General features: G+C 42.5%; 3 protein-coding genes across 5 annotated transcripts; 2 read left to right on the top strand and 1 right to left on the bottom strand.

Annotated features, from left to right (window-relative positions):
* The first annotated feature begins 13,065 nt into the window (after window positions 1-13,065).
* kcng4a (potassium voltage-gated channel, subfamily G, member 4a) lies at window positions 13,066-32,559 on the top strand. The gene is made up of 3 exons (XM_067997586.1): window positions 13,066-13,140; window positions 14,240-15,032; window positions 31,747-32,559. The coding sequence occupies exons 2-3, from the start codon at window positions 14,277-14,279 to the stop codon at window positions 32,557-32,559; spliced, it is 1,569 nt and encodes a 522-aa protein (XP_067853687.1). The 5' UTR covers window positions 13,066-13,140; window positions 14,240-14,276.
* A 20,943-nt stretch (window positions 32,560-53,502) lies between these two features.
* si:dkey-246g23.2 (solute carrier family 66 member 2) lies at window positions 53,503-122,293 on the bottom strand. 3 transcript variants are annotated; one of them, XM_067998107.1, is made up of 5 exons: window positions 122,205-122,293; window positions 120,930-121,371; window positions 112,793-112,926; window positions 76,351-76,567; window positions 53,503-58,422 (listed from the first exon to the last, which is right to left on the bottom strand). In XM_067998107.1, the coding sequence occupies exons 2-5, from the start codon at window positions 121,154-121,156 to the stop codon at window positions 58,248-58,250; spliced, it is 753 nt and encodes a 250-aa protein (XP_067854208.1). In that variant the 5' UTR covers window positions 121,157-121,371; window positions 122,205-122,293; the 3' UTR covers window positions 53,503-58,247. The 3 variants fall into 3 exon arrangements, with proteins under 3 accessions (XP_067854208.1, XP_067854207.1, XP_067854209.1); XM_067998106.1 differs by lacking the exon at window positions 122,205-122,293 and adding an exon at window positions 121,673-122,027; XM_067998108.1 differs by lacking the exon at window positions 122,205-122,293 and adding an exon at window positions 121,588-121,673.
* Window positions 122,294-129,014: 6,721 nt separating this feature from the next.
* On the top strand, window positions 129,015-142,749 carry hsbp1b (heat shock factor binding protein 1b). The gene is made up of 4 exons (XM_067998105.1): window positions 129,015-129,163; window positions 133,272-133,338; window positions 137,050-137,144; window positions 141,622-142,749. Exons 1-4 carry the CDS (start codon window positions 129,119-129,121, stop codon window positions 141,631-141,633), a joined length of 219 nt encoding a protein of 72 aa, XP_067854206.1. The 5' UTR covers window positions 129,015-129,118; the 3' UTR covers window positions 141,634-142,749.
* Window positions 142,750-144,179: the final 1,430 nt, after the last annotated feature.

Raw genomic sequence — 144,179 nt, 5'->3', positions numbered from 1 at the left:
AGAAACTGTTTCCACTGGCAGGAGGGTCAGTAACCAGAGGACACAGATTTAAAATAATTGGCAAATAAGCCAGGGGGCACATGAGGAGAATTTTTTTTAACTCAGCGAGTTGTTATGATTTGGAATCCATTGGCTGAAAGGGGGTGGAAGCAGATTCAATAAAAACTTTCAAAAGGGAATTGGATCTCTACTTAAAAAGGAGAAATTTGCAAGGCTATGGGAAAAGAGCAGGGGAGCGGGACTGATTGGTAGCTCTTTCAGAGAGCCGGCACAGGCATGATGGGCCGAATAGCCTCCTTCTGTGCTATATGATTCTATGATAGGATAAAAATGTTCAGTAAAAGCTTTGCATTCGACCTGGAGTTGAAATGACTTTTAGTGTGCAGGCAGTGCACTAAATGGAAGTTAATATTTTGTACTTTGTCTATACTCAGAAAAACATTTTGTTCTGTGAAATCTCTAGAAGCTTTGCTGCACTGAAAAATGCACAACTGAGTTGTCAATTGAAAAGCACAATTAGCTCAATTAGCTAAACAGCAGCTTAACTGGTAGAAATAGCGCCTGTGGCCTATTCCACCTATGGAGTGTGCAACCTCTGTGAAATGGAGGGAGCGTGCAGAGAACGTCAAGCAAGATCTACAGATACAGATCTGCAGACAATAGTGTGTAGCATAAGGACATGGTTAATTGCTCTCGACAGAACGAAGGTGTCAGGCAAATTTGCTTCAGTGCTATGGTATACTTGATCAAGCAGCCTGTTGAATATGCAACACAAAGGGAACTGACGAACATGGTTGAAAACTAGCACAGCAGATTCGAAAAAGAACCTAGAATGATGCAGCCGAGATACATTGAAAATTGGCTTTAATCATCCGGCTGACAATTACAGTGCATTAAGTCAGCTATCAAACATCCTCAAACTTTTTATAAGCAAGTTACTTCCGAATCAAGTAAGCTCTGCAATAAAACCACACTGCAATCTGAATTGCACAGCACAAAATGTTCTTTCATTTGATGCACATTTGTCTTCTTCTTAAAGAAAAGGCCACTTTCAACAGAAGACACAGAGCACACACAGGTTGACAGGCTTAGCAAATCAAACATCTTATACACTCATTGAAGAAATTACCTTGGAGGTCGTTAGCTGGAAAACTATACATGGCATGGATGAATTCCAAGCTGGAGGAGTGGGATACGCTCCTGGTTTGTATAATTCTAATCACATACCTTCTCTGTGCAAGTGTACAGCAGTGGCTGTGCTGTGTTGTGAAATGTGGCCTGTATTGTCTGTGCAGCAACAACAACATGCCTAACTGTGCACATTGGTTTATCACATATCCTTTTGTACTTCTTGCCACTCCCTAGGAGAGGCAAGCCAGCCCCTTTCAGCAACAAGTTGAACCATAGCATTCAGCCTCACCACCACCTCAAGCATGCAGCACCCAAATCTCATGCTTTGGAGGGTTTTGCCAATTTAGAAGAAAAAGTACTGGGCGAGGCACTTCTTATGGGTGCGGAAGGCGCAAAGATGGTGGCCAGCTATTATTATGTAGAGGTGCAGGATAGCCATGAGCCCTGTAGAGTTACTTTGTGATTCTAACCTCATGGTCCAGCTATGAAATGGAGGATGCTTCATAAGTAAAATGGATGCGGCAGTCATTTGACTTCTTGCAGCCCACACTGCAAACTGATTTTGTTAAACATGTTGATACTAGCCTTGAAGTTGTTTGCTACCTCGAAGCAAAAGTTAACTGCAAACTCCATGGCACAATAACGGTCAGCTTCATAGTTTGGAAAAAGACTTCAGAGAGCCATGAGTGAGAGATTCAAAAATCTTGTGGCAGTGCAACGTGCTCAGAGCAGTGGGTGATTCTTATCCACAGTAGGAGCATGTGGCTAGAAGCACAGGAACAGGCCACCACCAGTCCCTTGTCTACAAGCAATCAGAGAACTCTGAAAGTAAGCAAACCCCTACAACCAGAGCAGGACAGGCTATCCGTGTCACAAAGGCAGAACCATCTGCGTCTGCCACACATCAGGATTAGCAGCCAGCTGAATCACAAGCAGCTTCATGGCCCTTCTCTCAGACAGCCTCTACACATGATACATCATGTAGGAGCAATGCAGTAAAAATAGCTGACCCATTGATTCCTGTGTCTCAAGAGTTAGTTATATCAGCGCCTCACATTAAAGACACTTTCATTGTTACTTTTGATAAAGTCACAACAAATAGCATTAAACCTTGCAGTCATTGTTTACTTTCAAAATTCACATTTTCCACATAAGTAGTGTGGTTGTTTATAAAAAATAGTTTGATGAAAGATAAAGTCAAAACTCAAGGAAAGAATTGCTCATTCAGAACCTAATGAACTCATGCTGCTTCCTGCAGTAGCTCCTGGGCTTCTGCTAGTTCCTTGACATCACCCTTTCTCCTCCTTCTGTGCCTTGGCTTGTGGCTGTTCATATTCCAGAAAAACTTGTATACTTCATTTAATGGCTATCTTGTTCAGAATACGATATGTTACTACCATTCCATCAATTCTTTCTGAGGCATATTGTAGAGCATCAGAACCATTGTTTGTGCACACCAAATTTCTGCTCACTAACTTTCCTGCCTCTTGAATGTGTATCATTATGTGCTCTCTGCTGGGTAAGGTACTGGGATTACATAGCTACCTTATTTTGTTTACTTCGCTCTCTCTTGATCCCCTTGCCTTTGTGTGTCAGCAGGATAATGAAGAGCAAAGAAATGGGGCAATGGAAAGCAAGAGGGCGAATGAATGTGCAGATTTTGAGTGGATGTCTAACATCACTGAGGAATCAACCATCCAACTTATTTTAACCCTGGAACAAATGGGGGAACCCTGATTCCAACAACATTTATATAGTGCCTTTAACGTAGAAAAATTCCTAAGCCGCTTCACAAAAGTATAATTACACAAAAATCAATGCCAAGCCAAAGAGGGAGATATTAGAAGGGGTGATGAAAAGCTTGGTCAACGAGGTGAATTTTAAGGAGGGTCTTAAAGGAGGAGAGGGAGATAGAGAGGCAGAAATGTTTAGGATGGAATTCCAAAGCTTAGGGCCTAGACGGCTGCCAATGGTGGGGGCAAAAGGAGTGGGGGATGCATAAGAGGCCAGAGTTGGAGGAATACAGGGTTCTCAGAGGGTTGTAGGGCTGGAGGAGATTACAGAAATAGAGAGGGGCAGAGCTCTGAAAGGGTTTAAATACAAGGCTAAAATTTTTAATTTGAGGCATTGGGGGATCGGAGGACCAATGTAGGTCAGTGAGCACAGGGGTAAGAGACGAGCAGGATTTGGTGCAGAATAGGATACAAGCAGCAGAGTTTTGGATGAGCTGAAGTTTACAGAGCATGGAGGATAGAAGGCCAGCCAGGAAAGCATTGGAATAGTCAACTCTAGAGGTGACAAATATATGGATGAGTGCTTGAGCAGCAGGTGTGCTTAGGCAGGGGCAGAGATGGGTGGTGAGGTAGGAGCTCTTTGTGATATGGGGTCGGAAGCTCAGCTTGGGATCAGATAGAACGTGGAGGTTGCGAGCCATCTGGTTCAACCTCAGACAGTGGATGGGGAAGGGATGGAATTGGTTGCAAGGGTACTGAGTTTGTGGTGGGGGCTGAAAATGGTGACTTTAGTCTTCCCAATGTTTAACTGTTGGAAATTGTGGCTCATCTAGGCAGTGGACGGGTCAAGAAAGCTGGTGGAGAGGTAGAGTTGGATTTTACCGGGGACCAGGGCAACAAATGTGGAGGTGAGGGAGAGGTTGAGGAGATTGATAGCTGCAGAAGTATCATGACAAATGAAGGGCCGAAGGCTAGCCAAAGTTTAGTGTCTTGGAGGAGAGATTTTTTTCCAGGGGTGGATGCAGAAACAAGTAGAGTTAGAAGGGGGTAGGGGGATATGGGTGGTGAGGGATACAAAGAAATGGTCCGAAATGGCCTAGTCTGTGATTGAGACGTTGGGGGTAGAGAGGCCACATAAGGTGACAATTGTAAACAATTTTACAACACCAAGTTATAGTCCAACAATTTTATTTTAAAATTCACAAGCTTTCGGAGGCTTCCTCCTTCCTCAGGTGAATGTCAAGAAATCCTCGAGCCTCTCGCATTTATAAATCACAGAACAATACCTGGTGATTACAGAAAGTCTTTTCAACTGCCCATTGCCAAGGCAACCATAGTGTTCAAACAGATAGGTGTTACCTACAGGGCCACCGAATATACAAACGGCCAGAACAAAAAAAAACAGAGAGAGAGAGGCAGAAACATAGAAACATCCGGAAGGAAAAGACAGCAATTGACCCGTTATATTAAAAACAGTTAACTTTTGTTCGCTGGTGGGGTTACGTGTAGCGTGACATGAACCCAAGATCGCGGTTGAGGCCGTCCTCATGGGTGCGGAACTTGGCTATCAATTTTGCTAACAACTTGGCTAACAATTTTGCTATCAACTTGGCTAACAAAGATACACAAAGCCAACACACCCGGACGTCCTGTCGTATCAGGCAACAAAACCCTGTGTGAGAACCTCTCTGGATATATCGAGGGCATCCTGAAAGCCATCGTACAGGGAACCCCCAGCTTCTGTCGCGGAACTACAGACTTCCTACAAAAACTCAGTACCCACGGACCAGTTGAACCAGGAACACTTCTCACCACGATGGACGTCTCGGCACTCTACACCAGTATCCCCCACGATGACGGCATCGCTGCGACAGCATCAATACTCAATACCAACAACAGCCAATCTCCAGACGCCATCCTACAATTCATCCACTTCATCCTGGATCACAATGTCTTCACCTTCGATAACCAGTTCTTTACCCAAACACACGGAACAGCCATGGGGACCAAATTCGCACCCCAATACGCCAACATTTTCATGCACAAGTTTGAGCAGGACTTCTTCACTGCACAGGACCTCCAACCAACGCTATACACCAGATACATCGACGACATTTTCTTTCTATGGACCCACGGCGAAGAATCACTGAAGAGACTTCACGATAACATTAACAAGTTCCATCCCACCATCAAGCTCACCATGGACTACTCCTCAGAATCAGTTTCTTTCTTGGACACACGAATCTCCATCAAAGAAGGGCACCTCAGCACCTCACTCTACCGCAAGCCGACGGACAACCTCACGATGCTCCACTTTTCCAGCTTCCACCCTAACCACGTCAAAGAGGCCATCCCCTATGGACAGGCCCTGCGAATACACAGGGTCTGCTCAGACGAGGAGGAACGCGATGGACACCTACAGATGCTGAAAGACGCCCTAGTAAGAACGGGATATGACGCTCGACTCATCGATCGACAGTTCCGACGGGCCACAGAGAAAAATCGCATAGACCTCCTCAGAAGACTAACACGGGACGCAACCAACAGAGTACCCTTCGTCGTCCAGTACTTCCCCGGAGCGGAGAAACTACGCCATGTTCTCCGCAGCCTTCAACATGTCATCAATGACGACGAACACCTCGCTATGGCCATCCCCACATCTCCACTACTCGCCTTTAAACAGCCACCCAACCTCAAACAGACCATCGTTCGCAGCAAATTACCCAGCTTTCAGGAGAACAGCGTCCATGACACCACACAACCCTGCCACGGTAACCTCTGCAAGACATGCCAGATCATTGACACAGATACCACCATCACATGAGAGGACACCACCCACCAGGTGCATGGTTCATACTCCTGTGACTTGGCCAACGTTGTCTACCTCATACGTTGCAGGAAAGGATGCCCCAAAGCATGGTACATTGGCGAGACCATGCAGACACTGCGACAACGGATGAACGGACACCGCGCAACAATCGCCAGACAGGAGGGTTCCCTCCCAGTCGGGGAACACTTCAGCAGTCAAGGACATTCAGCCACTGACCTTCGGGTAAGCGTACTCCAAGGTGGCCTTCGAGACACACGACAACGCAAAATTGTCGAGCAGAAATTGATAGCCAAGTTCCGCACCCATGAGGACGGCCTCAACCGCGATCTTGGGTTCATGTCACGCTACACGTAACCCCACCAGCGAACAAAAGTTAACTGTTTTTAATATAACGGGTCAATTGCTGTCTTTTCCTTCCGGATGTTTCTATGTTTCTGCCTCTCTCTCTCTGTTTTTTTTTGTTCTGGCCGTTTGTATATTCGGTGGCCCTGTAGGTAACACCTATCTGTCTGAACACTTTGGTTGCCTTGGCAACGGGCAGTTGAAAAGACTATCTGTAATCACCAGGTATTGTTCTGTGATTTATAAATGCGAGAGGTTCGAGGATTTCTTGACATTCACCTGAGGAAGGAGGAAGCCTCCGAAAGCTTGTGAATTTTAAAATAAAATTGTTGGACTATAACTTGGTGTTGTAAAATTGTTTACAATTGTCAACCCCAGTCCATCACCGGCATCTCCACATCATAAGGAGACAAGGCCGAGAATGTTGTTGTGAATATGGGTAGGAGAGTTTAAATGGAGGGAGAGGTTAAGGGAGGACATGAGGACAGTGAAGAGACGGCAAGGTGAGTTGAGATGGAGATTGAAATTACAGAGGATGAGAAGTCGCTCAATGCAGAGGCTGAGGGAAGAAAGAAGGGATGATATCTCTGTGAGAAACTTGGTGAGACAGTCACTTAAAATATGGGCAGTATGGACACATCACCAGCAGAATTCCTTCGCAATGATCGCAGACTATTTGGACATTCGTTGAATGGCATTCTTCTGCATTGATAAACCCATAGGATGTTAAACAGGTGCCCGAGTGACCAATTATATGCAATCAATGGCAGTCTGTACACTAGGAATACCATATCTTTCAGAAAAACCTACCTACTCTCCTCCACATCATTTGTGCTCACTAACATGTCAAAACAGGGCACCTCTGTCCTGGGTTATGCAGAAAGTGCATTGCAAATTGATCCTCGCCATGTCTCCTGCGCAGCCTGGAAAGAGCCATGGTCTTACATTCGCATGACCCTCCTCAACTGCTTCACCTCTTCTAACGTATTGATCAAATTGAGAATTGCTGAAGCATGCACGCTGTTGTGTGGACTGAAACTGATGAATTTCTCTTTACAATGTTTCCTCGTCTACTCCCTGCTGGAGATTTGCTGATTCTTCCCATTGCCTTAATGTCATCTTTATAAAGGGCATTATTAATGTAATGTGAATCAGAAGATGTACATGAATAACTTTGTCTGTTTACCTTTAATTGGTGCTGAGCAGACCAGAAAAAAAATCTAACAATTTAAACATCATATTCTGGTTTATATAACTCTTTACAAATGTCATTATGTGGAAAGACTATAATTTTCATAAAAGACAAACAGTTCAGAAAAGGAACCATTTATACTTACAAATGAGCTGAGCTGCTAAGAGTGTGATAAGAAAATCTCGCACCTTTTGCTTTATAACTAATTGGTGTAAAAGTCTCACGTTACCATATCTAATACAACATTTTTCAACGTTGCTTTGGAAGCGTTCATCCAGCAAAAATTAGCTTTCATCTCTTTATGGGTACAGTTTTAGTAAATTAATGTTTTTATTATTGAGTCCTAGTTGCTGAAAAGCTTCTCCTATGTCAAAGCACCAGCCCCCTTAGTGTCAGGCCAGAAATTTAGTTCTGCTTTTGAGTATTATCTTAAAACTTTTCCCCCCAACTTAAGTTTAATTTGCTGTAACTAAATGTCAACCTAAGAGGAGCTACTTTATATCAGGAGACATTTCATTTAGTATTATGGGCAGTTTGATAAAACAGCCAGTTTCAGAAACTGTCTTAATTTGAATTTGAATCTTGACATCAAAATAACGGCCCAGATTTTGATGAAAAATGAACAGTGTGTGAATGACGCATGATGTTATTACTGCACAAATCGGCCAGCAACTTGTGCCGAGGAAGAGATACCCTATGCAATGCGAATCGTTACAAGTTGCTGGCCGATTTGTGCCCCTCTGCCGTTAGGTTCATGAGAACAGCATCTTGCCCTTAACCTCCCTGTGATTTTCATGAAGTTGCTGCATTTGCACATTAATTGCTCATTAAACTCGCCACAGAAAGTTAAGTCTAATAATTAAGTTAAGTCTAATAATTAATAATTAATGTCGTGATAATTGTTAATGACTGCCGATCAACTTCTCTTGCCCAGAAAGTGAACAGTTAAAAGTGTGAAGTCTCATTCCTTCAGTTTGTGAATTGTTGTTGAAGATTTAAAAATGCCAAATTTGAAATTTTTAATTTTTTTTCTTACTTTGCCTTTTTGTCTATTTTTTTCTCTCTCTGTCTCTTAAACCAATCTTTCCTTCCCTCTCTTTATTTCTCTTCCTGTACCTGATTTGACATTGAATTCACCCACTCTAATTCACCCTCCTTCTCAGTCCTTCCTCTGTTTATTTCTCAATCCTTTAATCACATTGGTTAAGGGGGTACACTGTTTGTCCCATTGTTCACCAAAGTCCCAGATGCCCCATTATCAGCTCGCACTTCCAGCAACTTTGTGGGCAAAAAATTTTAAAACCTAAACATGCACAAACAAGTCTATCTAACAGGGCCCGCCACGAGATGCCCCACTCCAGCAAAATCTGGTCCATTATTAAAGTCTCCAATTAAAAGGTGGCACATTCCTGACCTCTTCAAGCTATGAGCCTGACCTTAGTCTGATTGGATGCTTTGCCTATAGCACTGAGATCTAGAGGCTGCCTTTGTGCAGTAGCTGAACTCTAATCCATGTTTTCTAAAAGAATAATTAAGAGAGTCTGTTATTGCACAGAGTTTAAATTATTTATGATAAGGAGCTTAGGGTCTCTACTGAACTGTGAATCGTAGTTCATTGCTCCACATGGGCTGGCCAATGGAATATTAGCACTTATACTTTGTCTATACACATGGTAATAATTTCATTATATCTGGAGTGTTATTCAACTCAGTTATATAATAAGTGAATTTTCACAGCAATTTTTCACAACGAACAGTTTCTCTATAAGCTGGTTCCATGATAATATCTTCCTCTGCATATCAATAGATGCAGTGGGATTTTATTTCTAAGATGTGACTATGAGGATCAATACAGCTTTGAACAGTCTGCTTTTTGACAATATACTATTTAATCTCATGGGTCGCTGAAGGATGTCTAGAGTAATAAATGTTTAATTGTCTTTCAGATTAAACCATTTATAACTTGATAACATTGGAAGATAAAGTAGTAAAATATCATTCTTGCATGTTGTAATTAATTATTAATCCAATGTTCCATAGAATGTGTCTAAGGTATTCCAGCACATTATTATCTAATTTCTTTTGGCATTTTTCATTTGTTATATTTTGATGAATTCCTGTGCTCTTCAAGGTGAATGGTCTCAACGCTGGAGATGGGAAAACGTTTCCTTTTTGGCCCCCAATGTCAATACCAAAAACTCTTAAGTATCAAGGGCCAAATAGCACACATATAACTGCAGTTAGACATATAGCAAACAATAACAGATAATAGTAGAATAATAGTTTACACGGACTTCTGCAAACTCAAATTGTTTTACCTTCTGCACCTTGTATACTGTGAACAGTAGATGGTTTGTAAAATTCTGGTGGGTTCAGTTTATATTTGAAAATCTTAGGTTTAAATAATATGAGACCAGACAGTGGTAATAAGAATTCTAGTAAGAGAGAGAAAGCAAAAGTTTTATTTACAAAGGCACAGTTCCCTACTGGAAGTTTCTCCCTATCATGCATTGTCTTACTGCCCGCACCCACCCCCCCCCCACCCCCTTTGTCCAAGCTTGGTTCCAGGCCTGTATAAATCCTTACCTTCAGGCCTTTATCCTACCTCTGACATCTGACCCCTGCAACCTTGGCCTCTGATCTCTACCTTTGCCCTCTGGGGCCTAGTAGACAGCTTCAGCTTACTTTTTTTTACTGCACAGCATCTGTGGGCATTTTAAAACACCAGAGGAGTCCTTCCCTCAGTCTTCTAGAGCGCACTTTGATCTCATGTATACCTTGTTTCACTGTCCTTACACTTATTTTGACGTAGTGACCACTGACACAGTGGTAGTATTCCCACTTCTGAGTCAGAAGGGTTGGGTGTCATTCCAGAGAGCCCACTACAAGCAGAGACCAGAGTGCTAGCTCTGAATGCTGGATTGACTTCCAGCGGGGGTACTTACATCTGATAGGAGCAGATGCCCCCTACCATTGTAAAGGCTAGGTGGGGTTCTTTAGCCTTGGTTGCAGCCCACCTAGGAGAAGGTACTGTAAAGATAAAAACAATGAGGAAGGCAAAATGAAACCACCTCAGCTACTTTTCCCTAGTAAGGGGCTCAAGAATCTCATGTGTGAGACTTGAGGTAGGACCTGCCCTAGGGCAGAACACAATGGACAGACTCTTATTTTGAAATCTTCTTCAGTGCTCTTGGCCTCACTCTTGTTAAAATGTTGGCTTCTATTTCTCACCCACAATAAAGGCTGCAACTCCTGTTTACCAAATGCTTCTTTTAGGGATACAAAAAAGGCATGTCTGCATTGGGCCAGTATGGTGGCCCTTTGATGCTGCACTTCCTCTGATAAATAGGTTGCAAAAATATGAAGGAACTATAGTTGTATCAATCCCAAATATGGATACAGCAATGAAGTGTTAAAGATTCAGGGGTCGAATCAACTCCCACTTTGAAATATATCCATGTTTGGCTTTAATATGTCACAACTCAGTGGGGATTACAATTTTAGACACTTCTGAAGGTCACACCAATTTATTTTCTTCATTTCAATTTTCCATTTTGTTTCCAACTTATGATTTTAACATGCTAAACTTAGTTTGGAAAATTGATACGTTGGTGCTTTTCTGAGATTGGTGTTAAGATATTCTAGAGACATTCTAGAACTAGATAAGCAACTTCTTCAGAAGATGAAACATGGGTTCATAATAAATGAACCCTTATCTCGTCTTATTTTATCCCTGTGCAAAGGTTCCCAACTTCAATAATGATTTCTATAAGGTTAGAGTAGCTTGTTTTAATTTATAATCAATACACTCAAAGTGCATCCCAGTACATGATTGACTTCCTAATAACGGCTCACATTGACTGAATACTTTCAGTGGATGGCCAATAATCATTCCCAACTTCTTGTCTATGCTAATGAATATCTCTGTCATGTATACGTTTTATGTTTGTTGTTCTAATGAATGTAAGTTTACACTTATCTAGGTTAAAGCCCGATCTTAACTCATCCATTTAATTTGTACAAAGTATTTTGAATGTTATCGATCTCCCTTCTTAGTTAATCTCTGGGAATATAGCTTGGTGCAAATTGGGTCTGGAATTTGGCCAAAACCTTTGTTTCAAGAGATAGATGTGGAAAAAAATAGGCTGTATTTATACTGCAACTTTAGCATCGCTGTGAAGTGATTTGCACTTTGCAGTGACGGTAAAGTTGCACTGCAACTCCTGAGTACGTTTCCAACCTATCTCCGGAGTCCGGCAGCGTGATCCTTTTTGGTGGGATCTTGCTGGGCGGAAGTTGCCTGCTGTGTTTGCCTGCATTACAACAGCGGCTGCATTTCAAAAGTACATTGGGCAATGCGAAGAGGTTTCTGAGAGCCGTGACACCGGTATCACTGCGAATCTCTCTTCAGGTTTTGCGGAAGCAGTCTGACATCACTTGGATTTAGCACGGAATGGAGAATATCACCAGTGTTATGTCAAACCTGGTTGAAGAAGCCTAAGGGGCTTTCTGAGCACTTTTAAATTAACCTGGAGTTGATGTAAATGTTTAGAGTGTTGACATTCCTGCTTGCGATCTCCACACATTGAGCAAGTATGATCAGAGCTCTCTCCTGGGCAGAATTTCAGTTGAAGTCATATTATACTGGCCAGCTACTCCTGTCTGGAATCGACACTGCAGCTGCCCGTCTCAGACTATTATTTAACACACGTTTCCACCAAATGTATATTTGACGGACCTGTTTGATCTTGAATATTTTGTCTATTTCTTCTCCTGGCTAAAATATTATACCGCCGTCCAAGAAAGTGATAGAATGGACAAGAATTGGTTTGGGAACATAAAGCATAATCTTTTTAGTGCCTCTGATTAACTATTTCATGTGAGAAAACGGAGTACTGGCTGTCTACAGGTGAAAATTTCAAAGTGCACCATCCGTTAGTACGAAATGCGCCACCCTCTGGGTTCCTTCCCTGTGTTCTGGAATCTAAACTCTTAGCCTGTCACATCACAGCCCTCCTCGTCTTACAACTTCTGACTAATAGCCGCTGGAACCGTGCCGGTAAATTACTGGTCCTGGGTGGAAGTCTGAAATTACGCAAAAATCAACGAAAAACACGTCCTTCGCATAAAACCGACAATAAAATGTCTTAGGAGTATCTGGGATTCCATAGCTGACTTTCTCGACAAGTAAGGTGTGAATGAATACTTAAATATAAGTTAAAAGGGTTTATAACTAATTTAAGTGACACTGAATGTTTGAAAGCGGCTATCATAAAACCATACAGCACGGGAGGAGGCCATTCGGCCCATAGTGCCCGTGCCGGCTCTCTGAAAGAGCTATTTAATTACTCCCTCCTTTTTCCCCATAGCCACCACGATCTTCCCAAATGTCACACATGAAAACCTTCCGAACAGGTGACATGGCTCAACAAAGTTTAGGCAATGGTTAGTTACATACCATAACCCAGTCATTCTCGTTTCCTTTCACTCGAACTACAAACCCAGTCTGTGTATGTGTGGTTTAAGTGTGAGCAGTGCGGCTGTGGCTCGGTGCCGTCTTTCTCTCTGGCCGAGAGCGAGGAGCTCCGTCTCTGTCCATCATTCTCCTTTGTGCTGGGACCTCAGTAAACAAGAACTGGGCGACGACAGAGACCCGCCGAATACCGTAACCGATTTGAAGGCTGCCCCTGCAGGGAGACCATATCTGCGTCATGCTCTGAATCGTTTGGCTGTTTTTGCGAAGATTGCGGAGAAGCAAAAAGGTTTACAATTTTAAGGACAATTTCGTACACCAGACAGATTTCCTCATATGAACTCTGATTATGGGATGCTGAGGTTCCATTTGTGATTACTATATTCTGGAACCTGCAAGTGGCCGTCCCGTGGATTAGTTAACTACTTTCAAAGTGATGGTAAGTTTCGTACTTGTTAGAAAATCGTTCTGTTAGTCCCTATAAACAGCTCATATCTTCGTTCTCCAGTTTGCTGGCGTGTTTGTGTACCAGTCATAAATGTGACTGACTGTACCTTTTAAAGAGTTTACTGCGCGACATGGATTTTAGACAAGCTGGAGCACAGACAGGGCAGCAGAGTATGGGAACCCAGGACAGAGTGTCGCTTCCCATTCTCAAACAAGGACTTTCCCCTGCTACTCGTGTACAAATCTGCGCTTTCCTCTAGCCCTAAAGACTGTTCTTTATTCTAACCTCTACTCCCTTTACCGTTAATGAATGATCGTAACTGGCTGCTTTTCCAAATGCCAACAGTCGCTTCGATGTCACAAATCAGCCGAATGTTTCTGACCAGCCTGTTCCGGTACTCGTATTGACACGTTTACTGCCCCAGATATCCCATAAGGGTCTTAAATGTACCGACATCGGGAGGGTGGATGGAGCTGGTGATTTGCTTTTTTGGTCCCAGTGTGTAAACCATATTAATTAGGAATTGTTCAATATTTGAAATATTTTTTCTGACTTGAAAGGCGTATTTTAGAAGGGGGGTAATCCAAATCTGCTAAATTTAAAATGCAAAAAAAGCGTCTATCCTCGCAAAAAAAATCTAAATCCCAGTTTAATTTGCATCTGATGATTTAGAGACCAGGATAAGCGCAACTGGGGCTGTACAGGCGTGGGTATGATGAATGGCTCGATGTCAGAGCTGTACGACACACATAGTTAGATCTAATACTATTCCCCACTAAACATATGTTCGTTAGAAAACACTAAGTGAGCAAATGAATAGGATGTGGCTACAGTAGAAACACATTTCTTCTAGGAGATAAATCAGGTTTAAAAAGTTGAGACCATGAGCTGCTGCTCTTGGGAACCTACTATCGTCAGCACAATTGGTACTTGTATCAATTTTTGCTACAGGACACCCTGGTCTGTGTCCCCTCCTGGCTACTTAATGCTTCATATTACTAAGTGCCGTTCCCTTTTGGCTTTGACGATTGATTTTAAATCTGCACAGATGTGGCATATGTCTCCATGTAACCTTCTTCTTTGTGCGCAGATGACTTTGCCGCTGTCTCTAACACACTGAATTCACCATGCCCATCAACGTTTCTAGAAGCAGTGATAACGATTATAGTAACTTGAGGGACGCGTCGTGCAGTACGTTGAATCAGATTATTCCTATAACTCACGCTGAAGCCCCTCCCGTCAAAGGAGCCTTCTACCAACGATCCAGACTGATCTGCCACCCAGGTCAACTGAGCCCCATTGACCAGAAGCAGCACATCATCGTCAACGTGGGAGGCATCAAGTACTTGGTGCCCTGGCGCACTTTGGATGACTTTCCACTTACAAGACTTGGGAGATTAAAGTTTTGCAGCAACTATGAGGAAATTGTGAAGATCTGTGACGACTATGATGAGTCCTCCAACGAGTTTTTCTTTGATCGGAATCCGTGTGCTTTTCGAATGATCATCACTTTTATTTCGGCCGGGAAGCTCCGACTTTTGAGAGAGATGTGCGCCATGTCCTTCCAAGAAGAGCTCGTTTACTGGGGGGTCGACGAGGCCAACCTGGAGCGGTGTTGTCACAGAAAGCTAGTTCAGAAAGTTCGTGAGGTGGCCGAGGTCAAAAGAGGAGGGGAACTTGAGATAAATGAAGAGAAGGTGAATGTTCTGGTGGAGAGCACCAAATTGGAGTACTATATGGACAAACTCAGAGATATGGTGGAAAATCCTCAATCAGGACTTCCTGGAAAAGTGTTCGCCTGTCTGTCCATTTTATTTGTTGCCATAACAGTAGTTAGTCTTTGCATTAGTACAATGCCAGATTTAAGGACAGAAGAAGACAGGGTAAGTCTCCTTATTTCAATATATTAGTTATGCACTGACATTAGGTCCCACTAGTTTAAATGTTTCTTTACAAACACAACAAATTTTTTCATTTAAAGTTTTTATAAATTAATACAATTTCAACATTTTTATCATCTGGTTCACTTATATTAGTGACTACCTTTGCTTCCAAATAGGGCCCAAAATAATTACTCAATGGATTCATTTTAAATTCCATGATTTCTTTTAGGAACAGATATTGAAGTTGAATGCCAATAAAAGTACATTTAGTCTGTTCAAACTATGTCCCTTGGGGCAAAGATTTTATTTATTGAAAATAAGATATAGACAACTGTGGTAAAAACTACCATTACATGTCATGTACAATCTAACTGACATTAATGAAATGAAGAATTCTAATTGGATATACGAATTACTTTAATAAGAAACTTTCATATTAAAGTAATTAGTATATCAGTTTAGTGATTACTCTCCCTTCTGAGTCAGAAGGTCGTGGGTTCAAGTCCCAGTCCAGAGACTTGAGCACATAATCTAGGCAGACATTTCTGTGCAGAACTGAGGGAGTGCTGCACCATTGGAGATGCCATCTTTTGCTTGAAACATTAAACCAAAGCTCCATCTGCTTTCTAAGGTGACGTAAAGATTTCATGGCACTATTTGAAGAAGAGCAAGGGAGTTCTCATGTTATCCCGACCAACATTCACCCCTCATCCAACATAATTGAAACAGATTATCTAGTCATCTATCTCATTGCTGTTTGTAGGGCCTTGTGCATAAATAGGCTGCTGCATTTCCCTACATTACAATAGGGATTGCACTTCAGAAGTACTTCATTGACTGTGAAGCACTTTGGAATGTCTTGTGGTCATGAAAGGTCATAAATGCACATTTGTTCTTTCTTTCCATCCATCCTTCCTTTCTTTCTTCTTCCTATTTCAAAGTTTGCAGAATCTTTAGCTGAATGAAATTAATAGTTGAGAGGGAAATCTCTGTATATAGAGATAATTATAATAAAGATGAACCCCTTTATGTAAAGGTGTAAAATGAATAGATTTTGATGGTTCAATATAGTTATTTTACAATAAAAGGAGGAAATATGCAGGCAGAACTCAACCCATCTTTGCTATACCAACTCACCTTTAAACACTCCGTTTACTGCTAAAGTAAGATAAATACAAGGTTGAGTCAGATTAATGGGCGAATACAACACTTTCACTACATTTTTCTAAAAATGAATCTGCATTCTGAATTTTGGGCCCAGCCAGATGGACTCCAGAATCTATGTTCCTGCTATTATAAAATTTTCACCTCTAACTAAGTTTGTTTCTTCCTTCATTCTCATTCCATCTATCCTTTGTCATGATGTGGATTAGTGTCATTGAAACATTAAACCAAAGCTCCATCTGCTTTGTAAGGTGATGTAAAGATTTCATGGCACTATTTGAAGAAGAGCAAGGGAGTTCTCATGTTATCCGGACCAACATTCACCCCTCATCCAACATAATTGAAACAGATTATCTAGTCATCTATCTCATTGCTGTTTGTAGGGCCTTGTGCATAAATAAGCTGCTGCATTTCCCTACATTACAATAGGGATTGCACTTCAGAAGTACTTCATTGACTGTGAAGCACTTTGGAATGTCTTGTGGTCATGAAAGGTCAAATTGTCAGATTAGTGTCAATCTTATTAAAGTTGGAGGGAAATTTATCAATAATCAAATCTCCACCGGGAGCTTGATTGAGATTGGCAAAATTGATTTACCTTGGGACCATTAACACCTGTCAGAGAAAGGACACTTTAATTCCATCTGTCTGTGACAGATTTGAACCCAGCTCTGAGATGGAAAAGCTGTCTACTTTTATTGCCAATTTCCATTCAGGAATAATTCTAGTTAACCTGGATGAGTGAGAAAATTGTTTGGTTTTCACTCATTTAAGGGTGTCTTCCTTCAGATAAGGGAAGATTATTCTGACAATCCTGCCCCTATCCCACACAAATTGCACAGATAAAGTGAATTGATTTTAGTAGCCAATGCCAAAATGTATTGGTTTTGGCAATTATACTATTCAACGTAATGTAAATACCTCTTCACACAGGCATAAATTGTATGGTGCAAAGCTCCTCTTAAAGTTTGTTCATCTTTATTTGCACACAAAGTCTTGAAAAGGTTTAAACCTCACAACACAATCAAGAAGCTTTCCTAATGGTGAACTCATACTCAATGGTACTGGCTTGTTAAACCACGATCCCATCTCCTATCTCAAGTGGACATAAAAGATCTCATGGCACTATTTGAAGAAGTGTAGGGGAGGTGTTCTGACCAACATTCATCCCTAAACCAATGCCACTGAAACAGATTATCTGGTTAATTATTTCATTGCTGTTTGTGGGACCTGGCTGTGTGCAAATTGGCTACTGTGTTTCCCCACAATTACAACAATGACTGCATTTTAAAAGTACTTCATTGTCTGTGAAACACTTTAGGAAGTCCTGAGGTCATGAAAGGCACTATATAAATATAAGTTCTTTTTTTTAACAGCCCCTGTCATTAGCCACCCATGGAAACACTTATACCAGCTCAGAGCCAACCAGCTGGATATGACTACAGAGCAGTGCATGCAATGTCTGCAACTGCCCAGGGAAATAGTTGTGCCATCTCATGGATGGATGGGTACTGGAGAATTCCACCTATCCTTTTTGACCTTGCTGATGACACTAGTCACCATGACAACTAACATTAGAGAGAGATACATCCCAAAACCAGAGTACCTATTAAACAGTGTTTTGGAGTCGTAAGCAACAGTTCTGCTGCACAGATCATTCGGGGATACATTACTGTATTCTCCATTGAAGATTTGTAAGATTAGTCTTTTTCCACCAACTTGAAGATTTCCTGCTGCCAATCCAGCATTGTACCCACAAGCTCTGACATAGTACAGTCCGTGAACCTCACTTTCCTGATTCACTTTGCTGCCATTTGGGCATCCAAACCTCAAGTCCTCACGACTGATTCAGCAGCCACAGTCACTTTCTCATTATTTACAACATATAAGACACTTAACAGGTGCTGATTGGTTAATGTTTTGTTCCTATCAGTAGTGACAAGGCGAGTACATTCAGGGGCTGGCAAAGGCCACAGGCCAGAACAGTCTTGTTAACTGCCACTGAGTTTTGCAGCAGTCAGCATCATAGATACCCATAGTAGTATCTCAGGCATGGAACCAAGTCTTTGAAGTCAAGTTGTTGTATGCATTATCTTACTGAGAGGGCAGGTAAAAAATTTGTCTTAGGCCTCTGGCAATGCTGGTGTCTAATCAGATGCCAGGATACCAGGCCTATAGTCACTTACTCTCTGATTTTCCCTCCCCTAAAAAGGGACACTTGTGGCCTCTGTTCAGCATTCTTCTATTAAAATATAGAATGGGAACCCATCATATGAAAGACTGCCAATGCAAACCCACATTCTATCGTCCTTTGGCAAAGCTCACTGCAGCTTTAAGATGCTTTGTTACTGTACTGCCTGGTGCATTTTGAAGTTAAAGCTACATAGGCCTCAAAATAACATTCTTCCCCATTTTGTAAGTCATCATCTCTTTAGGTCCCTGTACCATGCACCGCACCCTAAGGCAGGGGACCTACTCATAGGTTTCTGACAATGTTGCTATTCAGGAAGCTTACCATAGTATCATAGTAGGTACAGCACAGGAGGAGTCCAATCGACCCATTGTGCCTGTGCCGGCTCTTTGAAATGCGATCCAATTAGTCTCATTCCCCTGCTCTTTCCCCATAGCCCTGTAAATTTTTCCTTTCAAATATTTATCCAATTCCATTTTGAAAGTTACTATTGAATCTGCTTCCACCACCCTTTCAGGCAGTGCATTTCAGATCATTACAACTTGCTGTGTAAAAAAATGTTTCCTCATGTTGCCTCTGGCTCTTTTGCTGATCACCATAAATCTGTGTCCTCTGGTTACTGACCCTACTGCCACTGAAAACAGTTTCTCCTTATTTACTCTATCAAAACGTTTATGATTTTGAGCACCTCTATCAAACCTCCCCTTAACCTTCTCTGCTCTGAAGTGAACTAAGAAGCTGCTCTAAGTTTCTCCAGTCTCTCCACATAACTGAAGTCCCTCATCTTTGGTACGATTCTAGTCAATCTCTTCTGCACCCTCTCTAAGGCCTTTGCATCCTTCCTAAAGTGTGGTGCCCAGAATTGAACACAATACACCAGCTGAGGCCGAACCAGTGTTTTATAAAGGTTTAGCATAACTTCCTTGCTTTTGTACTCTATGCCTCTATTGATAAAGCCCAGGATCCAACGTGCTTTTTTAACAGCCCTCTCAAAATTTTCACATCGTTCACCTGAGGAAGGAGGAAGCCTCCGAAAGCTTGTGAATTTAAAATAAAATTGCTGGACTATAACTTGGTGTTGTAAAATTGTTTACATTTATTAATAAAGCCCAGGATCCCATATGCTTTTTTAACAGCCTTCTCAACATGTCCTGTCACCTTCAAAGATTTGTCTACATATACCCCAGATCTCTCTGTTCCTGCACCCCGTTTAAAATTGTACCATTTAGTTTATATTGCCTCTCCTCATTCTTCCTACCAAAATGTATCACTTCACACTTCTCTGCATTAAATTTCATCTGCCATGTGTCTGCCCATTTCACCATTCTGTCTATGCCCTCCTGAAGTCTGTTACTATCCTCCACATTGTTTACTACATTCCTGAGTTTTGTGTCATCTGCAAACTTTGAAATTATATCCTCTATGTGCAAGTTCAGGTCATTAATATATATAAAAAAGAGCAGTGGTCCTAATATTGACCCCTGGGGAACACCACTGTATACTACCCTCCTCTCCGAAAAACAACCGTTCACCATGACTCTCTGCTTTCTGCGCTTTAGCCAATTTTGTATCCATGCTGCCACTGTCCCTTTAATTCCATGGGCTTTAGTTTTGCAACCAGGTCTATTATGCCTTTTGAAAGTCCATATACACAACATTAGCAGCACTACCCTCATCAACCCTCTCCGTTACTTCATCAAAGAACTCAATCAAATTAGTCAAACACAATTTTCCTTTAACCAATCCGTGCTGACTTTCATTTACTAGCCCATTCTTTTATAAGTGCCAATTAATTTTGACCCGGATTATTGTCTCTAAAAGTTTTCCTACCACCGACTTTAGGCTGACTGGCCTGTAATCTCTCTCCCCTTTTTTGAACAGGGGTGTAACATTTGCAATCTTCCAGTCCTCCAGCACCATTTAAGGAGGATTGGAAGATTGTGACCAGAGCCTCCGCAATTTCCACCCTTCCCTCACTAACCTAGGATGCATCCTATCTGGACGGGGGAGAGTTTGCAGAATACTACAGAGGCCTGTGCTTTGATTTTTCCTTCTGTTTCTGTGAAGAAGCACCTGGCTTGTTTTCTTAAACTGATGAATAACTTTGCAAATTATAAAGCAAATAATGACGGGATTTTTGACAATATTGTTGGGCCATATCTCATATTTGCACCAGGATTCTTCACATAATGGAATTTTTGAAGTTTTATAAAAATAAACAGACTTTCAAGCTATCCTGGTAACTAAAAAGGACATGGTAGAAACTTTTAAAAGTGTGGTGGCATTGTTGTTTCTAATAGATGGTCTCCGTGGCTACTGTCATGATATAAGGAGAAGCCTGGCAGAGAAAACTCAACTAACTTCTGAAATATTCTGTGTAACTACTCTAGATTTCAGTGCTAATTCTGTTGCTCAGCAATAACATTTTTGTTTCAAGTAGACATATAACTAAAACCAACAGACTAATCCAAAAGACTTTGAATTGATTTGGTTTTTCATACCTCAGCCAGTATTTTTATTTCAGCCATTGTTTTCATTCTGGTTATAGTAAACTCATTAGTGTAAGTGAGGCTCAATAAATAACACCATCTCTCTTTTGCCAGCATATTGTGCTTGCCACGCAAAAGTGGTCTTCCACTGAATCTTCCTCTAAATCTTGGTGCGCCATGCAGCTGCACAAGCATGTACAAACTGAATCATGCACCATGTAACTGCTTGCAAATGCACAGTGGTGCTTTGTATTTTGGAGGGAGCCAAAACACCGAATGTGTAAAATATAACCAGGTCACTCTCGAGTGTTGTCTGTCGCCATTTACCAGTTCAAGAGGTCAAACTCATGCCCATAAACAGATACAGGACAGTTTCAATGCATGTCATGATATTGTAATATATTGGATTCTGGAACATTAGGACATCTCCATCTGCTACATTGGAGTCTACACAATGCTACTGCATCAATGGACCATCAACTTGGTTGGGCTTCGGTGGGCCCGCACCAGACTAAGATTAACTGCTTCAAAATTGATGTTAATACTGAATTGTGAGCCACTAGGACATCAACGTGCTTTCAGGCATTGTCGCACATTATTTTTTCTCCAAAAATTCTTAGGACTATGAAAAGGCTATGAAGCCCAGATCAGGTCCGTTTACAATGAGCAGCCCCAATTATGACACTTCTCATCATATCCTTTAGTCCCTTCTCCCTCCAGAAATGATTTTAATTGTCTCTTAAACCCTCTTACATCCACTTCAGTAGCCTTCCCTAATAAATTATTTCACAACTCTATTACTATTCAGGTGAAACCTTTCCAACTGACTTCCCTTCTTACTCCTAGCTTCCTAATTATTAACTCATGTCTCCTGGTATTTGCAGGGATCTATTTTGTCAATTTTCTTCATACTCTTGAAAAGTTCCATTGGGTCACCTCTAAAGTCTCTTCTAAAGTAAACAAGTCCAAGCTTCTTCACCTTTCCTCATGCCTTATATTCCTGATACCCAGAATCATCCATATTGATTTTGTGCAGTTAAATGTGAGTGAGCAAAGCTGAATTGAAATGTTTCCACTGGATACAGTAAAGGTTCCTCAATATGAGTCATGGCATTGATGATCCTATTGATCCTATGCACTTAAATTTTACAGGACGTAAAAGTAACTGTGCAACACATAGGAAGATCAAAGCTAGAATGCTGCTAAGAAAAAGCAACATGTTTCAATTTTTAGCTTACTGAAGACAGCGCTGTGCTCAACTTTTTCATTTCACTTTTTCTGTTTAATGAGTCATATATGCTTTGGTTACTAATAATCTTGCATTTTTCTTAGCAATAACTTGTTTTATTTATTACATGGAAAAGATCAATAATTTGCCTGTATAAATTATTTGTGAGTTACACTTGGGGCAAGGTCTGACTGTAGCTAGGCTAATTTTTAATCTTTATGACCAGGGAATTGGATAAATACTTGAAGGGGAAAAATTTGCAGGGTTGTGGGGAAAGGGCAGGGGAATGGGAATAATTGGATAGCTCTTTCAAAGAGCCAGCACAGGCATGATGGGCCAAATGGCCTCCTGTGCTGTATCATTCTATGATTCTATGATTCCATGACCAGAGGATAAATTAAAGTAAACTCTGCAAAGCTAAAATAAGACAGAATTGTTTAACTTTTGTCACAGTACACACTTGGAAATCCTGTTCCCTTCGAGTTGACTGCAGAGCAAATCAACTTGGCAAACACCTTGCAGCATATGGCATGCTCAACTGAAGGCTAAGGCAGAAATACAGAATAAACAAAACACAGAAGCTGCCTTCCCTTGAGTGTGGCAGAAAAACGGAAAACAGGTTACATATAATGAATGAGTTTGCTCATTTTTTAGTTGAACTAAACTGCATAACAAAAGACAAAGGAACAAGACAAGGTCATTTGGTCCATTGAGCCTACTCTGTCATATTATTAGCCATGGCAGCTCTTAATTTTTTAAAATCCAAATTCCATGCCTGTTCTGCATATCCTTTAATAACCTTCCATCTCAACTAAGCATCAAACTCGATTTTAAGCACCTGAATTGAATCTGCATCTATGGCCTCTTGGGGCAGTACATTTCACATTTTCACAATCCCTTTGGAGAATTCTTTATGGATTCAGTTTAAACCTGCTTATTTCAAATTTTAAGATATATACCTCAAACTTTCTCACACAACATATTGAAAAGCCTTTGTTGCTTCGCAATATAACTAATTTGAAAAAGGATATACTTGCCTTAGAAGGGGTGCATCAAAGGTCCACTGATTGATTCCTAGATTGAGAGGGTTGTCCTACAAGGAGAGATTGACTAAAATGTGCCTACATTCTCTGGAGTTCAGAAGAATGAGAGGTGATCTCATTGAAATGTATAAAATTCTTAGAGGGCTTGTCAGGGTAGATGCTGAGAGCTCTTTCTCCTGGCTGGAAAGTCTAGAACTTTTTTTTTTATTTGTTCATGGGATGTGGGTGTCGCTGGCGAGGCCAGCATTTATTGCCCATCCCTAATTGCCCTTGAGAAGGTGGTGGTGAGCCGCCTTCTTGAACCGCGGCAGTCCATGATGTGAAGGTTCTCCCACAGTGCTGTGAGATGGGGAGTTCCAGGATTTTGACCCAGCGACGATGAAGGAACGGCGATATATTTCCAAGTCGGGATGGTGTGTGACTTGGAGGGGAACGTGCAGGTGATGTTGTTCCCATGTGTCTGCTGCCCTTGTCCTTCTAGGTGGTAGAGGTCGCGGGTTTGGGAGGTGCTGTCGAAGAAGCCTTGGCGAGTTGCTGCAGTGCATTCTGTGGATGGTACACACTGCAGCCACAATGCGCCAGTGGTGAAGGGGGAGGGAGTGATTGTTTAGGGTGGTGGATGGGGTGGTGGATGGGGTGCCAATCAAGCGGGCTGCTTTGTCCTGGATGGTGTCAAGCTTTTTGAGTGTTGTTGGAGCTGCACTCATCCAGGCAAGTGGAGAGTATTTCATCACACTCCTGACTTGTGCCTTGTAGATGGTGAAAAGGATTTGGGAAGTCAGGAGGTGAGTCACTCGCCGCAGAATACCCAGCCTCTGACCTGCTCTTGTAGCCACAGTATTTATGTGGCTGGTCCAGTTAAGTTTCTGGTCAATGGTGACCCCCAGGATGTTGATGGTGGGGGATTCGGCAATGGTAATGCTGTTGAATGTCAAGGGGAGGTGGTTAGACTCTCTCTTGTTGGAGATGGTCATTGCCTGGCACTTGTCTGACGCGAATGTTACTTGCCACTTACCAGCCCAAGCCTGGATGTTGTCCAGGTCTTGCTGCATGCGGGCATGGACTGCTTCATTATCTGAGGAGTTGCGAATGGAACTGAACACTGTGCAATCATCAGCGAACATCCCCAATTCTGACCTTATGATGGAGGGAAGGTCATTGATGAAGCAGCTGAAGATGGTTGGGCCTAGGACACTGCCCTGAGGAACTCCTGCAGAAATGTCCTGGGGCTGAGATGATTGGCCTCCAACAACCACTACCATCTTCCTTTGTCCTAGGTATGACTCCAGACACTGGAGAGTTTTCCCCCTGATTCCCATTGACTTCAATTTTACTAGGGCTCCTTGGTGCCACACGCGGTCAAATGCTGCCTTGATGTCAAGGGCAGTCACTCTCATCTCACCCCTGGAATTCAGCTCTTTTGTCCATGTTTGGACCAAGGCTGTAATGAGGTCTGGAGCTGAGTGGTCCTGGCGGAACTCAAACTGAGCACCGCTGAGCAGGTTATTGGTGAGTAAGTGCTGCTTGATAGCACTGTCGACGACACCTTCCATCACTTAGCTGATGATTGAGAGTAGACTGATGGGGCGGTAATTGGCTGGATTGGATTTGTCCTGCTTTTTGTGGACAGGACATACCTGGGCAATTTTCCACATTGTCGGGTAGATGCCACTGCTGTAGCTGTACCGGAACAGTTTGGCTAGAGGCACGGCTAGTTCTGGAGCACAAGTCTTCAGCACTACAGCCGGGATGTTGTCAGGGCCCATAGCCTTTGCTATATCCAGTGCACTCTGCCGTTTCTTGATATCATGTGGAGTGAATCGAATTGGCTGAAGATTGGCTTCTGTGATGGTGGGGATATCGGGAGGAGGCTGAGATGGATCATCCACTCGGCACTTCTGGCTGAAGATGGTTGCAAACGCTTCAGCCTTGTCTTTTGCACTCACGTGCTGGACTCCGCCATCATTGAGGATGGGGATGTTTACAGAGCCTCCTCCTCCCGTTAATTGTTTAATTGTCCACCACCATTCACGACTGGATGTGGCACGACTGCAGAGCTTTGATCTGATCCATTGTTTGTGGAATCACTTAGCTCTGTCTATAGCATGTTGCTTCCGCTGTTTAGCATTCATGTGGTCCTGTGTTGTAGCTTCACCAGGTTGGCACCTCATTTTTACGTACACCTGGTGCTGCTCTTGGCATGCTCTTCTACACTCCTCATTGAACCAGGGTTGATCCCCTAGCATGATGATAATGGTAGAGTGAGGAATTTTCCAGGCCATGAGGTTACAGATTGTACTGGAATACAATTCTGCTGCTGCTGATGGCCCACAGCGCTTCATGGATGCCCAGTTATGAGCTGCTAGGTCTGTTCTGAATCTATCCCATTTAGCACGGTGGTAGTGCCACACAACACGTTGGATAGTGTCCTCGTGCGAAGACGGGACTTCATCTCCACGAGGACTGTGTGGTGGTCACTCCTACCAATGCTGTCATGGACAGATGCATCTGCGACAGGTAGATTGGTGAGGACGAGGTCAAGTAGGTTTTTCCCTCGTATTGGTTTGCTCACCACCTGCGGCAGGCCCAGTCTGGCAGCTATGTCCTTCAGGACTGGGCCAGCTCGGTCAGTTATGGTGCTACTGAGCCGCTCTTGGTTATGGACATTGACGTCCCCCACCCAGAGTACATTCTGTGCCCTTGCTACCCTCAGCGCTTCCTCCAAGTGGTGCTCAACATGGAGGAGGACTGATTCATCAGCTGAGGGAGGGCGGTAGGTGGTAATCAGCAGGAGGTTTCCTTGGCCCATGTTTGACCTGATGCCATGAGATTTCATGGGGTCTGGAGTCAATGTTGAGGACTCCCAGGGCCACTCCCTCCTGACTGTATACCACTGTACCGCCACCTCTGGTGGGTCTGTCCTGCCGGTGGGAGAGGACATTCCCTGGGATGGTGATGGAAGAGTCTGGGACGTTGGCTGAAAGGTATGATTCTGTGAGTATGGCTATGTCAGGCTGTTGCTTGACTAATCTGTGGGACAGCTCTCCTAATTTTGGCACAGTTCCCCAGATCTTAGTGAGGAGGACTTTGCAGGGTCGACTGGGCTTGGTTTGCCTTTGTCGTCTCCGGTGCCTAGTGGTCAGTCCGGTTTTATTCTTATTATGACTTTTTTTAGCGAGGTTGTGCAACTGAGTGGCTTGCTAGGCCATTTCAGAGGGCAATTAACAATTTTAAGAATCAACCACATTGCTATGGGTCTGGAGTTACATATCGGCCAGACCGGGTAAGGACGGCAGGTTTCTTTCCATAAAGGGCATTAGCGAACCAGATGGGTTTTTAAACAACAATCCAGTAGTATCATGGCTGCCATTACTGATACTAGTTTTTTAATTCCAGATTTTATTTAATTAATTGAATTTAAATTCCCCAGCTGCTTTGGCAGGATTTGAACTCATGACTCTGGATTATTGGTCCAGATCTCTGGATTGCTAGTCCAAATAACATAACCACTATGCTACCGTACCCGTAGAAGTAAAAGTCTCACAATAAGGGGTCGGACATTTAGGAAAAATTTCTTCACTCAGAGGGTTGTGAATCTTTGGAATTCTTTACCCCAGAGGGCTGTGAATGCTCAGTTGTTGAGTACATTCAAGATTGTGATCGATAGAATTTTGGACACTAAGGGAATCAAGGGATATGGGGATCAGGCGGGAAAGTGGAGTTGAGGTAGAAGATTAGCAATGATCTTATTGAATGGCGGAGCAGGCTTGAGGGGCATATGGCCTACTCCTGCTCCTATTTCTTATGTTCTTAAGTTCCCTGAACTGATGAAACATCAATGTTTGTATATCTAGCGAGAAGTTCTTCACAAATAAAAGACAAAAATGCTGGAAAAACTCAGCAAGTGAGGCAGCATCCGTGGAGAAAGAAACAGAGTTAATGTTTCAGGTCGAAGCCCTTTCATCAGAACTGGAAGATGTAGAAGTTCTTCACCTTTATTTCTGAAAATAATGCATTCAATTAACAATGTGAGGCAAAGCTTTGAGCCTATAGCACAAAGGCACATCTGACATACATGAAAAGAAAGAACCTTTCATGGTGCCCAAAATTCCTAGACATCGGGGTAGAGTTTCCGCTTTGGGTGCAATCAGTAATTAGGAGCAAATTGTGCCCGAAGATTGGGCCGGTTAGGTTACAGTTCAAGTTTCCGCTAAAATGTTTTTGCATAATCACAAACGTAAAATCTTCCATGAACCAGCAAAATCCAGTAATTTATCAGAGCGTATTCATTTTTTTTTTCTTTCCAGTAAAGTGTATTCATTGATGTATTTAAGAGTGGTAACCTGGTGCAGTTTTATTAATACAGCTGAAAATAGGTTTATCACAAAAAATAAGCATTTTTAATAAGTGTCTAGTCCTCCACCCGTGAGCAACCTGATTTTAAATCACTGAAAATGACTTTAAACAACTATACTGAACCATTTACTACTTTCAATGGTGTACGCTAGTCAATTTCTTTGAAAATTAAATATTTTTTAAAATGTAAAAACATTTAAAACATGCCTGTGCGTCTAAGAAAACAAGCTTAATTTGAAGACCCTCCTCGAACAGCTGCAAATGTCTGAATCGGCAAAAACTCGCCATCCTCATCATTTCAATCTGGGGTCTTGGCCAATTTTTTGGTCGGGGCTGGCTTCGTGTTCAGTGATTTTTGAACTAGTGCAAAAGATTGCGTCAACTCGATTTACGCTTGAGGTAAATTGTACTTGGTTTTCTACGATTCTCCACGATTCTTTGCGCTGGTTCAGGTGGATTGCGCTGATAAAAGCAGCTCAATCTAGCTGTTACTCTACCCTCAGATATATTCGATAAGTTTTCTTTATGGTTCTGTCAGTATATTCTACTTTCAGTTTGTATGAATAAACAGCACTTGAAACAATCCAGAAAATGGATTAATTTCTTGAGATTTGTCATTTGCAGCAACACTCTTGCCTTTTAACAAGCAACTAATATGTCATGTTGGCAGTATGCCAATGCACGTTCCTGATAGATCTGTCATACAGGTTTAATAACAGCTGACAGGTTTAATTATTAAGCACCCTGCACTGCCTGCATAGTCTAAGTAAAATAACATTTTCATTTGGGAGTCATTTAAAATGGAAAAATAAAGTCATTTAACTTCCATATGTATCCTTTCAAACGGTATTCTCATTAAATGCAATGGGCCACCAAAAATGATTTTAATACAAGCCTTATTATCGTTAGGGTCCCTATTAAGTATTTCTCTTTCCAGGTAAAGCTCTAAACACAGTAATTAATTCCATACAAGGAGACTGTGACACACAACATGACAGCAGGTACATGTCATGTGTAAATCTAACTGTCACGACTTTGACAGTACAAAATCCACGCTGATCTCCAGATGGTGAAATGGGGCCGATTTCAATCGATTTTTATCCCGTGGAAGTCTGTCATTACTGTGAAATCAAATCGCCATTCTGATCCCCACAAGAAAAAACATGAACCATATTTCACTTATCATGCGGATGTAAGCTGGGCAATTGGAACTGTCTATACAGTAAAATCAGGTTTCTAATATTTACAGATTAGTAGCCTCACTAATATTTTAAATTAAAATGAAACATAATTTATTCTAGTAGAACCCTAATTGTATTTTGTGTTCAAACTCCTCAGTGGGTTTGATGAAGGTCTTAGCTGGCACATTAACCTGTCTTTCTCTTTTGGATGCTGACTGGCCTGCATTTTCTATTTTTTATCAGATTTCCAGCATGGCTTTCAGTCATCTGTGTGACTTAGTCCTTAGATTACAATTGTTAAAATTGAGCAGGATGGACTTTGTTGTTAAATATTTCTTTAAGCATTAATGATGCACAGCTTTGCAGACTCTATAAGAATACCAAAGTCACAAATTAATCATTAAATTAGGGGAACTGTGCTCAGGAACCGTTCCTGTTTCTGATTCTGTCTCCCCACTCCCTTTGTGTGCATCTCTCTATATTTTTCCTGGTATAAAACGCAGAGCCGATACTGGTAGTTATACAGTGTTATGTAGGTTACTCTAGAGTTTGCATGGTTACAGTCTTTTTTTGTGTGGTGGAAAATTACATTTTCAGGGAAAAACTGACTTACAGCAGTTCAATGCACATAAAAACAATATCCTTGTGAGATTAGTGTAAAAGATCAATTTTAATTTATTTGAATCAATAAAACATTACATAACATATTTTCAACTGAATAATCATATCCTTGTCATTTCCTCACATAAGAACATAAGAAATAAACAGGAGGAGGCTATACGGCCCCTCGAGCCTGCTCTGTCATTCAATCAGATCATGGTTGATCGTCAACCTCATCTCCACTTTTCCGCCCAATCCCCATATCCCTTCTTTCCCCTAGAGTCCAAAAATGTATCTATCTCAGCCTTGAATATACTCAACGACTCAGCATCCACAGCTCTCTGGGGTAGAGGATTCCAAAGATTCACAAACCTCTGAGTGAAGAAATTCCTCCTCATCTCAGTCTTAAATGGCTGACCCCTTATCCTGCGACTATGCCCTCTAGTTCTAGACTCTCCAGCCAGGGGAAGCACCCTCTCAAGCCGCCTCAGAAACTTATATGTTTCAATGAGATCGCCTCTCATTCTTCTAAACTCCAGAGAGTATAGGCCCATTCTACTCAATCTCTCCTCACAGGACAACCCTCTCATTTCAGGAATTAATCTAGTGAACCTTCGTTGAACCGCCTCTAAGGCAAGTATATCCTTCCTTAGATAAGGAGACCAAAACTGTGCGCAGTACTCCAGGTGAGGTCTCACCAAAGCCCTGTACATTTGTAGTAACACTTCCTTACTCTTGTACTCAATCCACCTTGCAGTAAAGGCCAACATGCCATTTGCTTTCCTAATTTCCTACTGCACCTGCATGCTAACTTTTTGTATTTCTTGTACGAGGACACCCAAGTGTCTCTGGACACCAACATTTAATAGTTTCTCAGCGTTTAAAACATATTCTGTTTTTCTATTCTTCCTACCAAAGTGAATAACCTCACATTTCCCCACATTAGACTCCATCTGCCACCTTCCTGCCTACTCACTTAACCTATCTATATCCCTTTGCACTCTTAGTGTCCTCCTCACAGCTTACTTTCCCACCTAGCTTTGTATCGTCAGCAAACTTGGATAAATTACACTCGATCCCTTCATCCAAATGATTAATATAGATTGTAAATACCTGAGGCCCAAGCACCGATCCTTGCGGTACCCCACTAGTTTCAGCCTGCCAACCTGAAAATGACCCGTTTATCCCTACTTTCTATTTTCTGTCCGTTAACCGATCCTCAATCCATGCTAATATGTTACCCCCAACCCCATGAGCCCTTATCTTACGTAACGATCTTTTATGTGGCACCTTATGAAATGCCTTTTGAAAATCCAAATATACCACATCCACTAGTTCCCATTTATCTACCCTGCTAGTTACATCCTTAAAAAACTCTAATAAATTTGTCAAACACAATTTCCTTGTCATAAAACCATGTTGACTCAGTCTAATCACCTCACTAACGTTGGCAGAACTTGGGAGCGAAGAGGAGTTAAAGCTTCTGTTTTAACATGAGCGGATATATGCGTAACATATACAGATAACATTCCTCTGTCTGATATCTTAGTAGAGGTGTTATTCCATTTGATGTTCTCATTAAGACATTAACCCATTTAATGTCTCCATTAAGATATCGTACAGAGGAATGTGATATGAAATTGTTAACAGATTGTCCTATACTATCACTAACAGTAATTTCTAGGTTGAAATCTTTGAATTTTCAGTTTAGTCAAATGTTTCATGTGCATTTTGTGAAAATTGGAATATTTAGAAGGAACTTGCATTTATATAATGCCTTTCATGATCTCTGGATTCCTAAAGTGATTCACAGCCAATGAAGCACTTTTGAAGTGTTTTCACTATTGTAATGTAGGGAAACACAGCAGCCAATTCATACATAGCAAGGTCTCCCACATAATAATGAGATAAATGATCAGACAATCTGTTTCACTGGTTTTGGTTGCAGCATAAATTTTGACCAAGTTACTTGGAGAATTCCCCTGCTCTTCTTCAGATACTGCCATGGGATCTTTTACATCCACCTGACATGACAGATGGGACCTTAGTTTAACATTTCATCCAAAATATGGCACCTCCGACAGTGCAGCACTTCCTCAGTATTGCACTGAAGTGTCAGCCTAGATTATGTGCTCAAGTCTCTGAATGGGGTTTGAACCCATAGCTTTCTGACTCATTGGCAATAATGCTATCACTGAGCCTAGACTTTTGGTTGCAGTTTGTAATAAAGCAAGTATTTGCCTCACATCTTTAAACACTAATAATGAAAGTTTTAATGGGTAATGTGGAAGATAAATAAATGATTATAATATTTGTCAATTAATTAATGAAAAAGGAGAAAACTTTTGAATTAATATGTGCATGGAATTCATATTTTATGAACTGCTGATTGAAGCTGATTAAATAATACATTTATTTATTATTAATGCTATGCAATTCTTTTTTATGCATTCTGTCTGCAGGATAAATGTTCCCAGAGGTGCTATAACATGTTTATAATAGAAACCATCTGTGTGGCCTGGTTCTCCTTGGAGTTTGTGCTTCGGTTTATCCAGGCACGAAGCAAATGGCAGTTTCTAAGAGGCCCTTTGAACATTATTGACATATTAGCAATTCTACCATATTATGTTTCACTTTTGGTTGACAAAGGACCTCCGGACAGCGACAAACCTTCAGGAAGTAACATCTATTTGGAAAAATTAGGCCTGGTACTCCGACTATTGCGCGCCTTGAGAATTCTGTATGTCATGCGCCTTGCTAGGCACTCGCTAGGGCTTCAGACATTGGGTCTTACAGTCCGCCGCTGCATTCGTGAGTTTGGACTCCTACTTCTTTTCCTCTGTGTGTCTGTCACACTATTTGCACCACTAGTATACCTAGCAGAGAATGAGATGGGGAAAGGACAAGACTTCACCAGTATCCCCGCTTCCTATTGGTGGGCTATCATTTCCATGACAACAGTCGGATACGGTGACATGGTACCTCGGAGTATTCCTGGTCAGGTGGTAGCACTTAGTAGCATCCTTAGTGGGATCCTAATAATGGCATTTCCTGCAACATCCATTTTCCATGCTTTTTCCCGTGCATATTTAGAGCTAAAACAAGAGCAGGAGAGAGCACAGGCCCATCTGAAGTGCATCCAAAAGGCAGAAAAGCACTCAGAAAATGAAGGCTTCAGTGATACAGACAGTTTCGTTTCTGAAGATGCAGATTGTTCCAATGAATTTAGTGATGCAAAGAAAAAGCTTTCAATCACTTGTAATTTCATCGATTGATTCACTGATGCTTCTGACTTGAGTTGAATGTGACTGAAGCTTTGTAAAAAAAGGTCACCTTTCCCCATGGTTTTCTAAATTCAGCTGTAATTGCCTCGAAATAGAGAAGGATTCGTCCCCAGTTGGTTCTAATTAATTAGAAATTCTATTCAAAATGGATAGAATGAAATAGGAAAATGGAGCTTCTTTGTAAGCTATTTAGTTAGATTTGCGTGGAAAAGTTGTGTTTATACTCCAACTATACTGTTGCTTAAAGTTGGAGTGTAAAGCCATATTCAGATTAGATCAGGTGAAATTCCCTTAAACATGCAGCACTGTGATATCATCCTGCTGAATATAAACGGAGCTGAAAACTAGCTTCAGAAGCGTCATGTAAGAGTGACCTTGGAATTCCAGTGTAAATCAACTCTCTGTGCAGTACAACGACACCCTGAAGCACTCCATCTAAATTATATCACTGAAATGTGTAACTCTACCTAAAATAACGGAAAGGGTGAATACTTGAACTGGACCTCCTTCTGTAAGCACCAATTTCTTTGATGGGGTCATGACAGTGCTTTTTCCAGATTCTTTTCGAACTGGAGGGACCTCCAGTTCAGAGTACTGTACTTCCATTAGATTCTTTGTTTCTTTGTATGCTCATTACCCTTCTTGGAAACAAATGAAAAAACACTGATGAGATACTCTCAACAAAACAGCACTGCAGCAACATCAAAGTAATTGCTCCAAATTGAATCTTAGTTGTTCCTTCTTCCGATATTTAATAATAGTCGATCACCTCCAGGCCAATTATCATGCAGCTCAGTGATTGTCTTCAAAATTGCATTTTACCCTCCCTCAAACTAGGTGCTCATTTTCCAATTTACACAATGCTGCCTAATCAAGGTATCTCTAAGCTACAGGTTGTAATTATTCTTTATTAAATTAAGAGTTGATTTGTGTCATTAATTCCCATCTGTCGGATAATAGGTAGTGATTAACACTTTTACCTCACCAGTGATGCACTGAGGCTCAATATTTCACATACTTAATGAGATAAACTGCACCTCTATCCCTTTCTTATTAGAGACAGAAAACAATTACATATTTTTGATATTAGAGGAAAGTAAAATGAGTGGTATAAATACTACTCCATACCAGAAACCAAAGGGGTCATAACCTATACAACTAAACGTGACAACAATTGATATTTTCTTGGAATGTATTGATACTTGTTAAAATTGAAATTCTCAGTGCTATCACTTCCTCAGAAAGGGAACAGTAGCTGACACAGTTGCACAAGTAAAAGCAGCATATACCACTATTATAGTACCTAGCAAAGCTCCTTTGCGGCATCATGGCATGCATTAATCTCACACCCATGGTGGAGTCATTCAATGCATAATGTTAATTAACACACCGAATCTGAATGACATTGGAAAAATAAACTTTTGGTGTGATATTAGACGTGATGATATATGCAGTAGGGGTAAAGTGAATAAAAACGCGGCAGTAGTTCTTAATTTTGAATAACAAAAGCATGTTTGTTACACTTACTTTTCTAGATCCTTGCTTTGCACGAGTGGCTGCCGAGGACAGGATGAATAGCTTTAACCGGTGGGGAGGAGATCTGGAGCACACCCCCCAGGTCTTGGTAAGATTTGGCCGGCATTTCTGGTCGCTTTAGCGGGGGTTACTGCAGATGTGCCCCCGATCTGCCAAAGCTCCTCCTGGACCCTCCCCCTGAGCCGACAACATTTGGTGGGGTCAGTGGTGGAGTTCACCAGTGGATGTGATCCGACATAGCTGCTGAGATTGTGCCCTGAGGAACTTTTAGGCTGTGTTGTAAAATAATTGCCTCTATGTTAATCCTGTGGTTGCATACTTCAGGCACAACATTTTTGACCTAAGCAATTTTACTGTGGGTCATAATTTCCTCTGTGGATTAATTTTAACAATTAATCCTTACCTGAGGAAGGAGGAAGCCTCCGAAAGCTTGTGAATTTAAAATAAAATTGCTGGACTATAACTTGGTGTTGTAAAATTGTTTACAATTAACAAAAAGTAGATGTGGGTAAGCAGTGGAGCGTGACAGCGATGGATCCATACGAACATACGAGTTAAGAGCAGGAGTAGGCCATTCGGCCCTTCGAGCCTGCTCTGCCATTTGATAAGACCATGGCTGATCTGATTGTGACCTCAACCTTACTTTCCCATCTACCTACTATAACCTTTGACTCCCTTGTTAATCAGGAATCTATCTAACTCAGCCTTGACAATATTCAATGACCCTGCCTCCACCGTTCTATGGGGAAGGGAGTCCCACAGACTCACGACCCTCTGAGAGAAAAAATTTCTCCTCATCTCCGCCTTAAATGGGTGACCTCTTATTTTTAAACTGTGTCCCCTAGTTCTAGTCTCTCCCACAAGGGGAAACATCCTCTCAGCATCCATCCCTTCAAGTCCCCTCAGGATCTTATATGTTTCAATAAAGGACACCCAGAACCCTCTGTACCTCAGAGTTCTGCAACCTCTCTCCATTTAAATAATATACTGCTTTTCTATTCCTCCTGCCAAAGTGGACAAGTTCACATTTTCCCACATTATACTCCATCTGCCAAATTTTTGCCCACTCATTTAACCTATCTATATCCCTTTGCAGACTCCTTATGTCCTCTTCACAATGTACTTTCCTACCTACCTTTGTGTCATCAGCAAATTTAGCAACCATACATTCAAAGAACTCTAATAAATTAGTCAAACACGATTTCCCTTTCACAAAGCCATGTTGATTCTGCCTGATTGCATTGAGATTTTCTAAGTGCCCTGCTATAACCTCCTTAATCATAGATTCTAGCATTTTCCCTATGACATCCAGCATCCATTGACTACTCTGAATCATGGGGGGAAATTTTAACCCCCAAGAATGGGTGGGTTGGAGTTGAGTGGGAGGTAAAAATACTCGTTTTTGTGAACGCAACCACAACCCTGCTCCAATGCACCCACTTCTGGGCTTATCGTGGACACTCTTGGATGCGCACCCGCAGCTGATTCACGTATGTCGAATGTCCAATTAGCGCCAGCAGGCGTGTCGTTAGCCAATGTTGAAATAGTTAAGATAGGTTTTTCATTATTTAATGTTACTCACCTTTAAGTTTAACGGCTCCTGGATGGCTTTCCCGGGGCTTATGAATCTTGCCAGGTGAAAGGAGGTGAGAACGGTTGAATCCATGAGGTAAGTGCCTTTATTGCACTGCTTGTGGGCCAGGAGGAGCAGGAGTGTTTCATCCAGGTCCAACAAGCTCACCTGCCGCGATCTGACTCCACGATCAGCTGACACATCCCCCCACTCCTGGATGGGAGAGCCCGCCACCCCCCCCCACCGAAGGGAGAAACACCCGCAATGGCCAACCCCTCCGACGCCTCCCAACATCTGACTCCTCCCGACCTCCAATCTTCTGCTGACCTCTGATCTTCCGCCGACCTCCGATCCTCTGCCGAACTCCGATCTTCTGTCCTACCGACCTACGATCTTCTGTCGACCTCCGATCTTCTGCCGACCTCGGACCATCTGCCGAGCTGATCACCTCCCAGCCCACGATCTTCTCCATGGCCCCTCTTCCCCCCTCCCCAATGTCCTCCCGGCATCAGACCCCCCCACCCTAATCTCCTCCCACCAACTTCCCCCCCACCCCCCAATGCCCTCCACGGCCCCACTCCATGTCCTCCATGGATCCTCCCCCCCTCCCCCGATGCCCTCCATGGCATGCGATCTTTCCCTCCCTCCCTCCTCTCCAATTCCTAGCCTTCCCGCCCTGCAGCCAGCCAGCCTATCAATCTGGCTGGCTGTCGCGCAGGAAACCCGGAAGCAAAGATAATTGCCTTCAATTGAGTTATGATCACAGAATCCGACGCACTCACTTCACTTCCGGGTTTCCCATGCGAAAATCTACCCAACCGCTCTCTTCCCAACTCCAGGTCAAAATCATGTCCATGGTTCCATCGTAGAATGTGCAAAATATTTTAAAATCATGGTAAATGCATGCAGAATTGCACATGGGAAATATGAATGGAAATGGGCTCCTAAATTCAAGCTCACAACTGTTGTTAGTCAGCTGAACAAAGGGAAAGATTGTAGCATCATCACATCACTGCCCTGAATAATAGAGGAGTTTTCAGCCACAGAGCAAGGGTACAGTGACCATCGGTTATCTCTTACTGCAGAAGTAGTAATAGGAGAGCACTGCTCAGGAGTACAGACAGGCATAGAAGATACACGTCTCACAGAACAAACTACCCCAGGCAGTGAATCTACCACAAACAAATGTCTAAGACACAAAACAGGTAAATTTCTGCACACAGTATGTGTAAAATTTCCAGACGTAAGGGCCCGGAAATTGCGCTGAGTGGTAAATGAACGTCGCCCGCTGCTCGTTATTAACTCACCCGCTAACTATCTAGGCTTCTGGGCACCAACTTGCTTTAATGGCGATCTGCAAAAGTGCAGCGTTCTTTCCTGGGCTTCTCTGAGCTGTGAGAGTGTGGAAAAGATCTCTCTCTCCCCTCAACCAACCAGCTTGTAGCATCCCTGACAAGCCATGCAGTCAGAACCAGTAAGTGAAAGCTGCAACAGTGAATTCAATGTAAAATCAGTTAGAGAAAGCGAAATAAAGAGAGGGTAAGGTTAAAAGACAGAGATAAAAGAGATCGGGAGAAATGAGACTCCACATTTTTAAAAGTTAACTTTCAGTGCCAGAGAGGTTGTTTGGCAGTCATTGATACTTACCACGCTGCTAAAAGTTAGTTTAGACCTGATATAACTCTGTGTACCTTTTTTCTGGAGAGATTAGTTCATTTCCAGCTGGAGAGCAAGTTCGCGTTGGTCCATTCATTCCAGCCGGCTAGATCTCTTTACCGCGAAGCTTTTGGAGAAGCAGGGAATCAGGTAGAGCAATTTCCAGATTTCTGCGTTTGACTTGCTTTTCCATCTTCCCTGAAATAACGGTGAGCCTTGTTAGCCTCGCCTTACTTTACGAGCAATTTCTGGGCCATTAAATTTGATAAATTTCCTGAGACCCCACATGACTAGCACACTGCGAGCGGCTTATCCGATAATTACAGGTGCGCTGCCTGGGATTTTCTGTCCAATGATGGATAGAAATTTGCAAGCAGTGCATCCATGATTTTTTGATAAAGTGCCCGCTCCACGTAAGGCCTCGTCAGTGATGTGTGGGGTCTTGGAAAATATATCCTATATAAAGAAAATGCATGAAAGTGGCACAGTGCCACAATGAGACTCAGGCTCGGGGGCGGGGGGGATTGTAACTGAAGTGTGCGACCACAAATATCTGCATTGACAGTCAATCAGCGACACTACACTACCAATGGCTGTGATGGCCTACATTCATTTCAACTACACTTCAGCAATGACCGCAGGCAGCATTTTATGCACATCAAAGTGCGGATGTTAGTGCTGAGAGTAAAACACTTTTCTATTTTTGTTCAGGTGTGGCATATTAGATTCAGAGCAAAGTTCCATCCATGTGCTGCAACCTAAACATTCTTAGGCCATTTGCATTTCCCATACTAATCATCCTTGTGACATGGAAAATGTAGTGCCAATTAGTGTCAAATGATAGACAGTTTTGTGTACCCACTTGGATGAGATTGAATCTACCCAAGTTTATTTCACTTAGGGCCATTACAGTTGACAGAAATACAAGACTTTCATCCTATCAGTTTGGGCTGGATTCAAATCCAGGTCCCTGAGGTGAAAGTGATAATCCAGTGCACAATTGCTTTTCTCTACTTCTGTTGGGAAGACATTTGCTCAAAGGATGCTTCAGACTAGAATGTAACATATCAAGGTTTCATTCATTTTTAACTATCATGTTACCATCCTTTGGATTCTTTTGAATGCAATACTTAGTGCTGATTACATATGCTGATAAAAAAATAAGCTTGAATGCAGCTAAATAAACTGCTGAGCAAAAAATGTAATTATGATTTATGATAACGCACAACCATCTGAAATCAAACTTCTTGCTGGCTCAGAAATTCTTGAAAGCACTCAATCCAAAAAGAAGTAGCCATAGTTAATAATATGTACCATGTGATAAATTAAAGGGACTTAAAATCAGCTGTACTATATTTATCGTACATTGTGTATAGTTTTTTAATGGAACAAATGTATCAATAATCTGCAAATAAAAAGAAAATTAGGAGATCAATTCGCTAGCTATTTAATTTGAGATTCAAAGCGATGTACCATGTTACCAACATCTTCAACTGATCTCCTTAAGTGAGTTGTTATAAAGATAGTTGCTGAAATAATGCACAATTTGTTGAAAGCCATCAGGATTCAAAGATTATGATTATATCTAGATCTTCTTAATATCCGTTGCTAAAAATTTTATTCAGAATTCCAATGTTTCTACAATGTATTAAGAGGTACTCAGGCCTCTAAGAGTGGAATTGAGAATTGAGTTCACTATTAGATTATGAGTATATTGAGTTTTGTTTATTTTTTAATAAAATGTTTGAATTTGGTTTTGTTGCTGTCTGCTAGTCTCTTAATTTCATATCAGCAACTCTGATGAAGTGTCCAAGACTGTATTAAATTGTGATTTTTTTTTGTCCCCTCATATTCTTCCCTTGTGATTGTATGAATATATATTAGGTCATACATTTCTTTCATTTTTCTTCAAACATAATTTTAAAAACCTGAAATTATGTACTGCACAGATATTGCACCATGTGTTGCAGTACCACATTTAAACATTGAGTAACCTCATTGTAACCTCCTCCAGCCCTACAATCCTTCGAGAACTCTGCGTTCCTGCAACTCTGGCCTCTTGTGCATCCTCTATTTCCTTCAACCCACCATTGGCCATGCCTTCAGCTGTCTAGGCTCTAAGATCTGGAAATCCTTCCCTAAACCACTCCACCTCCCCACTTCTCTCTCCTCCGTTAAGATGCTCCTTAAAACTTAAAGGTTAAAACTTAAAACAAAAGCTTGGTCACCTGACCTCACAGAGGAGTTGCGTCTGATGAGAGCTGGGGGTGAAATGAAAACAAAGCAGAGCTGATAGTCTCAATTTTGGGTATGAAGAAATCCATGAGCTCTTCGGACCTGCTGTGAGAGATGAGGGTGGAAGAAAAAAGGAGCTTGAAGAAAGTGGTTTATAGTGGGAAAGAGGAATGTCAGGATGGAACAGGCTCGATGGACCAGCTGATCCTTACTTGTCATTTTTGTATGTTTATATAAAATTTTTAAAAACAGACCAATTTTACTGCTAACAGCAGATAGTGATTAAAAACCACACAAGGACAATCCAATTTGAATTAATACAGACTCCAGTTAAAACAGCAAAGGAAATTGGGGAGACACTTCGTTGCATAAAGGGCTGCCCTTGATACACCATTAAACTCTCAATAGAACAATATAGAGAAATAACCAATTAATATTTCAAGGTATCACATTGTCTATGCTTCTTCAGGCTTTTTCTTGCTGAAACTTGTTTATTATTATTAGTCCCAGGATTAGATCTGTGTTTCTTTTAATTTCCTTAGAGACTTTTGTTTTATTTTTGTTCGCCATTGTTTTTTTTTAGCAAAGAAAGGAAAGTTAAACACTTACATTTCTTTCATTGATTTTTCTTATGATTTTCTGGGATTGTTTTTTCGTCTCCAGTTTTTTAGTTAGTGGGCCCACACAACAATAACAACAACTCCCTTTTATATAACACCATTAATGTAGTAAAATGTCCCAAGGCGCTTCCCAGGAGCGTTATCAAACAAAATTTGACACCGAGCCACATAAGCAAATATTAGGACAGGCTTGGTCATGAGGTAGGTTTCAAGGAGCGTCTTAAAGGAGGAGAGAGAGGTAGAGAGGCAGAGAGATTTAGGGAGGGAATTCTAGATCATAGGGCCTAGGCAGCTGAAGGCATGGCCACCGATGGTAGAGTGATGAAAATTGGGGATGCGCAAGAGGCCAGAATTGGAGGAGCGCAGAGATCTCAGAGGGTTGAAGGGGTGGAGGAAGTTACAGAGATAGGGAGGATTGAGGTCATGGATGGATTTGAAATTAAGGATGAGAATTTTAAAATCAACACCAATATTTAGTTTGAGATGGTCAAACTGTGCTCCCAGTAACATCACCAGCATTTATTCACAAGATCAGTTTGGCTCAGCAAGGTCAGCTTGGCTCAGCCTGGTCAGTTTGACTAAGTGGATAGTGCTTCAGCCTCTGCATCTGAAGGTTGTGTATTCAAGCTCCACTAAAGACCTGAGCCGTAAATCTAAGGTGTAGTAGGGAGGGAGTTGTGAAGGTGCTGCCTTTGGTGCAGTACTGAGCAGCGGTAGATTTGTGTCTTTACCATCTGGGCATTAAGCATTAGAATCATAGAATCATAGAAGTTTACAACATGGAAACAGGCCCTTCGGCCCAACATGTTCATGTCGCCCAGTTTATACCACTAAGCTAGTCCCAATTGCCTGCACTTGGCCCATATCCCTCTGTACCCATCTTACCCATGTAACTGTCCAAATGCTTTTTAAAAGACAAAATTGTACCCGCCTCTACTACTGCCTCTGGCAGCTCGTTCCAGACACTCACCACCCTTTGAGTGAAAAAATTGCCCCTCTGGACCCTTTTGTATCTCTCCCCTCTCACCTTAAATCTATGCCCCCTCGTTATAGACTCCCCTACCTTTGGGAAAAGATTTTGACTATCTACCTTATCTATGCCCCTCATTATTTATAGACTTCTATAAGATCACCCCTAAACCTCCTACTCTCCAGGGAAAAAAGTCTCAGTCTATCCAACCACTCCCTATAAGTCAAACCATCAAGTCCCGGTAGCATCCTAGTAAATCTTTTCTGCACTCTTTCTAGTTTAATAATATCCTTTCTATAATAGGGTGACCAGAACTGTACACAGTATTCCAAGTGTGGCCTTACTAATGTCTTGTACAACTTCAACAAGACATCCCAACTCCTGTATTCAATGTTCTGACCAATGAAACCAAGCATGCTGAATGCCTTCTTCACCACCCTATCCACCTGTGACTCCACTTTCAAGGAGCTATGAACCTGTACTCCTAGATCTCTTTGTTCTATAACTCTCCCCAACGCCCTACCATTAACGGAGTAGGTCCTGGCCCGATTCGATCTACCAAAATGCATCACCTCACATTTATCCAAATTAAACTCCATCTGCCATTCATCAGCCCACTGGCCCAATTTATCAAGATCCCGTTGCAATCCTAGATAACCTTCTTCACTGTCCACAATGCCACCAATCTTGGTGTCATCTGCAAACTTACTAACCATGCCTCCTAAATTCTCATCCAAATCATTAATATAAATAACAAATAACAGCGGACCCAGCACCGATCCCTGAGGCACACTGCTGGTCACAGGCCTCCAGTTTGAAACACAACCTTCTACAACCACCCTCTGTCTTCTGTCATCAATCCAATTTTGTATCCAATTGGCTACCTCACCTTGGATCCCGTGAGATTTAACCTTATGTAACAACCTACCATGCGGTACCTTGTCAAAGGCTTTGCTAAAGTCCATGTAGACCACGTCTACTGCACAGCCTTCATCTATCTTCTTGGTTACCCCTTCAAAAAACTCAATCAAATTCGTGAGACATGATTTTCCTCTCACAAAACCATGCTGACTGTTCCTAATCAGTCCCTGCCTCTCCAAATGCCTGTAGATCCTGTCACTCAGAATACCCTCTAACAACTTACCCACTACAGATGTCAGGCTCACCGGTCTGTAGTTCCCAGGCTTTTCCCTGCCGCCCTTCTTAAACAAAGTCACAACATTTGCTACCCTCCAATCTTCAGGCACCTCACCTGTAGCTGTCGATGATTCAAATATCTCTGCTAGGGGACCCGCAATTTCCTCCCTAACCTCCCATAACGTCGTGGGATACATTTCATCAGGTCCCGGAGATTTATCTACCTTGATGCGCGTTAAGACTTCCAGCACCTCCCTCTCTGTAATATGTACACTCCTCAAGACATCACTATTTATTTCCCCAAGTTCCCTAACATCCATGCCTTTCTCAACCGTAAATACCGATGTGAAATATTCATTTAGGATCTCACCCATTACTTGGGCGGAGCGCGAATAGGAAAGTTGGTAGGAAGAATCGCATGTTGGTAGATTTTCTTTCCATTGAAATGAATGGAAAGAAAATCCAACTGACTCTATAAGGAATGTGCAATCCTTTTTGCCAAGTTTTCCTTTCTGTGCTTTGCCCAGATGGTAAAGATAAAACTTTATCCAGCCATCTTTCAGCTGAGACATTCAATGGACATCCCGTTTGCCTGCGCAGGTGGATGTGAATTATCCTATAGTACTAGTCAAAGAAGAGCAGAGAGTTCTTCCAGTGTTCTGGCCTCAACTAACACCATCAAAACAAAAACAGATTACCTGGCCATTCATTCCTCCCTTAACCAACACCAGCAAAACAAAAACTGAAACCACCTGCACATTAATGGAATGAAAGCCTTTCCTATTCATATAAACCATGGGGCCTGATAGCTATATATGTGCCTTTAATGATCTCCTGCACTTATGGTAAACCCACCACCTGGTAAAAGTGCTGTGCCCTCTCAGCTGTTGCCTTCTTTGCATTGGCAAAGTGTTGAAAGTGTTTCCACTGGCAAAGAAGGCTTCTATCACTTCTTTGATGAAGCAATGCACAGAAGACTGATTGATTTGGTAAATGTCACTGGTGGTTGGTTAGAAAGGACTGCTTGTCAGATTTAGTGAGGCACAATCCTGGTATGCTTGGGTACACTCACCATTTGCGGTGTCACTGAATTGGCCTTTAAGTGTTTAAATGCCTTTTGAGAAGAGGATACTGCCATTGTAGCAGTAAAGGAGGAGGTAGTAGCAATATTGGATATGATAAAAATAGATAAAGTGGAGGTACTTAAAAGATTGGCAGTACTCAAAGTAGAAATGTCACCCGGTCCAGATGGGATGCATCCTAGGTTACTGAGGGAAGTAAGGGTGGAAATTGCAGAGGCACTAGCCACAATGTTCCAATCCTCATTAGATATGGGGATGGTGCCGGAGGACTGGAGGATTGCAAATGTTACACCCTTATTCAAAAAAGAGGAGAGGGATAAACCCGGCAATTACAGGCCAGTCAGCCTAACGTCGGTGGTGGGGAGACTTTTAGATGCAATAACCTACAACAAAATAAATTGGCACTTGGAAAAGTATGGGCTAATAAATGAAAGTTAGCATGGATTTGTTAAAGGAAAATCGTGTTTGACTAAATTGATGGAGAGGGTTGGTGAGGGTAGTGTGGTTGGTGTTGTGTATGGACTTTCAAAAAGCATTTGATAAAGTACCACATAATAGACTTGTTAGCAAAATTAAAGCCCATGGGATTAAAGGGACAGTGGCAGCATGGATACAAAATTGGCTAAGGGACAGAAAGCAGAGGGTAGTGATGAATGGTTGTTTTTCAGAGAGGAGGGAAGTATACAGTGGTGTTCCCCAGGGCTCAGTATTAGGACCGCTGCTCTTTTTGATATATATTAATAACCTGACTTGGTTATAGAGAGTATAATTTCCAAGTTTGCAGATGACATGAAACTCGGAAATGTAGTAAACAATGTGAAGCATAGTAACAGACTTCAGGACATAGACAGACGGGTGAAATGGGCAGACACATGGCAGATGAAATTTAACGCACAGAAGTGTGAAGTGATGCATTTTGGTAGGAAGAATGAGGAGAGTTAATATAAACTAAATGGTACAATTTTAAAGGGGGTGCAGGAACAGAGAGACTTAGGGGTGCACATACACAAACCTTTGAAGGTGGCAGGACAAGTTGAGAAGGCTGTTCAAAAAGCACATGGGATCCTAGGCTTTATTAATAGAGGCATAGAGTACAAAAGCAAGGAAGTTATGTTAAACCTTTATAAAACATCGGTTAGGCCTCAGCTGGAGTATTGGCCCCGATATTAGGAGGGAGGCGGGTTGGCAGCGGGGGGTCGACTGGGCGCGTGGGTAACGCGCTCAGTGAATTTGGGGTGCACCGCACGCAATCGCAGCTTAATTGAAGGTACTTACCTTGGCTTCTGGGAATCGCGCTGGAAAGCTGCGCAGCGGGCGGACTGCGCAGGCGCATCATAAGCTGTCAGGTGGAGGAGTCCTATTTAAAGGGGCAGTCCTCCACTGACTGATGCTGCAGAAAATATGCAAAATTACAGCATGGAGCAGCCCAGGGGAAAGGCTGCTCCCAGGCTTACTGATGCCTCACTCCAGGTCTTACAGGATGGGGTGAGGAGGAGGAGGAGGAGAGAGATCTTCTCCCCGGCGGATGGGAGGAAGTGGCCTGCCTCTGCCACCACGGAGGCCTGGCTCGAGATGGCAAAGGAGGTCACCTGCACCACCAACATATCACGCACCTGCATACAGTGCAGGAGGCGCTGCAATGACCTAAGTAGGTCAGCCAAAGTGAGTACACTTATTCATTCCCCTACACTCCATCCTGCCACATCACCGCCCCCACCCCACATCTCCTTCTGCATTGCCAACACTACTCTATCACGGCACTCCTCACACCCACTCAAACCTCATCCTCATCTTACCTGCACTTACTCACCTCGCCAGTACTCATCCCACCACTACCACTCAACCCAATCCTCGTACAATCTCATGGCTCTATCTCATACTCACCCTCTCATACATCTCTTTCACGGTCAGCCTCACTCAACCTGCCACTACCTGTGCTGCAGCCACAGGGCATGCATCACATATGTGTCGTAGGAAGCGTAAGGCAAACGTGTCGTGAGCATTAAGGGGATGCACAAGGGTGTTTGAGGGTTTGTCATGGTTTTTATTTATATTTGATTTCTGATCAACTCACATTACATATTATATTGGCACCACTACTGCCATGTCTTTGCCAATCTTGTCTGGTTTGTGCAATAATGCCCTTTCCTGAGGATCACTATGAAGACCCACAACTGATGCCACCCATTGTGTCACTGCAGAGTGGGTGTAGGTGTATTTGCAGGGCTCTTTTGTGCAGACAGCTGAGAGACGTCGGTGATGTCCCCGTTGGCACCCTGGAAGGATGCGGAGGAGAAGCTGTTGAGGGCAGTGGTGACTTTGACAGCGACAGGTAAGAAGATGTTTCTTGAGCCAGCCGGGAGCAGCTCGGCATGAAGGAGGCTGCAGATGTCCACGACTACATGTCGAGTGACTCTGAGCCTCCGTGTGCACTGCTGCTCAGAGAGGTCCAGGAAGCTGAGCCTCAGTCTGTGGACCCTGTGGCGAGGGTAGTGCCCTCTGTGACGCATCTCTTGCTGCGGTTGCCCTCCCTTCTGCTGTGCAGGTGGATGCGTCACAGCACTGTGTTGTGGAGCTCCACATGTCAGAGGTGGACGGCGTGGCCGGCGAGGCTGGTGATGCTGTTCGTCCTCCTCCGAGCTCATGACTGCAGCTACGGCGGCCCCCATCCAGAAGATGTACGTTTGAGGGGGTCCGCAAGGTAGGTAAATGTGTCTGCACACCAGGGTAAATATGCAAGTTTGTGAATTTTATTGTTAGGAGGAGGGTGGTGGAGGCTAAACTTTGTCCAAAGTGACAGAGTGGCCTCCTGCAATGAGTGAGGTTCTCCCCCCTCCAACCTGTCAAATGGACCTTTGCAGCTGCCACATGCTGATGGCTGCGACACGTCCATTTCAACTGGGAGTGTTTCCCCCTGTAAAGGAAACATTCTCAGTTGAGATGAAAATCCCATCCCTCCTAAAATATCATGTCAATCAGGTCTGCTAACGACCTGAAGTACCTACTTAATTAGTTTAAGTGGCATCCCGCCCGCTTTAATTGCCGGCGGGAGTCCCGCATGCGGGGGCTGCGCGCACATGTAAGTGCGTCACTGGGGAACCCGGAAGTGGGTGGGTTGGAGCTGGGCTCCGGACCCGCCTTGGGAATCCCCGATTTTCGGAGCCCCCCTGCCACGAATCCGCCGGCTTCGGGGTCCGAAAATTGAGCCCATTGTGTTCAATTCTGGGCACCACACTTTAGGAAGGATGTCAAGGCCTTAGAAAGGGTCCAGAAGAGGTTTACCAGAATGGTACCAGGGATGCGGGACTTCAGTTATGTGGAGAGACTGGAGAACCAGGGGTTGTTTTCCTTAGAGCAGAGAAGGTTAAGAGGTGATTTGATAGAGGTTTTCAAAATCATGAACATTTTTGATAAAGTAAATAAGGAGAATCTGTTTCCAGTGGCAGAAAGATTGGTAACCAGAGGACATAGATTTAAGGTGATCGGCAAAAGAGCCAGAGGTGACATGAGGCAACATTTTTTAAGTAGCGAGTTGTAACGATCTGGAATGCACTGCCTGAAAGGATGGTGGAAGCAGATTCAATAGTAACTTTCAAATGGGAATTGGATAAATACTTGAAGGGAAAAAATTTGTGGGGCTATGGGAAAAGAGAAGGGGAGTGGGACTAACTGGATGGCTCTTTCAGGAAGCCGGCATGGGCACGATGGGCCAAATGGCCTCCTCCTGTACAGTACCTACTATGATACTATGATTGACTGAAATTTCCCAGGAACTAATCAGAGTGCTTTGCACCCGACAAACATGTTGAAAAAGTAACCATATTATTGGGCCGGGTGTCGGAGGGTATTCGGCCCTAGGCCACCCTGTCAATGATTCGGCTTGACACTTGGAATTGGGTATAACAAGACTTTATTGTAACGTTAGCAAAATCAATAATACATACAGTTATTAGAATCAAGATCGGTATTACCCGGTCCGAGTCTCTGGACAGCAGCGCAGCGTGGTAGGTCTTGTTCAAATCTGTTGTGTTTTGTTCTTTTCGTGCTCTTTCATTTATATCCTTACGTTTATCAAGGAACAAGCTTAAGGCCCCCTTTGAAGTCATCTAGCAGTTAAACAACATTATCTAACAATACCTTTCCTATGTTTTCCCCCTACAGATACCATTCAGCAGACTTTTATATACACCACATATAAATGAACTGTTAGACCGTGAAGCATTTGGAGAAATACGAAATGTTGCATGGTACCAAAATGTAATAATTCACAATTCCAATAACTCTGAGGTAAATGGGGAATCATTAGCCCGGAATTTGCTCCAGAAGTAACTGAGAGCCGAACAGCACTCACCGTTATTTAAGGGCAAATGGAAGAGCAACGTCCGGCAAGGGCGCAGGCCCAGTCAACGCACAAATCCGGAAGATACCCTCAGGGATTCCCTGCTCGTTTGAAAACTGCACAGGAAGGACAGCTCACCGGTGAAATGAATGGACCAGTACAAAGTTGCTACACTACCCAGCTGGAAACAAACTAATCCACACAGAAAAAGGTACGCTGTTTTTTTGGGGTCTAAACTAACTTTTAACGGCGTGGTACGTCTTAATAACTGCCAAACAACCTCTCTGGCACTGAAAATTAACTTTTAAAAATGTGGAGTCTCATTCCTTCCGATTTTAATTGTTGTTGGAAATTTTTTAAAAATAAAATGATTAAATTTTTATTTTTTTTTACTTTTTATTTCTGCCTCTTTTACCTCTGTCTTTTAATTCAATATTTCTTACTCTCTTTTTATTTCACATTCTCAGACTGATTTTACATTGAATTTACTGTTGTAGTTTGCACTTCCTGGTTCCGATTGTGCGGCTTGTTAAGGATATTTCAACCTGATTGGTTGAGGGGACAGAGCGATCCGTTCCCCGCTCACACAGCTCACAGATGCCCGGGAGAGGACGCTGCACTTTTTGCAGCTCACCACCAGAGGAAGTTCCTGCATTACAGCCCGTGGATCATTTGTGGGCAAGTTTAATTCTAACGAGTGGTGGGAACTGTACGTTCACCGCTCAGAGCAAATTCTGGGCCAATGTATGAAACAAGATACTAGAGCAGAGATTAGATTAGATTCAGCAGTTCACAGAAAATGATTAGCACCCTGGAGATAGGTGAACATTTTGGTTGCGGAAGCCATTGTTCAATTCGATTTGAAATTGTAATTAAGGTTAGGATTGCTATGTTTTTGCCAAGTCCGAAACTGAATGGGGAAATGATAGATAAGAAATCCAATCCGGCCAATTACCGCCCCATCAGTCTACTCTCAATCATCAGCAAAGTGATGGAAGGTGTCGTCGACAGTGCTATCAAGCGGCACTTACTCACCAATAACCTGCTCACTGATGCTCAGTTTGGCTCCAGACCTCATTACAGCCTTGGTCCAAACATGGACAAAAGAGCTGAATTCCAGAGGTGAGGTGAGAGTGACTGCCCTTGACATCAAGGCAGCATTTGACTGAGTGTGGCACCAAGGAGCCCGAGTAAAATTGAAGTCAATGGGAATCAGGGGGAAAACTCTCCAGTGGCTGGAGTCATACCTAGCATAAAGGAAGATGGTAGTGGTTGTTGGAGGCCAATCATCTCAGCTCCAGGACATTGCTGCAGGAGTTCCTCAGGGCAGTGTCCTAGGCCCAACCATCTTCAGCTGCTTCATCAATGACCTTCCCTCCATCATAAGGTCAGAAATGGGGATGTTCGCTGATGACTGCACAGTGTTCAGTTCCATTCGCAACCCCTCAAATAATGAAGCAGTCCGTGCCCGCATGCAGCAAGACCTGGACAACATCCAGGCTTGGGCTCATAAGTGGCAAGTAACATTCGCGCCAGATAAGTGCCAGGCAATGACCATCTCCAACAAGAGAGAGTCTAACCACCTCCCCCTGACATTCAATGCCATTACCATCGCCGAATCCCCCACCATCAACATCCTGGGGGTCACCATTGACCAGAAACTTAACTGGACCAGCCATATAAATACTGTGGCTACGAGAGCAGGTCAGAGGCTGGGTATTCTGTGGCGAGTGACTCACCTCCTGACTCCCCAAAGCCTTTCCACCAACTACAAGGCACAAGTCAGGAGTGTGATGGAATACTCTCCACTTGCTTGGATGAGTGCAGCTCCAACAACACTCAAGAAGCTCGACACCATCCAAGATAAAGCAGCCCGCTTGATTGGCACCCCATCTACCACCCTAAACATTCACTCCCTTCACCACCGGCGCACTGTGGCTGCAGTGTGTACCATCCACAGGATGCACTGCAGCAACTCGCCAAGGCTTCTTCGACAGCACCTCCCAAACCCGCGACCTCTACCACCTAGAAGGACAAGAGCAGCAGGCACATGGGAACAACACCACCTGCACGTTCCCCTCCAAGTCACACACCATCCCGACTTGGAAATATATCGCCGTTCCTTCATTGTCGCTGGGTCAAAATCCTGGAACTCCCTTCCTAACAGCACTGTGGGAGAACCGTCACCACACGGACTGCAGCGGTTCAAGAAGGCGGCTCACCACCACCTTCTCGAGGGCAATTAGGGATGGGCAATAAATGCCGGCCTCGCCAGCGACACCCACATCCCGTGAACGAATTTTTTTTAAAAATGGGAAGGGGGGGTGGGTGCAAGATCACGGCATGAGTTCTAAGATTTGCATTATCTACAATGAAAATTCATCTCAAGCCTTCATAGCCTCAATAATTAATATCTTCACATCATGAGGGGCAACGATAAATAAACAAAAATATTTGATTTAAAAAAGTTTTTTTTTGGGTATCCAGTAAACTAATTAAAATTTTCCAGACCGCCCCTGTAAAAAATGGGCTGACTAGTCCCGAGTTGTATGAATGGTAACTCTAATTAATGCTAAACTGTCTGCTTGGCTCAGTAGCAGTGCCCTCACATCTTGAGTAAGAAGGTTGTGGGTTCAAATCCTGGCTGCATTCTAGCAAAGTTATGGTGGCGGGAGCAGCTTAGAGGAACTTTCTAGCCATGAACTTTTTTTTAAAAAGAGAGGTTTCCAGCATAACTTTGAGAATGTGGTGGAATGCATCTCCAACATATCTGATCATAAATCAGACCATTATTTCCTACATTATAACAATGATTATAATTCAAAAGTACACCATTGGCTGTAAGCGCTTTGAGACATCCTGAAGTCATGAAAGGTGCTATATAAATGCAAGTCTTTCTTCTTTCCTTCTATTTAACTTCGATTGCCATCCAAGAACCAAAGGACCTGAATACAGAGCTGACAAGTTTCACGTCAGACCAGAGATTCAGATTATATTTTTCCCACAGGGTGATAAATGTATGGGACAAACGCCCACCGAAAGCAGGTAATGTTATGCCAATTGACGACATTAGTATTGCATTCATTAACTTGTTTAAAAAAAATTCTGGACACATATCTGAATAAAAATACAACTGAAGTTTTAAGGCCATTGAAGTCAATGGAGATTAAAATTGGATGGGGTGTAGAATGAGTGTCCAACCCAATCCCGTCAGCTCCTCGCTGAACAGATTAGGTTGAGGCCAGGAGATTGTAACTTTTTGGACTGTAAGCAGACAGGGCAGAATTGTGTAGATTGCAATTTTATACTGATAGCTTGGAGTTTTTGCTTAATAATATTAGGAGAAATTTCACTTTTCTATTGTTAATAATAATGCTGGTGCCAAAAAGATCATTTATTGGAAAATTTTCCCCTTAATATGTTCATGAAAGTTTAGTGATTTAATAAATTAAACAAGGTTTCAGGTACTTGGTGGCAGAAAGTGAGCTTAGAATTTCTCACATGCTGAACTACAGAATCTCCTGGATGAGGTATGCCAGAGTAGAGACCACCTGCTGGTCTTGCAGGGAAGGAGGCCACCAAGAGAAGTCATCAGTGCCATGTTGGGGGAGGTAGCAGTCGCTCAGAGTGCCATCTCTCACCCCCGGGGAAGTGGAACAGTGCCGCAAAATGCTTAATGACCTGACAAGGGCAGCCAAGGTAACAAAAATATGACCTTCACTGTTTCACTTTAACCAATGGGACCCTGATCGCCTTCACTTCTTAAATGGAATGATGTCTTCATTCACAGTGCTCTGGTCCAGTGACTCTGTAACTCTTCCACCTGAATTCTACGTTTGGAACCCCCCTCACAAGCCCTTCTTGTACGCGGTCCCTTTCAACTCCAACCTCTCATGTTCCAGGGTTCATCTAACAATTGTCCTTCAGCCTACATCAGCAGTCTGCTGCCACCTGGGAGATTCCCTTCAGCTGTTTCCTTAACCTACTGCTGTATTGTTCTAGGAGAAACTTACCCACAACACCCAGGAGAGGCAGGTCACTGGCAGGACGAATCTTGGACGTAAGAAAACTGACAAATTTTGAGGACCAGGCTAATGGCTTCGGAGAGCTATGCATATTGGGTATCAGCTGTGGAAGTCGATGATGACAAGGTCAATAGACCAGTGACAGCTGCAAGTGATAGCATTTATTTCCTCATTTCTCATTTCTTCAGTGTCCCCCTTCCCCTCTGAGCACCACATAATTTATATATTTAGTCAGAGCAGTTCCACCTAAAGAGTTCACTGTAAGCAAACTACAACTCCCCGCAGCAAGTTGGTAACAGAATGTTCTGCATTAAAATCAGATAAGCTGCAGGCTATTTTTGTACAACTGCTTGAGGATAATTTCATTGTAGGACTTTTGGAATTTTGCTTTAACAGCCTGAGCTTCATGTAGGTCGTGACAATTTTACATACTATATTCCCTGCCTAGACATGAGTGATGTAGTAATTTATAAAATGTAAGTAATATTATTCTGTCAGTCTAATAGAAGTACAAGTTATAAAATTTGCAATGTACCTAATAGATCACACTTGAAGTACTGTGTTCAGTTCTGTACACCATGCAAGCATTCATGGTCACAACAAACATATGGACCCAGATATTTATAGGGAGGCAAGGAGAGTGCGGGGGAGGCTGAATACTGCTGAAGAACGATGTGGCGGACCTGCCAAACTTAACGGCAGGAGTCATTAACATTATTTTGTTCCCGCCTGGCAGCTAGGCCAAACGGACAGCCTGGCCGGCGGCAGGGAGGGAACACCAGCAGCAGGAGGTCACAGCCAGGGACCCATGGGGACGGTCCCCAGCAATTGGGGCGGGGGGGGTGGTGGAGAGAGGCCATGATTGGGGGTGGGGGGGGGGGGAAGAGAGGTGGGCAATCGGGAGTTCTTGGGGGGGGGGGGGGAGGGAGTGAGGCTGGTGATTGGGGCTGGGGGAGGCCAGAGGCTTCCTTGAGGGGCAAGGGGGAGCCCTCCTGCTCCTCCTGGCCCACAGGAGTGCTGAAAAAAGCACTTATCTTGTGGAATCGGCAGCTCCTGCCTCCCTTTCACTGTCAGGTTTCCCGACCCCTGGGAAACCCATGCAGCAACAGTCAATTTTAAATTGGGCTCCCAATTGCACTGTGGCGGCCCAATTTAAGTATGTTAATTAAGTGTCCCGCTTCTGCACGGTAGGACACTTAGACATCCCGATATCCACCGCCATAAAAAAGGCGGTGGGTTAGAGATGCGTTCCCCGTATTTAACTGTTTAACCCCTCCTGCCCGTTGTTGGGGGGGGGGGGGGGGTTAATATTGAGCCATACAATTAATGGGAAGGGTGCATCCCAAGCGTAAAATATTAAATAGTATAGATAAGGTAAACCCAGAATATTACATTAAAGTAACCCAGGAAAATAGGGCCAAAAAACATTTGGGAAGGATTAAAGTGTTTGGAATAATCTTCCAGGAGGGGAGTAGAGGCAAAAACATTGCAGCATTCTAAATGCACCTGGATACTAGAGTGGGAGAGTTAGAGCTTTTCTAAAGTTTTTACGTATCATGGGCTCTAATTATAAGACCATTTTGTGCTTTCTTTTAAATGATCTGTGCTCCGTGTTTCAAGTCCAAAATGGACACATTCAGAGTTCTGTTTCAATTCAAAGAACTGTTAACCTACATTTATCTCAGATATCAGGGTTAAATTGTTTAAAAAAATACATAAAATTCTATTTATATGAAATAAATGATTTTCATTATGTGTTTTAATACAACACTCTGGTATTTTTTCCATATCAGCAATGAAATACCAAAAGATACATCAAAATGCAACATCCTTAAAATATTCAGCAGAACATTATAAGTTTATACGAATGCATGTTTTTTCTTTCTTACAATATAATATTTGAAAGTAAACAGGATCATTTATCACTTAAAAGTTATATTTGACCTAAAAGATTAAAAAAAAGACACAAAAATAGCTGTTTGCATAGATAAACATAAAACTCTTCTAAAATATGTGTAGACATATCAGGGGTAATTTTGTGAAGTTCCCATCTTGGTATGGAGATTCACTGGATGGGAGTGTGGGTCAGAGCTGGGGATATAACACTATAGGATCAATTGTGCGACCCATTCATCTAGCGAGGCTCAATGCTGGGAGTGTAGCCTCACAAAATTACCCGCTGTACTATACTGGATACCATTCAGTGAACTACGAGACATAGCCCCAGGGAAGAATTCAGTCTTTTTTGATGTGTATGTTGTCTTTTGTGGTGGCATAACAGAATCCAGCTGGAGGCAACTGGAAACATAGCAGATATCTCATAGATTTGACACCAGTGATTGCTGGCAACACACAAAAAAAAATTGGAGGACACGTGCCGGGGTACCATCAAGCAAGTCACAGATTTCTCATTGCCAAGTACATGTTCTGACAATCATGGTTCAGCAAGTGATAATTAACTCTGTATCTGAAATTCTCCACACAAGTTGCAAGTAACAAGGGAGTCACGGGCAGGAGAAGTTATGTGTGAAGCTTAACCACTGGGACTTTGTATCGATACAAAGAACTGAGGTTGAAGTTCAGCTGTGTAGCATTTGTTCTCTTGGCATAAATACAGAGACTTGGCTTAACTCTTGTGCTGCTGCTTCTGTCAGTTTCACCTAAAACTCGAGAATAGCTACGACCGTCAATTCACTGAGAGGTATCCAGTATTATTTATAAATATGTATATAAAATCACAAGTTTTTAAAAAAATGTATCAGATGGAGTATGTGCTTGTTCAGTCAATGAGGAGTGTATATTGTATCACAAATGACTTCAAAGAATACTTGTTCTGTGTTACAGGATCTTAAATATTACCAAGTTACAGAAAATAAAATGCTACCATGCATATATGAAAGGATAACTGAAGTTAACTGAAGTGCTGTTATATTACATGTTATAATCAAATCTAGTCACTCTGCATGATGAAATTTGTGACTGACTACAATGTCAGCATATCTAATAAAATCAATCCTAAAGTGACTATAGGAGTGTATCTGTACCAAAATTTAAAAAATGACAGAAAACCTGTTTCTGCACATTGGGAAAATGTGCATTTTGAAAGTTCTAAAGGTATTTTGTTGTTCAGAGGATAGGCATCCTTAAATTTTCATCAAAAGACTTTGGCAAAAGAAATAATGGATTAATGTCAAGCTGTGGACTGCACATGAATGTATAGTAAAACTTCAGTAGCTACACCAAGATCATCTGCACTGTATAGAAGTAAGTATTAGACAACAGTTCAAAAATAATGTGTAAGACATATATTGGCATTGACAGTTCAGGTAAAGTCACTGCCAGAGTATGACCTATTTACAAAAGCCATGATTAATAATGCAATATTAAAGTCGCCCAGCCCTGCTGGAGCTCAGTACAGTTGAACCTGAGAATGACAGTGGAAATACATACTGTAACAGCATAGACCAAGAAATCAAACCTTTCTGAAAGGTGAGGATAAACTTCACCACCTATAATTTTGTACACACAAACCATCTGACATTTTTCCACATTGCACTAGTAGAGTCTGCCTTATTTATGTAACTTATACACATTTTGGAAGACTGTGCTTAATCTTCTGTGTAAAAATACACCGACAAAAAAATTATACATAAAAGCCCCAAAAATGCACAGACTGCAATCCCAGTAGTTACATTGGTATTTCACTGCTGGTTCACTCCAGCACTGACCCTGCCAGAGTTTGTGGGGTCAGTGGGAGGGTGCATCATTTGTGTAGACCCAGAGAACACCTGTACCCCTTTGGGTGCATCTCCGGCACTTGCCTGACCCATGGTGCTGGAAACTCAACTGCATGACCTTGAGTGGGGGAGGGCTGGGAAGCACGGGCTCGCCCTTCATTAGAAAAGGGTGGGTCACGCTCCCCTTGACCCTCCTCCGGAGATTGCATGCAGAGCCATCGTGTGTAAGAGGGCCAATCCTAAAATATTGTTAAAATGTCCCCATCTTCAGGGGTTCACATTGTCTCTTGGGTCTGGTCCCCCTGGTGGGGCTCACTTCCAACCTTCTGGAAGCTAGCATGCCTCATCTCACTGGGCTACTTGACAACCAGATTTACGCCAGGTCCATTTTGGGATGGGGAGCTCCTAACATTTGGAATGCCCGCCCCAGCATTTCCCCCTCTGAAACGGCTTGCCTTGTAAGGGACAGTGGTAGCTTCATCTTTTACAAGAACCAATGGGATTTCCCAACTAAGGTTGGGCCTTTATCAAGCTGCTCTGCCGGACTCTTGCCAGAAGTATGGTGGGAGTCTGGCAGAACAGCTGAGAAAATCTGGCCTGAAATAAAGGAATTAGTCGTTTATGGAAAGCAGATGAAAAATGTTGTATCTTCAGGATGATATAACTAAATGTTAATATAAAATAAATGGGCAATAAGTAAGATCGAGATAGATTCCACAACTGTAAAATCTTTAGAATGTCATAATTAGCAACAGAATGAACTTATTATTAATGTATTGGTCAGATGATAGAACTCTACATAACGTATTTTGCTCTGTTAAATGTTAACCAAAAATTAAATGTGATTTAAAATGAAACAAAAGTAGTAACAGTTTTTTCTTTCATTATTATTACTAATCCAATTTTTGCTCATAGCCTAAAACGAGTGTAAGGAGAGAAGTAAAGTGCTCCTCCTGCACCCACAAAAAATATTCTGGCCGGCCGCTGTCCCATTCGAGCCCCTCCTCAGAATCAGAAAAGCGTCCCACTGACCTGACCTGATGGCTCAGCGTGGCAGCCAGCCACTTTGCTGCCCTCCTATAACTGGCAAGCTGCGGAGGGGTGCTGCCTTGGCAGCTGCAGCTTGCCGGTAGCATTTAAATACGGCTGGAGCTCACGCTGGCAAGGGTGGGCTGGGGATGGGGAGTTTTGACTGGGGGATGGGAAGTGGAAAAAAATGTGCCCTAAACCCCCCTTCAGAAGGGCAGTTAATGTTACAACAGAAAAGCAAGTTTTGGATCTATTAGTGTAGCACTGCGAAAAGTGCAACGTACAGAGGATTTTTCAGCAGTACAGAATGGGTTCTACTTCTCAACCAACCTGGGTGTGTCTGATTATGTGTGGTATGATGGAGTGCATTTCCACTGCACTGTTAGCTTTTCATTTACACAAAAGGTGTATTGTGTTGTTTCTAAGGATTAACTTCCTCTTGTTTATCTTAAAGTAACAGTTTTGGCAAGGGAAAGCTTCATTTCCCTTTAGGACAGTTACAAATATCCTACTCACTAAGCTGGAAATATCTTTTAAAACACTTTTCCAGTAATAATATGTAGATAATTTTAGAATCTATAATATTTTCAGAAATAAAGCACATCCTTATCACAGTATAACACATTATCCAAGCTTACTTTTCCTCTCAATATCCACTCAATGGCTTCCTTCTATGCACTGTGCATTTGTATTACAGTAAATTAAATTTCACGTATATGTGGTATATTTGGCTTGGAAATGCATTTTGCTTCCCAAATGACTAACCACCAAACAATATACTGCTTGGGGAACAGTCCAAGAATAAAGCCATATAATTGTTTAAACAAAATAGTGCAAAATGTGAAACAGGAAGCAGGTGGAAAAAGTGGAAATAGAGGGAAACAGTAGAAGGAACATCAACAAGGATCATTTTCAGTGGTCTCAACAATATTTCCATCTTGTCTTGGGGACCTGTAATAAAATGCTGGAATTGATCCTTCAATAGATCATACTGGAAATATGTTCTCACTGATTCAGGGTCCGAATCTGTAGCATTTTTCCAGGACTCAGTTTAGATTCTACTTTATATAGCTTAGTATTTAGATATTGTAATTAAATATTACTTGCAGATCAATAGAAAGGGTTTAAAGACACTATCAACTGTAACTGAATTTTAAACATTTGCCCCAGAAGTATTAAAGGATGGTATCGGGAGTAATTTTCTGAGTGTGTACTGACAGTGGGGAACCGAGCCCACCACCAGTGCATAGTGGAAAATTACAGGCAATGCATCCGTGGCAGGCAAGGATCCTGCAATCAGCCTGTACTCAGGTTTAGACTATAATGTAAATTGAGTTTTATGTTAAGGCTTGAGGAAACTTTTAGAACCATCCTCATATTTCAGCAATTTTCATCTAGTCAGACCTCATTCTAAGCTCATTAACAAGGGTGAGTACTTCTCTGTTCTTGTTGTTGCTACTGTTGTTCTTGTTCTCCTCCTCTTGCTGATAGCTAAATCATAAGAGACATTTAAAGTTACTTCTTCCCAAATGGAAGTACATTTTGGTTTATGAGTTGGAGATCTTGGACAACAACAGAATGCATCCTGTAGGAAAGAAATAAGGACAGGAAATGCTTGCTTTGGTTTAGGCACTTTAGATACTACAAATACATAATACAGGGAAAAAAAAAATCTTCTAGCCACATCCCACACAGTATTGTATGGCCCATGCAGCCATTAACTTTCACCATGCAATTTTGTTACATGTATTTTTCACGTTCGCCTTGCCTATAGGTGAACACCTGAAAGAAAATTGCAATGTCAATGCAAATCTGAACAGCCCCACAAATCCAGAATTGTACTGGAGTCGCTTTAGTAATGAAGTAAACAGTCTTAAAGATATCACCCAGGGTCCACAACAGCACCATCTTCACACTGGAAAAAGAAAAAAAAGTGAAAATTATAATGCTGCACTTAAGTAATGAGATTTGTCAAATGCAAATTTAATTTACAATATTAAACAACAACAACAACTTGCATATATTTTTAAAAATTCGTTCATGGGATGTGGGCGTCGCTGGCGAGGCCAGCATTTATTGCCCATTCCTAATTGCCCTAGAGAAGGTGGTGGTGAGCCGCCTTCTTGAACCGCTGCAGTCCGTGTGGTGACGGTTCTCCCACAGTGCTGTTAGGGAGTTCCAGGATTTTGACCCAGCGACAATGAAGGAACGGCGATATATTTCCAAGTCGGGATGGTGTGTGACTTGGAGGGGAACGTGCAGGTGGTGTTGTTCCCACATGCCTGCTGCTCTTGTCCTTCTAGGTGGTAGAGGTCGCGGGTTTGGGAGCTGCTGTCGAAGAGCCTTGGCGAGTTGCTGCAGTGCATTCTGTGGATGGTACAACTGCAGCCACAGTGCGCTGGTGGTGAAGGGAGTGAATGTTTAGGGTGGTGGATGGGGTGCCAATCAAGCGGGCTGCTTTATCTTGGATGGTGTCGAGCTTCTTGAGTGTTGTTGGAGCTGCACTCATCCAAGCAAGTGGAGAGTATTCCATCACACTCCTGACTTGTGCCTTGTAGATGGTGGAAAGGCTTTGGGGAGTCAGGAGGTGAGTCACTCGCCGCAGAATACCCAGACTCTGACCTGCTCTCGTAGCCAAAGTATTTATATGGCTGATCCAGTTAAGTTTCTGGTCAATGGTGACCCCCAGGATGTTGATGGTGGGGGATTCGGCGATGGTAATGCCGTTGAATGTCAGGGGGAGGTGGTTAGACTCTCTCTTGTTGGAGATGGTCATTGCCTGGCACTTATCTGGCGCGAATGTTACTTGCCACTTATGAGCCCAAGCCTGGATGTTGTCCACGTCTTGCAGCATGCGGGCTCGGACTGCTTCATTATTTGAGGGGTTGCAAATGGATCTGAACACTGTGCAATCACCAGCGAACATCCCCATTTCTGACCTTATGATGGAGGGAAGGTCATTGATGAAGCAGCTGAAGATGGTTGGGCCTAGGACACTGCCCTGAGGAACTCCTGCATCAATGTCCTGGGGCTGAGATGATTGGCCTCCAACAACCACTACCATCTTCCTTTGCGCTAGGTATGACTCCAGCCACTGGAGAGTTTTCCCCCGATTCCCATTGACTTCAATTTTACTAGGGCTCCTTGGTGCCACACTCGGACAAATGCTGCCTTGATGTCAAGGGCAGTCACTCTCACCTCACCTCTGGAATTCAGCTCTTTTGTCCATGTTTGGACCAAGGCTGTAATGAGGTCTGGAGCCGAGTGGTCCTGGCGGAACCCAAACTGAGCATCGGTGAGCAGGTTATCGGTGAGTAAGTGCCGCTTGATAGCACTGTCGATGACACCTTCCATCACTTTGCTGATGATTGAGAGTAAACTGATGGGGCGTTAATTGGCTGGATTGGATTTGTCCTGCTTTTTTTTGTGGACAGGTCATACCTGGGCAATTTTCCACATTGTCGGGTGGATGCCAGTGTTGTAGCTGTACTGGAACAGCTTGGCTAGAGGCGCAGCTAGTTCTGGAGCACAAGGCTTCAGCACTACAGCTGGGATGTTGTCAGGGCCCATAGCCTTTGCTGTATCCAGTGCACTCAGCCGTTTCTTGATATCACGTGGGGTGAATCGAATTGGCTGAAGACTGGCTTCTGTGATGGTGGGGATATCGGGAGGAGGCTGAGATGGATCATCCACTCGGCATTTCTGGCTGAAGATGATTGCAAACGCTTCAGCCTTGTCTTTTGCACTCACGTGCTGGACTCCGCCATCATTGATGATGGGGATGTTTACAGAGCCTCCTCCTCCCGTTAGTTGTTTAATTGTCCACCACCATTCACGACTGGATGTGGCAGGACTGCAGAGCTTGGATCTGATCCGTTGGTTGTGGAATCGCTTAGCCTTGTCTATAGCATGTTGCTTCCGCTGTTTAGTATGCATGTAGTCCTGAGTTGTAGCTTCACCAGGTTGGCACCTCATTTTTAGGTACGCCTGGTGCTGCTCCTGGCATGCTCTTCTACACTCCTCATTAAACCAGGGGTTGATCCCCTGGCTTGTTGGTAATGGTAGAGTGAGGAATATGCCGGGCCATGAGGTTACAGATTGTGCTGGAATACAATTCTGCTGCTGATGGCCCACCGTGCCTCTTGGATGCCCAGTTTTGAGTTTCTAGATCTGTTCTGAATCTATCCCATTTAGCACGGTGGTAGTGCCACACAACACGTTGGATGGTGTCCTCAGTGCGAAGACGGGACTTCATCTCCACGAGGACTGTGCGGTGGTCACTCCTACCAATACTGTCATGGACAGATGCATTTGTGACAGGTAGATTGGTGAGGACGAGGTCAAGTAAGTTTTTCCCTCATGTTGGTTCGCTCACCACCTGCCACAGGCCCAGTCGGGCAGCTATGTCCTTCAGGACTCGGCCAGCTCGGCTCAGTCGTGGTGCTACCGAGCCACTCTTGGTGATGGACATTGAAGTCCCCCACCCAGAGTACATTTTGTGCCCTTGCTACCCTCAGTGCTTCCTCCAAGTGGTGCTCAACATGGAGGAGGACTGATTCATCAGCTGAAGAAGGGCGGTAGGTGGTAATCAGCAGGAGGTTTCCTTGCCCATGTTTGACTTGATGCCATGAGATTTCATGGGGTCCAGAGTCAATGTTGAGGACTCCCAGGGCCACTCCCTCCTGACTGTATATCACTATACCGCCACCTCTGGTGGGTCTGTCCTGCCAGTGGGACAGGACATATCCAGGGATGGTGATGGAAGAGTCTGGGACGTTGGCTGAAAGGTATGATTCTGTGAGTGTGGCTATGTCAGGCTGTTGCTCGACTAGTCTGTGGGACAGCTCTCCCAATTTTGGCACAAGTCCCCAGATGTTAGTGAGGAGGACCTTGCAGGGTCGACTGGGCTTGGTTTGCCGTTGTCGTGTCCGGTGCCTAGTGGTCCGTCCGGTTTTATTCTTCTGACTTTTTGTAGCCAGATTTTACAACTGAGTGGCTAGGTCATTTCAGAGGGCAATTAAGATTCAACCACATTGCTGTGGGTCTGGAGTCACATATTGGCCAGACCGGGTAAGAACGGCAGGTTTCCTTCCCTAAAGGACATTAGTAAACCAGATGGGTTTTTACGACAATCCAGTACTGATGCTAGTATTTTAATTCCAGATTTTTATTTAATTAATTGAATTTAATAGTCACCAGCTGCCATGGCGGGATTTGAACTCATGACTCTGGATTTTAGTCGAGGCCTCTGGATTACTAGTCCAGTAACATAACCACTATGCTACCGTACCCCTATATAGCACGTTAACATAGGAAAACATCCCAAGACACTTCGCAGAGATGTATTGAGACAAAAATGGATGGTGAAGCAAAGGAGAAATTAGGAGGGGTGAGCAAAAGAAGTGAGTTTTAAGAAGGGACTTCAAGGAGGAGAGGGAGGTGGAGAGATGGAGAGGTTTAGGGGGGAAATTCCAGAGCATAGAGCGTAGACAGTTGAAGGCACAGCCGCCAACAGTGGGGTGAAAGGAGAGGGAGATGCACAAGAGACTCTACATTTACCTATCTGATCAGAATGCAAGGCTTTATTCACAATGGTTAATTTCTTCATCAGGACTATTTTTATTTTTCTGTCAACCATCTTAGAATCAGAGAATCTTGTAGCACTGAAGGAGGCCATTCGGCCCACTGAGCCTCTGCCGGCTCTTTGGAAGAGCTATCCAATTAGTCCCACTGCCTGCTCTTTCCCCACAGCTCTGCAAATGTTTTCCTTTTCAGGTATATATCCAATTCCCTTTTAAAAGTTACTATTGAATCTACTTCCACCTCCCTTTCAGGCAGGACATTCCAGATCATAGCAAATTCTCCTCATCTCTCCACTGGTTCTTTTGCCAGTAATCTTAAACTCACTGATAAAATATTTCACATGTCATGCCAGCATTTCTGCATCTCAGCCGAGTACTGGCCTATTCATCTCCATTTTCTCAATCTTTTCAGATTCCATGACTGTGTCTCTGCTCATCTCCCCTCTCCTTATCATCACTGTATATCTCAGCCTCAACAGTACTTTACCTCTCCCCGCCGCATTTTTCATTGGGGGTGAAATCCAACTTCGGCAGGGGCACAAAACAGGCGGTAGCAGAATGGAAAGGAAAATCAGGCGCGGTGTATAACAGGTAGCTGATCTGCTACCGCCCGTTTTGCTCTTCCCGCTGAAGTTGAATTTCACCCCCCACAACTTTTAATAGAAAGTCTTAAAATGCAAAGTGTGTGAGGTAAATCAATAAACAGATCGGTAGCAATGGCTTAAAGAAATGGAAACTGGGCTGATATCAGATGGCACAAATGCTTATCATTTAGCTCACACATTAAACTCTCTAACATCACTTTTTCAATGCATCATCATTTATTAGCCCACGTCAGAGTTCTACCAGATTATGTTTTACTTTATTCTACATTTCATTATGATTATAATTAAAAACTACTACTTAATCAGATGAAGACCATCCATCTCTACTCCCTACTTTTGTCTCCAGTACTGGAGTTTCTATTCATAAGAAAGGCATACAGGCAGATAGATGAACCAATGGCATGGATCACGTCTAGCACAGCCTGCACAGCCCTGCTTAATACTCATTCACATTGATGAATCACTCTTGCTATACAAGAATAATGCTGTATCTGGACCAAAAAAGTTTACGATCGCATTTCAGAATAAGGCCACAATTAAAATAGCCATTGCTTATGAGTGACAAAAGTAATAATGAAAAAGAAATAACTGCAGGTATAATTTGAAAATCTTACAGATTATTCTTTACCACCTAAAGATACAGTTTGATAGCACAAGATGCTGTATGGATTTCAATTACTATAAAAATTTTACTAGTTGCTGATCATTTTGGGAATGGAAGTACTGTTGAAGTAACTTATCTGGATCCGGAGATTTTAAGATTTGACTCAATTAGAATCCACAACTTTAGTGACTCTGAGGATGAATTTCCACGGGGGTTCTTCCATTCGTACACTGTAACCGCGGTGGAAGAGTCACGGAAAGCCAGGAAAAATGAAATTATGGCAGATGAACGGGAGAACCCCCACAGAAATTCACGTCCTTGATAGTCAGCAGTGACATTCGCTGCAATATTCACTCTTTCCTGAAACTCCATGAGTTATTTATCTTTCTTCTGCATACCTTCCATATAATCTACTTTCTTGTAAAGAAGAGTCTTTGACCTTCATAAACATGTAACCAAGTTACACTTCAGTAACTTTGAATGATAATATACTTAAAATCCTTGGAATAGATGGATTTTTATCTGTGATAAACAAAGGTCCACTTTACGAGGATCTTGGTTTATTCCCCAAACCGTATTAAATGCCAACAACTTTACTCCAGTGGATAAAACATTTCAAACTACAGGTAATTACTTTTGTGAATACAGCTGCAGTCTACTAGATTAAGTGGATAATTACAACGGTTATACAAAGTTTACTGAAGTACATCTGGTTATATGCTATCTGAAGTTAACATACACCCTGGCCAATTTTTCTCCATAAAGTTTATGTCCTTCTCTCTGCTCCTAAAGGCACTCCTTGCTAGGGTAGAATATCTTGCTCAAGTGGCCAATGAGTTTTGGAAGGCTATTTTACCACGGAATCTGTCCTCCCGTGCCCTCCCCCATCCCGTCATCCGGTCTCTTCCGCCCAGACCCCACCCTCCCCCTTCCCCCTTCCTCCCCCCCCCCCCTCCAACCCCCCCACCGCGATCTCTCCCTTGCTCCTCTCCAGTCCCCCTGGTTTCTGACATCTACAGCAGGCTTTCACTTCCGGCAGCGGCCAGCCTCTCAATCTGGTTTAATGTTTCTTTATATTAGCTACAAATGTGACAATGCATTTGTATGAAATCCTTTGACCGCTATTTTTACAAAGGTGTTAGCACAGTGCAACCTTATTGTTCTGGAGCCATGTTAACTCTGATCTTTAATCCTGGATCAGCATGAAATTTGTGGACATCAAACAGGAACAAGAAGTCTTCAAATATATAATTTACCCACAAATGTTGGCAGAATAAGGATGTGATGGCAACTTGGATGAGCATAAAGAGCTCAGATAAGACAAGAAACAGTTGAGAAACACGGAAAGTAAATAGAGAGACAAAACAGTACAGCAACAAAAGGAATGACTAAGATTTACAGTATTTACACTGTAGGTGAAGACTTTTTTAAAATCAATAATGGACAATAGAAATAAGGCCTAGTTTTAACTTTATCTACATATAGATTGGTCAAACCAAATTAGCAATAATACTGTGGGGGAGGAATTCCTGGAGTGTGTACGTGATGGTTTTCTAGACCAATACATTGAGGAACCAACTAGAGAACAGGCAATCCTAGACTGGGTGTTGTACAATGAGAAAGGATTAATTAACAATCTTGTTGAGCGGCGTCCCTTTGGGAAGAGCGACCATAAGATGATAGAATTCCTCATTAAGATGGAGAGTGAAGTAGTTGAATCCGAAATTAGGGTCCTGAATCTAAATAAAGGAAATTACGAAAGTATGAGGTGAGAGTTGGCTATGATAGATTGGGGAACTTTACTAAAATGGATAACGGTGCATAGGCAATGGCTAATATTTAAAGAACGTGTGCAGGAATTACAACAATTAGTCATTCCTGTCTGGCGCAAAAATAAAGCAGGAAAGGTGGCTCAACCGTGGCTTACAAAAGAAATTAAGGATAGTATTAGATCCAAAGAGGAGACATATAAAATTATCAGAAAAAGCGGCAAGCCTGAGAATTGGGAGCAGTTTAGAATTCAGCAAAGAAGGACAAAGAGATTGATTAAGAGGGGAAAAATAGAGTATGAGAGTAAACTAGCAGGGAACATAAAAACTGACTGTAAAAGCTTCTATAAATATGTCAAGAGAAAAAGATTAGTGAAGACAAATGTAGGTCCCTTACAGTCAGAAATGGGGAACAAAGAAATGGCAGAACAATTAAACACATACTTTGGTTCTGTCTTCACAAAGGAGGACACAAATAACCTCCCAGAAATGTTAGGGAACCAAGGGTCTAATGAGAGGGAGGAAATGAAAGAAATCAGTATTAGTAAAAAAAGTGTTAGGGAAATTAATGGGGCTAAAGGCTGACAAATCCCCAGGGCCTGATAATCTACCTCCCAGAGTACTAAAGGAAGTGGTCCTAGAAATAGTGGATGCATTGGTGATCATCTTCCAAAATTCTATAGACTATGGAATAGTTCCTACAGATTGGAGGGTGGCAAATGTAATCCCACTATTTAAAAAAAGGAGGGAGTTACAGACCAGTTAGCCTAACATGAGTAGTGGGGAAAATGCTAGAGTCTATTATAAAAGATGTGATAACAGAACACTTGGAGGGCATTAACAGGATTGGACAAAGTCAGCATGGGTTTATGAAAGGGAAATCATGCTTAACAAATCTACTGGAGTTTTTTGAGGATGTAACTAGTTGAACAGATAGGGGAGAACCAGTGGATGTGGTGTATTTGGATTTTCAGAAGGCTTTTGATAAGGTCCCACGCAAGAGGTTAGTGTGCAAAATTAAAGCACATGGGATTGGGGGGAGTATATTGGCATGGATTGAGAATTGGTTGACAGACAGGAAACAGAGAGTAGGAATAAACGGGTCTTTTTCCGGGTGGCAGGCAGTGACTTGTAGGGTACCGCAGGGATCAGTGCTTGGGCCCCAGCTTTTCACAATATATATCAATGATTTGGATGAGGGAACTAAATGTAACATTTCCAAGTTTGCAGATGACACAAAGCTGGGGTGGAATGTGAGCTGTGAGGAGGATGCAAAGAGGCTCCAATGTGATTTAGACAAGTTGGGTGAGTGGGTAAGAACATGGCAGATGCAGTATAACGTGGATAAATGTGAGGTTATCCAATTTGGTTGCAAAAACAGAAAGGCAGATTATTATCTGAATGGTGATAGATTGGGAAAAGGGGAGGTGCAATGAGACCTGGGTGTCCTTGTACACCAGTCACTGGAAGCGATTATTCAGGGGCTGCAAGCAGTTAGGAAGGCGAATGGTATGTTGACCTTCATTGCAAGAGGATTTGAGTACAGGAGCAGGGATGTCTTACTGCAGTTATACAGGGCCTTAGTGAGACCACATCTGGAGTATTGTGTGCCGTTTTGTTCTCCTTATCTGAGGAAGGATGTCCTTGCCACGGAGGGAGTGCAACAAAGATTTACCAGACTGATTCCTGGGATGGCAGGACTGACATATGAGGAGAGATTGGGTTGATTAGGCCTATATTCACTAGAGTTTAGAAGAATGAGAGGTGATCTCACCGAAACATATAAAATTCTAACAGGAGTAGACAGACTAGATGCAGGGAAGATGTTCCCGATGGCTGGGGAATCCAGAGCCAGGGGTCACAGTCTCAGAATACGGGGTATGCCATTTAGAACCGAGATGAGGAGAAATTTCTTCACTCAAGAGGGTGGTGAACCTGTGGAATTCTCTACCACAGAAGGCAGGGGAGGCCAAGTCATTAGATGTATTCAAGAAGGAGATAGATATATTTCTTAATGCCAAAGGGATCAAGGGAAATGGGGAAAAAGCGGGAACAGTGTACTGAGTTAGACGATCAGCCATGATCATTTTGAATGGCGGAGCAGACCCGAAGGGCTGGATGGCCTACTCTTGCTCCTATTTTCTATGTTTCTATGTAACTCCAGGCCAGTTTTCGGCGGGTGAGTCGTAGTGTGAGTTAGAAACAAAACTGCTGCACCAGAAATGCGGCCTGAATTTTTCATTCCTGGGCTTCGTTAAAATCCTGCCGGCTGACTTCACACACCTTCCAGCTGGGAAGTCAGTGGGAAATCACATGGCCTGGAGGCCGCTTGCTGAGACCAGGTAAGTGGCGGGATCAGCAGCTGGGATCGTCCTGCGATGCTCTCGTGATCGGGAACGGGGTGGGGGCGAGTCCGCGCTAGGGAAGGCCTAAACTTTCCTTGTCAGTCCTGGATGAGCACTCCTGCTCCTCCGGCCCCACAGGGAAAGTAAAAAAAAGTTTTGAAAAACTTTTTGTGCCTTTTCTGGCTCCAATCTTCTTACCCGCTGTCTTCACTTGGCAGGAAACTCACTGTGGCTTCCTGCTTAAGACTCCAAGTTAAAATTGCAGTCGGGGTTTCAAAAACATCATCGGGACCTGACGTGCATATGTGAAAAAAGGAAACGGTCGATTCTGGATGGGTGTCTTTGCCGCCTGCTCAGTTGAACAGGTCAAAATCAGGAACTGTCAGCTCCCAGCAACTTCAGGGCAGTTAAGTAACCTGGTTAATTTTAATTGCCCACCCGCTAGGCGGGTAGTGTTAAAATTGCCCTCCAATATGGATTAAAGATGCTAAAGAATGCAGTAATAATATTAAAAATGGTTATAAGAAATATATCATGCACATTAACAATTGACATCTGTGGTGATGGCTTCTACTGGTACAAAAATGGACCAATAAATAAACACACCCAATATAAAATGAAAACAGAACGCACCAGGGACCAACTGTAACATGAGCTTCTGTCTTGCAAATTATGAACACTGAACCCTGTACTTTGATTACTGTCTTGTAAGTGTGCCAGGCATCCAATTCTGTCTCCTTTGCTGCTTCTTACAGTTCCATGTGCTACTCTTACTAAATATACACATCTGCCATGTAAATACATTGCTACTTCTGGGATTTTGGTCCTTTAAATGCTTTCATGCAATGGCACTGATGGATGTAATATTTATCAGCTGTTAACGCACTTCTGCAGGTTAAAGAAATCTTGGTTTATCTTTGCAGTATTTATCAAAGACAACAGGCCACAAATTACTGAAATGGTTAACACCAAGTACATTGGAGTTATAGTAATTTTAAAAATTGTTGCTCTTCACAATGCCTCATAGAATAGTTGCAAAAAGCTGACTTGTAGATGCAAGTGCTTCTGTGGCAAAGAAATTTAATGTGGTAAAATATGCTAAAAATATTCTAGTTAAAGTGGTGCTGATAATGCATAAGATTTTCCAGTGATAGTTTAGCAAAGTGCTAAATGAATTAGTCAAATGAAGGACCAGACTTGGTACATTATTCAGTGATTTTATTTCAGTAAACAGAAATGAGCAAATCAATTGAAACTATTGATTTCATCTGTAGCACTTTAGGAACAACTTAATATTCCTCTGGGCTCCTTACACTTCCAAATAGGTCATTAGTCACAGTTAGATAACTGAAAATTTTGTACATTCAGTTCAATCAAAAAATGTAAGGCTAATTTAGGGTACTTATTTTCACAGCTTGCAAAAGTCTGAATTAAAGAGTTGTTTTTTCCAGTTCCTTGTTCATAAATTTTAAAATGTTATGCTTAACCTTGCTTTAATGACAATATAAGAACATACGAAATAGGAGCAAGAGTAGATCGTATGGCCCTCTGAGCCTGCTCCGCCATTCAATAAGATCATGGCTGATCTTCTATCCAAATCCACTTTCCCTCCCTATCCCCATATTCCTTGATTCCCTTAGTTACTAAATATCCATCGATCTCAGTCTTAAATATACTCAACGACTGAGCATCTGCAGCCCTCTGGGGTAGAGAATTCCAAAGATTCACAACCCTCTGAGCGAAGGAATTTTTCCTCACCTCGGTACTAAATGGCCTATCCCTTATCTTTAGTCTATGACCCCTAGTTCTAGAATCTCTAGCCAGGGGAAACAGCCTCTCAGCATCTACTCGGTCAAGCCCTCTAAGAGTTTTATACGTTTCAATGAGATCAACTCTCATTCTTCTAAACTCCAAAGAATATAGGCCCATTCTACTCAATTTCTCCTCATTGGACAACCCTCTCATCCCAGGAATCAATCTAGTGAACCTTCATTGCACCCCCTCTAAGGCAAGTATATCCTTCCTTAGGTAAGGAGGCCAAAACTGTACATAGTACTCCAGGTGTGGTCTTAACAGAGCCCTAAATATAATTGCAGCAAGACCTCTTTATTCTTAACTTTCTGTAATTCGTTTACAAGGACACCCAAAGCCCTCTGACTACCAACATTTCTTAGCCTCTCACCTTTTAAAAAATATTCTGCTTTTCTATTTTCCTACCAAAATGGATATTTTCACATTTCCCCACATTATACTCCATCTGCCACCTTCTCGCCCACTCACTTAACCTGTCTATATCCCTTTGCAGCCTCTTTGCGTCCTCCTTACAGCTTACTTTCCCACCTAGCTTTGTATCGTCAGCAAACTTGGATAACAGCAAACTTAAAAAGTAAAACCTCAAAGATAATAATCTCTGGATTACTACCTGAGTCACACGCAAATTGGCATAGTGACAAACAGATTAGATGGTTAAATGCGTGGCTGAAAGAATGGTGTGGGAAGCAGGGGCTTCAATTCATGGGGCACAGGCACCAGTACTGGGGAAAGAGGGAGCTGTTCCGTTGGGACGGGCTCCACTTAAACCGGGCTGGGACCAGTGTTCTGGCGAGTCAAATAACTAGGGCTTAAACTGCTAAGAGGCGGGGAGGGTTCAGGGAAGGGTAATTTTATCAGTCTAAAAAGAAAAGTCAAGGCTGTAGAGCAGAGTAGCGATTTGGGTAAAAATAAGCAGAGTGTGTCAGGAAGGGACAGAGAGTTTAACAAAGGTAATAGAGCATTAGTGACTACGGTCACATCAGAGGAAAAAGGTTAAAAGTTAAAATTAAAGGTGCTGTATCTGGATGCATGATGCATTCGTTACAAGATAGATGAAATTAATGGCTCAAATAGAGACAGATGGGTTTGATCTAGTAGCCACTACTGAGTCATGGTTGCAGGGTGACCAAAGTTAAAACTAAATATTCCAGGGTACTTGGCTTTTAGAAAAGATAGGCAAAATGGAACAGGAAGGGGGAGGCGTAGCCCTGATAATAAAGGATGAGATAAAGACAGTAGTGAGAAAGGATCTTAGCTCAGAAAATCAGGATGTAGAATCAGTGTGGGTGGAGCTAAGAAATATCACGGGGCAGAAAGCACTGGTGGGAGTAGTTTACAGGTCCCCTGACAGTAGTTATAGTGTTGGACAGAACATAAATCAGGAAGTTAGAGGAACATGTAACAAGGGTAATGCAATTCGTGAGGGGTTTTAATCTTCATGTGCACTGGGCAAACCAAATTGGCAAAAATAGTTTGGAGGACAAATTTATGGAATACATCTGAGACAGTTTACTGGAACAATATGTCGAGGAACCAACTAGGGAACAGGCGATTTTAGATCTCGCATTGTGTAATGAAACAGAATTACTTAGTAATCTTATAATAAAGGGTTCTCTGAGGAAGAGAATATGAGAGAATTTCATATTGAGTTTGAGAGTGATGTAGTTAAATCCGAAACAAGGGTCTTAAATTTAAACAAGGCCAATTATGTAGGTATGAGGGACGAGTTGGCTAAGGTAGATTGGGAAATTAGAATAAAAGATATGATGGTAGATAAGCAATGGCGAACATTTAAAGAAATAATTCATAATTCCCAACGAATATAGATACCCTTGAGAAATAAAAACTCCACTGGAAAGGTGATCCAACCATAGCTAATTAGAGAAGTTAAAGATAGTATTAGATTAAAAGAAGAGTCATACTTTGTTGCCAAAAAGAGCAAGCCTGAGGATTGGGAGGGTTTTAGAAATCAGCAAAGGATAACCAAGAAATTGATAAAGAGGGAGAAAATTGAATATGAGAGTAAACTAGCAAGAAATAGAAAAACGGATTGTAAGAGCTTCTACAAGTATATAAAAAGGAAGAAATTAACGAAAGTAAACGTGGATCTCTTAGAGGCTGAGACAGGAGAAATTATAATGGGGAATAAGGAAATAGCAGAGACGTTAAACAAATATTTTGTATTTGTCTTCACGGTAGAAGACACAAAAAACTTACCGGAAATAGTGGGGACTCCAGGGTCTAATGAGAGGGAGGAATTTAAAGTAATTAAGATTAGTAAAGAAAAAGTATTAGAAAAATTAATGGGACTAAAAGCCGATAAATCCCCTGGACCCAATGGCCTACATCCTAGGGCTTTAAAAGAGGTGGCTGCAGAGGTAGTGGATGCATTGGTTTTGATCTTCCAGAATTCCCTTGATACTATAACAGTCCCTGTGGATTGGAAGGCAGCAAATGTAACCCCGCAATTCAACAAAGGAGGGAGAGAGAAAACATTGAACTATAGGCCAGTTAGCCTGACGTCAGTAATAGGGAAAATGCTAGAATCTGTAATTAAGGACGTAGTAACAGGGTACTTAGAAAATCATAATATGTATAACCAGAGTCAACACGGTTTTCTTAAAGGGAAAATATGTTTGACAAATCTATTAGAGTTTTTTGAGGGTATAACTAGCAGGGTAAATAAAGGGGAACCAGTGGATGTAGTATATTTGGATTTTCAAAAGGCATTCGATATGGTGCCACATAAAAGGTTGTTATACAAGATTAGGGCTCATGGGATTGGGGGCAATATATTAGCATGGATTGGGGATTGGTTAATGGACAGAAAACAGAGTAGGAATAAACGGCTCATTTTTGGGTTGACAGGGTGTAACTAGTGGGGTGCCGCAAGGATCAGTGCTTGGGCCTCAGATGACCTAGATGCGGGATGTTCCATTACTACGTCCTTAATAATAGATTCTAGCATTTTCCCTACTACTGATGTCAGGCTAACTGGCCTATAGTTCGCTATTTTCTCTCTCCCTCCTTTCTTGAATAGCAGGGTTATATTTGCTACCTTCCAATCCATGCGAACCATTCTAGAATCTAGGGAATTCTGGAAGATCAAAACCAATGCATTCACTGTCTCTGCAGCCACCTCTTTTAAAACCTAGGATGTAGGCCAACAGGTCCAGTGGATTTGTCAGCTTTTAGTCCTATTAATTTCTTCAGTACTTTTTCTTTACTAATCTTAATTGCTTTAAGTTCCTCTCTGCCATTAGGCCCTTGGTTCCCCACTATTTCCGGTATGTTTTTTGTGTCTTCTACTGTGAAGACAGATACAAAATATTTGTTTAATGTCTCTGCCGTTTCCTTATTCCCCATTATAATTTCTCCTGTCAGCCTCTAACAGACCCACGTATACTTTCGCTACTCTCTTCTTTTTTACATACTCGTAGAAGCTCTTACAATCTGTTTTTATATTTCTTGCTGGTTTACTCTCATATTCAATTTGTTTTTTTCAACACCGTTAACCATCCTCCTCAAATGTCACTTCTCCACAGTCCACCTTCGTGGCACTGCTCTCTGCTGATTCCACTCCTGCCTGCCACATTACAGACATTAAATTATCTTAAATGATTTCTTCTCCTGTGCCCACATGGTCACCTCTGGTGTATTCTAGAGGTCCATCCCTAGTGTCCTTGTTTTCATCTAACCCTTGCCAATATTATCCAGGAACAAGGAATCAGCTTTCATATGAATGCCGATGACCCCAGCTCTACTTCATCATCTCCTTCATCGACCCACATCTATTGCCACTATCTTCAGTATGAGCCAAAACTTCCTATAGATAAATTTTGGCAAAACCAAGGCCATCCTCTGGCTCCAGTGAACACCTATGCATCTCTGACCTCAACTCCATCTCCCTCCCTGGCTGCCATCTCAGACTTAGCCCAGAAGTCCTGAACCTTGCTTGACCCCGAGCTAGCTTCTTACCCCTCATCCAATCTGTCACCTCTGCAAAATCATTTGTCTTAACTCCTACCTCTCCCTTTCCATTGCCAAAACCCTAATACATATTTATCAGGGATATAAGTCATCCAGAGCGCTGCGGTCCATTTTGTCAACCACACTAAGGCCCACAACTCAAACTACCCTGTCTTCACCAAGTTCCATTGGCTTCCCATGACACAGAATTAATTTTGAGATTCTAGTCCTCATTTTAAAATCCCTCCATGGCCTCACCTTCCCTGCCTCTGTTATATCCTCCAGCTCTATGTGACATTGGAAACCCTCCGGTCCTCCAATACAAGCCTGCTTCTCATTTCCCGTTCCCACCATCCCATCATCGGCGGCTCCTTCATCAGGCACCTTGCCCTCGTCCTCTGAAACTCCTTCTCTCAACATCTCTGCCATTCCATCAATGCTTTCAAAAGCCTCCTTAATAACATAGTCTTCAACTGTACTTTTGTCCCCACTTGATTCTTTCCTCTTCCTTCCCCACTGTCCAAATTGGTGTCAACTTGTTATCCACCGCTTTATAAAGCATTCTGAGATGTCTCTCTGTACACAATGACCGTTATAGAAATGTAGGTAGTTATTGTTTTCAAAACTCCAGGTCTACAAAATTCAAAACTGCATGGGGAGTGTATATATTGTGGTGCCCAAAGCATCACAATTGTGTGGGGCAGGCTGGATGGACCAGAGGGTCTTCACCTGTCCGTCATTTTTTGTATGTTCGTTTATGTGCGTAAATGAGTCTGGGCTTCAATGCTAGATCATCAAGGCTCAGGGGCTGCATGTGGCCCAACAGGTTTCAGTTTGGACACCACTATGTTAAGTGAAGGTTTGGCAGTCTCTACCCATTTCCTATGGGGCACAAGTCTAGAGTACAAATTGCCTATATTGGGAAATAAATGGCTGTTTCATTCATAAGAGACTACACGGGTGGCTGGCGTTGGAAAGAGAAATTGTCACAGTGTTGCCATAAATGGTGTTCAAGTAAGATTCAGGATAAGCAACTTTGTTGCGGTAACGTAGATAGAGTTTTGTTCCGCATCCGATCTACATTAGAACCTGACCTGTGACTGCTTGATTACCACACGGAGAAAAATGTATTAAAATATTCCAACTCCGAGCACTGATGAACACCAAGATTCCCAGCCCCTAAAATAAGATTATACTATATTTGTTATCAATAAGTAACGAAAACATGAACAGAATTAAATTACATTATTGTATATAATTTGTAAATGTTTGAACAACTTAGAAAATCCAGAAAACTATAATTACTCATAGAGAATATCGATGTGGTGCAGGGAGAAATTCTGTGAAAGTATTGGGCAGGGAATAAGAAACATTCCATAATCTATTTGGTCTGTTGTTGTTGTTGTATTTTTATCATCCCAAGGAACAGACAGAATCTGGGCTAAATATTTCATTCAGATAATGCGCCTCCATAATGAAGGTATGAACATCATATTGTAGTGTTACTATAAGGCATTAGGTAAGGGCCCACTAACAGGCACAAACCATCACTCTTCTAATCCAGGGATAGAAATATTTGTCATTGTTTTTAATCAAAGGAATGAGCTTGCATGTTTACATTTTCAATTTGTTGAATAGATCATGGATGAGCTGTTCAAATAAAGCTAATTACAAAAAAGCATTAATTGATTTAACATTTGACCACAATGAGTCAAGGGATCTGACCTGTGCCTCGTAAAGGAGCTGCATTGTGTAAAATAAAATTAGAATAAGCTTTGTTTTTTGGTTAAATGGGGTTCATGGTTTAGTTGTTCAACAAATAAAGGAAATGTAGCAGATTACTTATAATTAAAATGTTATGAACCTACCAAAAATTCATATATAATTATTAGGCACAGCAAATATAAGTAAATGTCATACGTAGGCTCAACAAATAGGTATCTCTGGAGTTTTCAAGGCTACGTCTTTGAACACAGAACTAATGTACTTGGAGCTGACCGATTTTGGTAAATAAGGCATTTTAAGAAACATTAAATAAGTTGTAGCTGATTTCAAGTATTAACTTGAATCTTTGGAGAAGGGTTGGGGGTTAGAGAGGAAACAATTCTAGAAATAAAGCATTGGGCTACCATCTGGGAAAGTTACAAGAAAGAATCTCAACTGTGACTGTCATTTGTTTTGGTCTGCTTTCAATTGAATCCTCTACATTCTTCACTAATGATGAAGCACTGTGCCGAAGCAGAGTGCTGTTAATTCAGAATGAATTCAAATACAATGGTCTTAAAGGTTTGGACTGTACCAAGCTCAGAATCAAAAGATTTATCTATTGATCTTTTCTGCAATCTACCCAAGAGAACTACAAATATTTCAACACTAAGCAGGTACAGGCTTGTTAAAACCCTGATGTTGCCAACTGTGACAAACAGAGCCAAGCAGGCACATTATATATCCCACCCAATTTTGCTTTGTATTGATTTCAATGGATAGGAAAACTGAGGGGACGTATAACCGGCGGCCAATCCACAATGCCAAGTTTACCACCCAGCAGTGAAAATTAAAATCTACCTAACCTTGAGATTATTTAATTTTATGGCACTTTCCCACCCTCCCATTGAAATAGCAATACAGATACAGTAGAATCTCCAGTATCCACACTGAAATTACTCAACTTTCCAACAACAACTTGCATTTATCTAGCACCTTTAAAGTAGTAAAATGACCCAAGGTGCTTCACAGGAGCATTATTAAACAATATTCTATTTATCTTCCACAATTTTCATAGTCAAAGTCTTGCATAAAATTACACAGACCACTAACACACTTACTGTTATTTGTATTTCATTTTTTTGGGCAAAAATACATAACTTTTTTTGTTATGTACATTGTACTTATCTTATTGTTGTCTCTGTTGTACTGCTGTAATGTGTAAGATCAAGATTTGGAGACTCTGAATTATTTGCCAGTTTTATAATCGACTGGGGGGCCACCCTCCATTATAGTGAACAATAAGGATTCTGCTATATATCACAATTTACCATGGTAAATGTTCCTTTACATAACAGTAAATGTTTCAGAATAAACAATGCTAGATTTTTAAAAATAAGCAATCACATTCTTCCCAAATATTTAAGTTTTATGAGTGAGAATGTTTCCTCACCTCATCCCTACTGTTGACTTGTTCTTGAAGTTCTGGAATAGCTGAGGTACTCCCAACATGGCTTCAATAAGGACAGCTGAGAAGCCAAGAGTTTCCACAAAGAGTTGGAAGTCAATCAGGAGGTAGGTAATAATAAGGCACAACACAGTGAAGGATAAACAAAACTGGATGTAATCAAGAAAGTGGCTCCAGGCCCAAAAATACCTTGGATCAAAATCTATGGAGAGAAAACAAATCACAATTTTGATTATGCGTGTACCTGCTGAACCTCAGTTTTAATTTATCACACTTGCCTAGATAACAATCATTGCTCTTTCAGACATTTCAACAGTGTAATAAAGCATTTTATATCTATGATGTTATTTGGTGATTGATGTGAAGGAAATAAGCCCTTAAAGTCACATTAAAAGAGTCACAGTATCAAGGTAGGTACTACTAGTGTCACATTGCAAAAAATTCCAACCCTCCCCGCCCCAAGCAGGTGATCCACCTACTCTTCACCCTCCCTGGCCACCGAAATTTCGGCTCTAAAAGTTTGCCCCAAAAATTTACGACTTGAATACAATATTAAAGTGTGTTTAACTCCCAAGAATGACTCTTGGGCACCTATTGTTTTCTAAATAAAAAGTTTACCACCTTTATAGGAAGCATTTCCAGAGTATTTTTGCTTTGAGTGTGCATTCTCTCTACTTCTAGTCAAAATGAGGAACTGATAAGGCAATTGTTCAATGTTGTAAAGCACAGTAAGAAGCCTCAAGAAGAGAGGGGGGATACATGACATGAAGCACTGGGATATAGAAAAATACAGCAGAGAATTACATTCAAGCTAATTAACTCCTGTATAATGTGGAAAGCAAGAGAAATGTTAAGCACCAGCCATGGGCAGAAACCAATTTTGTGGTGCTTTGTTGTGCATTGCATTGGCCTGCATAAGATTAGGAAGCTGAGTCTGTTTGAAAATTCAATAATACAATAGCAATGGCTTTGAAACACAGAAGATGTGATTCAACGCTGGATAGGATACATAAATCAACTTTGCTGTATTAAGAAAACAAGAAGTACACATAATCACATCCCTAAGGGTTCTTTTCTTAAAAAAAATAAACAAAACAAGTAGTCAAACCATGTCAACATTACCCATTTTTAATACAACCTGGCTGCCAAATTATACAAGGGTAAATTTTCTTTTGCTCCGCTCCTGGTGCATGACAGGAGTACATATGAAACTATTTTCTCCATTAAATTTTTTGAGTGGAAAAACATGGGCTAGAAATGCATAACTTATCCTGCAGAGGAATGGAAAATTAACCCTATAGTTCTTTTGATATTAATGAGGTGTTGTCTTTGATCTGCCTCAGATAGTCAATGGAGTATGAAACTCACTTCAGTGTTGAATAATTATTCAATGTTATATCCTGAGAATTTCAATAAATTTAACACAGTAACATCGTAGCGTTAATTATATTCCTTTGTTACCTTGTTAATGTATCAAATTGGAAATCAATGTATATACCAAAATAAATTACAATATAGAGATTAAGACCTCTGATGCATTTAAGAGGAAACTAGATAATCACATGAGGGAGAAAGGAATAGAAGGATATGCTAATAGGGTTGGATGAAGAGGGGTGGTAGGAAGCTTGTGTGGAGCATAAATGCAGGCATAGACCAGTAGGGCCGAATGGCCAGTTTCTGTGCTATAAGACCGTAAGAGATAGGAGCAGGAATAGGCCATTCGGCCCCTCGGGCCTGCTCTGCCATTTAGTGAGATCTTGGCTGATCTGATTTTTACCTCAACTCCACTTTCCCACCTTTCCCCATATCCTTTGACTCCCTTGCCGATCAAAAATTTGCCTAACTCAGCCTTGACTGACTCAGCCTCCACAGCTTTTTGGGGTAAAGAATTCCAAAGATTCATGACCCACTGGGAGAAGAAATTCCTCCTCATTTCCATCTTAAACGGGCAACCCCTTATTCTGAGACTATGTCGCCTAGTTTTAAGATTCCCCCATGAGGGGTAACATCCTCTCAGCATCTACCCTATCGAGTCCCCTCAGAATCTTGTATGTTTCAATAAGATCTCCTCTCATTCTTCTAAACTCCAATGAGTACAGACTCAACCTGTTCAATCTTTCCTCATAAGACAACCCTTCCATACCCAGAATCAACCTAGTGAACCTTCTCTGAACTGCCTCCAATGCAAGTATGTCTTTCCTTAAATAAGGGCACCTGAACTGTACGCAGTACTCCAGGTGTGGTCTCACCAGCACCCCGTAGAGTTGTAGCATGACTTCCCTGCTTTTATACTCCATCCCCCTAGAAATACAGGCCAATATTCCATTTGCCTTCTGGATTACCTGCTGCACCTGTATGTTGACTTTTTGTATTTCATGTACGAGGACACCCAGATCCCTCTGTACCGCAGCATTTTGTAGTATTTCTCCATTCAAATAATATTTTGCTTTTTTATTTTTCCTCCCAAAGTGGATGACTTCACATTTTCCCACATTATGTTCCATCTGCCAAATTTTTGCCTATTCGCTTAACCTGTCAATATCCCTTTGCAGACACTTTGGGCCCTATATTAGGAGGGAGGCGGGTTGGCAGCGGGGGGTCGACTGGGCGCGTGATTAATGCGCCCAGTGAATTCGGGGATTGCAGCCTAATTGAAGGCCCTATTTAAAGGGGCAGTCCTCCAATGCTCCTCCTGCAGCAAAGAACCAATTTTGGATCATGGATCAGGCCAGAGGCAAGGTTGCTCCAAGGTTCTCTGACTCCTCACTCCAGGTGCTGCTCGATGGGGTGAGGAGGAGGAAGGAAATTTTTTTTCCATCGGATGGGAGGAAGTGCCCTCCCTCCATCACCAAGAAGGCCTGGCTGGAGGTGACTGAGGAGGTCGCCAGCAGTGGCAATGTGTCCAGAAACTGGGTCCAGTGAAGGAAGCGATTTAATGACCTAACCAGGTCAACCAAAGTGAGTATACTTATGCATTGTCCCACACTCCGTCTTCCACATCACCTCCACCACCACATAACTCCTTCTGCACTGCCACCACATCGCTCTCGCATCACTCCTCATATCCACTCAACTATCATCCTCACCTTGCCTGCACTTACTCACTGCCCCAGTTCCTATTCGAACACTACCACGCAACCCAATCCTCATACAATCCCATGGCTATGTCTCACATGCACCCTCCCATGCATCTCCCTCACGCTCACCCCCACCCACACCAATGCATGCAGCAGGTCACCATGCAACCATCACTCAATCATGCCTCTGTGTTTTGCCTTGATAGGAGAAGAGATGCCAGAATGCCCGGGAGAGGGCAAGGAGCGGAGGGGGTCCGCCACACCAGGCGGTCTTAACAGATGCGGAGCAGCAGGCACTCAAAATAAGCCGGACGCTGGAGTGCCTGTCCGTGACAGACGCCGAGACTGGGAGTGCACAAGTGGCTGGTGACAGAAATCTAACACTCAGCACTCATGATAGCGAATGATATTAGCATCACTTGGCATCTGCAGCACCTCAATATCTGTCCACATGCTTAATATTGCTTTCTGTTCTCTTGCAGGGCCATCTGCGAGCGCCGTAACGGCGGAGGGCGATTCCTCAGAGGACCTGCCGGCCTCTGAGGGTACATCGTCACATCTGAGCCAGCCATCCACCAGCGCAGACACACACAACTCAGTGGGTCCCCGTCCTCACTTGGTTGGGCTTGCACATGGTGAGTCACCACGCACATGTGAGCATGAGCAGACCCAGGTGGCAGGGGTAGCTGTGGAGAGTCCGCGTCGGTAGGAGCACTCTTCTCCAGGCTCTGCTCAGCAAGACCCAGATGCTGAACCCTGGGAGCCAGCCGTGAAAAGGAGAGTCATCGAGGACCAGCAGCACATTGCCGAGTTACTGGAACAGTTGCCACGCGCACTCTCCACAATCGCGCAGAGGATGGAGGAGTACAACTCCTGCATGAGTGGAATTCTGTCACAGGGACGTGAAGGCATCTCTGAGATAGTGTCGTGGGTAGGTGCGGGAATGTCTGCGATAGAGGAAAGGCTAGCCTCCATCAAGCTTCAAGCACGGCTCAACAATGAGCCCATTCAGGCCCTGACAACGGCCGTTCGGATTCAGGGTAAGCAGCATTCTGCCGCTTTAAACAGGCTGAATATACCTTACAACTGGCCTTCGAAGGCTTCACACAAGTTCTCCAAACTGTCGTCCAGGAGGGTGGAAGGAGTGATGTGGGCCTGGGCCAGGAGAGGGATTTTTTTTATTATTCGTTCATGGGATGTGGGCGTCGCTGACGAGGCCAGCACTTATTGCCCATCCCTAATTGCTTTTGGAAGGTGGTGGTGAGCCGCCTTCTTGAACCGCTGCAGTCCGTGTGGTGAAGGTTCTCCCACAGTGCTGTTAAGGAAGGGAGTTCCAGGATTTTGACCCAGCGACGATGAAGGAACGGTGATATATTTCCAAGTCAGGATGGTGTGTGACTTGGAGGGGAACGTGCAGGTGGTGTTGTTCCCATGTGCCTGCTGCCCTTGTCCTTCTAGGTGGTAGAGGTCGTGGGTTTGGGAGGTGCTGTTGAAGAAGCCTTGGCGAGTTGCTGCAGTGCATCCTGTGGATGGTACACACTGCAGCCACAGTGCACCGGTGGTGAAGGAAGTGAATGTTTAGGGTGGTGGATGGGGTGCCAATCAAGCGGGCTGCTTTGTCCTGGATGGTGTTGAGCTTCTTGAGTGTTGTTGGAGCGGCACTCATCCAGGCAAGTGGAGAGTATTCCGTTACACTCCTGACTTGTACCTTGTAGTTGGTGAAAAGGCTTTGGGGAGTCAGGAGGTGAGTCACTTGCTGCAGAGTACCCAGCCTCTAACCTGCTTTTGTAGCCAAAGTCTTTATGTGGCTGGTACAGTTAAGCTTCTGGTCAATGGTGACCCCCAGGATGTTTACGGTGGGGGATTCGGTGATGGTAATGCCATTGAATGTCAAGGGGAGGTGGTCAGTTGCTCTCTTGTTGGAGATGGTCATTGCCTGGCACTTATCTGGCGCGAATGTTACTTGCCACTCATCAGCCCAAGCCTGGATGTTGTCCAGGTCTTGCTGCATGCGGGCACGGACTGCTTCATTATCTGAGGGGTTGCAAATGGAACTGAACACTGTGCAATCATCAGCGAACATCCCCATTTTTGACCTTATGATAGAGGGAAGGTCATTGATGAAGCAGCTGAAGATGGTTGGGCCAAGAACACTGCCCTGAGGAACTCCTGTAGCAATGTCCTAGGGCTGAGATAATCGACCTCCAACAACCACTACCATCTCCCTTTGTGCTAGGTATGACTCCAGCCACTGGAGAGTTTTCCCCCTGATTCCCATTGAGTTCAATTTTACTGGGGCTCCTTGGTGCCACACTCAGTCAAATGCTGCCTTGATGTCAAGGGCAGTCACTCTCACCTCACCTCTGGAATTCAGCTCTTTTGTCCATGTTTGGACCAAGGCTGTAATGAGGTCTCGAGCCGAGTGGTCCTGGCGGAACCTAAACTGAGCATGGGTGAGCAGGTTATTGGTGAGTAAGTGCCGCTTGATAGCGCTGTTGACGACACCTTCCATCACTTTGCTGATGATTGATGGGGCGTTAATTGGCCGGATTGGATTTGTCCTGCTTTTTGTGGTCAGGACATAGCTGGGCAATTTTCCACATTGACGGGTCGATGCCAGTGTTGTAGCTGTACTGGAACAGTTTGGCCAAAGGCGCGGTTAGTTCTGGAGCACAAGTCTTCAGCACTACAGCCTGGATGCTGTTGGGGCCCATAGCCTTTGCTGTATCTATTGCACTCAGCCGTTTCTTGATATCATGTGGAGTGAATCGAATTGGCTGAAGACTGGCTTCTGTGATGTTGGGGATATCGGGAGGAGGCCGAGATGGATCATCCACTCGGCACTTCTGGCTGAAGATGTTTGCAAACACGTCAGCCTTGTCTTTTGCACTCACGTGCTGGACTCTGCCATCATTGAGGATGGGAATGTTTACAGAGCCGCCTCCTCCTCCCGTTAGTTGTTTAATTGTCCACCACCATTCACGACTGGATGTGGCAGGACTGCAGAGCTTGGATCTGATCTGTTGGTTGTGGAATCGCTTAGCTCTGTCTATAGCATGTTGCTTCTGATGATTAGCGTGCATGTAGTCCTGAGTTGTAGCTTCACCGGATTGGCACCTCATTTTTAGTTATGCCTGGTGCTGCTCCTGGCATGCTCTTCTACACTCCTCATTGAACCAGGGTTGATCCCCTGCCTTGTTGGTAATGGTAGAGTGAGGAATATGTTGGTAATGGCCGGGCCATGAGGTTACAGATTGTGTTGGAATACAATTCTGCTGCTGCTGATGGCCCACAGTGCCTCATGGATGCCCAGTTTTGAGCTGCTAGATCTGTTCTGAATCTATCCCATTTAGCACGGTGATAGTGCCACACAACACGTTGGATGGTGTCCTCAGTGCGAAGATGGGATTTCATCTCCACAAGGACTGTGCGGTGGTCACTCCTACCAATACTGTCATGGACATATGCATCTGCGACAGGTAGATTGGTGAGGATGAGGTCAAGGATGATGGTGAAAGGGGACATGGAAGTGGGGATGCCACTCAAAGCGCTCCCACGTCTCACCCGTTGCCCCCCTCTCAACCAGTACCCGCAATGCTGCCCCCTCTCCAGGTGGCCGAGTCTGCCCCTGCAGAGGTGCAGGTGGAGCAGTCCTTGGAGGGGCCCTCACAGGCACCAAAACCCAGAGGGCATCCGCGCAAAGCATCTCATCGGTCAGGGCATGGACAAGAGCAACCTGCCACTACCTCTGCTGATGCCACAGGGGTAGCACTATGTCGGGGTTCCCATAAACGTAAGGCGAAGATTTTGTGAGCACAATGGAGATGCACAAGGGTGTAAGACAAAATGTCGTTTTTGATTTAATTTTGTTTGTTTCGCAAAAAATCATTAAAGATTGTTATCACCACTACTGCCACATCTTTGCAAATCTTGTCTGGTTTGTGCAATAATGCCCTTTCCTGAGGATCACCATGAAGACCCACAACTGATGCCACCCATTGTGTCACTGCAGAATGGGTGTAGGTGTATTTGCAGGGCTCTTTTGTGCAGACGACAGAGATGCCAGCGATGTCCCCGGTGGCACCCTGGAAGGATGCGGAGGAGAAGTTGTTGAGGGCAGTGGTGGCTTTGACAGCGACAGGTAAGAAGATGGTGCTCGGGCCAGCCGGGAGCAGCTCGGCATGAAGGAGGCTGCAGATGACCACGACTACATGTCGAGTGACTCTGAGCCTCCATGTGCACTGCTGCTAAGAGGGGTCCAGGAAGCTGAGCCTCGGTCTGTAGACCCTGTGGCGAGGGTAGTGCCTTGTGCAACGCATCTCTCTCTGCGGTTGCCCTCCCTCCTGCTGTGCAGGTGGATGTGTCACAGCACTGTGTTGTGGAGCGCCACGTGTCAGAGGTGGACGGCGTGGCCGGCGAGGCTGGTGATGCTGTTCGCCCTCCGAGGAGGTCATGACTGCAGCTACGGCGGCTCCCATCTGGAAGATGTACTTTTGAGGGGGTCCGCAAGGCAGGTAAATGTATCTGCACACCGGGGTTGAGGTTGCAAGTTGGTGAATTTTAATGTTAGGAGGAGGGTGGTGCAGGCCGAACTTTGTCCAAAGTGACAGAGTGGTCTCCTGCAATGAGTGAGGGTCTCCCCCCGCCCCCCCAACCCCGCCATCTGTCAAATGGACCTTTGCAGCTGCCACAGGCTGGTGGCTGCAACACGTCCATTTCAACTGGGAGTGTTTCCCCCAGTATGGGAAACTCTCAGTTTCGATGAAAATTCCACCCCTCCTAAAATATCCTTCAAATCAGGTCTGCTAACAACCTGAAGTATCCAATTAATTAATTTAAGTGGGATCCCGCCTGTGGGGGCTACGCGTGCATCTAAGTGCGTCATTGGGGAACCCGGAAGTGGGCAGGGTGGAGCCGGGCTCTGGGCCCAATTTTCAGAGCCCCACCGCCACGAACGCACACGCTCAGACATCCGAAAATCGAGCCCTTTGTGTCCTCATCGCAACTTACTTTTCCACCTATCTTTGTATCATCAGCAAATTTGGCCACAAGACACTCTGTTCCTTCATCCAAGTCATTGATATATATTGTAAATAGTTGAGGCCCCAGCACTGATCCCTGCGGCACCCCACTAATTACTGATTGCCATTTTGAAAATGACCCTTTTATCCCGACTCTCTGTTTTCTGTTCGTTAGCCAATCCTCTATCCATGCCAGTATATTACCCCCAACACCATGAGCTCTTATCTTGTGCAGTAATCTTTTATGTGGCATCTTGTCGAATGCCTTTTGGAAATCCAAATATACTGCATCAATTGGTTACTCTTTATCCACCCTGCCCGTTACTTCCTCAAAGAACTCTAATAAATTTGTCAGACATGATTTGCCCTTCATAAAACCATGTATCAAAAGGCATTCAATAAGGTGTCATATAAAAGGTTGTTATGCAAGATAAGAGCTCATGGGGTTGGAGGTAATATGTGAGCGTGCATTGAGGATTAGTTAACGAACAGAAAACAGAGAGTAGGGATAAATGGGTCATTTTCAGATTGGCAGGCTGAAACTAGTGGAGCTTGGGCCTCAGGTATTTACAATCTATATTGATGACTTGGATAAAGGGACCCAGTGTAATGTATCCAAGTTTGATGATGATACAAAGATAGGTGGGAAAGTAAGCAGTGAGGAGGATACAGTCTGCAAAGGGATATAGACAGGTTAAGTGAGTGGGCAAGAAGGTGGCAGATGGAGTATAATGTGGGGAAATGTGAGGTTATTCACTTTGGCAGGAAGAATAGAAAAACAGAATATTTTTTAAATGGTGAGAAACTATTAAATGTTGGTGTCCAGAGACACTTGAGTGTCCTCGTACAAAAAAGACAAAAAGTTAGCATGCAGGCACAGCAGGCAATTAGGAAAGCAAATGGCATGTTGGCCTTTATTGCAAGGGGGTTGGAGTACAAGAGTAAGGAAGTGTTACTTGTACAATGTTACAGGGCTATGGTGATACCTCACCTGGAGTACTGCGTACAGTTTTGGTCTCCTTTTCTAAGGAAGGATATACTTGCAGGCAGTTCCACGGAGGTTCACTAGATTAATTCCTGGGATGAGAGGGTTGTCCTATGAGGAGTGGTAGAGTAGAATGGGCCTATACTTTCTGGAGTTTAGAAGAATGAGAGATGATCTCATTGAAACTGAGGGAGCTTGACAGGGTAGATGCCGAGAGGATTTTTCCCCTGGCTGGAGAGTCCAGAACTAGAGGGCATAGTCACAGGACAAGGGGTCGGCCATTTAAGACTGAGATGAGGAGGAATTTCTTCACTCAGAGGGTTGTGAATCTTTGGAATTCTCTACCCCAGAGGGCTGTGGATGCATTTCTGAAAGATGCAATAAGCACAATATAATTACAAGCCTTTTTAAAAGTCAATGCAGATTCTGCCCTTTCCATCTCAACTGATTTTACTTGAGATTTTATCTCGGGCAGGCAGGGGCCAAAGCGAGCAGAAAACCGTCCTGACCTCGGCAGTGTGAGGCCCGAAAGACTATCTCCCAGGTTTCATCTGCACATCTCCAGTTAGTTGCCCGCCTGAAACTGGCCGGATGCAGAAGCTGGCTGATGGACGGGAAAGCAATGTTGGGCTGCAGGAGGCAGCCTCCGGGGACTGAAGAAATGGTCCCTGGAACTCGGGTAAGTTGAGGGGAGGGGTTTCAGGAGGATCTCGTGATCACGGGGGGTGGGGGGGGGACAGCCCGGAACAGGGGATGGCTAAACTTTCCTAGTGGGAGCCGGAGAGTACTCCTGTAACTTCCTGGCCCCACAAGGATAGTAAAATAAAAGTTTAAGAGACTTACCTCTTTGGGCGCTCCTGGCCCCGGCGGGAAAGCCACAACCCCTTCCCTACTTAGGCCCATGGCTAAAATGGCAGTCAGGCCTCACTGACATCATCAGAAGAGCAGTTTAAAATCAAAGACTGCAGGAAAACAGCAGGACATTACATGGTTTTCCCATTAGTGCTGCCCAATTGACATAAAACAGCCTGAGCTATGTTATTAGCATCTTTACTGGCCATTTAACGACATGACGAATTCAATGCCTGACCTTGGCACGTAGAAACAGCAATAGCACCAGACAAGAGAATGGAACATATGGCACAGTTTAATCAACCATACAAAAACAAGTTGTGACGCAATCTGAGATCAAGGAGACATCACTGCATTGCAAAAATTGATATGATTTACGCCCAACATCTTTGCTAGAGCTCATTCTTCTCTCTATTTTTCTTCTCGTAAATAGGGACACTAAAGGGATAGTTTTGATAACGCTCCTATGAAGCACCTTGAGATGTTTTACTACGTTAAAGGCACTATGTATGTGCAAGTTGTTGTGGTTGACATTGCAAGGTTAAACCTCAGTGATACGTTTATTGTGTTCATCGGGACTCTTCCCTTCACACTCTAAAACACTCAGAAAACATTGGGAAAGAAATGGTTTGCACCACAATTAAAAGGTCTACCTTCATCCTTGTAACAGTTATGTTTCTCTGCATTTCCTGTTTCAGTTCAAAGGTTTTTAGATATTGATTTTTGCCTAAAATATTCTGCAATCTCTTTTCCCCAACAGGGATTGATTTTTTCTAATAAACCACTGAACCTTCTTGTTAATTTACTTGGAACTTCTGATCAGCAAACATGTCAACTGTCAGAAGTATTATTCATCCAGTAACTTTTAGCTAAACTGGGTAGCACTTCATATCATCTTGAATCTGGCTTAACTATAATACATTCACGAACATAAGAACATAAGAAATAGGAGCCGGAGTAGGCCATTCGGCCCTGCGAGCCTGCTCCGCCATTCAATAAGATGATGGCTGATCTTCGACCTCAACTCCACTTTCCTGCCCGATCCCCATATCCCTTGATTCCCCTAGAGTCCAAAAATGTATCTATCTCAGCCTTGAATATACTCAACGACTCAGCTTCCAAAGCCCTCTGGGGTAGAGAATTCCAAAGATTCACAACCCTGAGTGAAGAAATTCCTCCTCATCTCCGACCCCTTATCTTGCGACTATACCCCCTAGTTCTAGACACTCCAGCCAGGGGAAACAACAACTCAGCATCTACCCTGTCAAGCATCTCAGAATCGTATATGTTCCAACTGCATTCATTAAGATCAGTGGGTTCAAACCATTTAATTTATTCAGATTGACTCTCACATGATGTGATATACTTTGATGTTTTGAATTACAGAAACACAATAGAATAGAGAAATCGTTCAAAAAGGACTGGATAATTCAATTCAACATAACTGCAGGTGGGCAAATGAAAACTAAGATTTCAAATATTGCTATGGAACTTAACTACCTCTGGTAGTGCCCTGGTTAACCAGTAAAATTCCTTTCTGCACTAATGTAACAGATCGGATCGGCTGCCTGTTTTACACACCGCCCGATTTTACCTTTCGTTGACTTCAATAAAAAGTTAAATTGGCCGGGATGTAAAATGAACCAGCCAGTTTCCCGCCAGGTGGGTTAGGTTAGAATTAAAACAGATTCCAAGGAGGTCAGTCTCCTTTAAACGCATTCAGTCTGTTTGGGTGATCCTCAACTTTACTGACAAACATCCCGGACTGTCCTAAAACAGATACTGCAACAGTTGTGGGAAACAATACATGGTTCCTCCTCATGTCTGAAGTACACCACCCATTTTATTCACTTACCAGAATTCAAACTCAGGATCTTCCAGTCCTGAGACCAATACCCAACCAACTGAATTACCCAGTCCAGGTACAAATTAGTCCTCAACGATCTCTCTACCTATGGGAAGAATGAATTCATGCTGCCTATAAAGGAAAATTGATTCTTGCTTTTAAAAAATAATTTGTGTATGATTCAAAAACTATTTTTCTTCCTGTTTAGATTGCACCTCTGATGTTTACTGTGATGGCGCTCACAGTGTAATATACATTCTATTGCCTGCTCGAGACCCCTGTGTGAAAGACTTGCTCATGACCTAAAGGAAAAGTGATTTCCAAAATTGCAAGTGGATTGAAATACCAAGAACCCTTTCTAGCTCCACACTGGTAGCACATGAAAACTTTAATCAGTGATGGATTGGCTAAAGTCTAGACCAGCTACTTGGAATAGTTTTTGTTCAAGCCTCAGTCTAAACAGTGGTTCAGCAGCTCTGTTACCACACTCTGAGTTTCAAAGGAGCTTTATAAGATCACAGATACATTCAATGCACACATTAACATAGCTTTCAAATAGAAAGAAATGCCATTGTTTCTCCCCCTCCCAAGGATTATTAATTTGAATCAGCATCTGTAGCATATCAATCCAATTAATTCTATGTTAAACTAGTAAGTAAAAAGAATTAGTACAGTTTTAATATGCATAAAAGTCAAATCAAAGTACTCAGTATATATTTTATTTAGGCCATGAATTTAGGATTGTCACATAATTCGTATCCACGGCATAGTAGTCAAAACCTAGGTTGGGTTTCATTGTGTTTTTTGTCACAGTAAGAAACCACAGGAAAAAATAAATTACAGTCAACATCAACAGTTATAAATGAAGCTATGAATACATTCCAGTTAATGTCCCTACACCTCTTTATTCAACTGTTTTATGTGATGGTATGACTGTCTGTGGAACAGTAAATAAATCTACATGTAAAGTGTCAGTGCTAATGGGATGAGGCACAGGAAGGTACCCTATCCTGAACAGTTTCAGCTGATTATTTGGTAAATGTTTCTTAAAAGAACTGAACAAGAACTTAAGACAAAATATAATAAGCTGTATTGTATTTTTGTGATTAATTACATTAAAAAACAATAGTACTAAATTAGATCCTTATCTGCATTTTGCAGAAGTCTGAGCCTACTTACAATATTCAAATTTTCTTCAAAGGCAAAACATTGCGAGAGGCCCGAGGAGCAGCTACATTAGGAGAGGGAGAAAACCGGCAGTGGCAGAGCACCGCGAGAGGCCTGAGGAGCAGCTACATTAGGAGAGGGAGAAAACCGGCAGCGGCAGAACACCGCGAGAGGCCTGAGGAGCAGCTACATTAGGAGAGGGAGAGAACCGGCAGCGGCAGAACACCGCGAGAGGCCCGAGGAGCAGCTACATTAGGAGAGGGAGAGAACCGGCAGCGGCAGAACACCGCGAGAGGCCTGAGGAGCAGCTACATTAGGAGAGGGAGAGAACCGGCAGCGGCAGAACACTGCGAGAGGCCCGAGGAGCAGCTACATTAGGAGAGGGAGAGAACCGGCAGCGGCAGAACACTGCGAGAAGCCCGAGGAATGGAGAGTCCGCAAAAGACAGAAAAAAAAAATCAAAACATAACATTGTAACACAAAAAAGAGTGGTGGGGGTAAGTCATGGAGTTATAGAATGGTTACAGCACAGGAGGCCATTCGGCCCGTGTCGGCTCTTTGCAAGAACAATCCAGTTAGTCCCATGCCCCCGCTCTTTCCCTGTAGCCCAGCATATTTTATCCCTTCAAGTGTTTATCCAATTCCTTTTTGAAAGCCACAATTGAATCTGCTTCCACCACCCTTTCAGGCAGTGCATTTCAAATCGTAACTACTCATAGCGTAAAAAAGATTTTCCTTATGTCACCTTTGGTTCTTTTGCCATTCACCTTAAATCTGTATCCTCAGGTTCTCGACCTTCCGCCAATGGGAACAGTTTCTCTTTATTTACTTTATCTAAACCCTTCATGATTTTGAACATTTCTATCAAATCTCCTCAATACTCCAGCTGTGGCCGAACCAGTGTTTTATAAAGGTTCAACATATCTTCCTTGCTTTTGTACTCTATGCCTCTATTTATAAAGCCCAGGATCCTGTATGCTTTTTTAACTACTTTTTCAACCCGTCCTGCTACCTTCAAAGATTTGTGCACATATACCCCCAGGTCCCTCTGTTCCTGCACCCGCTTTAAAACTGTACCATTTAGTTTATATTGCCTCACCTCATTGTTCCTGCCAAAATGTATCACTTCGCACTTCTCTGAGTTAAATTTCATCTGCCATGTGTCCACCCATTCCATTACTATCCTCCTCACGGTTTACTATACTTCCAAGTTTTGTATAATCTACAAATTTTGAAATTGTGCCCTATACACCCTAGTCCAAGTCATTAACATATATCAAAAAAAGCAGTGGTCCTAGTACCGACCCCTGGGGAACACCACTGTATACCTTCCTCCGGTCCGAAAAACAACTGTTCACCACTACTCTCTGTTTCCTGTCACTTAGCCAATTTCATATCCATGCTGCCACTGCCCCTTTTATTCCATGGGCTTCAATTTTGCTGACAAGCCTATTATGTGGCACTTTATCAAACACCTTTTGAAAGTCCACATACACAATGTCAAATGCATTGCCCTCATCAACACTCTCTGCTACCTCATCAAAAAACTCTATCAATTTAGTTAAACATGATTTGCCTTTAACAAATCCGTGCTGGCTTTCCTTTATTAATCTGCGCTTGTTCAACTGACAATTAATTTTGTCCCGGATTATCGTTTCTAAAAGCTTCCCCACCACCGAGGTTAAACTGATTGGCCTGTAGTTGCTGCGTTTATCCTTACACCCTTTTTTGAACAAGGGTGTAACATTTGCAATTCTCCAGTCCTCTGGCACCACCCCCATATCTAAGGAGGATTGGAAGATTATGGCCAGCACCTCTGCAATTTCCACCCTTACTTCCCTCAGCAGCCTCGGATGCATTTCATCCGGACTTGGTGACTTATCTACTTTATGTACAGCCAGCCTTTCTAGTAGCTCCTCCTGATCAATTTTCAGCCCATCCAGTATCTCAACTACCTCCTCTTTTCTGTGACTTTGGCAGCATCATCTTCCTTGGTAAAGACAGATGCAAAGTACACATATTGTACCTCAGCCACGCCCTCTGCCTCCATGCGTAGATCTCCTTTTTCGTCCCTAATCGGCCCCACCCCTCCTCTTACTACTCGTTTACTATTTATACGTCCATAGAAGACTTTTAGATTCCCTTTTATGTTGGCCGCCAGTCTATTTTCATATTCTCTCTTATTTCCTTTTTTACTTCTTCTCTGTACTTTCTATATTCAGCCTGGTTCTCACTTGTATTGTCAATGTAAGTATTTAGTTTACTTGTTAGTGTTTTTAGTAATTATTGTTTTTAGTGGTTAGTATTTTTAGTGGTTGGTGTTTTTCTTTAAAGTGGTTAGTGTTTTAGTTAAACTGTTAAATAGCCTTAAAGCTAAACAAACAGTTTTAAATAACTGTTAGCTAAGAACATAAGAAATAGGAGCAGGAGTAGGCCAATCGGCCCCTCGAGCCTGCTCCGCCATTCAATAAGATCATGGCTGATCTGATCCTAACCTCAAATCTAAATTCATGTCCAATTTCCTGCCCGCTCCCCGTAACCCCTAATTCCCTTTACTTCTAGGAAACTGTCTATTTCTGTTTTAAATTTATTTAATGATGTAGCTTCCTGGGGCAGCAAATTCCACAGACCTACTACCCTCTGAGTGAAGAAGTTTCTCCTCATCTCAGTTTTGAAAGAGCAGCCCCTTATTCTAAGATTATGCCCCCTAGTTCTAGTTCCACCCATCCTTGGGAACATCCTTACCGCATCCACCCGATCAAGCCCCTTCACAATCTTATATGTTTCAATAAGATCGCCTCTCATTCTTCTGAACTCCAATGAGTGGAGTCCCAATCTACTCAACATCTCCTCATACGTCCGCCCCCTCATCCCTGGGATTAACCGAGTGAACCTTCTTTGTACTGCCTCGAGAACAAGTATGTCTTTTCTTAAGTATGGACACCAAAACTGTATGCAGTATTCCAGGTGCGGTCTTACCAATACCTTATATAACTGCAGCAATACCTCCCTGTTTTTATATTCTATCCCCCTAGCAATAAAAGCCAACATTCCGTTGGCCTTCTTGATCACCTGCTGCACCTGCATACTAACTTTTTGATTTTCTTGCACTAGGACCCCCAGATCCCTTTGTACTGCAGTACTTTCCAGTTTCTCGCCATTAAGATAATAACTTGCTCTCTGATTTTTCCTGCCAAAGTGTATAACCTCACATTTTCCAATATTGTACTGCATCTGCCAAATCTCCGCCCACTCACCCAGCCTGTCTATATCCCCTTGTAGGTTTTTTATGTCCTCCTCACTCTCTACTTTCCCTCCCATCTTTGTATCATCTGCAAACTTTGATACGTTACACTCGGTCCCCTCCTCCAAATTGTTAACATGGCAGGACAGCTGTGGCCAATCACCTGCACATCCTGTGCCATGTGGGAACTCCAGAACATTTCATATGTTCTGGAAAACCACATATTCAGGAAGTGCCACCAACTCTTCGAGCTCGAGCTCAGAGTTTCAGAGCTTGAGCGGAGGCTGGCATCACTACTGTGCACACGGGAAGCTGAGAATTTTGTGGATAGCATATTTCATGAAGTGGTCACCCCACAGCTACAGAGAGTTCTGGAGGAAAGGGAGTGGGTGACCACCAGACAGACTAGGAGGAACAGGCAGATTGTGCAGGAGTCCCCTGGGAGTGTAGCACTCACAAACCAGTATTCAATGTTAAATACCAATAACGGTGATGTGATCTCGGGGGAGTGCAGTCAGAACACCGTGGGCGACTTGGCTGCCTAAGGGGGCACAAGAAAGTGTAGAAATGCAGTTGTTATAGGGGATTCAACAGTCAGGGGGACACACAGGCATTTCTGCAACCGCGGATGTGAGTCCTGAATGGTGTGTTACCTCCCTGGTGCCAGGATAAAGGATATCACTGAATGGGTGCAGGACATTCTGCAAGGGGAAGGGGGAAGTCAAAAGTTGTGGTCCATATTGGAACCGATGACTTAGGTAGGTAAAGAGTTAAGGTCCTTCTGGAAGAATTTCAGGAGCTAGGAAAACAAATGAAGAACAGGACCTCAAAGATGGTAATCTCTGGATTACTCCCAGTGCCACATGCTAGTGAGCACAGAAACAGGAAGATAGTGCTGGTGAATGCATGGCTGGAGAAGGTGGTGCAGGAGGAAGGGCTTCAGATTCCTGGGGCATTGGGATCAGTTCTAGGGCAGGAGGGACCTGTGCAAGCCAGAGGGGTTGCACCTGACAGGGCTGGGACCAATGTCCTCACCCGGAGGTTAATCAGTGCTGTGGGGGAGAGTTTAAACTAATTTGGCAGAGGGAGGGGAACCAGGACGTAGCAACAGAGAGGAGAGACAAGGTGCACAGAAAACTAGGAGGGACAAATAGCAACAGAATAAAGAATAGTGTAGAAAGAGCAGGAATTAGATGGAGGAAAACAGCAAAGCAGACTAGCATGGTGTTGGAATGCATGTGTGTTAATGTGAGGAGTGTTACAAATAAGGTTGATGAGCTGCAGGCACAAATTGCCAAATGGGGTTATGATATAGTGGCTTAAACATGTGCAGGAATGGGAACTAAACATTCCTGGCTACAATGTATTCAGGAGGGATAAAGAAGGAAAAAAGAAAGGAGGGGGGTTGGCGGTATTAATCAAGGATAATATTACAGTTCTATAATGGGACGATATACTAGAGGGTTCAAAGACTGGATCTATTTGGTTAGAGTTATGGAACAAAAAAGGAGCTGTTACATTGCTGGGTGTTTACTACAGACCCCCAAATAATGAGGAGATAGAGGAGCAAATCAGCATGCAAATTTCAGAGAAATGTAAAAATAATCGAGCAGTAACAGTAGGGGACTTCAATTACTCTAATACAGACTGGGAAAAAAGCAGTGTATAGGGGAAAGAGGATGAAGAATTCCTAAATGTGTGCAGAAGAACTTTCTTAATCAGTATGTTGCTAGCCCAATGAGGAAGGAAGCAGTGCTGGATCTAGTTCTGAGGAATGAAGTAGGGCAAGTGGAGCGTGTTTCAGTGGGAGAACATTTGGGTATTAGTGATCACAATGTAATTAGGTTTAAAATAGTTACGGAAAGGGTTAAAGAAAAATCAAAGATAAAAACTCCAATTTCAGTGATCTGAAAAGGGACCTAGCCAAGGTGGGCTAGGAACAAAGATTGGCCAAGAAAACAGTAAATGAGCAATGGCAGACCTTCAAGGCGGAGATAGTTCGAGTACAAATCAAGCATATTCCCATAAGGAGGAAAGATGGGGCATCCAAAGCTAGAGCTCCCTGGATGACAAAAGAAATAGAGGTTAAAATAAAACAGAAAAAGGATGTTCATGGCAAATATCAGGTACAGAATACTGTAAAAAACCAGGCAGAATACATAGAGTGCAGGGGGAAATTAAAAAAGGATATAAGAAGGAAAAAGAGAGAATATAAGAAAAGATTAGTGGGTAACATAAAAGGGAACCCAAAAATCTTTTATAAACATCTAAAAAGTAAATAGATAGTTAAGGGAATGGTGGGGCCGATTAGGGACAAAGAAGGAAAGTCACTTGTGGAGGCAGAGGGCACGACTGAGGTACTGAACGAGTACTATGCATCTGTCTTCACAAAAGAAGAGAATTATGTTAATGTCGCAGCAGAGGAGGAGGGAGTAGCGATATTGGATAGGATAAAAATAGATAGAAAGGAGTTGCTAAAATGGTTAGCATCACTCAAAGTTAACAAGTCACCTGGTCCAGATGGGATGCATCCTAGTTTACTGAGGGAAGCAAGGGTCAAGGGTGGAGATAGGAGAAGCTCTGACCACAGTTGGATTTTTTGATGAAGTATTATAGAGGGTTGATGAAGATAGTGCCGTAGATGTTGAATACATGGACTTCCAAAAGGCATTTGATAAAGTACCACATAACAGACTTATTCAGAAAATAGGAGCACATGGTATTAAAGTGACGGTGGTAACTTGAGTACGTAAACCTTCCATAAAAACTTGAGCTCATTCAAAATGTATCATAACTTGCAACAAGTCCTGTTCACCCAATACCCCTGCGCTCGCTGACCTACATTGGTTCCTGAGGCTTAATTTTGAAATGGTGGCGGGTTGGTAGTGGGGGTGGGGGGGGGGGGGTGGTGAAGGTGTGTGTGGCAAACCCGAATAAATAAAAACTTAAATTTTCCAACGCGATCGCAATGTAATTGGTGGCGATTAAAGTTGTTTCCGGGTTTCGCGCCCGGCAGTCAGCCTGATTGACAGGCTGGCTGTCAACAGAAGCTACAATGTCGAGGTGGGAGTCGGGGGTGGGGGGGGGGGGGGGGGGGGGGGGAGAGAAAGAGAGAGAGCAAGATGTCATCCGGCACTGGAACAGAAAGTGGAGGATGATGAAGATCGGTTGGGGGGGACGGGGGGGGCGGCGGGGAGAAGGGAAGATTGGCAGATTAGATGGACACATGCCCAATAACCCATTCCACTGATTTTCCAATATCAGCTGCGCAGCTGAGGCCAAGTGTTATTCTGGGGGTGGGGGAGGGGGATCAACATTTTTCTGAAGAGCCTCTTCATTGGGTTACTCTTGCAAGACTCTTGGTGACAAGCCAAAAGCAGAGTTGGCTGTGACTTGGGAACACTCTTAGAGGTGCATAACCTAGGGAGAAGAGTGAACCAAGAAGGGGAAAGCAAAAAAGTCCTGTGTTATCCTCAAAGGAAGGTATGTAATTAATAAATAGCTGGTAGTCTAATTTTTTTGTGTAAGCAGCAAGTACTGATGGCATTATTGCGAAGATTGTCGAGAAAAGATACTCATAGTATTAGCCAGTAATTTGATACAGTCAAAATAGGAAAATACTGCAGATGCTGGAAATCTGAAACAAAAACATGAAATGGTGGAAACACATAGCAGGTCAGGCAACATTAATTAATTGGTTTGATGAAGGGTCTGCACTCAAAAAGTTAACTTACTTGTCTGTGCTCTCCACAGATGCTGGCAGTCCTGCTGTATGTTTCCAGTGTTCGTTTCTGTTTTTGATATAATTTGCTGTGTGTATTTTGTTGTGATTAATGGATGCCCAAACATTGTCTTAAGACTCATTAGTCAGTACACCAATTCTGCCTCATGAGACCTTTATGCTAAGAATGTATTAGCTGCCTTTCGTGTCTAAACCTTAGAAATTATTTTCCTGAAAAATTGGATGTTACCATAACAGAGTTTCCTTGTATTAGGCCAGGCCTATTTGAAGTTATAATCCAGTAGGGATGTCTGTAGGTTCATCAACAGCAGTCCCACTACACTGCACATAATGCTTTGCTACTTTAATTTTTAAAAGAGGGTATAGGGACTGATACAAAATATCTATTTGTACAAATTAAAAGTACAGCAATAGGCAACTTTAGTGCTAAATTTTTGCAGTCAACAGCATTCTAAAAGAAATGCTATAGCCATGAGTTTGGGAATTTATTTTGACCATGAAGCCATTTAGTTTTACGATGCAATTGTTAACTAATCCTATGTTGACAACTGATTTTTTTTTAAAATCGCAACTTTAATTGATGCCAACAACTAACTGATTTATTTTACTCGGAGAAAGAACTGAAAACTGACAGATGGAACATTAAGTGTAACAGATTGAGTTGATTTTTAAAAAAAGGAATGGGCATTCTTAGTATGTTTCCCTCCCTTTATGTTTCATATTGGGGATGGTGGGGGTCTAAAAGAAGCCTCTACTTTAATATTGTCAACAAAGCTTTGTAAAGATATGTTTACTAACAAAGCAGGGACCAATAAATATGAAATACTCTGCAAATGAAAAACATATGAATGTGTCAGTGAATAGGCCTGGCATTGCTTATTTATTTATTAAAAGCAGGCTTTGAGACAAATTCCTTTAGACATTAATAGCAGCCGTCTGCTACAAATTCTTAACTTGAAGTGTTATCGGACTTCATAATGAACTGTACGATGAGGTGGTAAGTATGACCATGCTCTATTACTGCAGCTAATCCCATGTGACATGCAATGAACTACTAGCGAGCACTGATCTATTTCTGGATCCTTCTTAGCAGATAGATGCAAATTACCACCTGAGAATTGGAAACAAACCACAGAGAATGAAACTTGAATACTTCTCCACAAGACCATAGAACGAGTTTAACGTTTTGTGTGTGCTTTATTTGAAGATTTTAATCACTATTCTAGCCACAGATGGCAATTGTTTGCCTGTCAAACACAAGTTATTTCAGGGAAGTCTGTGATTGAGTAGGACAGTTAAAAAAAATGAAGCATCTTGGTATTGGTTTCTTTTCATTTTGTCACAGTACATTTGGGGTTAAAAACCAGGTTAACTCACAGAAAATGGCCCAGCCAGTTTTGATATACAAAGCCACAACGTTAATCTGGGCAATTTTCATCTGCTGCGTGCCCATACCTCGCCTGAAAAATGGGTGGCCGGTAGTGGAAAATGGAGGCACCACGGCGGCACCCTTCGATGCCCATGGTCCACCTGATGCAATTATCTGGTGGGCCTGTAAATGCACACCCACTCAAAAAAGGCGGCAGGTTGCTTATGTATGTAAATTGGGATCCTGTTTGCAATTTTCAGGTACAAAGCAGAGCATGTGCCATGCACACACTGTCCATTTGTACCAGGTAGTGGAAGGGACCACTGGATGCTGCTCCAGAAACAGTTTGCAACATTTTGGGGATTTAGGAGGAGCAGGAAAGCTCCTCCCATCTCCAGAAAATGTAAGGAGTCGTACAACACCAGGTTATAGTCCAACAGCTTTATTTGAAATCACAAGCTTTCGGAGCTTTGCTCCTTCGTCAGGTGAGCGACCTGACGAAGGAGCAAAGCTCCGAAAGCTTGTGATTTCAAATAAAGCTGTTGGACTATAACCTGGTGTTGTACGACTCCTTACATTTGTCCACCCCAGTCCATCACCGGCATCTCCACATCATCTCCAGAAAAATACTGCAGCCCAGTGTCGGCCATTCGGAGGCCAGTGATATCAACTGAAAAGGCAACTAGTCAGGGATAAATGATGTACGATATAAGGTTAGATATATATTTTGTAGTTTCGCTTGATTTAGCCTTGGCCAGGCAAGAGGAAATTTAAAAGCTTTGCAGAACTAGATTGGATGACTGACCAGATTATACATGAACTGTGCAAGGAAAAGGTTTGATGGACCAAAGAGGCATTTCTTATTCCGTACTTTCTTATCTGTAGTATTAAATGGCCATGTTAAATGGTGTATGCTGTTGACCTGTCTACTCTCTGCCCTATATGGACTTTATCTTACCAGCCTTCTCGACTGCTATCTTGGTTTAAAATGATTGCAATAAGAGAAACAAAATAACTATAATTATTATGGATCTTATGTTTCTGATGACACTGTGGCATCTCCAGACTGCTGCACCCCAAATTCATAAAAATGCATTTAAATAGAAGTCACTGATAAACTAATCTAACTCACAGAGGAAGTCAAAAGATCTGAAAGCGCTCATATTTCTCAACAGACTCCTAGGAGCAACCGGATTTCTGTGAATTTGTTACTGATCTTAACCTAAAGTAGTTACACAATAACACATGACAACAAGTCTTTTGACTTTCTACATGAAATCAGTTAGCCACTTGAAGTCAGCAGAGAGAACCACTGAAGTCTCAGACCTTATTATTTTACTGATTCTCAGAAGTTCTACAAGGAAGGCTTTAGGTAAAGAAAGAACTTGTATTAATATAGCACTTTATCACAGCTCTCAAGACATCCCAAAGTGCTTCACATCCAATTAATTAATGTCTGAAGTGAAGTTATGTGAGTGAATGTGCCAGCCAATTTGCACAACAATGTCAGACAGCAAATGAGGTAAATAACCAATCTGTTTTGGTGGTGTCAGTTAAGAGAGGAATGCTAGCCGTGACACCTAAAGAATTCTCTGCTCTTCTTTAATAGTTTGTTTAATTATGTGGCACCAGTAATTTTGATGAAGGATATTCAGATCCTTGATAAAAAAAATTTGTATTTATAATTTGAAATTTTAAAAGCTTTGTAAGATGCCCCTCAAGGTAAGTAAAGGCACTGCATTGTGTGAAACTGAACCATAGCTACCAGGAAGATACTGGGATCCATCCCTGTACTGAGTTGACTGATCTCAGCCTGATGAGAGGTGAGGGTTATACAACTGATCTTGTCCCCGAGGCGGTAACAGTGGAAACCACCAGCGTTTGTGTTCCAAACCTCTGGAATTCCCTCCCTAAACCTCTCCGCCTCTCTCTCTTCCTTTAAGACGCTCCATAAAACCTGCCTCTTTGTCCAAGCTGTTGGTCACCTGTCTTAATATCTCCTTATATGGCTTAGTGTCAAATCTTGTCTTATAACGCTCCTGTGAAGCGACTTGGGATGTTTTACTACGTTAAAGGCGCTATATAAATACAAATTGTTGTTGTTCTTGATTACTAGCCAGTGGCTCCTACTGGAAAATATGCATGTGGGGATCTTGGTTTGGATAGGAATAAGTTTGTCTGTGATGCTCATGGCCCTGGCCAGAGAGCCTGCCAACACTCACACATAGTTAACACGTGAAGGATGTCCTTCAGGCAACTAAAAATAAAACAATTTATGCAAAAGAATGACACCAAATGGCAAAAAATACTCCAAAAACTCAAAGTCAATGTCCCTCATACAGCGGTCATGCCTGAACTGTTCATTGATCAAAATATTAACTATGATTCATTTCACAGTTTAGTTTTAAAACATCATAAATGTGCTATGTAAACCTCCTTTGATTGCTTATTTGTCTCCCTTAAAAATAAGCCTGTTTTTAAATCTATTTGACAACAGCACATAAAACTAGAAAAATAAGCAAGAGAGTGATAAAAATGCATTCCATATCTCTGAGAAAACAAGTTTTGGAACCCATTTAAAAGGATGTTAAGTAAACTTGAATCTCAACATAATCCTTGAGATTTTTGCTATAATAAAAATTAGTAAGTTAGTTCAAAATCCATGTTGACACCTCCTCTGTCCTAATTATCAGCTAAACAACAGCTCAGTTTGTTTATTTTCTTCACTAAACTGTTAAAAGAATTCTAGGGAGATTTGAGCCTAGAAAATCGATCGTGCCTGAAAACAGGCACACAGGGGGCAGGGAGCGCATTGCACATGCCTGTTAGCATTGACTCAGGCAGCAAGTAATATTCATGCTGCCTGCTAATTATAATCACTCAGGCATGCAGTCAGCACTACTCATTGGCTGCCTGCCTGTTTGGGGGTCAGTATATCGGACCTCTCTGACGCTACTTAAAGGCAGCCAGCACCCTTTAAAATGAGGTACACTCTGGCTGCAGATAACAGGGCAAGCTTCTTTAGAGAAAAATAGCTGCAAGGCCTTCAGATCATACTCCCATGTTCACCGATGCTGCCTTGGAGACACTGGTCCAGGCAGCGGACAGGATGAGGGACATCCTCTTTCCCCTGGAGGGCAGGAAGCCCTCTAGACATCAACTCCAGTGACAGTGGGAAAAGGTGGCTGAGCAAGTCAATGCCAGCAGCTTAGCTCCAAGGACATGATTGCAATGCCATAAAAAGTTCAATGACCTCACTAGAGTTGTCAAGGCAAAAATACTGTTCTTTGGTCTCTGCTCACACCACTACCCTCACTACTCACAATACTCCCTCCCCACCTTCCTTCACTTTCTTACAATCACACCACACTTCACTGCACCTGCTTCTCTTCACATTCACACACTCACCATTATTCCAACCCTCACTTAGCCATACCTCACAGCTGACACACTGCATACCAGCTATTCACCCATGACAGGCACATTCTCTAAACATGTCACAAGTCGCCTTGCTAGCGACGCCCACATCCCATGAACGAAAAAAAAGACTGTCGCTAGCACACTCCTTGTCACTTGAGAGAAAAAGATTGGTCAGGGGGAAATGTGAGCCCATTAAAAAGATACTGGTGAGACTATGATGGAAATAAGGAAATAGCAGACTTGTTAAATGAATATTTTGTATCCGCTTTCACAGTAGAGGAAGAGGGCAAAATACCAGCGGTAGAAGGGAACCTAAAAAGAAGAGATGTAATTGAGTTGTTTGATAAATTTGTTTTTTGTTCTGGATTTGGTGTTGCTATATATATCTTTGTAGTGAAGTGAGGACAAGACCCATAAGGCTGGAATGAAGGAAGGCAATCGGATGGTGGTAGTAAGGACAGCGGTAGGGATTGTGGGACTGTTGGTGTACTGGGGATGGGAGGGATGATTTAGGTGAAGCATTCTTCAATGAGCTGGTCTGTAAGAGTTCTGGCAGCTAGGGGCACTGGTAGTCCTCCTCCTCTTCATTCTCCTCCTCCTGCTCCAATTCTCGTTGCCCAGGTGGTGGTAGTAATGACTGGTCGTAATGGCTGGTCCCTCATGATGGCAAAGTTGTGAAACATATGACCATAAATCTGGATACTCGCTCAACGGTGTACTGCAAAGCTCCTCCTGAATGGTCCAGCCAGCGGAAGCACTGCTTGAGCGTGTCGATTGTTTGCTCGATGATGTTTTGGGTGATGGCATGGCTCTCATTGTAGGCCAGCTCTGCAGCTGCGTCTAGTTTCCTGACAGGAGTCATGAACCATGTCCGGAGGGGATATCCCTTGTCACCAAATAGCCAGCCTGCAACTTGCTAGCCTGGAATAAAGGCGGCACAAAGGACTGGCGCAGGATAAAAGAGTCATGACTGCTGCCAGGATACTTGTGGTGGCAAACCAGCTGTACGTCGAGGAAGTGGAATCCCTTTCGATTGATAAAGATGCCAGGCTGGTGACAGGGAGCACGCAAAGCAATATGGGTGCAGTCTATGGCACCTTGCTCCCTGCAGAGGCCTGCCATGCAGGCAAAGCCTAGTGCTCTCTCATCCTGCTTTGCTCTGTCCATAGGGAGGGAGATGTAGGTGTTCCTCCTGGTGTAGAGAGCCTCAGTGACCTCCCAAATATAGCAGTGGACTGCGAACTGAGATGTCGCTGCAGTCTGGAAGGAGCCCGTGGCATTGAGGTTAAGAGCCATGGTGACCTTGACAGCAACAGGCAGTGCTGTCTAAGTCCTGGTGCGAGGCTCGAGTTGTGGCTGTAGCAAGTAACATAACTCAGTGATAGCTTCCTTTGTGAAGCGAAGGCACCTGAGACATTGCTCCTCAGTAAAGTTAATGTAGGAGAGGTGCTCCCTGAAACTCGCTATGGGTATGGTCTCCTGCGCAATGCCCTACTTCTCCTCCCTCTTATGGCAGCTGCTCCTGCTCTCTTCCTCGACCTCCAGCCTTGGAGGCAGCTCTACCAAACCACCCATGACTGCAGTCAAATTATCTATGACGCAACCAACAACAGTGCAACACCAGCAAAATCTTGTTCTTTGCAAACAAAGTGAACTTTCTAGAGTGTTAAAATACACAAGAATACACCCAGAAGTTAACCAGCATTCTGAAATGACAAACCAGGAACTAACCTGTAAGTTCTACATGATCCCATTAAATAGCACTGGTGAGAGGTCCTTCCTGCTGGTTAGCACCACATGTTGCTGCACATATATGATCTACAAGAGAATTTTTATATATCTAGCTATCTAATAATTGTTTGTGTCTGCAGTCTCTGTAGGGTCATTTTTTATTTCTAATTGGTTAAGTGTCAACTAATCACATTTCATTAAAAAAAACTACTGTGCTGTTGAACTCCTCTGCCTGACTAAACTTCAGCCCGAGCTACTGCACCAGTTACAGGCAACACAGCAAAACATATGCGACACTATCCTGTACATTGGGATTCAGCAGGCCCCAACTGGAGGGAGAAACATGTGTGTCCACACCGAGAAAACCAGTAGCATTGTCACTTTGTTTACTTTATTCTTGACTGGCAGATCATCTGCTTCTGCCAGCATCCTTTTCAGACAATGCTATCCATTTCATTTCCCATGAGCAGATCATCTACTTCTGCTGCCAGATTATTCCAGAGTTTTTATTAATGGTGCACACTCTGTTCAACTGAGCAGTATAATCCTGGACTCAATGTGAGCAACTCCATGGGAGATCCACTGCTCATAATAACTAGAAACTACTTTGCCAGTATTAGCACATCAATGCTTAGCTCTAGAATCCTCCAAGAATCGATCCTTAGGCCTCTCCTCTTCATTATCTACATGCTGCCCCTTGGTGACATCATCCAAAGCCATGTTGTTCCATGTGTATACCAATGATACCCAGCTCTACCACTCCACCACCTCTCCCAACCATTCCAATGCTACTGTGCTAACAGGCTGTTTCTGTGTACCATAGCTTCCTCCAGCTAAATATTGTGAAGATTGAATCCATCATTTTTGGCTGCGCCACAAACTCACAACACAAAATTTTAATAGTAACATTATGATCCAATAGAGGTGATGAGTAAACTACCAGTCAGGCCTATCTGACTCAAACTAAAATGTGGTATGACTATTCTGAAGGAAAGGTACAAGTTCACAAGATAATTACGATGAGAAATGCCATTCAGTCCCTCTTAATTCATTCATCCAGAAAGATCATAAGGTCCACCAATTTCAGCATCCATTTGTTTCTTAAATGATTCCAGAGTTTTCAGCTCCATTAATCTATCTGGAGGTCTATTCCATACACTGATCACTCTTTGTGTGAAGAAGAATTTCCTGATGTCCCTCCTAAATTTGCCGTTTACTAGTTTGAACCTTCAATGGCTGTGAAGTGCTTTGGGTCTGAGGTCAAAGTTTAATTTAAAGTAAAATTCTGGATTTGCCTTTCCCATATCTATAAGATCACCTCTCAAAGTTCTCCTTTCAATGATGAAAACCCCATTGCTCCAGTTTTTCCTCATGACTCAGACCTTTGACACTAGGAATCAGCCTTGTCGCTCTTCTCTGCACTGCCTCCAGTGCTTGTATCTCAGGAACCAGCAATTGATAAAGTACTCAAGGTGCAGTCTGCAGAACGCTGTACAATTTAGTCACAACTTCCTCTGACTTATATTTTATTGCCTTTGTTGATTTTTACTCTGTGCTGACTGGTCATATTAAATGAGTCTACTTAGGCTCCTAGGTCTCTTTCAGATTCCTCCTTAGCTTTTCAACACCATTCATGGAGTACGTGTGTTGCTTATTTTTCCTTCATACGGGCAGTATGTTACACTTGTCCGGATTAAATTTCATCTGCTATTGCTCTGCCCACTTATATATGTTGTAGAACAATTTCTGTAATATCTGAGCTGCCTACTTTGATTCCACTGTTCCTCCTAGTTTGGTATCAGCAGCAAATTTGACCACTACACGCTGAATTTCTGATACGGACCATGAAGTGATAGTAGCTGAATATAGGCAGCCACTTACCTATGGAGACACACTATTTGTTACAGCACAGAGGCTACACATGCATTTACACACACACCTTATAACAACATTTGCATTATGTAAAGTTATAATTGGGCATCTATTTGTTCCTAGAGTTCAAAACTGCGTACTATAATTCATTGGGCAATTAACTGAAGTTAATGAGAGCACCTGCTAGTTTTGGAAAGCAGAAATAATTTACAACACAGTAAGAGAAAAGTGTTTGTTTTTGATATAGAAGATATCTTTACACACAAGGCCCAGATAAATCAGTGCACTAAGTTTCTTAACCTTGATTACGACATTTGCATTTTACTTATGAAGCTCATTAGCTCATTGATAATTAAAATAAAATGATAGAAGACAGTCACATTTTACTTTTGAAACTCACTGATAATTAAAACAAAATGACTTCTTCATAACTGAATTAATTAGACTAAAGCTATTAATTTTTTAATTACTTTCAGATTAATTAACATCATTGATTTATTCTGCCTTTGTTAACACCAGTATTCTAGTGCATCTAGTGACAAGAGATGGAGGGATTGAAGCTAAGTTGGGTTCAAACTGATTACACTGTCCACACTCAGAAGCAAAATCCACTTAGAATTTTTCCTTCAGTTGCACAGCCTCTCTACCTCTCTCTCCTTTAAGATGTTCAATAAAACCAAGCTCTTTGACCAAGCTTTTGGTCACCTGTCCTAATATCTCTGTGGCTCGGTGTCAAATTTTGTTTAATAATGCTCCTGTGAAGCATTTCGGGACGTTTTACTACCTTAAAGGCACTATATAAATGCAAGTTGTTGTTCCACATTTCAACCATCCTGTCAGAGACACTGTCGAAGAGGTTAGGAAATCAATCAAAAAAACAATTAGGAAAGCAAAGAGGAACCACAAAATTAAATTATCAAGGAATACAAAAAGAAATAGTCAAGTATTCTACAGACACATCAATAACAAAAGAAGAATCGAGATAGGGATAGGCCACTAAGGGATGCACAAGATAAATTTACAGGTAATGACAGCGAAATGGCAGAAATATTGAATAGTTACTTTGCCTCAGTAATTAAGAGAGACTAACAAGGTGGACATGACATTAGAAGAAGAGATCAAAAAAGATATAAAGACATTTAAGGTAGAAAGGGGAGAGATAATTGATAAACAAATCAAACTTAGGGAGGATAAAACCCATGGTCCAGATGGATTGCATCCGCGCATATTAAAAGAAGTTAGGAAAGAGATAGCAGAGGCATTATTACATATACATAAAAATTCATTAGAAAAGGGAATAGTGCTAGAAGACTGGCGGACAGCTAATATGACTCCTATTATTTAAAAAGAGAGATAGAACAAGTCCAGGGAACTTTAGACCAGTTAGCTTAACGTCGGTGGTAGGAAAGATAATGGAATCTTTACTCAAAGATCTAATAGAAAAACATCTAGAAAATGAAAATATAATAGAGTAGTCAGCACGGATTTCAGAAGGGAAGGTCATGCTTGACCAACGTTATTGAATTCATTGAAGAAGTAACAGAAAGAGTAGACAAGGGTAATGTAGTAGATGTAATATGTTTGGATTTTCAAAAGGCCTTTGGATAAAGTACCGCATTATAGACTCATGACTGAGGTCAGAGCATGTGGAGTCAGGGGACAGGTAGCAGAATGGATAGCAAGCTGGCTACAAAACAGAAAACAGACAGTAGGGGTTATGGGTAGCTACTCAGACTGACAAAAGATGGGAAGTGGCGTTCCACAGGGAACAGTGCTGGGACCACTGCTGTTCACAATTTATATTAACGATTCGGACTCTGGAATCGGAAGTACAATTTCAAAATTTGTGGACGACACCAAATTGGGGGGTGTGGTTAATACAAAGGAAGAATGCGTCAAAATGCAAGAGGACATTAATAAACTTGAGGAATGGACATGTAATTAGCAAATGAATTTCAATATAGAAAAGTATGAGATGGTGCATTTTGGTAGGAAGAATAAGGTGGTCACATATTGCTTGGATAATAAGAGTCTAAATGGGGTAGAGGAGCAAAGGGATCTCGAGGTACAGATACACAAATCACTAAAAGTAGCAATGCAGGTTAATAAGGCCATAAAAAAGGCAAAACAAGCACTGGCGTTCATTTCTGGAGGAACAGAATTGAAAAGCAGAGAAGTTATGTTAAACCTGTATAGAACCTTGGTTGGACCACACTTGGAGTACTGTGCACAGTTCTGATCTCCAAAGTATAAAAAGGCCATAGAGGCATTGGAGAAGGTGCAGAGAAGGTTCACAAGGATGATACCAGAACTGAGAGGATATAATTATCAGGAAAGGCTGAACGGGATATGGCTGAGGCTAGGGTTCTTTTCTCTAAAAGGGTGATCTGATGGAGGTCTTTAAGATAGTTAAAGGGTTTGATAGGGTAGATGTAGAGAAAATGCTTCCATTTATTCAAAATTAGAGGTCATAAATATAAGATAGTCACTAATAAATCCAATAGGGAATTCGGGAGAAACTTCTTTATGTGGTAAGAATGTGGAACGCGCTACCACAAGGAATGGTTGAGGCAAATAACATAGATGCATTTAAAGGGAAGCTAACTAAGCACACGAGGTAGAAAGGAATAGAAGGGTATGCTGATAGAATTAGATGAAGTGGGGAGGGAAGAGACTCGTGTGGAGCATGAACGCTAGCACAGACCTGCTGGGCCAAATGGCCTGTTTCTGTGCTGTAGACTTGATGTAAAGGCACTATATAAGTGCAAGTTGTTGTTGTTCCACATTTCAACCAACACTGACAGAGTCACTGTTGTCCCACTTATTCCAAGTTATCACAGTCTACTATAAAATCATTCAAACTAGTATTCCAATTTCTTATGGGATCCCCTTGCAACTTAAAAATACTGAAAGACATTTGCCATGTATAAATGATCATTTTTAAGCCATTGGTAAACACTACTTATGCCATTAAAGAGTTTCATATCTTTCTAATGCAGCAGGATGTTCCTGTTGGCTTCAATCCATTTTACTATAGTATGCAAGTGATCTTCTGCCTAAAGCAGGCTTTGCTACATTCATGAACAACTAAAATCAAGTTCAACAAATTGTGTACACGTTCTGTCTCCCGTGTCTGTATCAGGTAGCAGAAGCACTAGATTTCTATGCACAATGCCAAAGATCTGGGATTATGATAACCCGTCTTGTATCTTAGTTTCAAGCTTAAGAACATAAGAAATAGGAGCAGGAGTAGGCCGTACGGCCCCTCGAGCCTGCTCTGCCATTCAATAAGATCATGGCTGATCTTCTACCTCAACTCCACTTTCCCGACCTATCAGCATATGCCATTGGTTCCCTTAGTGTCCAAAAATCTATCGATCTCAGTCTGAACTATACTCAATGACTGAGTATCCACAGCCCCCTGGGCTGGAGAATTCCAAAGATTCACAACCCTCTGAGTGAAGACATTTTTCCTCATCTCAGTCCTAAATGGCCGACCTCTTATCTTGAGACTATGGCCCCTAGATCTAGACCCACCAGCCAGGGAAAACAGCCTCTCAGCATCTACCCTGTCAAGCCCTCTAAGAATTTAATATGTTTCAATGAGATCACTTCTCATTCTTCTAAATTCCAGAGAATATAGGCCCATTCTACTCAATCTTTCCTCAAAGGGCAACCCTCTCATCCCAGGAATCAATCTGGCGAACCTTCTTTGCGCCGCCTTCATCGCAAGTATTTCCTTCCTTAGGTAAGGAGACCAAAGCTGTACACAGTACTCCAGCTGTGGTCTCACCAGAGCTCTATATGATTGCAGCAAGACCTTCTTACTCTTATACTCCAACCCCCTTGCAATAAAGGCTAACACACCATTCCTTCCTAATTGCTTGCTATACCTGCATGCTAACTTTCTGTGATTTGTGTACAAGGACACCCAAATCCCTCTCAATACCAGCATTCTTAGTCTCTCATTTATTAAAAAATATTCAGCTTTTCTATTCCTCCTACCAAAGTGGATACTTTCACAGTTCCCCATGTTATACTTCATTTGCCACCTTCTTGCCCACTCACTTAACCTGTCTATATCCCTTTGCAGATTCTTTGTGTTCTCCTCATAGCTTATTTTCCCACCTAGCTTTGTATCATCAGGAAACTTGGATACATTACACTTGGTCGCATCATCTAAGTCATTGATGCATGTTGTAAACAGCTGAGGCCCAAGCACTGATCCTTGCGGCACCCAACTAGTTACAACCTGCCAACCCAAAAATGACCCGTTTATTCCTACTCTGTTTTCTGTCTGTTAACCAATTCTCAATCCAAGCTAATATATTACACCCAATCCCATGAGCCCTAATTTTGCGTAACAACCTTTTGTGAGGCACCTTATCGAATGCCTTTTGAAAATCCAAATATACTACATACACTGGTTCCCCCTTATCTACCCTGCTAGTTACACCCTAAAAAAACTCGAACAGATTTGTCAAACATGATTTCCTTTTCATAAAACCGTGTTGACTCTGCCTAATCATATTATGATTTTCTAAGTGGCCCGTTACTACGTCTTTAGTAATAGATTCTAGCATTTTCCCTATTACTGATGTCAGGCTAACTGGCCTATAGTTCCCTGTTTTCATTTCCCCTCCTTTCTTGAATAGCGGGGTTACGTTAACTACCTTCCAATCCATGGGGACCATTCTAGAATCTAGGGAAATACGGAAGATCAAAACCAATGTATCCACTATCTCTGCAGCCACCTCTTTTAAACCCTAGGATGTAGGCCATCAGGTCCAAGGGATTTGTTGGCTTTTAGTCCCATTAATTTCTGCAATACTTTTTATTTACTAATCTTAATTACTTTAAGTTCCACACTCTCATTAGACCCTTGGTTCCCCACTATTTCCGGTAGGTTTTTTGTCTTCTACTTTGAAGACAGATACAAAATATTTGTTTAATATCTCTGCCATTTCCTTATTCCCCATTATAATTTCTCTTGTCTCTTCCTCTAAGGGACCCACATTTACTTTTGCTAATCTCTTCCTTTTTACATACTTGTAAAAACTCTTACAATCTGTTTTTATATTTCTTGCTAGTTTACTCTCATATTCAATTTTCTCCCTCTTTATCAATTTCTTAGTCATCCTTTGCTGATTTGTAAAATCCTCCCAATCCTCAGGCTTACTACCCTTTTTGGCAACATTGTAAGCATCTTCTTTTAATCTAATACTATCCTTAACTTCCCCAGTTAGCCACGGTTGGATTACTTTTCCCGTGGAGTTTTTATTCCTCAAGGGAATGTATATTTGTTGAGAATTATGAATTATTTCTTTAAATGTTCGCCATTGCTTATCTACCATCATATCTTTTAATCTAATTTCCCAATCTACCGTAGCCAACTCGCCCATCATACTTACATTTAAATTTAAGACCCTAGTTTCGGACTTACTACATCACTCTCAAACTCAATATGAAATTCTATCATATTATAATCAATCTGTCCCAGAGGATCCTTAACTATAAGATTACTAATTAACCCAGTCTCATTACACAATACTAGATCTAAAATAGCCAGTTCCCTAGTTAGTTCCTTGACATATTGTTCTAGTAGACCGTCTCGAATGCATTCCAATGAACTTGTCCTCCAAAACTACTTTTGCCAATTTGATTTGCCCAGTCTACATGAAGATTAAAGTCCCCCACAATTATTGCATTACCCTTGTTACATGCTCCTTTAATTTCCTGATTTATATAGTTATGTCCATTTATAACTACTGTTAGGGGGCCTGTAAACTACTCCCACCAGTGTTTTCTGCCGCTTGTTATTTCTTAGCTTCACCCACACTGATTCTACATCCTGATTTTCTGAGCTAAGATCCTTTCTCACTACTGCCTTTATCTCATCCTTTATTATCAGGGCTACCCCTCCTTTTTCATTTTGCCTATCTTTTCGAAAAGTCAAGTACCCTGGAATATTTAGTTCCCAACCTTGGTCACCCTACAACCATGTCTCAGTAATGGCTACTAGATCAAACCCATTTATCTCTATTTGTGCCTTTAATTCATCTATCTTGTTACGGATGCTTGGTTCATTCAGATACAGTGCCTTTAATTTTAACATTTTACTTTTTTTCCCTGATGTGACCTTAGTCACTAATGCCCTATTACCTTTGTTAAACTCTCTGTCCCTTCCTGACACACTCTGCTTGGTTTTACCTACATTGCGACTCTGCTCTACAGCCTTGACTTTTCTCTTTAAACTTATAAATTTACCCTTACCTGAACCCTCCCCCCCACTTTATTAGTTTAAAGCCCTATCTACCACCCTAGTTATTCGATTTGCCAGGACACTGGTCCCAGCCTGGTTTAAGTGGAGCCCATCCCAACGGAACAGCTCCCTCTTTCCCCAGTACTGGTGCCTGTGCCCCTTGAATTGAAACCCCTGCTTCCCACACCATTCTTTCAGCCACGTATTTAACCATCTAATCTGTTTGTCCCTATGCCAATTTGCGCGTGGCTCAGGTAGTAATTCAGAGATTATTACCTTTGAGGTTCTGCTTTTTAATTTGGACCCTAGCTCCTCAAACTCCCTCAGCAGAACCTCATTCCTAGTTCTACCTATGTCGTTGGTCCCTACTTGGACTACGACAACTGGATCCTCCTCTCCTGCTTCAAGTCCTTCTCCAGCCACGAGGAGATGTTCATAACCCTGGCACCGAGCAGGCAACACAGCCTTCGGGACACCCAGTCGTGGCTGCAGAGAATAGTATCTATCTCCCTCACTACACTATCACCTAATATTACCACATTCCTTTTCGCTCCCCCCACTTGAATGGCCTCCTACACCACGGTACCATGGTCAATTTGCTCATCCTCCCTGAAGCCTTTGTTCTCATCCACACAGGTAGCAAGAGCTCGTACCTGTTGGACAAGGGCAAAGGCTTAGGCTCCTCCATCACTGCATCTGGGGTCCCCTTACCTGCCTGACTCGCAGTCACATCCTCCTGTCCTTGACCACTAACCAAATATAAACCACTACCTAAGCTAAGGGGTGTGACTGCCTCCTGGGACAAAGTGTCCAGGTAACTCTCCCCCTCCCTGATGCATCGCAATGTCTGCACCTCAGACTCTAGCTCAACAACTCTGAGCCAAAGTTTCTCAAGTTACAGACACTTATTGCAGATGTGGTTGCCTGGGATCATGCTGCTCTCCACAAACTCCCAAATGCTGCAGTTTCAGCACACCACCTGCACTGCCAGCCCTATCTAACCTTGTTTTATGTATTTAGTTAATTAAAGTTTTTATGTAATTGCTTCACTTGGTTTATTTTTAGTTACTATTTTTAAACTAATTAATTTATCTAGCTTAAGTTATTAAATTAATAATTATCAGCAAGTTTTAGGTTCCCAGTTTAAACCACTCCCCTGCAGCCACTTATATTAACCACCAATACTTAACCAATAAACTATACTTACACTAACTTAACACTAACCACTAACACACTAAAACAATATTTATCTGTAACTTACTCTCGCTGCTCCACCTTATTTTGTGACATCATTTGTTGATTTTTTCTTCTCTCTGTTTCAGACTCACCGCCTCCACTGCTCCTTTATACCAGGCACTGTGCAGGGGGGTAAATTCGCCCGCTTTCTCTCCGCTGCTCCTTTATACCGGGCCACTGGGGGGGATTCCGGCGCTTTCTCTGGCCTGCTGTCTCTCTGCTGCTCCTTTATACCCGGCCGGGGCGGGTGGGGGGGGGGCGGGGAGAATTCCCGGGCTTTCTCTGGGCTGCTCTCTCTCTGCACTGCTCTTTTATACCTGGCCACCGGGGAGGATTTCCTTGTTTTCTCTCTTAAATTCTAGCTTTGGTACAAATCTTTTTTGTTGTCACCAAACTATACAATGCAATTCTAAAAAGGGGAGAGGTTTCAACTCCACTCTTGAACAAACTTCACAACAAAATCAGGTAAATACAAAATGAACATTTTACCCCATTTCATCAACTTCATCGATAATGATTTCACCTTCTATACTTTGGAGTCTAAAATGCCAACTATTTATTACTATATATATGAAATGTTTATCAACACATGAAAGTACAAACCTGTGAAAAAGTGTCTACTGGTGCTCATTTGGGAAGATCTCCGTACAGTACAGCACAAGTGCAGCAAGGCCAGCATGGTAATTATCATGACAATGCTCTGCCACAGGAGGGTCACTTCAAAATGTCTTCCAAACCTGCATAAATAATGAGCGATATCATTTGAAATTGTATGTATCACAAAATATTTTTTGGAAGGTATAAACATAAAAATGACAAAAACATTTATGACATATATGCTCCCTTAGTTTATCCAGTGGGTAGCTAAGACATAAAAGGCAGAGGGCCCAGGCTAAGCTTTGCTGAATTAGTTGACGTCAACAAGACCAGTGCTCGGGTGCAACAACTGGCCTCAAGACCCCTTGGGGTAAATAAGGAAAAAACAACCAGGCTCCTGATTGCTGTTCCATTACCCCTATTTAAAGTGCCATCTGGACATCAGCGGAGTGCAATCGGGCTCAGCCAGGATACTCCCTGTGGTCGAATAGCATACTGGCACTTACTGTTGAAGCTTGCACATTAATAACGATCTCTCGGACAAATATTGGACGTCAATCAGCACCATGCAAACCAATCTCCAGCAAGGAGTCAAAACTTTCAGGAGAGGAGATTGGAAAAAAATGGTCAGAAAGTAAAATGTTTTTTAAAGCATTGATAACATAACAGGCTGCTATGCTATTTATTCCTTTCAAATAACTATGTCCAAGTTTTAAAAAAAGTACAGCAACAAGAGTTAGAAAAACATTTTTCTTCATTCTCTGGCAGATTAAATAATAACACAATACGGTTATCCCATAACTGATCCCTAAAATGTATAATACACAAACTTTGTTATTACAAAGATGTGGGTTTCTAAAAAATGTGGTGATTAAGGAAGGGACGGGGATATCTTAAAGAATACCAATAATTGCCTTCCTTTTCACAACAATATAAAGCAATATTTCCTTTAAGCTTCCTCCCACAAAAAAGTGAAAACTATGAAAAGTGTTCATTGGTTTTATCAACTTATGTATGAAAAGTGAACATGGTGTTTAATGGTTGGCTCTGCCCCCACCCCAAGCCGGGAACAGTAGCATAGTGGTTATGTTACTGGTCTAGTAATCCAGAGTCATGAATTCAAATCCCGCCATGGCAACTGGGGAATTTAAATTAAATTGATTAAATAAAATCTTAAAATAAAAAAACTAGTATCAGTAATGGTAGCCATGAAACTACTGGATTGTCAGAAAAACCCATCTGGTTCACTAATGCCCCCTTAGGGAAGGAAACCTACCATCCTGGTCTGGCCTGGCCTATATGAGTCCAGACCCATAGCAATGTGGTTGATTCTTAATTGTCCTCTGAGATGGCCGAGCAAGCCACTTAGTTATACAATCTCGCTTAAAAAAAAATCATAATAAGAATGACTGAATGACCACCCGGCATCGGACTACTGGACAAGGCAAACCAAAGCCCTCCTCCCTAACATTTGGGGACTTGTGCCAAAATTGGGAGAGTTGTCCCACAGACTAGTCTAGCCATACTCACAGAATCATACCTTTCAGCCAATGTCCTCAGACTCTTCCATCACCATCCCTGGGTATGTCCTGACCCACCAGAAGTGGTGGTACAGTGATATACAGTCAGGAGGGAGTGGCCCTGGGAGTCCTCAACATTGAGTCCGGACCCCATGAAATCTCAAGGCATCAAGTCAAACATAGGCAAGGAAACCTCCTGCTGATGAATCAGTCCTCCTCCATGTTGAGAAGCACAGAGGGTAGCAAGGGCACAGAATGTACTCTGGGTGGGAGACTTCAATGTCCATCACCAAGAGTGGCTGGGTAGCACCACTACTGGCTGAGTCCTGAAGGACATAGCTGCCAGTCTGGGCCTGTGGCAGGTGGTGAGGGAACAAAACAACTTGACCTTGTCCTCACCAATCTACCTGTCGCAGATGCATCTGTCCATGACAGTATTGGTAGGAGTGGCCACCGCACTGTCCTCATGGAGACGAAGTCCCATCCTTGCACTGAGGACACGATCCAACGTGTTGAGTGGCACTACCACCGTGCTAAATGGGATAGATTCCAGAACAGATCTAGCAGCTCAAAACTGGGCGTCCATGAGGTGCTGTGGGCCATCAGCAGCAGCAGAATTGTATTCCAGCACAATCTGTAACCTCATGGCCTGGCATATACCTCACTCTACCATTACCAACAATCCAGGGGATCGTTGGATAGTGTCCTCAGTGCAAGGATGGGACTTTGTCTCCATGAGGACAGTGCGGTGGCCACTCCTACCAATACTGTCAAACCTGATTCAATAAGGAGTGTAGAAGAGCATGCCAGGAGCAGCACCAGGCGTACCTAAAAGCTAGTGAAGCAACAACACAGAACTACATGAATGCCAAACAGCAGAAGCATCATGCTATAGACAGAGCTAAGAGATTCCACAACCAACGGATCAGATCATAGCTCTGCAGTCCAGACACATCCAGTTGAGAAATAGGAAAGGATCTAAGACTATAATGGGAATTGTGTATAGGACCCCTGGCAGCAACTCTGAAGTGCTAGATTGTATAAATGCAGAGATTAGACAAGCGTGCAAGAAAGGCATAGTGGTCTTAATGGGGGACTTCAACCTTCACATAGATTGGGAAAAGGTCAGAAAGGTAGTCAATTTCTTGAGTGTGTCCGGGATAGTTTTCTACAGCAGTATATGCTAGAGGCAACAAGGGGGCAAGCCATACTAGATTTAGTAATGAGTAATGAACCAAATTTAGTTAACGGCTTAACTGTACGCGAACATCTATCCAATAATGATCATAACATGATCGAGTTCAATGTAGTGTTTGAAAGGGAAAAAAGTGAGTCAGCTGCTAACATTCTAGACTTGGGTAAGGCTGACTTCAATGGGATGAGACAGAGACTGTCCACTGTAAACTGGGCAAATCTGTTAATGGGTAAAACGACTGATGATCAGTGGGAAATGTTTAAAGAAACATTTAACGTGATACAGAATCGGTTTATACCCCTGAGGGGCAAGAACTCTTCTTGCCGAAAAAAACAGCCATGGACAACTAAAGAGGTAAGGGACAGTATAAGACGTAAGGAAAGGGCATACAAAAAGGCAAAAAATGGCACAGATCCTGGTGAATGGGAAAGATACAAAGATCAACAAGGGGTCACAAAACAGATAGTAAGAGCTACAAAAGGAGAGTATGAAAAGAAACATGCAAGAGATATCAAAACCAATATGAAGAACTTTTATAGTTACATTAGGAAAAAGAGGATGGTCAGGAGCAGTGTTGGCCCCTTAAAAACTGAAAGTGGGGATATTGTCATTGACAATGGGGAAAGGGCAGACATGTTGAACGATTACTTTGCGTCAGTATTTACAGTAGAAAAAGAGGATAGCATGCCGGAAATCCTAAGAAAACTAATATTGAATCGGGGACTCGATAAAATTATCATAAGTAAAGCAAGAGTAATGAAGAAAATAATAGCACTAAAGAGTGACAAATCCCCAGGACCAGATGGTTTCCATCCCAGGGTTTTAAAGGAAGTAGGTAAGCACATTGCAGATGCCCTAACTATAATCTTTCAAAGTTCTCTAGATTCAGGAACCAACCCACTAGATTGGAAAATTGCACATGTTACTCTGCTTTTTAAGCAAGGAGAGAGAGGGAAACCAGGGAATTATAGACCAGTTAGCCTAACATCTGTTGTGGGGAAAATGCTAGAGTCTATAATTAAGGATAGGTTGACTGAACACCTCGAGAAATTTCAGCTAATCAGAGAGAGCCAGCATGGATTTGTGAAAGGTAGGTCGTGCCTGACAAACCTGATTGAATTTTTTTAAGTAGTGGACAAGGGAATGTCAATGGATGTTATTTATATGGACTTCCAGAAGGCATTTGATAAGGTCCCAAATAAGGGACTGTTAGCCAAGATAGAAGCCCATGGAATCGAGGGAAAAGTACGGACTTGGTTAGGAAGTTGGCTGAGCGAAAGGCGACAGAGAGTAGGGATAATGGGTAGGTACTCACATTGGCAGGATGTGACTAGTGGAGTCCCGTAGGGATCTGTCTTGGGGCCTCAATTATTCACAATATTTATTAACGACTTAGATGAATGCATAGAAAGTCTCACATCTATGTTTGCCGATGACACAAAGATTGGTGGCATTGTAAGCAGTGTAGATGAAAACATAAAATTACAAAGTGATATTGATAGATTAGGTGAATGGGCAAAACTGTGGAAAATGGAATTCAATGTAGGCAAATGTGAGGTCATCCACTTTGGATCAAAAAAGGATAGAACAGGGTAGTTTCTAAATGGTAAAAAGTTAAAAACAGTGGATGTCCAAAGGGACCGAGGGGTTCAGGTACATAGATCATTGAAGTGTCATGAACAGGTGCAAAAAATAATCAATAAGGCTAATGGAATGATGGCCTTTATATCTAGAGGACTGGAGCACAAGGGGGCAGAAGTTATGCTGCAGCTATACAAAACCCTGGTTAGACGGCACCTGGAGTACTGTGAGCAGTTCTGGGCACCGCACCTTCGGAAGGACATATTGGCTTTGGAGGGAGTGCAGCGTAGGTTTACTAGAATGATACCTGGACTTCAAGGGTTAAGTTACGAGGAGAGATTACACAAATTGGGGTTGTATTCTCTGGAGTTTCGAAGGTTAAGGGGTGATCTGATCGAAGTTTATAAGATATTAAGGGGAACGGATAGGGTGGATAGAGAGAAACTATTTCCGCTGGTTGGGGATCCTAGGAGTAAGGGGCACAGTCTAAAAAATAGAGCCAGACCTTTCAGGAGCGAGATTAGAAAACATTTCTAGACACAAAAGGTGGTAGAAGTTTGGAACTCTCTTCCGCAAATGGCAATTGATACTAGCTCAATTGCTAAATTTAAATCTGAGACAGATAGCTTTTAGGCAACCAAAGGAATTAAGGGATCTGGGCCAAAGGCGGGTATATGAAGTGAGATCACAGATCAGCCATGATCTTATCAAATGGTGGAGCAGGCACGAGGGGCTGAATGGCCTACTCCTGTTCCTATGTTTCTAAGTTGCAAATGGTGGTGGACAGTTAAACAACTAACGGGAGGAGGAGGCTTTGTAAACATCCCCATCCTCAATGATGGCAGAGTCCAGCACGTCAGTGCAAAAGACAAAGCTGAAGCGTGTACAACCATCTTCAGCAAAAAGTGCTGAGTGGATGATCCATCTCGGCCTCCTCCCGATATCCCCACCATCACAGAAGCCAGTCTTCAGCCAATTCGATTCACTACACGTGATATCAAGAAACGGCTGAGTGCACTGGATACAGAAATGGCTATGGGGCCCGACAACATCCCGGCTGTAGTGCTAAAGACTTCCGCTCCAGAACTAGCCGAGCAGCTAGCCAAACTGTTCCAGTACAGCTAAAACACTGGCATCTACCTGACAATGTGGAAAATTGCCCAGGTATGTCCTGTACACAAAAAGCAGGACAAATCCAATCAGGCTAATTACTGCCCCATCAGTCTACTCTCAATCATCAGCAAAGTGATGGAAGGTGTCATCGACAGTGCTATCAAGCGGCACTTACTCACCAATAACCTGCTCACCAATGCTCAGTTTGGGTTCCGCCAGGACCACTTGGCTCCAGACCTCATTACAGCCTTGGTCCAAACATGGACAAAAGAGCTGAATTCCAGAGGTGAGGTGAGAGTGACTGCCCTTGACATCAAGGCAGCATTTGACTGAGTGTGGCACCAAGGACCCCTGGTAAAATTGAAGTCAATGGGAATTAGGGGGAAAACTCTCCAGTGGCTGGAGTCATACCGAGCACAAAGGAAGATGGTAGTGGTTGGTTGTTGGGGGCCAATCATCTCAGCCCCAGGACATTTCTGCAGGAGTTCCTCAGGGCAGTGTCCTAGGCCCAACCATCTTCAGCTGCTTCATCAATGACCTTCCCTCCATCATAACGTCAGAAATGGGGATGTTCGCTGATGATTGCACAGTGTTCAGTTCCATTCGCAACCCCTCAGATAATGAAGCAGTCCATGCCGCATGCAGCAAGACCTGGACAACATCCAGGCTTGGGCTCATAAGTGACAAGTAACATTCGTGCCAGACAAGTGCCAGGCAATGTCCATCTCCAACAAGAGAGAGTCTAACCACCTCCCCTTGACATTCAACGGCATTACCATCGCCGAATCCCCCACCATCTGGTCACCATTGACCAGAAACTTAACTGGACCAGCCACATAAATACTGTGGCTACAAGAGCAGGTCAGAGGCTGGGTATTCTGTGGCGAGCGACTCACCTCCTGACTCCCCAAAGCCTTTCCACCATCTACAAGTTACAAGTCAGGAGTGCGATGGAATACTCTCCACTTGCCTGGATGAGTACAGCTCCAACAAAACTCAAGAAGCTCGACACCATCCAAGACAAAGCAGCCCGCTTGATTGGCACCCCGTCCACCACCCTAAACATTCACTCCCTTCACCACCGTGCACTGTGGCTGCAGTGTGTACCATCCACAGGATGCAATGCAGCAACTCGCCAAGGCTTCTTTGACAGCACCTCCCAAACCCACGACCTCTACCACCTAGAAGGACAAGGGCAGCAGGCACATGGGAACAACACCACCTGCACATTCCCCTCCAAGTCACACACCATCCTGACTTGGAAATATATCGCCGTTCCTTCATCGTCGCTGGGTCAAAATCCTGGAACTCCCTACCTAACAGCACTGTGGGAGAACCTTCACCACACGGGCTGCAGCGGTTCAAGAAGGCGGCTCACCACCATCTTCTCAAGGGCAATTAGGGATGGGCTGGCCTTGCCAGCAACGCCCCCATCCCATGAACAAATAAAAAAAAAGCATTCTCTGTATTTTTTCACAAATAATGCAACCGTTTAATAATAGATTGATAGAATTAGGTTCCAGTGTAGTTATTTTCTTGTGTGTGTAGTTAAGTTCCAATTTAGGGCTGAACTATCAAATCTCACATTGTATTTTTGAGATTGGTGGCTGCATTATTGGTTTCAGACAGCAGTATCCCGTTTGTACCGCCTGGCTGGTCTCCTGCCCAAGAGAGTGCTCTGTGCATGCATAGAGCTCCTCACCAGCAGTTAATGTTTAAATGTTTAGAGTGCACACAGCAATATCTACACTATATAAACATTTAAATTAACTGGAAGTAGGTTTAAAAAGTGTCAAAGCAGTCCAAGGGGCTCCCTGAGCACTTTGAACAAAAAAATATAGTTCAACCTTTTACTGGAGTAACACTCTAGTTTAACAGTGGGACTGCCTCCCCCAGGGAGTCTCACACTGCTTCTCCCTGGAGTCAGGCTGGGCCCTGACTCTGGATTTATAATACAACTTTAGTATAACACAAAAGTGGCAGTATAACTCGGTAGACTGCCAAGCACATTAAAACCACAAAGTGTGAGACCTCTCCACTAGTTTGTATTCCCGAATAATGCAGTATAAATTCAGCCTAAAAGTATAACCTTTTTTTGACATAACTAACATTTCAAAATATAAGTATAGTTCCAAGTGTTTAATCCAGAGGCAGTACAAAAAGAGGCACGAATTAAGAGGAGGAACTTGGGATCTTAAGCCTTGAAAGCAGGCAACTGAGAGAGTTGCATATGATATTAAATTGAACAGATAAGATAAATCTGGAGCATGACTTCAAGGTATACCATGGAAATTGAACAGGTGCAAATGGTGAGAGGTAAATTTAGTAGCAATGTCAGTAAGTGCTTCTTCATTCAGAGTGATTGACATTTGGAACAGCCTTCTGGATAGGGTAGTAGAGCCAAAAACCTGGAATCATTTAAGGTTAATCATTTATAGTTTTTTCTAGATGGTTGAGTTAAAGTGTCCCGAATGGCCTTCCTCATGTGTATCTATTTTGTGATCTGTCTTATCCTTTATGACCCTAAGACTCGCTCCTAACATTCCACCCATGTAGACAGCTCCGCATAAGGAAAAGCTACAGTGGGACCAATGTAACTATTTGAAAGGAAAGCTTTGAAATTGTGCTGTGCAGAAAAGCTTCCAGCATAGAATCATAGCAAGGTCACAGCACGGAAGGAGGCCATTCGGCCCATCGAGTCCGATTTCTCTGAGCGCACTGACCAAACACTCACCAAAAGAAGCCACGTAGGATGTTGGCCACCAGCATCACCAGGCACACGTGGGTAGAGAAGCCCTCGGCGTTGCCACTCTTTTGGATCTCGCGGTACTGCGGGATGTAGGGAGCCACGCCCCCGAAGACAATCAGGAAGGACGCAATCCAGGACAGGAAGGACCAGGCAACATCCGAATGCAGCTCAGAGAGGAAACTCTGTGCATCTGCCTCAGCCATCAGGACCATCAAAAAAAAATACTGCAAGAGGGAGTGGCACTGCCAAGTTGCTGACTTCAAATAAACTATAAAATATTTGCTATATATTGAGCAAACCACAATTATAATTCTTCATCCCAGCATGGATGGGCAGGGTAATGTCATGATGTCAAGTTGACTGAAACTCCTTTTAAACCGCTGTATCAGGAAGTTTCTGTGCTTCGACGCAGCTTTTGTACTTCTTCCTGTTCCGTGGGTAGAAACAACAGGAAATTAAAAAATTGCAACGTTATTTGTTAAATACTTTCCGTTCCTATTGTTTTATTTTACATTGGTTTTACTTTAAAATGATCTACCACCGTGCTGCGATGTTTTTTGTTGCAGTTATGCGTTCGGGTTGGGGGATTATTAATATTTCCGAAGTCTTACATTACGTACGCTTGCAGAACTCTCCACCCTACCTTTAACTGCATTGACGAAGCGGACCTTCCCGATCCTTACCCGTTTACAACATCAGTAAATGCTAGACTATGGTTCCAGGCTTACCTTCGCATGCTAGGACGTATCCCGGAAACTATTTCAGCCGCATGCCATCTAAAGACTGCACTTCCTGCAGGATAAAAATACAATGCTGCTAGCAACCTTTTCGTGGTTACTGTACTGCTGTCAACCCTGAATATCTGCTCCAAGTCTTTCTGCGAACCATAAAGTAGCAACTCAATATGCAGAGACACGCAGACTCCGGGCCCTTTCACTTTCTAGTCATAATTTACATATATTTTCTTAACTTTTGTTGAATGAGGTGAACTACGTCAAGCGCGATGCAGAATCCACTTGCACTACAGCTTTTGTATTAGAGATCGAAGAGCTAGTGCGTACTGTCGTGGTTACGATTTCTCTGCAGTTAATAACAGGTCAAACCGTACTTCGTTGGTGTGATAGATAGGAAGCCAGTTAGAATGTAACAGTTAACAAGACCTTGTGTGTGTGGTGTGTACAGAGAGAGAGAGATACATATATGTGGATATAGTATATATAGATCTATAGAAAAAGCGTAAAGTAACGATGAAGTATTCACCATATAAACCAAAGATGGGCGTACTGGATCCTTCTTGTTGCCTTTCAATATGTTCTGTTTCCCGTCACGTCAATGGCTATTAAGTTTCAGTCCGGGAACAGTTAGAGAAAAAAACTATTGGAATGTATCGTGTTCCTGTAGAATTATAGTGCTCAAAAACTCAGTCAAAATGGTACTTAAAGCTAGTGCTGGAAAACCCCTCCCCCACCCGTCTAGTTATAAATGTGTTAAGTTTGTCGTGTAAATTGACAGTTGACTACAAAATCCGGTGCAATTATACGTATTATTTTTTTTGCACTGTAAAACATGCACAGCTTCTCTCTTCGCGGATGCTAACTGACCTGCTGTGTAATTACAGCATTTTCTGGGTTAATAAACCCAAGCTTCCCGATGTCAGTAAAACATGGCTAATATTAAGTCACAAACAAGCACAATTGTTTGGGTTAAAATTAGATCTTCCTTTTCCAAAACGATCACTAACAGGAGATAGCACCGCTAAGCCAGTTCAGGAGGACTTTCGGTTATGGAATCAGAACGTTTCAGGTTATAAAAAGAAATATATCCAACAGCCGCGCTTAAAATAGCAGGAAATCAGACTTTCACAACTGCACACTGGGTTTGTGAATTGTGATACATTCCAATCGATTATAAATCGATTTGGTTTCAGTAATTTGCAGTATATAAGTGGGAGTACGTTTCGGGCCGACCGGATCGCTTAAGTATTCTCCCTCTCCTAAAACTGCAAATTATAATATCCAGAAGCGAGTGATAACTGTTCTCACATCCTGTACTAAAAGCATGCGACAGCAGTATCACAGACTTTGTGACATAACTATCAAAATGCACATGCCGGAAGTGCACTGCAAAGAATCAATAGGCAAATGATTCTATGGGTATTAAATTAACCAATGTACATTCTTGCGTGAAGTTGGGGTCCACATGAAAATCTTTGTCTTATCAATGGGAATGTTTTGGTAAACTTTAACGTGTGGTGAATTTTTGCCATCACCCTTTTGATGAACACTCGTTGCGAGTAGAATTGACTTTGTTTACTGCCCTTCACATATCACATGCTGTGCAAAATATGTTAAGACTATCACGTGGTACTGGGAAAGCCGGTGTAAGCTCGCAAATGTTGATTCTGCTGACTGAATGGTTTACTGACTCAGTGAGAGCTTATAACAGAACTTCTGATGGTAAAAAGGACAGCTTAGGAAATAGCTAAACATTGAAGGAACAAGTTCTAATAGCGCATGGCCTCCGATATGCATTTATTTGAATTAATTTGCTGCAGGAAAGTTAATTTCCCAAATCGTTCCCGTTTAAAAGCAGAAAAAACCTAAACGTTCTAATGTAAAATTCAGAGGAACTTGAAAAAAAAATCCATTTTCTATTTTCTAATTATTAGATTGGAATGGTACACAAGCAAATATATTGTTCTTCTTTAAGACTTGATAGAGCTGAAGTTGTACATGATTAAACTAAAAACTTTAGTCTCTGGAACAGTTGTAATGAAATTCATTTATTGCCACTAAGCAACTTGTAAGATTTTCAAGGAAACCATTTTGTTTTGATGCTGCTTTAAGCAGGTGACCATGTCGTTCATAGAACTGAACGATGGAAATTGCTGTTGCAAGAATAGGTTTACAATTAGGATCAGTAACCTTGAAATACTACTTCAAAGGGTAACTTTGTCTTTATTCTCCTTGGTCATTTTTGTTAAATGCCGACCATTTTACACATATATAGGACACAAAGCTACTGATATTGTCTATTGAATTGTAACTATTTGTGATAACACATACCCTACTGGTCGCACAAAATTATCAAGTCTGGATTGAATACAATAACATTCAACACCAGTCCTAAATAACCTCCACCTGGTATAAAATTTAGCATTGATGCTCCTACTTAATAAAATTTCAGGAATGAAGTGCAGGAGTCACAGATTAGAACAACCACTTTTGTGCAGTATTTTAAATCTCACTTCAATAATAATATTTGAAGAATCTTTAGCTGTGTTACTGTAGGAAGGTTACATTTAATACAGCTACTCCAACATCAACCCAATACCACACACCTCCAAGCAGCAGGATACGGAGCAGCACTGGCAAGGAGCAGCCTTTTGTCCCCTTTGGGGAAGTTGAATGGCATAGGACCGTTGGAAAAAAATAGAGGGAAAGTAACTGATAAAAGAAAAGAAACTGTGGTATAATGAGTTATACGATTCAATGGCCTTATGCAGGAGTTTCTTTTAACTTTAAAATTATGATTAACATTCTATCTCCCTAAACGGATGAACAGAAAAAGAAACAATATTTGTTTTTTTCTTCCCCCCCTCCTCCACTGTGGGAGACCATTCAGCCCACTGGTACTAGCTCTTCAATTGGAGATATCTACTCTTAATCCCAGCTCCCTGCCCTTTTTATGTTCCTTCATTTCAGATATTGATTCAGTTTTATTTTAAATGGTTTTGCAATATTTGTGGTAAAGCTTTCCATGTCCTACTGACTTTCTGTGTGAAAAAAATAGTTTAGCTTCCCTATTGTTCTTCTAGTGAGAACTCATTGTTACTCATTGTCATTGAACAAAATGTCAGGTTCCACATGTACGCTGACGATACCCAGCTCTACCCCATCTCTCTTGACCCCTCCGCCATCTCTGATTTGTCACACTGCTTGTCCGACATCCAGCACTGGATGAGCAGAAATTTCCTCCAACTAAATATTGGGAAGACCGAAGCCATTGTATTTGGTCCCTGCCACAAACTCCATTGTATTTGGTCCCTGCCACAAACTCCATTCCTTAGCTACCAACTCCATCCCTCTCCCAGGCCACTGTCAGAGGCTGAACCAGATTGTTTGCAACCTTGGTGTCCTATTTGACCCTGAGATGAGCTTCCAACCACATAGTCCACTCCATCACCAAGACCGTCTACATTCACCTCCATAACATCGCCCGTCTCTGCCAATGCCTCATCTCATCTACTGTTAAAACCCTCACCCATGCCTTTGTTACGTCTACACTTGACTATTCCAATGCTCTCCTGGCTGCCCCCCCCCCCCCATCTACCACCCTCCATAAACTTGAGCTCATCCAAAAACCCTGCTGCTCATATCCTAATTTGCATCAAGTCCTGTTCACCCATCACCACTGTGCTCGCTGACCTACATTGGCTCCCGGTCTGGCAACACCTCAATTTTCAAATTCTCACCCTTGTTTTTAAATCCCTCCATGGCCTCGCCCCTCCTTATTTCTGTGCCTCCTCCAGCCCTAAAACCCTCTGAGATTTCTGTCCTCCTCCAATTCCGGCTGCCTGTGCATCCCTGATTTTTATCACACCACCAGTGGCAGTCATGCCTTCAGCTGCCTAGCTCCTAAGCTTTGGAATTCCCTCCCTAAACCACTCCACCTCTCTACCTCTCTCCTCCTTTAAGAGCTCCTTAAAACCTACCTCTTTGGCCAAGCTTATGTGGCTTGGTGTCAAATTTTGTTTGAGAATGCTCCTGAGAAGCGCCTTGGGACGTTTTACTATGTTAAATGTGCTATATAAATGCAAATTGTTGTTGATGATGATTTACTAATCACTTTAAAGGATTCCTTCCTTCCTGCACCAAGAGTTTGCTAGCTTCTCACCCTTTGCTATTCCTGTCCTCAGCCCCATTCCCTTCCCTGTCACCTCTTTCCTCTAACCCCTTCTTTGCCTTTGCCCATTCCCATCACCATTCCCCCATCTGCTTTCATCCTCTTCACTGCCTGGGTTCAATTATGTACTGGGTGGACACATTGTTCAATTGGAGAACAAATTTGGCTAGGTGGAGGAGGGTTGTTCACTGTGAGAACAAGTTCAGCCAGGTGGAGGAGGGCTGTTCAACCTGAGAACAAGCTCGATATTTTGCATTTTGTTTAACTGTTCCTTGCCCAACCTGAAGCACTTGCTCCCTGTGTGTGGCGCCGGGGACACTGGCCGCACGGATGTCCTTGCGCCATGTCTGGCTTGCGGCCACTGCCATCTGGGCGTTGAAAGTGGCACTCGGCCCTGACTTTTTTTTAATTCATTCATGGGATGTGGGTGTCGTTGACAAGACCAGCATTTATTGCCCATCCCTAATTGCCCTTGAGAAGGTGGTGGTGAGCCGCCTTCTTGAACCACTGCAGTCCCTATGGTGAAGGTTCTCCCACAGCGCTGTTAGGAAGGGAGTTCCAGGATTTTGACCCAGCGACGATGAAGGAACGGCGATATATTTCCAAGTCAGGATGATTGTGACTTGGAGGGGAACGTGCAGGTGGTGTTGTTCCCATGTGCCTGCTGCTCTTGTCCTTCTAGGTGGTAGAGGTCATGAGTTTGGGAGATGCTGTTGAAGAAGCCTTGGCGAGTTGCTGCAGTGCCTCCTGTGGATGGTACACACTGCAGCCACTGTGCGCTGTTGGTGAAGGGAATGAATGTTTAGGGTGGTGGTTGGGGTGCCAATCAAGCGGGCTGCTTTGTCCTGGATGGTGTCGAGCTTCTTGAGTGTTGTTGGAGCTGCACTCATCCAGGCAAGTGGAGAGTATTCCATCACACTCCTAACCTGTGCCTTGTAGATGGTGGAAAGGCTTTGGGGAGTCAGGAAGTGGGTCACTCGCCGCAGAATACCCGGCCTCTGACCTGCTCTTGTAGCCACAGTATTTATATGGCTGGTCCAGTTAATTTTCTGGTCAATGGTGACCCCCAGGATGTTGATGGTGGGGGATTCGGCGATGGTAATGCTGTTGAATGTCCAGGGGAGGTGGTTAGACTCTCTCTTGTTGGAGATGGTCATTGCCTGGCACTTGTCTGGCGCGAATGTTACTTGCCACTTATCATCCCAAGCCTGGATGTTGTCCAGGTGTTGCTGCATGCGGGCTCAGGCTGCTTCATTACTTGAGGGGTTGCGAATGTAACTGAACACTGTGCAATCATCAGTGAACATCCCCATTTCTGACCTTATGATGGAGGGAAGGTCACTGATGAAGCAGCTGAAGATGGTTGGGCCTAGGACATTGTCCTGAGGAACAATCTTCAGCACTACAGCCGGGATGTTGTTGGGGCCCATAGCTTTTGCAGTATCCAGTGCACTCAGCTGTTTCTTAATATCACGTGGAGTGAATTGAATTGGCTGAAGACTGGCTTCTGTGATGGTGGGGATATCACGAGGAGGCCAAGATGGATCATCCACGCGGCACTTCTGGCTGAAGATGGTTGCAAACCCTTCAGCCTTGTCTTTTGCACTCATGTGCTGGACTCCGCCATCATTGAGGATGGGGATGTTTTCAGAGCCTCCTCCTCCCGTTAGTTGTTTAATTGTCCACCACCTTCATGACTGGATGTGGCAGGACTGCAGAGCTTTGATCTGATCCGTTGGTTGTGGAATCGCTTAGCTCTGTCTATAGTATGTTGCTTCCGCTGTTTAGCATGCATGTAGTCCTGAGTTGTAGCTTCACCAGGTTGGCACCTCATTTTTAGGTATGCCTGGTGCTGCTCCTGGCATGCTCTTCTACACTCCTCATTGTGGAGGAGGCCCAAGCGTATGGAGCCATCCCGCCCGATCTGACCCCCGTTCGGACGGAATTGCTCATCGGCGCCAGGCCCCGAAACCTCCCTCGGGGGCTGTGCCTCACAACTTGAGCCGTCTCTCGGAAATCCCCTCCGTGCCGTTTCACTCTGCGCGGAGTAATTTCCTGTACGGGCTGCTCCTGCACACTCTCCGCTTCCTCGCCCTTGTCTCTCGCCCGGATATGCCCTGGCGTACCATCTCTACTCGGTTAATCCTCCCGTATGCCATTGGGAATCTGGGGTGGAGAGCGTTGCATGGAGCAGTTGCGACCAACAGGCGTTTAAGCTATTTCACGGACTCCCAGGCCGCCTGCAATTTCTGCGGCCTGGATGAGTCCGTGTTTCATTTATTCACAGGGCTTGGGACGCTGCAGCCCCTGTTCCACTATTTAAGGGGGCTGCTCCTCAAGTTCTGGCTGCACTTCAGTCCCACGCTCCTGATCTTTGGCCGCCTGGTGAGGGGGCGAGGGTGGGGGGTGGGGGCGGGCAGGTCGGTGGATGTCCTCATGGGTCTGCTCCTGGGCCTGTCCAAGGTGGCTATCCACAGGTCCAGGTTGGACGCAGCATGTGGGGGCGGTCGATCTGACTGTCTGCCTCTCTTCTGCGGCATTCTCCGCGTCCGGGTGGCCCTGGAGAGGGAGCACGCGGTATCTGCTGGTACACTTGAGGCTTTCCGCGACCGGTGGGCACCGCAGGGATTGGAGTGCATCCTGGATTGATATAATAAAATTATTATTTGACACTTATTTTGGTTTTATTGATTTGCTGCACATAAAAACACACCCTAACTCCACTTCTTGTAAAAGGGGGCCCTAAAACACACACAAAAAAATATGTATTGGGTGGACCCATTGTTCAATTTGAGAACAAATTCGGCCAGGTGGAGGAGGGTTGTTCAATGTGAGAACAAGTTCAGCCAGTTGGAGGAGGGCTGTTCAACCTGAGAACAAGCTCAATATTTTGCTTTTTGTTCAACTATTCCTTGCCTGACCTGAAGCACTTGCTCCCTGTGTGCCACGCCAAGAGAGATTGACCAGCATTTTTTTAAAAAAAAATGCGATTGTTCTGAAATGAGGGTAAATGCAAAGGTTTGATCAAATAATTTCCCCCCTGTGGGACATTCTTAATTGGTGAGCAGACTCTCCATCGTCTGGTGACCGAAGTAGCAGCGTGAGGACTACAATTCCCATGATGCAGGAGGGCAGCTGGAAGCACGCGGCTTCTCGCGAGAGCCTTGTGGTGACGGTGCGGGAGCGGCTTGTGGCTGAGGAGCGGAAGGTGGGGGGTTGTTGTGGTAACGGAACTGCTGAGGCCGTGAATTTTACTTAAAACACTCAGAATGTCGGAGACGGACCCAAAGACGGTGCAGGATCTGACCGCCGTGGTGAGTACTACGGTGCCGTTTGGCAGCGGGTGGGTGAAGTTTGTCCGGAGTCGAGGGGGGGGGTCAGGCTCTGCTGGTGAGCGCAGGCCTCTCCTCTCCTCCTCTCCTGTCTCTGGTGGTTTTGTTTCCTTGGCTGCAGCTTCACCCAAACACAGACTGCCTTTATTCTAAGGGGCTGGGAAGAGGGATAACAACTTAATAACTGGGATAATTAATAGAAAGAGTGAAGAACAAAGTGTGAAAGAATATTTGGGAGGAAAAAGTGTTTCTGAAAGGGCGTTAGAGGTACAACCCTAGACTTGATTTTTTAAATATTTATGTTGAATGACAGATCAGGACTGGCTTCTATTTCATGTAGCTTTTTATGTCCTGTTCTAAATTGTATAATTTACTATTCCAATATTGCTATGGTTAAGCAATAGGGAACAGATTTTTTTGGAAAATTAAGCTATATTGCAAAACCATTGCCATGAATAGAGAGAGGGTTGATGGTTTTTTTTTTGGTTAACATTGAGAGAGAGAACCAGATTATATTTTTACCCAGGGTTGCCAACTCTGGTTGGAGGCATACCTGGAAGTTTGATCACGTGATGTTTGGACCACATGACATCTGACATCTGTAAATGTTATTGCATTTACCTGATAAAGGATGTGTCCCCACTAGTTGAGTATTGTTGCTTGTGGTTTCGTCCCAGCAGCTGTTGTATGAGATATTCCGAAAACCCGGAGGTCACCGGTGAGCAGGTGAAGAAGGGTAACTGAGGGCAGGGAAGAGGGGAAACCGAAGGTGGGGGGACAGATTCGCAAAGGGGAAACCAGAGATGGGAGGAACTTCGATTCCACCAGTAACTATTAGTAACTCACTGAAAGTGCACTGATAACAAGTAGTAATACTGGTAACACTCAGATTCCCCTGGTAACACTCAGATTCCCCTCATAACCAACAGTAATACAATACCTTATTGATACACTAGTTACATATAGATTAACACCTCAATATCCTACCTGTAAATTGTAGTAATCCTATAACCCACTGATGTTGACCCTGAAATTACAGCAAGAATCCCCCTGTGCTGCATGATGCATTTTAATAGGCCCAATCTCTTTTCCTATCTCCTTGGACTCTGGTTTGGGCTCCCGTTCCATGTGAAGATGACAACTCTAAACTGGGAGCCTCAGTCAGAGCCGAACTGTACTTGGACTTCACACATCAAAAATGGCTGGCACAGACCGACCTGAACCAAATCAAGAGATCGCACAAAGGGCAGCAGACTCTGTGTTTGAGGCACTTTGCACATTGTCCTAAACTCTGCTCAGCACAAACATTTCTAAACCACTTCCTGGGCACGGACTCAATAAAGGAGAATTACAGTGCTGGAGGAGGCCATTTGTCCCCAGTGCTGGTGCTGTACCTGTAACCCCTTCTCTCTTTTCCTACCCCCCCACCCCCCCAAGATCCTTTTATATTACTCCTTTTCAAATACTTATCCCATACCTTTTTAAATCTCTACCTCAAAACCACTTGTGGGAAGCATCCCATGGTACAATAGCCCTTATTTCAAGAACCTTTCTTCTCCCTTACCCCTTGGTTGTTCCAGTGAGAATTGTCGGTCTCTACGTCACCTTGTTCCGCATTTGCCCACCAGTGGAAATATCGTTCAATGTTTACCCATAGTAAAGTTCCCAGGTTTCACCCTCCCACTCACCACATTGCTGCTACTTCTGGCTCTGCAGAAAATGCTGATCCCCCAAGCACACCCCAGTCTTCCTCCCCCTCCCATCCTCTGACCCCAATTCCCTGACTCCCAGTCTCCTCTCTCATTAAGCCCACATCCCTGACCCCCATTCCCCAGTCTCCCTCTCTTCCCTGACTTTCCACTCCCATTCCCATCTCCCTCTCTTCCCAGCCTCATGACTCCTGAACCCCAATCAGTCATCTAGATCTTGCTGTCTGGGACTATATGAGCTGTTGCAACTTGGCTTCTTCGTTCCCTGTCTTTAAAAATCTCCTCAAACTTTTCAGCTTTTTTCTCAGCTGTGCATTCAGTCAGCTGTTCTAATTCTTCTATCATTTGGTCAGTTTTTCTCCTTTGTGAACCATCTTGAGGTGTTGCATTTCAAAGTACTGTACAAATGCAAGTTGTTTAATCCTTGAGCATAGAATCCTGTACGCTATGTGGCTTTTTTAAAATATTACATTTCATAGGTGATTTCTTAATAAGCAATCTAAAACACTGCAGGATATTGAGGAGGGTACAGCTTTATTACTGTAATTAAGATAAAACTAAACATAAAATTCTGAAATTTTAAAATTTTGATTTACTATATACTTTAGCTCCAACCTCTTCCCTATTGCCATAGAAAGCTTAAAATAGAGAATATATTATCTCATCTGTATTCTATTTTAAATTTTATTTTATACTTTTTCTTATTTTATGAATGAAAATTGAATTTGCCTGTTTTCCTGAGTCTCCAGCATTCCACTGTTTGTGCTACAGCTGCGACCCACATCAAAAATTGATTTCTAATCGACTACATACCGGTTCCAAAGCTCACTTTATATAGTTGTAGAGTCATAGAATGTTTCAGCGCAGAAACAGACTATTAGCCCATCAAGTCCTTGCCTTTGCATGAGACACTTGGTCTAATAGAAGTCTCCTGGCCTCACCCAAACTCTTTAATGTTCTTCCTTTTCGAACAGTTATTAGATTACCCTTTTAAAGAATTTATGGTCACATCTTCACCAGTGGTTTGTAGTGAAGAATTCTGCATTCTACCCAGTAAAAGTTTTTTCTAACCTTCACTTACATTCTTTTTGTGATCTTAATTTTGTTCCCTCTCGTTATCATCTTATTAACCAGTGGAAAGAATAACATTAATTTACCACAACCTTCTTAATCTTGTAGATCTCTTATCAGGGCACCAATTAATCTTTTCAGATCTGGTGAAAAGGACTAATTTCTCAAGCCTCTCTTCATAATTGTAACCCTTTATCCCTGGTGACATTTTAGTGAATCTACATTGTACCTTGTTTGTTGCTTTTATATCCTTCCTGTGATGAGATATCCAAACTGCTACCGAACTAAAGTCTTACATAACATCAACATTACCTCCTTGCTTTTATATTCTAAACGTCTAGATACAAAGCCAAGCATCCGTTTTACCCTTTTCATCATCTTCTCTACCTGCACGACTTCTATTAATGATCTGTATATTTGCATATGGAGATCTTCTGCTCCCTCAACTCCTTTAAATATCTTACCATTTAAGGCATACTACTTTTCCTAATTCTACCAAAATGCTGTGCTTCAATTTTTCTACATTGAACTGCATCTGCCACCTATCTGCCCATCCTGCTAGCCTATCTATCTATCTTCTCTGGCAGTCTTTCACAATTCTCATGAAATTTGCTGTATGCCCCAATTTGGGGTTAATCAGCAAATTTCAATATTGTTTCTTCAATTTGCGGATCATAAGAGCAGCCCCAACAGAGACCTCTGTGAAACATCATTCACCAAAACTTTCCTGTTTTTTACCCTTACCTTTGATATATCATCTCTATCCATGTGGCGATATTTCCTTTATTTCCATATGCTATCATCTTTGGCACAATACACTTGTGCTTTTTTGAAAATTCATCAAAACTACATTCACTGCGCTTCCTAGATCAATCCTCTTTGTGTTTTTTTCAAAGAATTATATAAATTTGGTCAAGCATGACTTACGTTTTGGAAATTGATGTTGACAGGCCCTGTTTAACTTGTATGTCAACCGTGGCTCAGTGACCACTCTTGCCTCTGAGTCAGATGGTTGCGAATTTAAGACCCACTCCAGGACGTGAGCTCATAATCTAGGCTGACATTTCAATGCAGTACCAAGGGAGCACGACTTTATCTGAGGTCTGCATATTGGAACTCTCTTATTTAAAAAAAAATGTTTGTTAACACTAAATATTTAGTGACGTGTTAATGCTTCGAATAAATGGTTAAATTGCCGTATAATAAATTGGTCTAGGGTTGACTGATGCAACCAGTTTCTATTAAGCAAGCTTCAACTTGTTTTTAATAAGCTACAAGCTGGTAAAGCATAGTTCATTTGTATTTCGCAGGTTACCACGTTGCTCCAACAGATGCAGGACAAATTCCAGACAATGTCCGACCAGATCATCGGTAGAAATATCCTTGCTTTCAAAGACAAATAAAGTTTCAAGTGTGTACACACCGATTTTATGTGGATCTCAATAGGTTTGTACTGAAATTTTTGCATTGAATTTATATTGTGTAAATTTTGTGCAAAAATTAACACGATTTGGTACGCTGACTCTAACAACCGACTAAGGTGATAATTTGGAGACACCTTACAAGCCCTCTGTATTAAGGGCTGCCTCAGAAGGTAAGACCTCTGTCAATGGTAACCCTGCAGCCCAACTCTCATATTACTAGCTTGTATGGACTTTCTCCTAACAACGGAGAAGTTCTGCAGCAATGGAAGTTGCTCAGTGATATAAAAGGGACATTGCACTGCAGCTAAAACAATGCCCTATTGTATGATGGTGAAAATCTCTCTTTTAAGTAGACTTAATGTGGTGCATGCCATTGACAGTAACTTATTTGTTTTACCATACTCTATCAAATACAAAAGCAGAAAATAAAATGCTCTGAAACAATACAATAGAATTTGGCTTCACTGATCACTGCATGTAATGATTATTCAGTTGTAAAGATTATCTGCTTTTGGTAAAACCACAACCTATGTGCATGCGTAGTTGAGTGTGTTTATTATGATTGGTTGAATGAGCTGTGAAAATGTTTCCTGTGCTACAACGGTATATTGTGAATAGAAATACAGTACTGCTAATCTATTTGTATTTTTAATTGAAGCTCACAGTTACCGGCAGCCTCAGTCCCGTCTGCCCATGTGACGGTGGAGGAAATTTAGATAAAGTTGCTTTGCTATCCACTGAGTGGAGGTCCTGTTGTTGAAGGTGTAGTAACCAACTGATATTACATTCAACAAATGCACTGCCTACTGGCATTTTTAATTTAAAATTAGAGTTCTAAATCTCCAAATTGTCTGTGAGATGAGTGTGTTGAATGTAACACATTGTTGAATGTGACTGTACATCCTGTTCACTGGCAGCATAAACATCTAGAACTCTAATTTTTAAATAGGAGCACGTTTGAAGTGCCAATAACGTGTTGCTGAATGTACAGAAACCAGCTGGTATTAGATTCTGCAGTACATTCTGTTCATTGGCAGTTCTGTGGTAGTACTGAAATTACTTTTGTGAGATCAGAGGACTCTAGTTGAAGAGCATATGAAGCCTTAGATACAGTGATCAGTTGGTTAGAATGATCAAATTTGGACATGATGAAGTCAGTCATTAAAACCACAACCTGTCTGTGTTTATTTTTCAAATGAAACTCCGGGTTAGCAAAAGTGCTATATGCAGTCATATCTCTTTTGATATGCTTTGTTTGTTTATGCTGGGGCCTGATCTTTTTCAACAACAAGAACAACTTGTATTTACATAGCATCTTTAATGTAGAAAAATATTCCAAGGTGCTTCAGAGCTTAGCTAAAGAAGGAAAGTAGGAGGGGTTGACCAAAAGCTTGGTCAGAGGTGGGTTTAAAAGAGGAGAGGTGGAAAGGCAGAGCGGTTTAGGGAGGCCATTACAGAGAGTAGACAGTTGAAGGTCTGGCCACCAATGGACTTCAGCAAAGCCTTTGACAAGGTACCGCATGGTAGGTTGTTACATAAGGTTAAATCTCATGGGATCCAAGGTGAGGTAGCCAATTGGATACAAAATTGGCTTGATGACAGAAGACAGAGGGTGGTTGTAGAGGGTTGTTTTTCAAACTAGATGCCTGTGTCCAGCGGTGTGTCTCAGGGATCGGTGCTGGGTCCGCTGTTATTTGTTATTTATATTAATGATTTGGATGAGAATTTAGGAGGCATGGTTAGTAAGTTTGCAGATGACACCTAGATTGGTGGCATTGTGGACAGTGAAGAAGGTTATCTAGGATTGCAACGGGATCTTGATAAATTGGGCCAGTGGGCCGATGAATGGCAGATGGAGTTTAATTTAGATAAATGTGAGGTGATGCATTTTGGTAGATCGAATCGGGCCAGGACCTACTCCGTTAATGGTAGGGCGTTGGGGAAAGTTATAGAACAAAGAGATCTAGGAGTACAGGTTCATAGCTCCTTGAAAGTGGAGTCACAGGTGGATAGGGTGGTGAAGAAGGCATTCGGCATGCTTGGTTTCATTGGTCAGAACATTGAATGCAGGAGTTGGGATGTCTTGTTGAAGTTGTACAGGGCATTGGTGAGGCCACACTTGGAATACTGTGTACAGTTCTGGTCACCCTATTATAGAAAGGATATTATTAAACTAGAAAGAGTGCAGAAAAGATTTACTGGGATGCTACCGGGACTTGATGGTTTGACTTATAGGGAGAGGTTAGACAGACTGAGACTTTTTTCCCTGGAGAGCAGGAGGTTAAGGGGTGATCTTATAGAAGTCTATAAAATAATGAGGGGCATAGATAAGGTAGATAGTCAAAATCTTTTCCCAATGGTAGGGGAGTCTATAATGAGGGGGCATAGATTTAAGGTGAGAGGGGAGAGATACAAAAGGGTCCAGAGGGGCAATTTTTTCACTCAAAGGGTGGTGAGTGTCTGGAACGAGCTGCCAGAGGCAGTAGTAGAGGCGGGTACAATTTTGTCTTTTAAAAAGCATTTGGACAGTTACATGGGTAAGATGGGTATAGAGGGATATGGGCCAAGTGCAGGCAATTGGGACTAGCTTAGTGGTATAAACTGGGCGACATGGACATGTTGGGCCGAAGGGCCTGTTTCCATGTTGTAACTTCTATGATTCTATGGTGGAGTGAAAGCAGGCAGAATCACAAGGTCAGAGTCAGAGGAATGGAGTGTTTGAAGGGGTTGTAGGGCCAGAGAAACGGAAAGGGAAGGCCATGGAGGGATTTAAAGATCAGGTCAAGAATTTAAAATTTGACATGCTGGGGGGTTTGAGAGCCAATATAGGTGAACCAGAAGGAGAACCAATGGGTGAGGGGGACTTCAAGCATTTCTTGATTACAGACTACATGTCATCGATGTGATCAAAGAATTAGTCACAAAACACAAGGCTACCTCCTTGATTTTTTTTTTCACAAATTGCAGTTTGCCTTTTTAAGTAAAAATGACAAATTATCTCAATGGCAGCATTCTTGTCTGAATCAGAGGCTGTAGGTTCAAACCCCACTGCAGGACATGAGTGCATAATCTAGGCTGATACTTGCAGTGCAACACTTGAGGGAGTGCTGCATTATCAGAGATGCCAACTTTTGGATGAGATGTTAAACTAAAGCCTGGCTCCCTGCTCAGGTGGACTTAAAAGATCACATGGCACTATTTGTGACAAACATTTATCCCTCTACCAGTACCACCAAAAACAGATTAACTGGCCATTTATCTCTGCAGTTTCCTGTGCGCAAATTGGCTGCTGCGTTTGCCTGCATAACAAACAGTGATTCATTGGCTGTGCAGTACTTTGGGATGTGCTGAGGATGTGAAAGGCTCTGTATAAATGCAAGTGCTTTCATGACTTCTAATTTACACAGTTGGCAATATATTGCAAATACATAGAATTTGCTTTGTGACTCTTCTCTGGAAAGGAACCTAACTAAGTTTTATATAGGCAGTAGTTCTTATGGAAATTGAAAGTTCCGGTTGAGCTTTTCGTACTCCACAGAAGATCATGTGCTCTGTTTCTTTACACAAATGATACTCCTTACTTTAATGAGCAATTTTTTAACATTATTAATATACAATTTTCCCACAAAAACTTAAAGTATGATGTTTCTTTGACATTTTTCACTTGATGAGATGAGTGCTCGCATTGATGACCTAGAGAAAAACATTGCTGACCTCATGACACAAGCAGGAGTTGAAGAAATAGAAGGAGATAACAAGGTAAATGCTAGACATTTTTTAAAAAACACTCTTTCCCTCTCCCCCCTTCCTTCCACCCCCCCCCCCAACCTCCTGCTCCTCTCTACCTGATGAACTGGTTGGTTACAATTGCTTAGTTCAGGTTTGAAATCCTTTCAAGAGTGATCTGGTGAGCAACAGCAGTTATTTTTAGTTATTTGGTTTTAGATCATTAATATGAGTACACATTTTAGTAGCCAAAGGAGTCCGAGAGATACATGGGGACTGATAGTGCATGCTTTGTGTACAAAAATGAACTGATCTCTCTTGATAATAAAAGTCAGCTCATAGAATCATAGAATGGTTATAGCACAGAAGGAGGCCATTCTGCTTGTCGAGTCCGTGTCGGCTCTTTGTAAGAGCAATCTAGTTAGTCCCAGTCCCCTGCTCTTTCCCCGTGTCCTTGCAAATTTTTTCCCTTCAAGTATTTATCCAATTCCTTTTTGAAAGCCACGATTGAATCTGCTTCCACCACCCTTTCAGACAGCGCATTCCAGATCATAACCATTCGCTGCTACAAAAAGTTTTTCCTCGTGTTGCCTTTGGTTCTTTTGCTAATCATCTTAAATCTGTGTCCTCTGGTTCTCGACCATTTCGCCAATGGGAACAGCTTTTTTTTACTTTATCTAAACCCTTCATGATTTTGAATACTGTTATCAAATCGCCTCTCAATCTTCTCTGCTCTAAGAAGCACAACCCCATTTTCTCCAGTCTATCCACGTAATTGAAGTCCCTCATACCTGGAACCATTCTAGTAAATCTTTTCTGCATCCTCTCTAAGGCCTTCACATCATTCCTAAAGTGCGGTGCCTAGAATTGGACACAATACTCCAGTTGTGACTGAACCAGTGTTTTATAAATGTTCAACATAACTTCCTTGCTTTTGTGCTCTATGCCTCAATTTATAAAGCTCAGGATCCTGTATGCTTTTTTAACCATTTTCTCAACCTGTCCTGCCACCTTCAAAGATTTGTGCACGTATACCCCCAGAATTCTCTGTTCCTGCAGCCCCTTTAGAATTGTACCATTTAGTTTATGTTGCCCCTCCTCGTTTTTCCTGCCAAAATGTATCACTTCGCACTTCTGTGTTAAATTTCATCTGTCATGTGTCTGCCCATTCCACCAGCCTGTCTGTCCTCTTGAAGTCTATTGCTATCCTCCTCACTGTTTACTACACTTCCAAGTTTTGTGCCATCTGCAAATTTTGAAATTGTACCCTGTACACCCAAGTGCAAGTCATTAATACATATCAAAAAAAAGCAATGGTCCTAGTACCGAGCCCTAGGGAACCTTCCTCCAGTCCGAAAAACAACCGTTCACCACTACTCTCTGTTTCCTGTCACTTAGCCAATTTCGTATCCATGCTGCCGCTGCCCCTTTTATTCCATGGGCTTCAATTTTGTTGACAAGCCTATTATGTGGCACTTTATCAAACGTCGTTTGAAAGTCTAGTTACACAACATCAACCACATTGCCCTTATCAACTCTCTCTGTTACCTCATTAAAAAACTCAATCAAGTTAGATAAACACGATTTGCCTTCCAACAAATCCATGCTAGTTTTCCTTTATTAATCCACGCTTGTCCAAGTGACTATTAATTTTGTCCCAGATTATCGATTCTAAAAGCTTCTCCTGGTTAAACTGACTGGCCTGTAGTTGCTGGGTTTATCCTTACACCCTTTTTTGAACAAGGGTGTAACATTTGCAACTCTCCAGTTCTCTAGCACCACCCCCATATCTAAGGAGGATTGGAAGATTATGGCCAGCACCTCTGCAATTTCCACCCTTACTTCCCTCAGCAACCTAGGATGCATCCCATCTGGACCTGGTGACTTATCTACTTTAAGTATAGCCAGCCTTTTTAGTACCTCCTTTATCAATTTTTAGCCCATCCAGTATCTCAACTATCTCCTCTTTTACTGTGACTTTGGCAGCATCTTCTTCCTTGGTAAAGACAGATGCAAAGTACTCATTTAGTACCTCAGCCATGCCTCAGCCTCCATGCATAGATGTTTTTAGTCCCTAATCGGCCCCACCCCTCCTTATCCCGCGTTAACTATTTAGATGCCTATAGAAGACTTTTGGATTCCTTTTTATGTTAGCCGCCAATCTATTCTCATATTCACTCTTTGCCCCTCTTATTTCCTTTTTCACTTCTCCTCTGTACTTGCTATATTCAGCCTGATTCTCACTTGTATTATCAACCTGGCATCTGTCATACCAGGTTGCTTCATCTTACTCTTTATTTCTTTTGTCATCCAGTTTGGCCTACCTTTCCCCCTTGTGGGAATGTACCTGGACTGTACCCGAACCACCACCTCTTTAAAGGCTGGCCATTGTTCGATTACAGTTTTGCCTGAGAATCTTTAATTTCAATTTACTCAGGCCAGATCCGTTCTCAACCCACTGAAATTGGCCCTCCTCCAATAAAGTATTTTTACACTAGATTGTTCCTTGTCCTTTTCCATAATTAATCTAAACCTTATGATACTATGATCACTGTTCCCTAAATGTTCCCCAGCTGACACTTGCTCCACTTGACCCACCTCATTCCCCAGAACCAGATCCAGCAATGCCTCCTTCCTCGTTGGGCCAGAAAGATACGGATCAAGAAAGTTCTCCTGAACACACTTCAGAAATTCCTCCCCCTCTTTGCCCTTTACACTTTTACTATCCCAGTCTATATTACGATAGTTGATCATTTGGCTAATATTTTTGACACTGAGCACCTTGCTCATAATGAGCCCTGGGTGCCAGGATCCTAATGTCAGGTGCCTTCTGCTAGTGCTAGGTAACTATAAAAGGATTTTAATGGAAGATTTATTTTTTAAAAAGCTTTTAAGAGAAGGAGATATTTAGAAATTTGACTCATTATCTTTATAAGCTCAAATTATAATGTTATTATTCTTCAGCTCATTTCAGTACAGTGATTGGCTTCCATTTTGGAAAAAGTGTTTTATCAGCATAATCTCTAATTTTACATGCTGATGCTGTAACTTTTAAAATTTGATTTAAGATTGTGTTCAAAATATTGAAATGTGTGGAAGTTTTGCACTAACAGACTAAGGACAATTGTTATAGGAAATAAAAATGTCAATTTAGTGTGGTAGAGTAGTTGAGATGAAGACTTTTTATATACATAATGATATGGCACCATTTGTACACTATACAGAAGAGTTGTTACTCCACCTTTAAGATCCGTCACTTGGAGCAAATACCTTTTTTCCCATCCCTTCACTTGAAGTGTGCTACTTCATGTTTGTTGTTTCCCTTCACTTTGTTCTCTAGTATAGTTGATAAAGAACAAGAGCTTGAAGCAGATATAGTGTAAATGGACAAAATTAAAGAAATTATTTCTTTTTATCTAAAACTAAAGAAGCACACCTATTTTTTATGAAACAAAACTTGTTTACTGGGAGACTATGGTAGAAATTGCATTGTTCCTGTTAAGTAAAACCTGTCAGTGCTAATATAAAAAGTAATTGAGAAGTGCTTTCTGTAACCACATAGCCATAAACTGATACCAAAGGTGTATCTTTTTGCTTCATTAGACTCTGAATGATACAGCCCAGAAGGAGGCGTCTCAGCCCTCTGTGCCTGTGCCGGCTCTTTGGTAGAACTATCCAATTAGTCCCACTCCCACTTTCCCTATAGCCCTGCAATGTTTTTTCCTCTTCCAAGTATTTATCGAATTCCCTTTTGAAAGTTACTATTGAAACTGCTTCCACCATCCTTTCAGGCAGTGCATTCCAGATCATAACAACTTGTTGCGTTTTAAAAAAAAAAATTCAAATAAATTACTGGTGAAGCTTACAAAACCTACAGTTTGGTGCTATGGCCAATAAAGTCTCCTTATGTACCGTGTAAATGGTCAGCAATCTACTGATAAATTCTATAAAAATGTTGGGTTCAAACTTAAAAAAAAAAGTAATAAAAAGAACAATTTTAACAGTGTTGAATAATAACACTGACACAGGTTTTAACAGTAATCTTTGCACTAGTGAACAAACTGTCCTTAACTCTCAAAGGAGATTAGGTTTCTTGTATTGAAGTTATGGTGACTTTAGAAGTCTAGACTATATTAGTACTCACCTTTCTAATGTGTAAAATTGAACTCAAGTCCTGTCCTGATGAGGTGGAACTTTGCATCTAGTAAAGTGGAAAATCTAATACCTAAAAAGAGTTGAAATTACAGCAGTGGGGCTTGTGCTAAATGGCAATTGAAGTTGGCCGTTGAGACCAGTTCACTGTGAATAATTAAATACGATGCTTAAAGTCAATGATCTACAGTTTTCACGGAAAGATTAACTGAATTGTGGAACGTAACCCCCAAAGTAGCAGAAACAATCAGTAATGAAAATGGAAATTCAGTCAATGTAAATCAGAGGCCCTTACTACAATAATACATACATTGGACTTGAGTGACTGCACTGTTGTAATATCTTTTTCCTTCCACAGGTTCCGAAGTAACCAAAGAGGATGGTGGTAGCAGTTTTTTGTACATCTTTCCAGCTTGATTACTTAATTCAAGAGTTTCTGCTGTGCTAAAGTGCATTTTTTATATTGAAAACTGTGGTTGTATTAACAGCTGTATTTGAATTGTCTTTTGTAAGAAACCATAATGTACTGCTTAAAATTTAATATACATTAGGGAATTGTACAATTGTTTAAACATTGGGTACCTGGTGTTAAATTTTTCTAAGTAGAAGACAATTTTGATGTAGCTAATTAAAACTCCATTCCCTGACAAATGAGTTTTTTTTATATTTTTCATTAAATTATTCACACAACACTGTTTTGAAATTAAGTTGGCTTAAGATCCAGTTTAACCTATATATTTGTGCCATTGTTGCTATGTTTTTGTCACTTTATACTTTCAGTATAAGACCATGAAGGCCCAATGTGCTCATTTTTGATGATATCGTGCAGAAGCCAGCTCAGTGTTGTCTTACAGAAAAGAACATAATTGTAGTGCACCTCCTGTTGCTAAGCACTCGCAGTGTAACTGTTACTAACCTAGTGATGCCATATTGGCTCGCTCTTGATGGTGGTGTAATATGCCAGTTGCCATTGTAAGTTTATACTAAATGTTATTATTGTCTTATGAATATTTCTCGTGAGATTGCTCTAAAATGTGAGTGCCTATGCTTAAATTGTACTAGTGAACACCAGATTTTTTTCAACGTAATTGAGATACTAAGATTATAACTGATTTATAGGTAAAGACATTTTATTAGTGACTATCAGGGTATGCTAAATGGTGAAGGGGTAGAATTTCCATTATTTGTCAAAAAGCTGCTTGTGCAACTGCTGCACGTGTATGAATCAGTTTTTTTAAAAAAAGGATTTCATAGCATTCTGTTGTTTTTCCAATGTATTAAAAGTCAATATGCAATTGAGGCACTCACAATTTACATAGTAGCACATATCTGTCACGATTTGTGTAGATTTTTAAAAAATCATTGGCCCAGGCTGTGTTTATTTGGAACAGATCCATTGATTCAATGATCTCATATTGCTTTGGTTAAGTACAATTGATCTGTACATTCACGTATGTGTTAAAAATACAGTATGTGTGTAAAAGTGTTCTTTATTTATTGTTACTGCTTCAGTCCTGACTTCTTGTATCTAGTACTTTACAATGTGTTTGACTTTCTCTTGACATTCCCTGTCATGCCTCCAGCCAGTGTTTAAGCAGAGGGTCAGGAGATCATTATAAAATGTATAAATCATTAGTCTAAGGGTCAGCCTAATCTAAAGGTGATGGATACTCTGGTTGGTTGACACGTTATTTCAGTTTACTGTGCTGCTAATAGTAGTCTCAAAGTTAATTTGTTGTTTGTATTGTTCTTGACAACTATCCCCAGTAGACATATAAAATAGAATGCATAGTACTGAAGTATAGAAATACTTTAACAGCACCTCCAGGCTTTTATTTAAAATTTGAAGTTTATTGTAGTATTTTTTTTCCTTTTTAACCGTTACATTTTCTTTATGCATTTTTCTAACAAGCAGATATCTAGATTAATTTTATCTAAGAAACTGAACACTTGCATTCTGTATTGAGGAATACCTTGATATTTTATAAATCTTCCCTTGTGTTCCTGAGAGATAAGGTGGGTGATTGTTGGCTTCCACTGTTGAGAGGTATTGAGGATGTTCAGATTAAAGACTAATAACTTCATGAACCTCATGAAATGTGAGGACAGTTTACATGATCACCACCCACAGTTGCAGCTTGACTAGAAGTCTTGTACTTTAAAATGAGGCTAGTGCCCTGGAGACCTTTTCCATATATCTTCAGATGTATACAATGGCACAATAACATTTGTTAGTCAAAATCCTATCATGTAAACAATAACTAAGTTTGAAACCAAGCTATACAATGTTTAAGTACTGCACAAATCGTTAACATTTCTGCACCCTTAGTAGATTGTACACAGATCCACAGTCAAGAGAAACTTTCATTTATATATTGCCTGACCGTGAACTCCGAAATGTCTCAAAGCACTTAACGTACAATGAGTTACTTTGCAGTTTAGTGATTTTTGTTAGGTAGACAAACTCAACCGCTATTTTGCACACAAGAAGATCCCCCAAAACAGCAATGAATTGAACAATCAGCTAATCTTCTTGGTGTCGTCCTTCAGCCAACAGCACCAAGAGAAGTCACTGCCCTTTGAACACTGCCTATTCTGCTGATTCAGATGGACAGACAGGTTCAATATCTCATCCACAGTGTGACACCTTTGATAATGCAGCACTCCCTCTGTATTGCACTGTAGTGTCATCCTAGATTGAGCTTGGGTCCTTAAGTTGAATCTGTATCTTTCTGACTGGAATGAAACTGCTATCAATTAAGCCAAACTGATACTAATCATGAGCATGGTTGATTTTAAAAAAATAGCACAGATGGGTGGTATTCAGGTTCAGGTTCTAACACAATTAAAATGCAGTGTCTTTCTATGAGGTGGGATGCTCACTTCTATTTTCTTGTTTTTGGGGGTGGGTGGGTG

Source organism: Heptranchias perlo, chromosome 16 (assembly GCF_035084215.1).
Source record: "Heptranchias perlo isolate sHepPer1 chromosome 16, sHepPer1.hap1, whole genome shotgun sequence".
NCBI lineage: Eukaryota > Metazoa > Chordata > Chondrichthyes > Hexanchiformes > Hexanchidae > Heptranchias > Heptranchias perlo.
The sequence above is the reverse complement of the archived record's forward strand: the minus strand, read 5'-3'. Positions and strand labels throughout refer to the sequence as shown.

Excerpts from the sequence above, each read along its gene's own strand:
- hsbp1b (XM_067998105.1), top strand. The coding sequence starts at position 129,119 with ATGTCGGAGACGGACCCAAAGACGGTGCAGGATCTGACCGCCGTG. Across the intron at positions 129,164-133,271 it reads TGCAGGATCTGACCGCCGTG|GTTACCACGTTGCTCCAACA; the intron begins GTGAGTACTACG and ends TGTATTTCGCAG. Across the intron at positions 133,339-137,049 it reads CGACCAGATCATCGGTAGAA|TTGATGAGATGAGTGCTCGC; the intron begins ATATCCTTGCTT and ends GACATTTTTCAC.
- si:dkey-246g23.2 (XM_067998107.1), bottom strand. The coding sequence starts at position 121,156 with ATGGTCCTGATGGCTGAGGCAGATGCACAGAGTTTCCTCTCTGAGCTG. Across the intron at positions 76,568-112,792 it reads CAGTAGACACTTTTTCACAG|ATTTTGATCCAAGGTATTTT; the intron begins GTTTGTACTTTC and ends TTCTCTCCATAG. Across the intron at positions 58,423-76,350 it reads AAGTCAACAGTAGGGATGAG|TGTGAAGATGGTGCTGTTGT; the intron begins GTGAGGAAACAT and ends TTCTTTTTCCAG.
- kcng4a (XM_067997586.1), top strand. The coding sequence starts at position 14,277 with ATGCCCATCAACGTTTCTAGAAGCAGTGATAACGATTATAGTAACTTG. Across the intron at positions 15,033-31,746 it reads TAAGGACAGAAGAAGACAGG|GATAAATGTTCCCAGAGGTG; the intron begins GTAAGTCTCCTT and ends TTCTGTCTGCAG.